Raw genomic sequence first — 120,041 nt, forward strand, 5'->3', positions numbered from 1 at the left:
TCAATCACTTTCAAAGACCCATCGAAAAAAATGCATTCATGTATCTATTCAATTTTTTATTAGCTTCAATGGACGCTTATCTGTTGTTATCCCATTTTCCACGCACCAGAGTGAGGTGACCCTCTCTTGCCGCTACAAAGGAGGCCCTCATGCCACAAATTTCCGCGGACAATAAAATCTGTAGAGCACTCCTGAAGTTTCTTGCTCTCTTTCTCTGTCTCCCTTTCTGGAAATCCTTCATTTGAGTGCTGCTTAATCTCCATTTCCCAGATTCTACTTCTCAGTCTTTGTTTTCTATTCACCCCACCAGTGACAAATGACCAACAAAACAGGCAATCAAAGCAAGCTAAGCCGATGTGTCAGAGCACCCATTAGGTTCCTTGGTAAGGTCAGGAACAGTTATGTCAAATTCATGTACAGGTGCGCAGATATGGCTGGCCATGGTGATGACATGGGTTTGCCTCCTAACTACTACTCCTCTGTGCAAATCAGGACTTTTCCTTCCAGTGATGCCAAAGATCTGGGAAATATTATCAGGGCTAATTCCAAGTCCAATACTCTTACCATAAAGAGTGAGCTGCTGAAGAAAGTGGAGTTGGAAATCCTTCAACTGAGGCAGCAGAGGCAGTGTCAGGCAATGGCTTCCGAAGTGCAGAAGAAGAAGTGTTGTGAGGTGATTGAGACTATAGATGAAGAGAACCCTTGTGAGTTCAGTGATGATTTGAAGGTGCAAACTGATTTTCCAAGACAGAAAACAGCTAGGTCTGCTTCCCCTCAGAGAATTGATGTTATTGTCTGAAATCCTCTGCTTTGATACTTTTCATCACCTCTTCAGATCTTCCTATTTCTGTAAATAGCCTAGAGAGATGGAAAGGATGCTTTCCTTTTTAAATTTGATATTATGTTTTTGGGTTATATTCAGCTGGTTTCATCTGTTTGTTTACTCAGTCTTTGGAGTTTCTTGATATGAAAATCTAAAGTGTAACCAGCACAAATTTTCTATTCGATGTAATGAAGTTAGCAGGAACCCATGAAAAATAGATGAAATTGAAGAGTGGAAGGTGCTCCCCTCTGGATTTTGATCCACTGCTGCCTGGATGTTCTTCTCACTGATGCGACACTGTTGAGATCCAGCAGCAACAAGGCACCCAGGTAAAGGTTCAGAATTCCCTTCTGCTTGGCTCTCCTTTTCTCCTCATTCTTATTAGTGCAATTTGGTAAAAAAAAAATAATGAAAAAGTGACTGTTGGTGATTAGAGGGTTGTTTTTTTTTTTTTGGTTTTTTTGATTCAAATGATGAATTTAGATTAGCCAAGGTAGGTTGAAGTACCTAGCCGAATAAGATACATTGTTTCACATACAAAAAAGTACCTGTAAGTTTGTAACCACTCAACTTTAGAAATACCTAACAATGTAGATCCTTTAGCCAATAAATCAACACTATGATTAGCTGATCCGGAATAAAACACACGTTCATAACGTCAAACAAAACCAATAAGGATCTAATGCTCTCAGAGATCTCGATCGTTCGTAGTACAGTGTTGTGCATTAAAATTACAAAGCACTGAAGTTAAGCTCCTCAGAGACAGAAAGACAAACCCAATCTAATGGTTCTCCTTTCCCAAGAAACTTAGGACTGCATGCAGAAAGACAACTAATTGAATGTTCTTTTAAGGGTTGGTCTTTTAGATTACTAAACATTGAAGCACGAGCTTGTTCACCAAAAAAATGGAAGAACCTCCTGGAGCTCAGTTTCATTGATGGGCTTAAGTGGGGGTCTTGTTGTTTTGTTCTATGGGCTGCATTACAAGTCTTTGAAAAGCCCATCAAGATTACTGAAAACACAAAAGCCCATTAAGATTACCAAAAACACAAAAAGCCCATCAAGCTATATGAAATGGTTTTGACTTTGTGCTTTGGATTTTAGAAATGAGTTGGAGAGTAGATTGTGCTTCTCATATTTTTTCTACCACACATTTAGAAGGAAGTCCACCTCTAAGCTTTGGAAACACAGAGAAACCTAATACCCCATCTAAATAGTGATGTACTTGTAACATACTTGAAATATCCACGTGAGATATTGAAGGTTAATTTTGGCAAACGGAGAGATTTACTCTTTGTGAAACAAATGTATGTGAGATATAAAGAGGTTATATTGATTTATATATTATTTTATTTCATGAAAAAAAAAAAAAAAAGAAAGAAAGAAAGCAAGAAAGAAAATTTCCATTTGGTAATTCATTTTCAAAAAGTAAATGTCAATATTACTTTGGGATGCCAAGAGCTTAAATCTTTTTTTTTTTTTGGTAGTAAACAAATTTATTTAAAGCGGAAACTGCGAAAAAAAGTACAATGAAGATAATCGAAATATAAGTGCTGAAAGATGCATGGATGCACTACATGGGAAAAAAAAGAAGACTGAGAATTTGCTGCTTGAGCTGCCAATCGATTTGCCACATGGTTTGCTCCTCTTAAAGTATGAGTAAATGCCACCTGAGTAATCTACTGAGAAAGATATCTAATATCTGCAATTATGGTTCGAATCCGCCAAGGCATGGAAGAGGATGTGTGCTATAAGATTGTAATAATGCTTGCATTGTCACTTTCTATGATCACCTTATGGATGTTTTCAATGATAGTCCACTCAAGTGCCTTTCGAATTGCAAGGGCTTCCGCTATTAAGGCGATATTAGAGCCGCAACCATTAAAAAATCAGAAAAGCATTTTGCCAAACGAATCTCTAGCCACCCCCACCAAAACCAGCATGAATATGAGACTGCTTCATGAAGGACGATCCATCAACATTTATCTTGACCCATTCATCCTCTAGGGGATGCCATTTGATATTATCCTTTGTCACCAAAAGATTACAACCTCGATTGCCTAGAATGAGAGACGAATACTCTGAAAGCTTTTAGCCGAGCTAAAAAAACCATTTGTCGAGCAGATTTCACTTGACCCCGTGGACCTTTTCATTGAAGTTTTTCCAAAAAAGCCATAACGAATTTACTAAGAGGTTGAAAGATGGGTAGTTCTGTTGTTGGGATTTCTTTGAAGCTGTAAGATAACTGTGTGGTAATGCTTGAAGAGTTGCGCTTGAGTTCCAATGAAAACCAAGAAGAGCCCGTATGTCCATACTCAACGGACATTGTAAAAAGATATGATCACAATCCGCTCTCTCCGCTTTGCAAAGCGGACAATGTAAGGGAATGCTACATCCTTTTTGTATGAGTAATGCCGGTGTAGATAGTCTTCCTAAGAGGATCTTCCAAAGAAAGAGTTGAATCCGAGGGGTAATCTTGGAATGGTCAAAGCGATAACCATAATTAAGAACTGTGACTACTAACCGACTTGGAAGAAGGTTGTGGATGTAATCTATACGTTGAAACCATTGAGAATACTCTGGAAGAAGTAGGATGCCATATAATCACATCTTCTTGATCAAACAGAGAAAATGTTAATACTGCATATAGCCCTTACATAAATAGGTGGCCACCAAAGAGAAAGTAAATCTTGCCTCCAACACTTAGAAATAGGGTCAATAAAATCAGAAACTTTGAGTGGGCAGATGATGAACTTACTGCTGGCATTTGTAATGGCAGTAATGAAGGTATCCACCTATCTTTCCATGGGTCAATGTTTTTACCATTACCAACCAGCATAAAAGCTCCTTCTTTGATGAAGCTTCAAGCCAAAATAAGAGATTTCCAACCCCATGAAGCATTATGTCTAAAAGTCACATTGTTAAAGGAAGCATGTTTCAAGTATTTTTGCTTCATAAGCCGTCCCCACAAAGAGGTGGAGGGAGGATCTAGAAATAATTCCCAAGCCTTTTTTGCTAATAAAGCAAAATTAAAACATGGGGAGACTTTTCAAATTAAGACCTCCTCTTTTAGACGAACAACTTATATTCCAACTAACTGTATGAACCATTGATTTGTCTTTAGTAGCCCAAAAGAAGTTGCAATTCAGAGTTTCTAAAGTTTGAAGTGTAGAAGAGGGAAGCTTGAAACAACTCATGTAATGATATGGCATTGTAGATGAGGATGACTGTATCAATATAGCTTTACCAGCATCACTCAATAAATTACTCTTCAAAGACTACAATCTATTTGTCACACGTTGAATAAGGCCTTCACAATGTTGTTTTCTTAATTTCCCATTGATAAGGGGGATTCCCAAATAAATATCTAATTCTGAGGTTGGAGTGATGTGATACCTAATCGAAAGAAGTCTTTTCATTGATGCAAAGGTTTGAGGACTGAAATGAGCACGAGTTTTGTTGTAATTGATTTGTTGTCCATAATGCATACAATATGTTTGAATGATGGACTGAAATTGAGCAGCTTCCTGCGAGTTGGCCACATCAAAAAGAATTAAATCATTTGCGAATGCAAGATGATTTAACTTTTCCCCTCCTTTACAAAGAGAAATGCCTTTAATACTTTTCGAAAGGAGAGCTTGATCCAAGTGCGAAGATAGCACCTCTGCACATAGAACAAAAATATACGAGGATAATGGATCTCCTTGACGAAGTCCGCGAGATGGCAAGAAAAACTCAGTTGGATTCCCATTGACAAGAATAGCCAATTGAGGCGTGGAGAGGCAATACATAATCCACTCAATCCATTGTAAGGGAAAACCATAAGCCAATAAGACAAGTTTCACAAAATTCCATTATAATTTGTCATACGCCTTGCTCATATATAATTTAATAGCCATAAGACTAGTTTTAGCTTTTTGACGTTGTTTCATGTGATGCATCACTTCATGAGCAATGAGAATGTTGTCTTGAATGTGCCTTCCCTTTATAAAGCCATTTTGATAGAAAGATACAAGTTTGGTCATCAGAGGTTGCAATCGTTCCACCAAAACTTTAGAAATGACCTTATAAATCAGGTTGCAAAGGCTAATTGGTCGAAAATCCCCACAGAAGTAGGATGCTCCACTTTTGGAATAAGACTAATAAAAGTCTTAAAAGAAAGTGCAAAAGAACCGGTCTTAAAGAAAGTAGACACAACATTGATTACTTTGCTACCACAAATGTCCCAAGAGTTTTGAAAGAAATATGCCGGAAAACCATCTGGTCCTGGAGCCGATAATGCTTTGAGACTATACATAGCTCGCTGAATTTCTGTCTCAGAAACCAACGAGATAAGATCATCAAATCATCCGCTGTAAGTCTGCCTTTAATAACATCAAAATAATTCAGAGGTGGTGAAGGAGAGGTGGATGTATATATTGCATGGAAATGTTGCACGAACGCTTGCTCAATCTGGGCTTGTTCAGTGAAAAAGAGACCTTGATGATTAAGGCCTCTAATTTGATTGTGAGCCCTTCTTTTGAGAGTAGTGAGATGAAAGAACTTGGTATTTTTATCGCCAAACAGATTCCAATTAAGTCTAGATTTCTGATGCCATTTCTCTTTCTGTTGCATTACTAATCTGAGCTGAGCTTGTAAATGATTGTTTGCAGCTTCCCATGAAAGGTCTCTAAGAAACAAGCTAGTTTGATGTAGAGAGTCCACCTGATGCCGAAGATTTTGTTCTTTATGATCCATATTTTTAACCACCAATCTGTTCCATCTCTTAAACTCAATTTGCATTGCCTCCAAATGTTTTAATAAGATGAAAGAGTAAGATCCCTCCACTGATCTACGCCAGGTATTCTGTATCAAAGACTGATAAGTTGGTTTTAAAGCTCATAAATGTTCAAATCGAAAGGGTTTGCAATTATTACTTATATTGCCATCAGTGGATAATAAAATAACAACATGATCTGAAAAAGTGTATTTTAGATGGAAAACATGTGACTCAGGAAAGGAAGATAACTAGTCAGCATTACTTAGGAATCTATCAAGAACACCATCAACTTTTGATAGACCTTTTTGTCTATTGGACCATGTCATAAGATAGCCAAAAGATTTAAGAAATAATAAGCTGGCAACTACTACAAAGGACTGAAAATGCTTGAGATGTCTTGCACGCAGAGGAAGTCCACCTATTTTATCACTAAACATGAGATAGGAATTCCAATCACCACCAATACACCATACTCCTTCAACAAAATTTGATAAATTTTCAAGAGTGTGCCACTGGGAGCTTCTAATGGATAAATAAGAGCTCAAATATAGAAAAGTTGATGTCCATTTCATATTTTCAAATTCAACAATTGCATGCATACACCAACTAGACGTCCATAAGACAGTGACAGAATTATCCCAACAAAGTAGCAAACCTCCAGTACTATTGCAAGGAGGAATTAAACAAAAGTGACTAAAACCTAACTTAGACACAAGGACCTGATAGTTAACAGTAGAAGATTTTGTTTCAGACAAAAAGAGAATACTAGGCCTATTAGAAAGGATTAAGGCATGTAGCTCCTTGAAAGCAGAGGCTTGGCCAATTCCTCGACATTTAAACATAGAGTTTCATGGTTGCTTGGATGGCTGAGAATGGTCAACCATCAGAACCTCAGAAATAGCCATGTCTGCCTTAAGTTTTTTTCCAGTCTAGATTAGCAAAGTCATCTGCACCAAGTTCCTCAAGATCCTGGAGTTGTGCCTTTCTTTTATAAGTTATAATAGGAGACATCCCTGAGTCATCAATGATCACTTCTTTACCTTTCCCAGAGGTTGGTTGGGTTGAAGAGGCCACAAGGGGGGGGGGGGGGGGTAGAGACACTTTAGAAGAACTAGCCAAGCCACCAAATTGGGAAAAGAACATGGGATTATGAGGATTAAAACAAGTGAAAGCCGATTGGTCATGATGAGAGAAAGTTGAAGAAGAAAAAAGGTTGAAGGGAAAAGGTGGTGGTGGATGACCAGTAAATAAGAAATTAGAAGGTGGAGCTAGAGAGAGATCAATGGTTAGGTTAGGGTGAGAAGAAGATTTGGAGGATGGATGAAAGATGCCAATATTTTGCTCAGTGTGAGTACCTTGACCATCTCAAATAAAATCTTTGAAGACCTCCATAGGATTTGCTGGTGGAACGACTTGTATTCCAAGGAGCTCAATATCATACAGCTTAGCAAGCAAAACAAAGCTTGAAAAATTTTCCAACTGACGTTCACAAGAATACGCATCATTTTGAGGAGGGAAGGGGATGGTATTTATGATCAGAAGGATCAATGATCACATTCTTCTTAAATATATCATCATAAATTCTCCCAGCTTCAAAGAGAAGACTACCTCGCTGAGGAGGAATAGCAGATTTTGGTACTAATAGACTTTGACCATCTGAAACTTGACCATGAGAGGAAGACTTCAGGAAGCTTGGAATATTCTTATATGGACAATTATGTTCCTTATGCCCAAGGTGAATACAAGTAGAACATATGGAGACAGGAAGGTATTCATAACCAAAAGAAATCACCATCGATTTGTCAGTAGACACCGAAAGTTTAGCATTGGAGACAAAATCCAGAGTAGGAGAGACTATAATACTAGCAGCGGGAGGAATATTTGTAGTGATCACTCCCTCACTCCAGAGGGATGTTCAAGCTCAACGACTACTCCAACAACATTGAAGATTTCAAGCATAATATCCTTTTCATAAATCATCCAGGGCAAATTGGAGAGGTAAACCCAGAAAAAGGCCAAATGAGAAAGGAACCAAGTGAGCAGGAATTTTAGAATTCCATGGTTGCATGAAGGTGATATGGCCTTTATAAATCGATGGCTAGGAGAAAAGAACCACATGCATGTCTCGAGCAGTTTGTAGTTTGATGAGAAAGTGATCAGGTGCTCCTTCTACTAGATGAAGTTCTTCCACCTTAACAGACTTAGGAAGCCAGGCTTTAGCAAACATGGCTTGCAGATCATACAAATTCACCATAATACCATCAGGATTCCACCCAATAATGATGTATTGAAGGTTCTTCTGAATATCAAGCAGTCTAGCAGCAGAGATGTTAATATTTTCAATGGGACGAATTAGTAAACCAAGCATAACAAAGTCTGCAGAAAGAGTCTCAGAAGGAGAAGACATAGTAGCATGGCCACAAACAGAAGAACAGGGGGCAGGGCCTCTGGAAGCCATAAGAATCCACCTCACGAAGGTTTGAACCAAACAAAGAAAAACTTTCACACTGAAAGAGTACTTAATTTGGAGATATGCTAAGGAAGGGATGCAGCTTTCAGAAAGACCCAAGGAACCAATAAATAGAGCACAATCAAGGTGCAAAACCATTGCAGGTAAGAAGAGACCTTCCCATAGACTAGACTTAACCGCTGCACATCGCCAATCAGAGAAGCCTAAAATCAGATAAGCATCACAGAATCTGATAAGGAAAAAGAACTGAACAAGAAATCCATGCATATTGGGTAGCAGGACTGTAACATCCAGCCCAAACCTAGCCCGGACACCCTATTCATTTTGGGATAAAGAAAGACTGGTTCAATGTTAGACCTTAAAAGTTAGACTTTAATTTCAATATTATTATATTTGAAAACCTTAGGAAGCCATGTCAGACCTTTCCCTTAGGGTAGATCTGTAATGTCTGGCCTTATCCTAACCTTGACCCGGCCCGGGACCTGTTATGTTTATAGGTCCGAAGACCCAAATTGGGGGAAAATATACTTGTGGACCCTTTTGGTTGATGATTTGGTGTCGGAACCCAAGCCCGTGGACATTGACGATGATGCCCCACACTTGAGAGCATTGTCAGTGTTAGTTTTGAATCTGCGCACCGAAGAGGGGTGAATTAGTTGAAATACCAAATGAACTCATGTGCTCAATCCGAATATATTTACCGAAACTAGACTTCTTGATGGACTTGTAGGAGAAAACCCCACTCCATTTGACCCCATATAGCCCTCCAAATCCCTGTCCGAAGTTGCTGAACTATGTCTGGAAAATCCTGCTTGCGCATCGAAGAAGGTGAGCTTAGTTGGTGGACCTAATGACCTCACATGCTTGATCCAAAGGTATTTCTGGAAACTAGACTTCTTGATTGACTTGTAGGAGAAAACCTCACTCAATTTGACCTTGTATAGCCCTCCGAATCCCTGTTCGAAGTTGCTGAACTATTTCTGGATTTTCTGCTGAAACCTGTTACCAGTTTTGGTCGATGCTCTTTGGTCGATGCCATCAACCAAGGACCATCGACCAAAGTTGCCTAGAATCGAGAAAAAGATGCTTTTTGGATATTCCTTCCTCTATTTAAGTGAAACCTCGAACCTAGAACGATATTTTACTCATTTCAACACCTGAGAACGTGGGAAGGCTCCTCTTAGGCTCCTCCTTAGCTTGGGTGATGACCTTCTACAAGAATCCTTGTCTCTCTTCTCCAACTACCATCTTCTAAGGTATGATTCTCTCTCTTGCTCTCTACTACTCACTTCCCTTCTTCTTTTACTGATGAGACCATGGCCAAGGTGATGCAACCTTGCAAACACCTTGCCATGAACGTCTCTTCCCATTTATACTTGCTTTTCCTTCATTCTTGCTATGCTTCACTTGCATCTTGATCCTTACATATACATTACCATGATTCCTTGCTTAACAACTTGATTTCTTATACTAAACTGAGATGTGGAGTATGATTAGTCTAATCTCTGGCTTGCAAATGATTGTAATCATGTTCCTAACCTATTCCCCAACTAATTCTCTGGCTTCCCTTTCAATTACATCAATTTCTCATGAATGCTAGGATTCTTGTCTTTAGAACATAGGACCTCAATTTGGGGGTTTTCATTTGGACCATTGGATTGTGATAATACTTGCTAGGTAGTGTTCTTACATTGTTATTAATCATCCCTCCAAGTTTCAGATTCGATCCGAACCCGACCCATTTCGGACCAAAATCCACTATTCTGTCCCGAAGACAATTTTGGTCGATCATTCTGGTCGATACCATCAACCAAGACCATCGACCAAACTTGTTGCTGAAAGAAACCTTGGTCAGTTTTGATCCAATTAGCATCCGATCTTCCCAATTTCTTCTCTAACTTATTATTGATGTTTGTTTAGGGTCTTAACAATTCTTTTGGACTATTTCTTAGTATTCTCAATTCATCATCAATTCAACCTAAGGTAAGGATGGTTACCTCCATAAACATATAGATCATCAACTTATGATTTATGTTCTTATTTATGAATAGAATCTCTTGATTACTTTTAATATTTATAAAACTGTTATATATGTGTTAGAACAGTAGTATTGAAATCTTTATACTCTTGTCATGTTACATTACTATTCTTGTTTACTTATATCTATTATGATTCATTTCAATATCATGATTCAACTTGTATGATGAAGATGTATTGGATGCATGAGAAGTGATGAACTTGAATATGCGATTGCCTACGTATAACTTGGGATTGGGGAGTGTCCTATTGACGCTTCTATCCTTGGGCACCGGAGGGAATAGTATGGGATGTTCTCCGAAGGTGCCTATCGACTCTTTCCCGGGTTATTGGATGACATACATAGGATTGTCTAGTGGTTTGGCTAGGATGTCCCTGTCGTATCAGACTCGAATCGGAAGGGCATTGAGACCGAACGACCCGTGGCAGCAGTGGGGATTTGTGGGCACTCAAGACCGGTAACCAACCCGTGAGAGGTCATAAATCTCATTGAGGGAGCCATTTATTGGTAGGGTTGCAAATGGATAGACTTGGGCTCACGGGCGCTCAAGACCGGTAACCAACCCGTGAGAGCTTCCCATTTACTATTTGTGGATGACCAATAGGGTTGATGAGTCCGTAATCCGGGATTATGGTGACTCTAGTGAGAAGGATACCGGAAAGGATCGCCGGGGGCGAGGAATGGACGTATCTGGATCTGAGTTGATATGACTGAGTAGATGACTTGCATTGGGCTAGGCTTTACTGTGACATGCGCCAATACTTATACCAAATGGTGATGTGAGAGAGTGGTGACTAAATCCCCAACCATGGTTTTTTTGAGGACTTTACCGATATTCCCCAGGCATTCCCAAGATATGGAACAGGAGAGTGACAGATGACCCAGAGAAGTATGGTGCTATGACTTAAAGCATGTCTACCTTAGAGACCAACATTCATAGAGTTAGAACCATACTTGCATCATGTGTTCCATATCATATTGCATCATGTTATGACTTGTATCATATGGTTTATATTTTATGGGATGACTACCTTGCTGAGTTCTTTTGAACTCACTCATTTTGCAACATATTTTGTTAGACTTTTCTACAGGTACTACCACTGTTGGCTGTAGCAGTCAACCCTCTGGAGGCCGAGTTGAAGACTTGTATCATACTGGTGGCAATAAACCAGTTGATAAAGACGAGTAGACCGAGATCGAGACTTGTTTGTAGCAGTTCAGTTTTATATTTGTGTGTTAGGGATGGGATGTCGCCTCATTCCCTTTTTAACCTTTTTATTTGAATTGTCGGGACTATAGCTTAGTTGTTTCACTTGTTATTTGGTGAATCGGTTGTAACCTTTACTTTTAGTCATTTCATCTTCCGCTAATATTATAGGATGGGTTTCCTCCCTCCTTTTCACACTTGATTGTTTATACTAATGAAATCCTTTCCACACTCTGATGTTATTTGTGAATCCTTCTGAGGTACTTTCTCGACTTTTATTATTAAATTATTTGGAAACAAGGAATTGTTCTTGCTTTTGATTATATTATTGTGCTAAGTGACTATGATCGTTCTTAAACTTGATCGGCGGGACTGTAATTCACTCCCCGGGTAATCCAGATAGGGTATCCCCTTGGTGGATTTAGGGCGGGATGTGACAAGGACCCTGAGAGATAGTAAATGAAAAGTCGAAATTTGAAGCGTGCATGTAGTGATCTAGAGAAGATATAAGCTTCAGAGACAAAATGCAGTGTGACGACGTCCAATTGGCAAAAAAGGCAGCAAGAAAGCCTAATTTTTCAAAATGCCTGCCATCAAGAAACCTAGCAAGACAGAATAACTGAAACAACAGGAAATTTCTAGTTAAACTTGGTAGAAACCAATCCAAGGGAGAAATCAAATTGAAATCTCCAGAGAAAATAAAGCAGTGAGCGCAGAAACAGAGCAAAAGGGGCAAATCTAGAAAAATCCCCGCAGCTTCTCTCTCATCCACTTTCTCTCTCTCCTACGTCGGTTGTTCTTATTTATTTAGCTTAAATCTCTCATCATTATACATATATGGAAGAGGATCAGTTAGAGTGGCACCTAAGCGGGTTTATATAACTTTAGTAGTTTGACATGTAGTCTCACAATTGTTATTTTTGAATATATATATATATAAACAACACAAGATTAAATGTCATATATGATTGGTGGTTATATCAAATATATATCCACTTGACTTCTATTTCTTTACCCAAAAAAAAGACTTCTATTTCAATAAATTTTTTTCCTTTTTCCCATGTTTTTTAAATAAAAATAAGTCTCAAAATAGATTAAAAAAAATTTATGAAAAATTCATATGAAATGGACCACAATACTTCTACCGAAAGAAAAAAAATATATGGACCACAAACAAGAATCATTTTCCATTTTCTAAACTTTGTTTTTATTCCAGTTCCTTAGGACATAATATTCTAGTCATGCTTCCCCACAAATTGTCTCATAGAATAGAAAGTAAAAAAGATTCAGAGAACCAAATCCCCATGATGCCGGCAAGATTGGAGATTTCTTCATGAGCGGTGGGATCTAAGCAGATACTCTGTTTCTTAAACAAATTGTGGCCTCTATAGAACAAACCCATCTCCCACTTGTCTCATTGGTGTAAATTTCCATGAAATCTCCATAGAAATTCATTTTCTTTTCACAAAATAATGAGTTTCTATTGAGCAAATTGATCTTCCACTTCATCATTTGGTGTTCGTCATCCTGACATCATGATGAGCTCAAGCCCAGAAATTCTTTTAAATTGCTCATTTTCAATTCACACAGATACTCCCAAACCAAGTGGAGTTACGATATCCAATTATAGATTATCTTCCATTGACCTCTAAACCTCAATCCTATATGCTCTCCTCCACTTTCTACGCAATCTTCAAAAATATTCGCTTACCCAAAAACAAATTCCTTCAAAATATTCATGCACCAATGATCTTGACTCTCTCTCTCTTTTGTCTTAACCACCCAGAGAGACAATAAAACCTGCTGAGCATCCTTCTTGCTTCCAACTTCTCAACAGCTCTCAACAGCTCTTTCTCTCCCTATTTTACAGTTCCATCTCCTTTGCCCAGATTATTCTCTCAAAACAGATTCCCCTGTTTAATTGCACTCTGTTTTCTTCTCACCTGCAAGTGAGAAATGGCAGACAAACCAAGCAAACAGAGCAAGGCAAGCCGTTGTATGCGGATCCTTGGTAAGGCTAGAAGCGTCTACGTGAGATTCATGTATAGTTGTGCTGATATGGCTGGCCATGGTGACAACAGGGGTGTGCCTTCTTCTTTCCTTTCCTCTCCACCTACAAGGAATTCTTCTTCCAGAACTACCAAGGACCTTCAAGATCTAATCAAGGCTAATGCCAAATGCAATAAAGTGAAGATAGTTGGTTCCAAGATTGACGTTGGTTCAAAGAGTGAGCTGGTGAAGAAAGTGGAGATGGAAATCCTGCAACGTAGACAGCAGAGGCATTGTCATCAGGCCATGGATACAATAGTGCAGAAGAAGTCTAGTGAGGTGATTGAGACTATAGATGAAGACAGCCCTAGTGATTTCAGTGGTGATTTGAAACAGAGAGATGATTTTTTGCTACAACCAGTAAGTAGAAGCTCCCCTGTCAGAAAGAGAATTGGAGTCATGGTCTGAAAGTCCCCTGCTTGGATGCTTCTCTCCCATCTTCAGGTCTTCTTATTTTGTAACACTAGTTTCTGTATATACATTGAAAGAAAATAGATCTTCCAGTTGAGAATTGAAATTGAGTTTTGAGTTAAATTTTTAATTGGTTTCTCTCCTTTTCTCTTTTCTATCCATAGATTGTTACAACTACAGTAATTAAGATCCAAATCAAGACTAAAATCAACAGTGTCTCAAATTTAGCAAAAACTGATGAAAAGAGATGGATTGAAGAACCAGAGGTGCTCTCCACATGACTTTTCTTTCTCCTTGGTCCACAATCTTAATCATACTATTTGGAAATAATATGATAAAGTGACATTTGGATTAATTAACATTGAAAGCAGCAGCTCATTATCAAACTCCTCCATAGAAAGAAACCCACCAACTGGTTTTTGACAGGAAATGTAAATGGATAGTCAGAATATGGCTCAGTGCATGAGGTTCTCACAGCAGGGGTTGCAAGAAGAACGGATTCTTTGCAAGATAACAATCATATCATTACAGTGAAACCCATTTTACTAAGGAAAAACTTATTCTACATTAAAAAATGATTTTTATAGGTATAAAGAAGATTCTTTAGGTCATGTAATCAAGATGGCTTGAGCTCTTTTTACCTCTTTTGCAATGAAGTTTCCTTTTAGGAGGAAAAAAGCTTGTGCTTTTCAGTTACATCTATGATTACTTGTTTACCAAAAATAAGCATTTCTGGTCATTCCATGCTGCTGTGGTGCTTACTTGGAGAAATCTCCATTTTTCAATTGGACCATTCTCAAGTTTCCTTTTTTGTTTTTCAAAGAATTAAAGGTATATAATCTGTTGGTTATCTAACTTAATTTGCACTTTCTAACATTTTGTTGTGTTCCACTTCAAGAAATGGACCCACTTAGTAGTTGAGATAGATAATCCAATCAAATTTTTTGCTGGGCTGATTCAAACTTCCTTTTTTTCCTCCCTTTCTTTGATTGTTTTGGATGTTTTCCACTTTTTTACTTGATGTGAATGTGATTACTAAGGGGTGCTGGCACTACTTTACCTAAACATATAATCAGTTATTTATTCTTTAAGTATTCAAATAATAACCAAATCCTCATTCTTAAGCATTAAAAAAGTTGACCAAATCTTCATAGTAAATATTTATTCCTTTTTATATATGAATAGTGAGATATCAATCTATTAGAATATAAAGAAAAAATAATTAAATAATCAAAGAATAGACCTCCATTCCTAACCTTTTAAATAAATTCAAGTTTTCAACTTTCAAATTTACATACCTTTATTTGGAATATAAATTTCTTGACATTTGGAAGATTTCCTATTCCCACCTCCTTAATGAACAAGAAGCATTTTTTTGAATAATACTAAATCTCATAATCCATTATGAAATGAATTAATTGATAATCCAACAAAGGAAAGAAGCGTTAGATGTACTTGTGGGAATCTTAGCAATGACTTGTTCTGATTCTACATATCGATCATTTTGAACTAAAAGAAAACTTTTTTGTGGAATATTCACATTATGTATAATATATTGACCCTCAATAGTTACAAATAGGTTTATATAACATAGAAAGACGGGATGTCCATGAGCTGTACACGTGGGATGAACCAAAGCCTCATTGAATTTGATTTTTCCATTAGTGGGAGTTCGTACGTTTTCTGCAACACTGCCTGTAAATACTCTTCCGGTATGAAATTTTTTTGAATGTTAATTGAGTCCCCGCTTCCCCAATAGATTGACCAGCAATAATCCCTACTGCTTCTACCAATTCAACCAGGTCACCATGAGTAGGACTCTGACCATAACATAATCGATAGATTCAAGATGCACTCCTGCAAGTAAAAGGGGTTCGATTATATATTGGTTGTGCTCGAAAGGTTATGAATCGATTGACAACCCTGATCCCGATATCTTGATTTTGGATGGGTACTAGGTGGAACAGACAAGTTCATTTTTTATGGACAAATAACAGCTCTCCTTTGAAAAAGATGAATAAGATTGTTTTTTTGCTTTTGGAAGATAGCTAAATTTGACAAGGTAAAAACTCTAAAACATCAAAATAGAATATTAAAATTAAAAAAAAAAAATCAACTATTTAAGTGGGAAGTAAAAGAAGAAAATGAAAATAACAAGACTTGAGTTTTAATCAGAAATTTGTCATGGCTTTTCATGTGATGTCATCCATTCATATGGTAAAATGGACTATAGAAGTTTTTTCTTTCCCTTTTTTTTTTCGCTTTTTATTGTTGTTTATTTTAAGACAAAGTGGTTAAGAAACTAGAACTTATTTTTTGACTTGTTTTATTCTCAAAAACTTTTTAATGAAAAAAATATTCTTCACATTTTAGTAAAAAATGTTAGCTTTTGAATTTCACAATGATAAATTAATTTTAATTTATTTAAATTATTTATTCATGAATTAAATCAGCATTGAGATAAGACAAGAACAAGAATATTTATACATCTGTAACCTTGTTGCAGCTTGCAACCAAGCCTAATTGTTTTTTAATTTTTGGATAAGTAAGTATTTTTTTAATTGACAATTTGAAGGTGCTAAAAAAAATTATAACTATATTTTATTCCACGTTTGGGTTAGGAGGGGACAATTTTTTTAAATGAAATTAATGATTCATCTCATCAGTTCGCTTGAAAAATAGACTATTATATACCACGTTTTGGTAATAAATTATGTTTTTCTCAAAGTTGGGAATTATTTTAAATTATCAGTTTCAATTGATTTTAAAAAAAAAAATCTTTAATACATCTATCTCGAAAGGAATATGAATAAGAAAAAAATTAAAAGTTGAAAAAATCATGAATCTATGATATATTTCGATGAACATAAATTAAAAATCCAACAATTAAGGCGAATGAATTATTTCCAAAAAATGCTAACTCATATAATAGATTTGTTTCCCGCAGTCTTATTGGATCCTCTCTGTCGCAAGTTAGATGACATACATGAATAAATAACAATTTGAGTACTGAATCGATATTGAACCATAAACCTTGAATCACAAACCAAGAATCAAACCAAATTCGGTGCTCATACACCGAATTTTACTTGCCTAAAGCCCTAAATCGCAGGCCATTAATGAGAAATGGCTCTTGGTGAGAGGTCTTCTTCAACCCACCAAATCTCTCTCATTCTCTCTCTCTCTCTCTCTCTCTCCCCCCTCTCTATTATAGTTAGAATTAGAAGCATAGTTAGAATTAGAAGCAAAGAAACTCCAAAACTTTCCATATATATCAAGTATTTACATTTCTTGTTCTATCTTTCACTATGAAAACATTTACCATATAAGTCTCAACAAACCTGCCCTTATTCCACTCTCAGAACACTCATGGAACCCCCATCTTGTCCTACTGAGAAAAGAGTTGTCATTGATCACTCCAGCACCGTTGATGCTTCGCGGCCTTTCCGGTCTGTCAAAGAGGCTGTTGCTGTATTCAATGAGAGGAGACTGAGAGTTGATGAACATGATGAACATGCAGTAGCAATTGCCTTGAAGAAAATACAAGCTGAACTGGAGGAGACAAAGAGAGAGTTGAAGCTGCTAAAGGAGAGGGAATCAGAGATAGAGATAGCATTGGCTTCACTAAACGCTGAGCTTCACAGGAACATGTCCAAGATGGCCCAGGCAGAAGCAGCAGCCGCTGCAAAGGAAGTTAAAACAAGAGCTCTAGTTGTTAGGAAGAATAGGGAGGATGACATCATTGAGGAAGAAGAAGAGGTGAAGGACCCAAAAGTGAGGACAACATTAATGGCTGAAATCCTGAGTCAGGCAAAGCAAAAGGGCTCTTACTATGGAATCACAAAGAAGCAAAAGAAGATGATGATGATGATGATGATAAAGAAGAAGAAGCCTATAATTCCCCTTGTGGGAGATTTGCTGTGCCCACGAAAGAAACGTTCCTAAGTAACGAGTCAGCTTCGATGACTGAAGATGGTTTCAAAATCAAGCAAACACAAGGTCTTCATCATCAGAATGGGTGGAAAGAGTAGTCTGCCGTGCTTGCTGAAGATGGGTTTCAAATCCTGCTAATGGATTTCGGCTAAATAATTTCTATTGATGATAAAAGTAAGAAAAACCTAAACCTATGGTCTCTGCTTTTGTTTTTTTTCCTTTCTCCTAGTGATAGTGTCTTCTACCTTACGGTCAAGGGGACTTATGTGTCCAAACCCAGCTAAATCGAACACATTCTTGCAACAGGAGCTAACACTAGCCCTTTTCATGCTGCTGTAAGTACACGGTGATCCTTATTAGCCATTGTCATACTTGTTATCAACTCCAAAAAAATTCCAAATAGAAGGAACTCCAAGACCATTACTTTGAAGGATATCACTAACCGTACAGTACGTACCAAGCCCAATTTTGAGGCTACCACTTGGTTAATTAATGGCACCATGACCATCACTCATAAATGAGAGCTGCAAAAAAGGGTATATATATGAACTTGAATTCACATTTACATTACAAAGAATAGAATTCAGACAAATTCCAAACATCTTTACCAATACCAGAATGCCATATTAAGCACCCTGAAATATGAGAAAAATGTGCCATAAGAAACATGAAAGAACATGCCCAAAAGAAGCGGGGGAAAAAATGATACATACCTTGAAGTAAAATGCATAGATTGAAGTATCAGAATCATAGCCAAAATTTTAGTAGTTACACCCTGAATTGAGAATGTGCAAATCCAATAATGTGTTGTAGTGACCCTGTTCTATTTCCTCCTCATTCACCATATGAAGTAGGAGTATTTCAATAATGCAATCTTCCCAATCAATGAGATCACTCGGCGCTCTCTGCTGCTGCTGCTTCTCAGCTTGCAATTATTCTGAAAGGCAATGATCTTCCATTCCTCCTGAAGCAAAATTACAAGGTTTCATGATTTTATTGATCCGTTGTTTAGCACTCATAATCTTTGCTCGCCTCCTTTTACATGACAACCTACTTGCAACAAAAGACGGAGGCAAAGCATTAAACCCCATGTTCTGCTCCAAAATTTGCTCAAGTGAAAGCTTTTTGCACAAATCCGACTCTCCAGTCCACCAATCTTCAAGCACCAAAACCCTATCTACTCTTCTCTTTTTAATTCTATGACTCTCCAATCTCATCTGTAGGCTCATGATAATTATACTCATTCTTGAATTTTGAATAGATCTTAGACAGACACTCTTGCAACAGTTTTAGCATCTCAATCTCATCAGAACACATATTTGGGATTTCATTCCTGTTCCCAACATCAAAATACTGTGAATCCTTTTCTGTTTTACAATCATAAGTAGGCATTCATCTTCACCCTGCAAGCACTGGTTGACAACATCTTTAACTTCAAACCCAGCAAGTCCTAGTTTCTCATTCCCAATGCCATACTTCGGCTTTGATTTCAACTCTATGTATTGGATCACAAAAGGCACATTTCGGATAATGTTCTTAACTGTAATGTTCTTTCCCCATGGCAAGGCTTGTGCCACTTTAACAAGTGTCTGTAAGAGCTCCTTATACCGTCGTTTTCTTGTAGGCACCGCTGCATGTAATTCCTTTGCTATATCATCAATCCTAGCTTCAACTTGATTTAGTTCAGCTACAAAGGTCAAAATAGCTGCAATTACAGAAAGTGGCTTCCGTCCTGTTGACAAAAACCAATTTATCGCACACTGCAATATAAACCTACCTTGCTTAACCATTTTATCCATCCTATCATTGTATATCCCAGTGAAACAGGGGCAATTTTGAGACGCCTGATCCAAATGGCTCACGATATCAAATTCAGGCAATTTCAAGTCAAGGAAATCAACTACACGTGCAACCATGCAGCCAAGCTCATAAATATCACATCCAATAACTGACGTGACTATAGCAATTGAGAAGGACCACTTGTTCTTTCTCAAGACAATATAAGAGCAAGCACCAACCAGGATAGGGAACCAAGTGCCACAACCAAATTCTCCTTCAGTGATTCTCTCGATCATTTGTTTCACCTCAGCAGAGGTGGCAGCATGGAGGCCTAGATTTAATGAAATTGCTTCAATCTCTTTCTGTGCTCCATAGAGTTTTTTCTCTTTGTAACTCAAATCATTACCAGAGGCAGACGAACCAACGCAAATGAAGGTGCCCTGAGGACCACTGATGCTGCCAAAGTTGTGTTGGAAGTTATCGAATTCTTGCTCAATGCCGCAAGATGTACAGATACAGGTGCTGTAATGTCATCATGGATGACGGTTTTCTTCTTACATCTCCTGCAGGAGTGAGAATGTGAGATGTCAACATCTTCACAAAGACAGACACCTACTAAGCTGGCCTGGGGTTGTTCAAAGAGGCCTTGACAGCACTGCAGTCCTAAACAAATGAAGCAATATTAAACATGGGGTAAGGCCATGATTGGAAGAGGATGATACAAATACCTATGGGCACTAAATGGCCCTAGTCTTCAATAATACTTGAAAAATTCGGCATAAAAACAGGGATGCAACAACATTACAATAAGTGTTTAAAACATTGATAATATTTTTCCTGCTTTAAAATCCAGGAGAAAAAACATGGGCATTAAATCAATATGCAATACATAATAGCACCTAAATTACAAATGCATAAAAGGAAGCCAGCATATTTCATTAGGAAGTTTAAGATGGCTTAAAACTTGAATATGATTGTAAAAATTGAGGTTAAACATTTTCGTAGAAGGCAAAATATGGGGGAACTAAAATAATGGTTTTAAACTTTTACAGGACCAATAATCTGGCAATGCAAACTCATTATTAAAATGCCAGAATATCCAAAGTTCAAACCAACTACAATATAAAAGAAAAATGCATAATAAAAGCCACATTCCATTCCAAATTCCAAAATTCAAGTACCATGCATCAATTACAGAACACTTCCAATAAGCCTGTTTGAATAAAACATATCAAAGTAATAATTACCATATCAGATCACTTTTCAAGCTGAAAATGAATAATTCTGAACATTTATCAAGTAACACATGAAAATCAAACGATAAAATCTGTAATGCAGAAGACGAATTGCAAATTTGCTGAAATTTCAAGACCATTTAAGGCGAACCACAGAATTACTCAAGGAACAGCTACTGTATTGGTCATCTAAAGATCTCATATGAGAAAGAGAGCAGCGGAAGAAAGTAGAACATACCTGATACTTACATGAGTGTTAATACCCAAAGCCCTCACCGCCAGTTGTAGAGCACTTACACAATTGGAGAAGCTACACAATGATTAAAAGAATGCAGTAGGAAAAATAAGTATACTACATACTCTGAAGGAAAATTTGACAATTTAAGAATATGATCCAGCGTTTAAGAAGCGTTACGAAACCAACGAAGCGTCTGTGGCGACAGAGAGAGAAACATACCTAAGTTGAACGGTAAAGAAGCGGAAGACGCTCCCTTGACGTTTTGCAGCGTTTGATCAACGAGAGTTGCAGATGTTGGCTTCTTCTTCCTCACCATGGGAGAGAAAAGCCCGCCTTTCTCTGTCTCTGCTCTGCCCGCCTTTCGATGTGGATCTGAACCAGAACCGGTTCAGCCGACTTATCCCAATGGATTTATATTTGCCACAGCTCCTGCAGCCAACGGGCCGGGTCATCTCCTCGTCGGGGGTGCACTCTGTGCTCCCTGACGGGTTTACAACCACACACTACAATGGGGGCCACAAACAAAAGACAATAAAACATTTTTCTCACCACCTAATCCTGTGGGCCCCATCGTAGTGTGCGGTTGTAAAGCCGTCGAGGAGCACAGAGTGCACCCCCGACGGAGAGATGATTTGGACTCGCAACCAACATTTACGATTTCACCATTTACACATTAGTCGATCCAACAATTGTAAATAAAAGTGTAGGGACTTAAGTATAAATAAATAATTTATATTTTACTTCTTTAAACTTGATATATATCAAATTTACAAGAATAAGTCTCTAACTTGGGTTATACACTTATATGACGAAGTTGAGACCTTAAGAAACTCACTCCCATCCATGGAAACCCTCGGTAATTTTTGGATGAAGAACCCAAGACCTAGAGTGGTTGAAGTAGATTGCCGGCGGGAAACACCATTTAAACGGTGACCGTGGGAAAACCCTAATTCAGATCTAAGGATAAAACTTCAGAAAACCATTAAATGTGAGCTTAAATTTATTTTCTCTTCACAATCATCTAAAGCCTCAACACCACTTGAATAGTTGTAATTTGGTTTTGCTTTAGAGGCTATCCATCTTTGGATTCTCTTCTATTCCCCTAACAGTACAACATTGTTAGGGGAAATCTATGGATTTCACTCCTTACCCATACACATGGCACAATCCCGACATTCGGCTGCAGCATAAAAATCTCAATTCACTTATTATTTTTGGGAAATCTCATTTACATCCTCCATGTGGACTTGCCTAATGCAAGTTACGACTTTACATGTCCCATTGACAAATAAAAATTGTTTTTTTACCCCTTTTACGGATTACCTAGCTATAACGACCTTACTTGAACAGGATCTGTTCTATGAGTCTGGATCAGCGACCCGTACGGGGAGCACAAAGTGCTCCCGACCCCACGCTTCCTGACCACAAACATCAGTGGGACCCACGGTGAAAAACACTTTTTGGAAAAAATAAAAAAAAGTTTTGTTTTTTCACCAGTGGGACCCACTGATGTTTGTGGTCAGGAAGCCATGGGGAAGCACTCCCGACGGGGAGAAGATCCGAATTCCTATTCTATAGGCTCGAACCTCTGTATCCTTGAGTTCTAAGGATTACCTAGCCACTAAATCGTGAAAAGAGTCATTATTTTCTACTTAAAAAAGATTTTTAAAAAAATTTGAAAATCCCTTTTTATTTGGAACAAATTGGAATGACACATGGATGTATTTTTAACGTTATATGGTGACTTGTTAGGATTGTATGTAGAAACAGTAAGATAGAAATAATCTTATATTTAAACCTTCGACTTTCCACACCTTCCCCTCTCCTCTCCTGCAACATTCATTCTGAACCCAGAAATGAAGACAACATACACAATTGGGTTCTGATTTCCAACGGCAACCCCTAAAACGAAGCTAGTCAGAAAACCCAAGTAGAACGACATGTACACAAGTAACAAACATAACATACAGAATTATACAACTCCCTAAGAAGAAATGGAATCTATTGCATGCATATTATACTATGGAGTATGGATATCTCTACTGATACTGGCATTCATGGCCGCATTGTCCACATTTTTATCTTCACCAACAATCTCCAAAAGGAAGACGACATTATAGGAAGAGGACAAGAATGCATTCATACTGCAGCAAACAAGGCAGGATCATAGAGAGATGTTCCCAGGTTCTTCAGACATAGAGATCATAGAATTTTGCAAGGAATTTCAAGATCAGATATTCCATCAGAAGACTAACCTTGAGAAGCCTTCATTTATTTTAAATTCCCAGCTTGAACTGAAGCATTTGCTCAGAAGATGAATTGAGAATCCTACTACAAAAGAGAAGCAGGAAAGGAAGAAGCGAATATGCTGATCAAATAGCAGAAATAACATTTTAATATTTCTACCAACACAACAGCCCAAACCCATTCTCCCACTGTTGACATCTTGCGATTCACAAACACAGAAATGCCTGAAAACACACCAACTTAAGAAGCAACTAGAGCAAAATTACCTCAGAATGAAGTCAATTATTAAAAAACTGGAGGATATTGAAGAACATGGAAAATTTGAGAGTAAAGCTCCCGCTTCTATAAAATAAGAGCAAAGTGAGGGAGAGAAGGAAAAGACTTCTGAACATTATCAATCACAATTTAGAGGGGACATCATACGTTAGAAAAATTCTAAATGTCAACATTACCCTTGCGAAGTGTGTCTTTACCTTAAAGGAAAGCTTTTGTAAACAATCAGACATTGTTAATGAGTCAGGGGTGGCGCCTTCTTACTGAACCTCAGTCTGTTTGGGCTAGAGTTCTTAAAGGGAAATGTTAGAACAAATACCGAGAAATCATGAACAAAAATAGAAACAAACACAAAGATTTAACATGTTTACCCACGGGTGAGGATAAAAAAAACTTTCACCATGTAGAGCGAAGATTACAAGTGAGATCTCTACACCAATTGCCAAAAGGAGTTACAAAAACTTTTATCCAAAACCGTAATACAAACCAAATCTCATAACGACTCTATAAAAGAACATAAGATACACATTTATATAGTTTAATTGGATAAATGGGGCAACCTGTTTGTTTCTATCACAGATCTTACAAATCATGTCATTTGGGTCCCGCACCAAAATATATTAATGCAAGTCCATCTTTGAAGTCAGATACACGAATTTGGATCACACATAACAGAAAATAATTCCCAAAGTCATCTCTCTGACCCAAAAACATACAAGAAACAGGTCCCAAACCATTTTCTTTTTTGGTAAAGAAGCGGTTTATTTGAACTTCAAATCTCTGGGAAAGAGACAACCTAAATTGTCTACCAGAATAGGCCAACAAGGAAAAGGGGTGGGGATTCTTCTCTATACAGGAAAGACTGAGATTTGGCTTCATGCTTAGCAGGTAAAAATCAGCGACATTGTTGTCTTCAATCAATTTGTGTTGAAAGCGGATTTCTTCAAAATTTGATGCAAGCTCAAGAGCATCCTATATTGTAAGTCTAATCCTCTTTGCTGTCACTCTGCTTTTTTTTTGAAGTATTACAATGGCAAGGTTATCTCCCTTAATTGTCAGTTTGCTAATGCTCTTCGCCTTATCCCAATAAAGCCCTTCGAACGGCCAATGCCTCAGCAACTGAAGCACTGCGACTCCCACATCCTCCTGCCAAGCGGAAAATAAATTTTCCTCTATGGTCTTTGCAATTCCATCAAGTGCAGCGTGCTTAAGCTGTTCTAAAGATGACCCTTCCAGATTGATTTTCAATCATTCTGGTTCCGGTGCTTGCCATCTTATTTTCTTTGAAGCTCTATTATGAGTTTCCGTCTTCCTTGCTGCTGTAGCATATTCCTGAGTCCAACTGCTCTGCAAATTGAATGACCTGTGTTGTTTTCTTTGAAGTCTTGCCATGCATGCAATTTGTAAAATTAAGACCAGAAAGCGTTAAGATGTAAGTATAGGTTGTTCATTCTCTGCTTATCCTTGCTTTGTGAAGCTGCTTCAATTGAGATTGTAGATTTCCATTTTCCTGCCAAAAGCAATCTTCCAAGCTATTCCAGATTGTTTTTACTTGTAGTGTGGCTAATGAATATGTGTCCCATATCCACGTCTGATGCTCCACAGAGAACACAGGTATCTGAATGTTGCACCCTTTTTTCTTAAGACATCCACTGTTGGCAGCTTCTTGTGTAAGCTTTCATAACAACAAGAGTATTTTCGGGGCCAGTGACACGTCTTAGTTTGGGCCAGTGTTTTTCCTCTGCTCGATTGCCTTTCTCATGTGCCAACCTCTAAGCTGAAGCTACAGAAAAAGCTTCATTTAAAGTAGGAAACCACACCACTTTATCTTCTTGCTCTTGAATTGGAAGAGGAATATTAAGAATTTTTTCAGTGAGATAAGCAGCCACCTCTCTTCTATGAGTTCTTTGTTCCAAGTCTGACTCTCTTGTTTGATGAAGTCAAGTACAAGAGTAGGAGCTTCTTGTGTTAGGGGATAAGGTGCCTTAAGTGTTAGTGGTAAGACCATTTCTTGTCTGTCTTACCTTGTTGCAGCAGATATCTTGCATATAGGATTGATTTCCATCCCTAAGACGCAACCTCTTAAATCTTGTTGTCTCCGAAGTGTAGGTAATGGTCTGGATAATTTTTTCTAGCATGATCCTTGGGTGCCTTCTATTTGTTTTCGTTCTTTACCCTTAGATTTGGTTAATGGTCATCTTAATTAAACAGTCGTGAATTTTATTTCTTCTAGCTCGTGCAATACTGAATCTCTTCGCCATGCTCTACCTGACCATTTCATCTCTCCTATCACCCAAGTATTGATTTCCTCTGATTTGGATTCATGGCGGTGCTTGTTATCTAAAAATCGGTTCCTTCTCTACCTACAAAGCTGTGCTTTTGTTGTCTCATGAAACCCCTTGATGTGCTACCTATAAGAGGTGGTGGCAGTTTTCTGGAAGCTTAATGTGCTTTGCCTAAATTTAAGATATTTTGTGGCAGCTTTTTCAAATGGCTTGAATCCATGAAAAAAAAGAAGTGTTGCAAGTAAATATGTAGATATAATTAAGGATATGTATGATGGTTTGGTGACTAGTGTTAGAACAGTGGGGGGACAAAGTAATGAATTCCCGATAACAGTTGGGCTATATCAAGGGTCAACTTTAAGTCCATATCTATTTGCACTGGTAATGGATGAATTAACCAAAGACATTCAAGATGAGGTCCCCTGGTGTATGCTTTTTGCAAATGATATTGTGTTGATTGATGAGACCCAAGTGGGGATTAATACCAAATTAGAATCATGGAGAGTAGCTTTGGAATCAAAAGGCTTTAAACTTAGTAGGTCGAAGACAAAATATCTAGTTTGTAACTTTAGTCATGATCGGGCATATTCTATTAAAGCTTAAAGGAAAATTTTATAGGACCGTTGTTCAACCAGCTATGATGTACGGTGCAGAGTGTTGGACTGTTAAAAAGAATCATATAGATAAACTCAGTGTAGCAGAAATGAGGATGCTAAGATGGACGAGTGGCAAAACTATGATGGATAAGATAAGAAATGACCATATTAGAGTTGGTCTGGAGTTGCTCCCATAAGTGATAAGCTTCGAGAAAGTCGTTTGAGGTGGCACGGCCACGTTCAACGGAGACCTATAAATGCCCCTGTATGGAGAAGTGATATAATCCATATTGAAGGAACTAGAAAAGCTAAAGGTAGACCTAAGATAACCTTAGGAGAAGTGGTGAGAAAAGATATGTATAGCTTAGGCCTTGTATCTAGCATGGCCTCAAACAGAACTAATTGGAGGGCAAGAATCCATGTAGCCGACCCCATTTAGTTGGGACAAGGCTTATTGTTGTTCTTGTTGTTTTTCAAATGGCTTACCTGTTTTCATAGATCTCACCAATTGAAGTCCTGACAAACCTTCTTGCAGACTTTGTTACTCATCTATGAGTCAGTTTGGCACTTCTTGTTATCTTTCCCTTGGTCTAAAAGAATTTGGGCTGGGGACCCATTAGGTTGGCAAACAGAGAATTTCTCTGCTCCCTCCGTGACCCAGTGACATATCAACATCTCCTTTCTGTTTAAAAGGAATACAAAGTGTGCCTCATGGTTCTTCTGTCTTCTCCATCACATGTTATTATATTTGGCATACCTGTAATTCTGTCTTCTTTAGAAGTCGCAGACCAAACCCTAATTCTACTTGTTGCTAATTCTATCTTCTTTAAAAGTTGCAGACCAAACCCTAATTCTACTTTGTTGCTGATCCACAAATGACTTTGTTTACCTGGCATTTAGCGCACCACTTCTAGTGGTGCCATTGATCTCTCCCAAACTCTCCCTATTTTCCTTTACCGTCCAACTTCGGACCAATTCACAAACCCTACTTTAACTATTGCAAGGTACAATCTGGAGCAGTAGCTGGGAATGGGTGGACTTTGTGTTTCATAAGTAATGGCTGTTTACATGGCTCAGGATGACGGTTTTTTGAAACAAACAGACCAGATAGATGCTATCCTGACTACATTGAGTCATGGAGTACGTAAAGCTTTGGACATGGGATTTACTGCAATTACTTTCCGGGTAAATGAGGATCATCTCCTCACTCTTTTCCCAACACAGTCTTGATCCTGGCCTCTACAGCATATGGATCTCCTAATCTAGGTGTCTTAGGTTTTCACCTAATATTACCATTTCACAATGTTTTTCACCAGAAATTATGTGTTTTTTGCCTATCAGGCTTTCTTAGCCACACAACAGGATTCCAGCTTGGTTGTCCACCAAAAAGTCTTGTAAAACTGCCATTTTGGAGTTAAATTTTATATTTCTTCGACAGATTAAATCCAATAGATTGCTTTTCTAATTTTCCAAGGACAAGTTTGCAGTTTCTTGAATGTAGATTTTTCTCTTTTGTTTCTGGAGAATAGATTGAAAATTCAGCACAACTAAAGTCTGTACTGTGAGTGTCTCTCGCCTGCTGTCCTTAGCCAAAGCCATACTTCTAAAATTTTGGGTTTCACTTTGTTTTTCTCCTTATTTCTGATGCCAGCTTGTAAAGTAAAATATGAAGATTGTAGTCTTTTTAGGTTAAAAGAATGAAAGGATAAGTAGTTCATTTTAAATTCACACGTTTCTATTGAATAGCTCATGAGGTAAAACTATACTTTTCCATTAACCACTAACAGCAGACTAACACCATCAGGTTTCATGGGTCTTCAAGTGATGCTTTCAAAAGTGGGGGACTTTTAAGCAATCGGGCCATAGTGGGGTTGGGGGGGTTTTAATATTCCCCCACCTCTTCTTTTCCCAAAATAGAAACGTGTAAAGAAACAAAAGTTCCCATCCAGTATAATTTTTGAAGCATACCTATAAAGGGTAATCAGAAGCACATATGCAACCAAATTCTTTTATGTTACATAATGCCTCGATCCTTTAGCTTTCTTCCCTGCAAGATTCAAAATGGTAGCACATGAAACCTAGTTGAAAAAATCGAACCATTAAACAAAATGTATTTAACCAACTATGTTACATTTCTCTGATATCTTCTGACAAGGGATTAGGTAATGGAGGAGAGAAGCCCTAGCATGAGGGGATAGAGAGTAAAAGTAAATAAACAATCATGTCTGGCTCTTAACAGGAGTAATATTGCCTCGAACTCTTCAATCTGAAAAACAGGGATGATGATGCCCAAATTTGCAGGAAGAATCTGTCTTCATTTTTAAAGCTACATTTCCCCATAGATCTGCAGGGGGGAGAAGGAAATTGCGGAAAGAGATGGCATGCATGTGAAGAAAAATGCTAACAAAGGGAGACAGTTTGGGACAGAAGATAATAAACCTAAGGATATAGAGTTTGAAGAACACGGTACCTCAGATTTAGAGGGAAAAAAAAATGTACCAAGGTTAATAGAAATGTGGGAGCGAAAAAGATGTAAGAGAATGAATAAGAGGCGTAATAAAAATAGGAAAGAAGAACGAACTAGTAAAATGAAAAAGTAGCCATGGAGCATGAGTTTGAACTGATACAATAACATGTGATAATTTCATATAAAAGCATGAATTCACGTTTAGTGGCTTACTTTTCTTCTGATATTTTATCTTTCTGTTTGTCTTTAATATCTACTGCTTCTCATAGTAATGCTTTCTTTTCTTTTTAGTTTTCCCTGAATCCTTTGTATCCTGTCAATTCAATTTTTATCTTCTAAATTTCTAATGTAGAATACAAACTTTCTTCAATTGAAATCTTTTGTCTTTGATTTATTCATCCTTCTTCAAAACCTCTCTCGATGAACAGCTTCATAACCAAACACTCTCATCCTCTCTCAAATGCCATCTCTCTTGCATGCAAACTGCCACTTAGATGGAGATCTGCCTCATTGTGCAGCCAAAAGGAAAGAAGAGCCAAGTTCAAAGCTTCCACTCCCCAGAACACGTGGGTGCACCTTTAATTGGTATTAAGATGAGTTCTGAAGCAATCTTCACTCTCTCCTCATAAATGTAACTATCTATTTAGGAACAAAAGAGTTCACTCTTCGTCTATGAGAGGACTCGGAGAAAACATTTACTGGTTACTTGCTCAGTTATCTCACATATATCAGCAACAAATTTAGAATCACAAGTTTGGGTTTGCTTATTACAACCTACATCCGACCTCATGGATGTTGAAGGTAAGGTTGGGCTGAATGAACATTCTTCTGTTTATGGGGTGGCAATATAGTAACATACTGTGAATATAGATTGAAACAAGTTGCCTTCTTTCGTTTTCTTCACATTTTCACAATTTCTAAAGTTTCCTTTTTTATTTTTTATTTGTAAGGATGTTAATGCATAGTCTGAAACGTCTTGAAGATAGATTGAAACAAGTAGCCATCTTTCTTTTTGTTCACTGTTTTCACAATTTCTAAAGTTTCCTTTTTTATTTTTTATTTGTAAGGGTGTTAATGTAGTCTGAAACGTTGTTTGTGCTATTTCTCAGCTCATCTAAAACTCAGTGACTCATCAAAGAATATTCAATATTCTAATTAGAGACTAAAGTTATGAAATGCAGCCCCATACATAAGGTGAAAGAGACCTGGTATTAATACTAATATGACGAGGTAAATAGTGACAAAGACATACCATATCCCTCTGAGTCTTACAGAGATGAATGTATCTGTTCTTCATCAATTTTACCTACAGCTTCAAGAAGAGATGAATAGGTAATGATATCATATTCAAATCCATTTGATTTCATCTCTTTCATTAACTTTGCTGCCTCCTCGAACATACCAGCACGACTAAGGCAGCCAAGAACTGTGTTGTATGAGATAGCATCTGGCTTAATATTTGAATGCTTCATCTTTGTAAGCATTTCCATTGCGCGTTCAGGGCCACCTGTCTTTGCCAAGCCATTCAAAATAATGTTGTGTGAGTTTAAATCCGGAGAGCAACCCTCCTCTTCCATTGTTCGAAGCATGGAACGAGCCTCATCCATCATGCCAACCCTCACCATCCCTGACATGAGGGCATTATAAGTATAAACATCCGGCTTGCACCCAAGAGTCTTCATTTCATTGAAAAGGTCCACAGCTTCACTGAGACGTCCACATTTCCCAAAATGTCTGATCATCACAGCATATATCCGGGCGCTTGATGATCCACAGTTCTCTTTTAGTTCCTGAAATAACTCATTTGCTGCTTCATACCGTTTTGCTTTTCCAAGAGCAACAATAAGACTGCAGTAGGCAGCAGGGCAAGGAGGGAAACCCTTCTCATCCATCTCCTCCAGCAGCATTAAAGCTTTCTCAACTCTATTTGTCTTGCAAAAGCCATCAATCAGAATTGAATAAGTAAACGCACTGGGAACAATGCCCTGACTCTTCATCTTCTCAAACAAGGAAGCAGCATCAGATGCAGGAGCCTTGCAATGAAAAATAGATTTAATTAAAGTGTTATATGTCACCACATTTGGTGTGCACTGGGAAGAACCCATTTCCTCAAACAGCTTAGCAGCTTCGCTCAACCGGCCGGCCTTGCCTAAGATGTTGATTAAATTGTTCATGAGCACCACATCTGGGTTGCAGCCATCTTTTTGCATATCAAAGAAGGCCCCATAAGCCTCTTCAACCCTTCCAGCTTTCCCCAGCCCCTTGATCAATTCAGTGTACGTAAATACTGTAGGAGTACAACACTTCCTTTTCATTTCACGGAACAAAGCCAAAGCTTTCTCAACCCTTCCCAACTTGAATGATATCTCAATCAAATTAGTATAAATCCTTGCTGTGGGCTCCAATCCATTCTCCTTCATTTCATCGAACAGTCTAATAGCAGAGTCCTCACGCCCTAACTTGCTAAATGTGGACACTAGCGCAGCGTAGGTAACAGTGTCAGGGAGACAATTTCCCTCATTACACATTTCATTATAGAGTTCATGGACCTTCTCATGATGACCCTCCTGCATTAGCATCAAGATCATGGCATTATACGTGCTTGCTGTAGGTTTGCACTTACGGGCCTTGACCTGGTAGAAGATAGAGACTGCCTTATTAACCATTTTAGCCTTGCCCAAAATCCGAACAATCTCAGATAACTCGGAAGGTCCAACGATGGAGTTGCTACGAACCATCTCTTGGATGGTCTTCCATACTTCACCAAAACGTCCAGCATCGTCCAAGCAACGGATCAGAGCCATGTATGTGCTTGAATCATGTTCGAAATTCTTCCTCTTGCCAACCCACTTAAAGAACTGTATCTTAACATTGATCTCTACATCTATATTCATGACCTCACGAACCAGACGATGATCAACCTTCAGCATCAGTACTTCCAACGCCTTCTCAGCGTCAGGACCCCACTTGAATATCTTCAAAATCCTCTTAAATCTCTCATCCAATGCACGAACAGAGGGGTCATTCCTTGGTCGTTTGGGATTTGTGTAGAGATGCACGGGCGGATTCTGGGGACTTGGCATGCGGAACATTTTGACAATCTCATTTTCTTCACCATAGAGAAAAATTGAAATTCATTAGAAACACTACTTGAGATGGTTTGAAATTATGAGAGTGTCATTCGCAGAAGAAAACCGAGAACCAGTTGAAACGGATACAGACAATAAGGGAGGGAGAGTGAGCGAGAGAGAGAGTGGGTTCTACCTGTTTGCTTAATTCTCTCACAGAGCCTAGTCGAAGTTGAGATCGAACGCCTCGTAAAAATATATCTCGAAGTCATTTCTTCACCAAGAGAACTAAACCTCTAGCCACCTTCGACAAGCTGCTGGATATGCATAACCAAAGAAGCAAAAATGATATCTTGATGCTTGACCGCCCCACCACTAAACTATCTCATTATTCTTGAAGACCCGAAGATGCTCTGGCAACTACAAACCAGGCTTGGGTAGCCTTTCCTTTGAGCCAAAACCCCAAACCTGTCACCACGACCTCTTCTCCGCTCTCACCCCTGCACAACCTACTGCGTTTCAGGGCTCGATCAAATCAACCTCTCTCCCTAACATAGTGTTAAAGCTTTAGTCCCACATCGCCACTTGTGGACAAAAAGGGATGGGAGGAGGTCATAAAAGAAAGCCTCCCCTCCTTGTGTAATGTATCTCAAAAGAATATTTTCCTCTTGCATTGATTATTTAAATAGTGGAGTTTCTTTCTTGCTAGTCAGTTGTTTTTTTCGTAAATATTTTTGTTGGTTTAGGGTGTGAGTATTTGCTTATTGTATGCTCTGTGATTGCCACTTTAGTGGATCCTTCATATCAGAAAAATAAGTAATATACTGTTTTTTGTTACGGAGGTGTTAACTGTCAAGGAGGTTTGCGATCACCTCGATCACCTCATCAAGCAGTTCGTGATAAAATCAATGGCAGCAAGTATCGAAATCAGCAAGTTTGACGGCACAAAATTCTCATTGTGGAAAATGAAGATGAAGGCATTATTGATAAAGGATAACTGCTTTGAAGCAATCAGTGATCGGTCGGCGGAGATCACAAATAATGAAAAGTGGAATAGAATAAATGCAATGGCCCTTTTCAATTTGTATCTAGGATTATCTGATGATATTTTAGCAGGTATAGAAGAGAAGAAAACTGCTAAGGAGGTTTGGGAACACCTCATCAAATTGTATGAAGTCAAGGATCACCTCATCAAATTATATGAAGCCAAGTCACTTCACAACAAAATTTTCTTGAAGAGAAAATTGTATACCTTACGGATGTCAAAATCTATATCAGTTACAGAGCACTTACATACTCTAACTTCATTATGTTCTCAACTTTCAACGTTGGGACATAATATTACGCTAAAAGAACGTGCTGAAATTTTACTCCAAAGTCTTCCAGATTCATATGACCAATTCATCATCAATTTAACCAGTAATATCCTCTCTGATTATCTGGTATTTGATGATGTTGCTGCTGCAATTCTTAAAGAAGAAAATAGACGAAAAAGCAGGGAAGATAGACAGGCAAGATCACAAGAAGCGGAAGTCCTGTCTATAACACAAGGAAGATCAATGGAATGTGATTCTAGTGGGAGTCACAATCAAGGAAGGTCAAAATCCAGCGGTAAGAAGAATTTCAAGTGTTATAATTGTGGCAGAATGGGACACTTGAGAAATGAGTGTCAATTCAAAAGGAGTGTAGATAAAGCAGAAACATCTTAAGTGTACGTTGCTAAAGGAGATATTCATTACAGCGAACTAGCAACGGTAGCCAAGGATAGATTGGAGCTCACTGATTCTTGGATCTAGGATTTGGGAGCATTGAAAATTGGGCCACATGTTAAAGCAAGGGTTGAAGGTTCTCGCAGAATGGAAATTACTCCCGGGCTTCACAAAGGTTTCAGTACCTTTTTGTGAGCACTGTGTTACAAGTAAGTAGCATAGATTGAAGTTTAATGCATTTGAATCTAGGAGTAAAAGTATTCTAGAATTAGTTCACTCTAATATATGGCAAGCACCGGTTACATCTCTGGGAGAAGCGATGTACTTTGTATATTTTATTGATGATTATTCCAGAAGATGTTGGGTGTTTCCTATCAAGAAGAAGTCATATGTGTTTCCAGTTTTCAACAGAATGGAGTAGCGGAGCAGATGAATAGAACTCTACTCGAAAGAACGAGAGCCATGTTAAGAACTGCAAGTATGACTAAGTCATCGAATGCTGCTCTATGTTATGAAGGATCTGAATTTACTGTCAGAGGATATGTTGATTCTGATTTTGTAGGTGATCTTGATAAAAGGAAATCCACTACTGGCTATGCATTTACAATTGCAGGAAGAGTTGTGAGCTGGGTATCTTAACTATAGACAGTTGTAGCACTGTCTACAATAGAGGCTGAGTATATAACAGCTACACAAGCTTGTAGAGAAGCAATCTGGATAAAAATATTCATGGAAGAACTTTGGCACAAATAAGAGAAGATTCTCTTATATTGTGATAGTCAGGGTGCCTTGCACATTGCAAGGAATCCAATTTTTCATTACAGGACAAAACACGTAGGAATACAATATCATTTTGTTAGTGAAGTGATGGAAGACGAAAGGGTGGATATACAGAAAATCCACACAAAAGAGAACCTAGTAGATACATTGACAAAGGTAATCAATACTGGCAAGTTCATTTGGTGCAGATCTTTGTATGGCTTGACAGAGATGTAGATAACATGGTGGTGGCAAGATAGAGAACGGTGTGAAGATTGATTGGTTCTCAATCTAATCTCTAAGTGGGAGATTGTTGAAATTTTAGTCCCACATCGCCTGATGTGGGACAAGAAGGGATGGGAGGAGGTTATAAAAGAAAGCCTCCCCCTCCTTATGTAATGTATCTCAAAAGAATATTCTCCCTGTTGTATTTATTATTTAAATAGTGGAGTTTCTCTCTTGCCTATAGTTTTTTCCATTAAAGGTTTTCCACGTAAATTTTTGTGTTTTCTTTATTTGTTGATTGCCCTATCTGGTGGTATTTATTACCCGACACGTAGGCCATATGCTATAATATGCTCTCTCGCTCCTAGTAAGTGCGTTGTGTATATGGGAAAATTATTCACATAAAGCAAAAGGTGTCAAAATCAATTATTGTTCACAAATTTTTTTCTTCCGGGAAGGGTGGCTGGGGCTTTACTCACATGGTAAAAAAAATTCTACACACACATGATGTGAATTTAACATTGTGAGTTGAATCATTTCCTCTTCATATGCGTAGAAGATCCAACCTCAATTAAAAAATGATTTGAGGCCATGAGGGTTTCAAATAGGTGATTGATTTTGAACTGAAATGCTGCTCCAAGTAAAACAATTGAGAAGCCTTTCTGCAAAGAACAGTGAAAGAGCACATAAAAAACTTCTCATATAATTTGGGCGATCTGAAGGCCTACATGGACTCGCTTGTTAGGATCAAGTGATCCTCTTCCTCGGTTCTTACCTCTCAGAGCTATCTTTGACTTAATGGAGCATTTGACAGGGAATTTTTTTTGTTGGTTCAAGAAACGATTTTAAATTTTTTATTCATCTCTTCTTTGTTACAAGACTCTTTTGTGTAATATCTTCAACACACTAACTAATTCAAAACATAGCCTAACAGCTTCAAACAACAGTAACATCTCTTTGAGGTCATTGTACAGCAAGATATGCATTTCAATTTCATGTGGAAGAATAATCCCTGCTTAATCAGCTCTACAGCTCCAGAGTCAATCAAAGCTCTATATGCAAACCCAGAAAACGATCATTAGGCATATCTTCAGCTATCTCTCCAGCTTCCCTTTCCCATACAGTTCATGTCTCAGTGATATCCAGTTCAGTGATCAGTTTGATAAATTATCTAAATTATATACAAAGAAAAACAAATGAAATGAAGAGGGAGAAAACCCACATCAAGCCATGATGTCACTTACAGTTTTTTGGGTGAATGATATTACTTACAGTAGATCCAACAGGACTATAAGTTTGTTAAAACAACAAACCCTTACTCTGGTGATGCTTGTTTTGTGGTTGAAATATCTCTCTGAAACATCAGAAGATTATGTCTCTTCAAAAGGAAATGAGACTTGTTTTAACAAAGAAAATTGGGTAGTACATACGCAGATGACATGGGAATATGAATCTATGCAACAACTCCACTTCAGATCAAGGTCATTGCTGCCCAGTTTCTTTTCTTCCCCAGTGAACATCGTAAGGCCTGACAATACCCGATCTTAAGAAATTCTTCTATCGATTCCAATAATCTTCCTTACTTCATTACTCAAAGCAGGTCTATCTTAAAGCATGCTGCGCATATCCTTCTATTTAATGTACCTTACACATAAGTTAAAACGTTGGAGCTTGATGTAAAAGCTAATAGGCCTTTTTGCTAGTTGAGGTCTTCCCCTCCACCCAACAGTTCAAAAAATTTGGACAGGACAACAGCATCATTGTATCTCTCACAGATAACCATTCCTCCTGAAGAGAATCATCAACATCCTTGTACAAAAGGTCAAACCACAAACTCAGATGCAACAAGTCATAAGAAAGAGTGCCTACAAGAGAAAAGAAATGCCACATTGGCATCACAAAAAACACCATACCTTCTTAGGCTAAGAACTTTATAGTTCATCCTCAGGTAATCAGCATGCCTGGTAAGAGCATCCTGTGCACACTGTTTTCCCACTGTTCTGACAGCAGCTGCATTTAGCAAATTTTCTAACGAACCATGATTCCTTAAGAGCTTCAAGGGTGTCTTGCAATCAAAGCCAGGAGCAACATGTTGGAAGTCCAGGAACACCATCAGCTTCATCACCAATGATCATCCTGCAAGATTACACTTAATAGTCAAAGGGGAAAAAATAGAAGCTTACCTTTAAAACAGAGGCTAAGTGCAGTCAAAAGAAGCTAACCAAAGGAACAAGAATATAATTGAAAAAATTACAAGAAGATCCAATCAGATACAAGGGTGTGACTTACAAATCCTAACCATTTATACTGATACAAATTGAACGGATTATTATACCGGTTTTCAGTTATGATTTTGGTTTTGGTTTTGGTTTTGCAAAGTGAAACCAATAAGTACTGATCAGAATCAGTATTCTATTGAACTGACTACACATACTAGAATGATAAGAAGTTGGTTAATCCTGGAATTCTGTACAAACTCTCCCAATGTTCTGTACTTGATATAAATCATGTAAATTATTTTTCAGCACTGTGAACTTATTATATCACTATTTGAGCCTAGATGCCGTAGTTCAGACTCGGTAGCATTCAGACTCCTTAACTTGACTTAAAAGATAGGTTTGGGATATTTATACCGTTTGATAAATGGTTCCCTTTTTGTTCTACTCTTCACACTTTAAACCGAACCCTGAGAAATCGAGACACTGCCGACTACGACCATTAACTCAAGATAATCTTCTTCATGCCTTGTATGAAAATGAAACAAATAAGTTCTTTAATCTTGGACGGCCTGGAATATGAAGGCTCAAGAAACCAGAAGAGCCTACAATGTCCAGTACACGCACTGGAGAATGAATTAGAGATTTTCAGTGTTATAAGATTGTAGTTGAAGATTCCTTATACAATACCGTTCGTTATACTTCAAATACCAAAGGTTCAGCTCAGAAAAAATAGTGTGGAGTGCTTCTAAGAAGAGATCTTGGGAACGCTTGATATGTTGCACTATTGCGAGTATAACTTGCTGAATATTTAATCACTGGTTCAAGCCCTGGAAACAGGGGTAAGGTTGCATGCATTTGACCCTCCTGGAATCAGCTGCACACGGGAGACTTGTGCACTGGATACAACCCTTTTATATCAAGTTCCCAATGCTGGAACTCTTTTATCAAAGGCATGATGGGTTTTACTCCTTAGCAAGATAATTTGAGCAATGAAAAAAATTGCAGAATGCTACAGATTACTTACTGATGTGGAGAAAATATGATCGAACCTGGTTCATGCTTGGTTTGACCTTCGACTCCGGTCGAGGCGAAGAGAGTCAACTCGCTTCGGAGCGAGCCGAGTCCAGGAGATAGCTTGCTGAGGAAGAAAACTAAATCAGCCACAAGCACGCTGTTGGTAATACGTACTCCAAAAGTAGTTCAATTCAATTAATTGATGGGGGAAAGATTCCTTACCTGGATTCGCTTTCCCTTTTATGAAGTATTCGCAGCGGAAGTCTAGATCCACGTTCTCGTTCAACCACCAAAGCTCTACCGGGGCGATTCCACAATCACTAGGAAAGGGAATGATATCCACAACCCAAATGCCGTGGATTAATGGAATGAAGATCAAAAGCGAGGAAAGGAAAAAAGCTTCCTTGGCCTGCGATTCTAGGAGAGAGGGAGAGAGGGAGAGAGAGATGGAGCCGCCGTTTTTCTGAGATAAATCTTGTACGAATGAATCACACACTTACTCACTAATGCGGTGGTTACCAAAATATATAACCCTATTTTGTAACCGCCCTAATAGTGAGTTTCCAATATTGCCCTTGAGCATTTAATTTATTAATTATATTAATAAATTCCAACAGCTCCCACTTGCACAAGGGCAAGTGTTAATCTTTCAATGTATCCCAGAGACACACATGTATATCCCGGATATACACATTCAATCTCTCTCCCTATGTATCCCGGATACATAGACCTCTTGTGTCCCAGGACACACATGTATATTCCAGATATACATATATATTGATCTCTTCACTATGTATCCCGGATACATAGACCACTGTGTCCCCGGACACTAATATCCACAAGTCATACTGGCAAAATGGGTTGTGCGACCGGTGATATACACACGCGTGAGCCCCAAACTAGAAACCTTCCCAGAAGGCCAGAATGGCACATCACTCATAGAAACAAATCAAATAAGCATTAGTATAACACAGTGTCCTAGGTTTATTCAAACTCACCAGACTAAAGGTATCTCGATCCCTCCGAGAGATCACCTTCTTGTCCTTAAAATATTCACTACTTTGTAACACATACGGTTGGCGCCGGCAAACACTTTTTAGGGTGCGGTTGAATCAAACCTTTCCTTTCGCCCCAGACCATCACTACACTTAGGATTGACTCCTTTCCCGGTAGTGCCCCTTTAGGTCGAATCTATCATGACCATAGGTAACACCCCAAAGTAGCCACATCAACCCTTCGTTTCATGATGTCGTCGAAAGTCACTAAGAACACTAATGGACCATAAGGTCCAGGACTCACACAATGAGAGGAGCGGGGATCCATCCTCTCATTTCCAATGATCGCTAAGCACACATAGTATGATATATGTGCTATGGTGGAGCATTCTATATACAATAGAACGTATGTCCATCTCAACACCATACGGGTCTTAGTCTAGTCGCAACCTCTTGCGCCTAACCCGAGTTTCTTTATTGTCGCCACCCTAGCGCCACATAAAGTACTCGCACTGACTCCTATAGGCAACATGAATAGTGGGAACATTCATGTCGATTCTCTTTACAATAGAGAAACTCATCTTGATTCCAAATCAAGGCGACATCATGATTATGAATTGACCTACACAAAGTCATTCACAATCTGTCTCATCTCTCGCTCGCCTCCAAGGCGCCGAGAGGCGAATGCTCGTGTGAGTGAGCCATTCTCTTGCCTATTGACATATCTTGTTTTATGCTAGCAAAACACAATCACACGAAAAGTGAATAAAAAAAATGCTGGAATGAACTCATATTACTCATTAATAAGAAAGTCTCGGTACAAAAATAAGTCACAATCTCATAAGCCCAAGGATTTTACATGAGAAATAAAAACATCCTTGGCTATAGGTTTGGTAAGAGGGTCAGCTACCATCAAACTAGTAGATATGTGCTTAAGTATAACTTTCTTCCTTGATGTAATGTCTCTAACAAAGTGATATCTCAACTGTATATGTTTGGTCTTCCCATGATACTTGGGGTCCTTGACATAGCTAAGAGCTGCCGTACTATCCACGGTAGACAAGGGCAGCCTCTTTGGATGTCATCACAATCCCAGTATGTCGAAGGAATCTCCTCAACCAAACAGCCTCTTGAACCAAGCTGAGCATGCCACATACTGCTTCCATGGTCGAGAGGGATATACAAGCCTGCTTCTTGCTACACCACGAAATGGCCCCGCCATTCAGCAAGAAAGCATATCCGAGAGGTTGATTTGCGCTCATCGATGTCTCCAACCCGATCGGCATCACTATAGCCAACTAACCGCAAATCCGATCCTTGGTAACACAACATGTAGTTACTCGTTCCTCCGAGATATCTCAATATCCTCTTGATCGCTTTCCGATGCTCTATGCACGGGTTTGATTGGTACCGACTAACCAAACCCACTGCATAACAAATATCCGGCCTAGTACACATCATAGCGTACATTAGGCTACCCACCGCACCGGAATATGGAACTCTTTCCATCTTGGTTTTCTCCTCTGGAGTCTTAGGACCCATATCAAGGCTCAAATGCAAACCCTTCTCCTTTGGAGTATCAATTGGTTTGCGGTTGTGCATCTGGTATCTCCGTCAAGACATTGTCAATATAGGTCTCTTGAGATAAACCCAGTAATCTCTTTTGCCTATTTCTAACAATCTTGACACCAAGCACATAGCTTGCTTCACCCATGTCCTTCATATCAAATACGGAGGACAACCATTTCTTAATGGTTTCCAATAGCTCCTTGCTATTGCTAGCCATAAGTATGTCATCTACATACGGTGTCGAAATGACATAATTATTATCGATCTCTTGGTGTAAACACAGTGGTCTTCCTCAAGCATGGAAAAACCATTTTCCATCATAGCTTGGTGGAAGCGCACATTCCACTGTCTAGATGCTTGCTTTAAGCCATATATGGACTTCTTAAGCTTGCACACTTTGCGCTCAAGTCCATTTGCTTCAAAGCCTTGAGGTTGATCCATATATATCTCTTCCTCAAGTTCTCCATTGAGAAAAGCAGTTTTTACATCCATCTGATAAAGCTCCAAGTCCAACTGAGCAACAATGGCTAGTATGAGGCGAATTGAGGCAAACCTAACCACAGGGGAAAAAGTTTCCTCATAATCAACGCCCTCTCGTTGGGTGTAGCCCTTAGCCACTAAACGAGCCTTGAATCTCTCAATAGATCCATCCGCCTTTCTTTTGATCTTGAGAACCCACTTGTTCCCAATTGCCTTTCGGCCTGGCGGCAAGTCAACCAAGTCCCAGACATGATTAACTTTCATCGACTCCAACTCTTCCTTTATTGCTTTCAACCATTCATTTGAGCTTGACCCCACAAGAGCTTCCTTCACGCTCTTTGGTTCATGCTCATCGACTGAAGTCATCTCACAGTCGATCTCTTCAGGAGTTACCATGTAGGCTTCATCCTCTATGTCGAAACGTCGACGAGGAACTAGCCCGCGCCCACTACGGCGCAAGTGCATGTTAGATCGCTCACCGTCTAAGGTAGCTATCACATCTGCACTCCCACTCCCACTAGGATCTTCTGGATGAACCCCAGGTTCATTATCCAGAATCTGAATCCCTGGAGTGACAAGACCACTATCTTGTATCTCAAAGAATTCCGATGATTCTTTGTTAACTCCTGAAAGAGATGGAAAATCATTCTCCAAGAATGTTGCATCCCTAGACTCAAGTTCCGTTCTCCTCTCATTCTCATCTAGTCCAATGAAGACATGGCCCTTTGAGGGTTCAGAATATCTCACAAAGATACACTTTCTTCCTCTGGGTCCAAGCTTTCCATATTGGTGAGAAGTAGAGTGAACATATGCTGCACATCCCCATGCGCGCAAGTAACTCAAATCTGGCTTCCTTCCGGTCCACAACTCATATGGTGTGGAAGGAACTGATTTGGTTGGAACTCTGTTGAGGATATAGGCCGCAATCAGCAAAGCATCTCCCCAATAAGAGATGGGTAGATTTGCTCTGCGCCATCATGGATCTCACCATGTCTAGCAAGGTTCTATTCCTCCTCTCGGCAACCCCATTTTTTGTGGAGTCCCTGGAATAGTAAGTTGTCTAGATATCCCCTTTTCATCACATAACCCTTTGAACATATCGGAGAGATACTCTCTACCTCTATCCGTTCTAAGAGTTTTAATCCTTTTATCTAACTGATTCTCAACTAAGCTCATGAATTTCTTAAAACATTCCAGAGCTTCTGACTTATGAGAAATTAGATAAATGTGACCATACCTTGTATAGTCATCTATGAATGTGATGAAATAAGACTGTCCTTTTCTAGTATGCACATTCATGGGTCCACACACATCTGAATGGATAAGTTCTAAAGGAAGAGAGGCTCTCAAAGCCTTTTTAAATGGTTTTCTAGTTGCTTTTCTGCTAGACATGACTCACGAGGTTGGCAAATCGGATAGTGAACCTTGGCCTAAGAGACCTTCTCTTGCCAACTTTGTTCATCCTATCTAAGCCAATATGTCCTAGTCTAGCATGCCACAAATTAGAATCAATACACACAGTATTTTGGCAAACAAAAGCACTACTAGAATTAAATGAATAATCAATTGTATCCAATACAATGAAACCATTGTTGAGAAAACCATAACCATAAACTGTATCACCCAGATACAAAACCAAAGAATTGTTTTCAAATACAACTCTAAAACCATGTCTTAAAAGATAAATAACAGAAACAAAATTTCGCCGAATGTCTGGAGCATACAGCACATCATGGAGTAACAGCGTCTGGCCACCTCGCAAAACTAATTTGCATGTGCCTATGCCATGAACCTCCACGCTTGAGCTGTTCCCCATCGTTATTCTTCTGCTTCCTCTTGGAATACGACGGTATTCCACGAAGCTCGAGCGTTCCCTTGTTATGTGTTCTGTCTCACCTGAATCAACAATCCACAAAGGATTTAGTTCAGCAAGCATAGTAGAACTTGTTACATAACAAGATGAGGTATAACACACAGTACATACCTCTTGCTTAGTGCAATCACGAGCAAAATGACCAGGCTTTCGGCACTTGAAGCAAATCAAAGCTGATTTCTTCTTGCCAGCACTAGTCCCCCTTGAACGCTTGGGGCCACTCTTGTTTTTGTTCCCACCCTGGTTACTTTGCTTGGACCGTTGAGGTTGAGCTTTCTCTCTCTTGCGCTTGAAGCTTGCACCCTTACTAGTGCTAGCTTCAGCAGCAAACACATCAGTTTGAGGGGCATCGGCCAACATCCGATCCTCATCAAGCTCAAGGTGCTTGGCAGCTTGATCAAAAGTCTTGACCTCATCAGTATGAGTCAAGAAGATCTTCATATGCTCCCAAGTCTTTGGCAATGACCCGATGATGCGGAGACTTGCTCCTCATCGGTCTTCCGGCGCCCACATGCGCTCAACTCACTAATCATGTTAGACATGATGGTTATATGCTTGCCTCATGGTGTGACCCTGGCGCATCTTATAACCGTCAAAGGTGAGTCCGAGCTGGCGGCCTCTTGTGGTGGAAGTCCCTCCATATTGGAACTTCACAGCCTCCCACAAAGACTTTGCAGTCCTATGCTTCTCATAACGAAGCATCAGGTCATCCCTCATGGAGCTTAGGATTGTAATCCTGGCTACCCGATCTTTTCTCTTCCAAGCATTGTATGTTTCAAGATCCCTGCGATGTTGTGCAGTGGTACCTTCCTCGGGTGGGTTCATGGTCCTGGTTTATGGTCTCCAAAGCATATCCTGCTCTTCCAGGGAGATATTGCACCTTTCGGTGCCAGAGGTCATAATTCCTCTCATTCAGCTTATCTCCTTTAGTGAGGTCAGCAACAATGCTCTTGGTAGCAGCCATTTTTTCTAGAGATATTACATACAAGAATGAGTTCAATAAATCTAGCATAAAACACAACTCATGCAACAACAAATCACACTAGCATAGTCAACCTATGGGATAAGCACTTAAACCAAAAGAGATGCTAAAAAACATTCAATCAAATTCTCATGCAAACCCACATAGACTTATACACTAGCTTCATTCCATGCAAGAAACATGATTGATAGACCCATAAATAAAAAATAGTTTTATTAAAATAAAACATGCAATCATGTTCAAGCTATAAGGTGGTTCACACAGAACACTTCTACCTCATTAGCTCCCACTAGGCCCCATTAGGCCCTTAATGCTCAAACATCACATAGATTGTGAGCCATAGATGTCCAATAAATAGAAACACATTCAAAATTGGACAAAAAACTCAGACGGATTCTGAGACGGATCACCGTCCGACAATCCGTCGAGACAGATTCGAGACGGCTCTCCGTCCCGGAGTCCATCTGCCGCCAGAATCTGCCCGTCTCACCAGGACCAGACGATCCGTCTGGCATTATGTGACCAGACGGATTTTGAGACGGCGCACCGTCTAAGAGTCCGTCTGGCTCCTGTGACCAGACAGATTCTGAGATGGCGCACCATCTGAGAGTCCGTCTGGCTTCTGTGACCAAACGGATTCTGAGACGGCTCACCGTCTCAGCATCCGTCTGGTACACAAACGTCAATTCCCCATTTAACGATTTTTTTTTTTCAAAGGAAAAACATCCACGAACACATGAAAAAAATCCAGCATTAAATCTTAACAAAAAATTATCATCATGGATTATCAATTCATGCAAATCTTCATTAGGGAAATTCACAAGATCCTCCCACTCGGATCCGAATCAAAATTAAGGATTTCCAAAAACCCTATCAATTCTCCCATGGGTTTCATATTAAACCCTGGATTCTCCGTATTCCCTTGATCCTCCCATTGGATCCATACAATAAAATTAAACAATGGGGAGGAACAAAAACGTGGGAACCTGTGGCTCTGATGCCAATGTTGGTAATACGTACTCCAAAAGTAGTTTAATTCAATTAATTGATGGGGGAAAGATTCCTTACCTGGATTCGCTTTCCCTTTTATGAAGTATTCGCAGCGGAAGTCTAGATCCACGTTCTCGTTCAACCACCAAAGCTCTACCGGGTCGATTCCACAATCACTAGGAAAGGGAATGATATCCACAACCCAAATGCCGTGGATTAATGGAATGAAGATCAAAAGCGAGGAAAGGAAAAAAGCTTCCTTGGCCTGCGATTCTAGGAGAGAGGGAGAGAGGGAGAGAGAGATGGAGCTGCCGTTTTTCTGAGATAAATCTCGTACGAATGAATCACACACTTACTCACTAATGCGGTGGTTACCAAAATATATAACCCTATTTTGTAACCGCCCTAATAGTGAGTTTCCAATATTGCCCTTGGGCATTTAATTTATTAATTATATTAATAAATTCCAACAAGCACGCCCTAACCCAAACTTATGGATTAGGTTAATTACCCTAATGATGGCAGACACAACTTGGCGGCTGTCACTTATCACTATTGAAGGGATAATCATCGGATAACCGTGAGGTTATCTCAGGAGTCCTCTACTAGTTCAAACTAGTAGAAGTCTATCGCTCAACGGATCTAACTGTTAGAATCCAACGACTATCCGAAGAAGGCTCAAATACATCCAACGAAGAAGATTCGAAGGTACACTCTATATAAACACCACTTACCTACAAGGTAAGGGGAGGAGAGATCCCGATCCATACACACACATTTGGATGTAAACACTCAAGAGGCTTATGATCTAAATCGTATTCCAGTTATTCATTCCTTAGCTCTGCGCTTCTAGCAGAGCCGTTTGTGATTAAGTTCATCGACTGACTTAGCCTTCGGAGGTGGACTCCTGACCCCAACGGTCGGGCCACATCTGACACTTTCGTTTTGCAGGTCATTCTAAGGAGATCTAAAGGCTGAGCAGATTTTGGACGCATCATTTGGCGCCGTTTTAGGGAACCGATTCAGAAAGCTATGGTGACTAGATCAGCAACAGTAGCCGCAGCAGCAGCCGCTGCACAACGCGATACTGGTGTCCAAATCCCTGGAGTAAATAATCCAGATATTCCTCAGGGAAGTTTACCACCTCTCGAAGTAGATGGCGGTCAAGGGGGACACAATCCTCCAGAGACACTCCAAAATCAATTGGATCAATTGAAAGTCCAACTTTTGGACGTAAATCAAGCACTCTGTGTGCTAACCAGACGAGTGGTATTACCACAAGAACCTGATCATCGCGACGCAGGAAGGCGTGTATTGCCACGGGATCAGAGATTGACTGAAGATCAGAATATCGGTCAGAACTTTCGTGAAGGTGACTGAGTGCCTAGGAGAGTCGACGATCTACCCAGGCGGGACGATCCGTTTGACGGACCGCAAGGAAGTACAACCGATTCGAATACAAGGTTGGTTACAGGAGTGAGAACTCACTCACCAACTGTTAGACAAGCTTGTTCGTGATGAGCGAGCTGTTCGTGATGAGCGAGCTGTTCGTGATGAGCGGGCTTTTCGTGACGATCGGAATGATCGTGATGATCGAGTAGTTCGTGATGATCATTTTGTTCGGGGTCGTGATCGTGTTGCAGAAGATCATCCAACACATATTGGTCAGGAGTTGGCCAATATTAATCAGAAGCTGGGACAACTGGCTAGAGGAAGGATAATTGATGATATCTATTCAGTTATTCGAAAGACTCCATTTGCCGAGCCAATTGCGGGATACCAGTTTCCTCTCAATTTCCGTTTGCCAACTTTTTCCACATTCGATGGCTCTGGAGATCCTTCGGCCCACATCGGTTATTATCAGCAGACTATGGCAGTTGCAGGTAATTCTGATGAAATTCTCTGCAGGTTTTTGGTTCATCTTTAACCGGAGCGGCATAGAAATGGTTCTCGAACCTCCCATCGGGAAGGATCGTGAATTTTGATGAGTTGGCGCGCAAATTCATAGGACGATTCCAGAGTGGAATCCAAATCAAGAAGACAGAGGAAACCTTGTTTACTATTAGACAAGGAAAGAGCGAATCGATCAGAGAATATCTGAAAAGATTCAATAGAGTTACAATGGAGATAGAGAATCTAGATGAGCAAGTAGCTAAAACTGCTTTGTTCACTGGACTCACTAACCGAAGACTTTTGGAGTTATTACTTCAAGATATGCCTACAACTTATGCTGAGTTGGTACAGAGATGCCAAAAGCAGGCTGAAGTCATGGAAATCTTAGATGCACGCCAGGGGGACAATAAAGCCCCCACCAATGAACAAAAGGCTCCTGAGAACAAGGGAAGAAGCTAAAGCAGAATGTTCGTGATCGAGTTGGAAAGCCTCAGGCATGGTGGCAAAGATCTCCCGGTAAAAGTGAGTATACTCCATTAAATACTCCTCGGGCTGATATTTTGAATATCATTAAGAAGCGAAATATTTTGAAGTGGCCTCCAAAGATTCCTTTAAAGCCTGGGGAGCAACAGGATCGAGAAAAATATTGTCGTTTCCACAAGGATTACGGTCATTATACCAATGATTGTCGTCATTTGAAGGCGGATATTGAGAGATTAATATCTCAGGGACATTTGTCCAATTTTGTTAATAGAAGAAGAGAGGAGCCACGAGAGGCTGGCCCCAAAAGGGATCGTTCGGATAGTTCAGAACAACCGAAGGAGGCTCCGAGGTCTAAAAAAGGTAAGGAGGTGATTGATGCTACTCGGTCACCGATCCTTACAATATTCGGAGGCCCAGAACCCGAATCACTCCGGAGGTTGAAAACAAATCTAAATTTGTTGGAACCGGAGAAACGCAGAAGCGTAAGAGGCCAAATGGTGAAGATTCTATCACCTTTGGCGAAGAAGATGAGAGAGGCGTTTGTTTACCTCATGATGATGCCATAGTCATCAAGGTAGAGATCGCGCGCCGAGAAGTACATAGAGTTTTAGTTGATACAAGGTCTGCTGCGGACCTAATATCTTATGAGGTGTATCAAAAGCTTAAGGTGGATAAGGACTTGATGGAGCCATCATCCACACATTTATATGGCTTTGCAGGATCGTGCACTGCAATAGCGGAGGGATCTGTCTAGTTGGACCTATCGATTGGGAGTTTTCCCAAGGAAGCTACCGTCCGAATAAATTTTTTGGTGGTTCGGGAACTTCCAGCTTACAATGTTATCCTCGGGCGGCCATCTTTGTCCAAGCTAGGTGCTATTGTTTCTACGAAGCACCTGAAGATAAAATTCCCGACTGAGATGGGAATTGGTCAAGTTTCATCTGACCAGAGGATCTCTCGGCAATGCTATGTTGCCTATTTGAAGGACAAGGAGGGCCCAAGGAAGATGACTGCCCTACTAATAGAAGTACGGGATGATCGGGAAGAAGCAGAAATGCAAAGGCCCGAGCCGGTAGAAAAGCTAGAGCAAATCCAGTTGTTTACTGATAATACAGAAAGGATTACTTACATCGGATCTGAGCAGCTGGAAGAGTTCAAAGGAGAGTTGAAGTCTTTTCTTCAACAAAATAGTGATGTATTCGCATGGTCTGCTGAAGACATGCCAGGAATCGATCGAAATGTTGCAGAGCATAAACTCTGGATAGATCCAAAGATGAAACCAGTCATCCAAAAAAGGAGAAATTTCTCCATAGAAAAGAACGAAGCCGTTCGGGGCGAAGTTGAAAAACTGAAGAATTCTGGTTTCATAGAACTAATTGAACGCCCAACTTGGTTAGCCAACGTGGTAATGGTCAAGAATGCGAATGGGAAGTGGAGGATGTGTACAGATTACACCGACCTCAATAAGGCTTGTCCTAAAGATTGCTATCCGTTGCCCAGGATTGACCTCTTGATAGATGCAACTACAGGATATGAAACCTTGAGTTTCATAGATGCCTACTCGGGGTATAATCAGATCCTCATGAATAAGGAGGATGAAAAATTTACGGCTTTCATGACTGATCGTGAAAGCTTCTATTATAAAGTCATGTCGTTTGGCCTGAAAAATGCAAGAGCTACATATCAGAGGGCCGTCAACAAGATATTCAAAGACCTAATCGGAAAAAATGTCAAGGCTTATGTTGACGACATGCTGGTAAAAAGCATTGCAAGGGGAAAGCATATCGCAGATTTAACAGAAGTATTCACAGTACTACGAAAATATCAAATGAAGCTGAATCCGGAGAAATGCGCCTTTGGAGTATCTTCAGGCAAATTCTTGGGCTTTATGGTGTCACAGAGAGGTATTGAGGCTAATCCAGCCAAAATACAGGCTTTAATTGATATGGAAGCCCCAAAAACTGTTCGGGATGTGCAGTGCTTGACGGGGAGAATAGCTGCTCTGAACCGTTTCATCTCAAAATCTGGAGAAAAGTGTCTACCATTTTTTAAGGCACTTAAAGATTTGAGGGGAAGCAAGGAAGCGAATTGGGCTGAAGAGTGCCAGAGAGCTTTCGAGGAATTAAAAGAAACATTGGGAAGACCACCGCTTTTATCCCGACCCGAAAGGGGAGAAGTTCTACAGCTATATTTAGCAGCATCCCTTTCAGCGGTCAATGCGGTACTCGTTCGGGAGAAGGATAAAAAGCAATGGCCAATTTATTATGTTAGCCACATTTTACTTGATGCGGAGACGCGGTATTCTCAGATCAAGAAGCAGGCTCTAGCTCTCATGACAGCAGCTAGGAAGCTACGGCCATACTTTCAGGCTCACTCAATAGAGGTATTTACAACTTTCCCTCTTAGTAAAGTTCTTCGTAAACCTGATTTGTCTGGAAGGATGGTGGCCTGGTCGGTTCAACTCGGTGAGTTCCAAGTAAGCTTTAAGCCTAGAACAGCAATCAAAGCTCAGGCACTAGCCGATTTTGTAGTAGAAACTACTGCACCAATGGAGAACATTGTTGAAGAGCCCACTATACCAACCATTTGGGAAGTATATGTGGACGGTTCGAGTAATAAAGACGGAGCAGGGGCTGAAATTCTTTTGAAGAGTCCAGCAGGATTTATCATTCGATATGCATTAAGATTTGCATTCGAAACTAGCAATAATGAAGCAGAATATGAAGCCCTGATAACTGGACTCAAATTGTCAAAAGCATTGGCAATAGCAGATGTAACTATTTATAGTGACTCTCAGCTTATTGTCAATCAAGTTCAGGGTGAGTATGGTATTAAAGAACCTCGCTTGCAGAAATATCGAGAGATTGTGCAAGCATTGCAAAAAGAATTCAGGAATTTGAAGGTATGTCAGATTCCAAGGACAGAAAACACAATGGCAGATGAGCTATCCCGATTAGCCAATGCCAAAGAGAAAAATTTAGACCCTTTGGTCTACATTGAAGAGATAACATTTCCGAGTTATCACAAGAAAGAAATTTCTTACATTGAAGCAGAACGTTGCTGGATGGATCCAATAGTGGAATACCTGAGAGATGATAAACTGCCAGAGGATCCAAAAGAGGCGAGATTAGTCAGAGTACGATCCGCGAGGTTCATTATGCAAAACGGAAGGTTGTACAGATCTTATTTTGGACCCCTTCTGAGATGTTTAGGTCCCGAGGGAGCGAGAGTCGGCTCTGGCCGAAGTACATGAAGGGATTTGGGGCGCTCACATGGGTGGACGAGCCCTGGCCCACAAAATCTTAAGACTTGGGTTATATTGGCCCAAGATCCAACAAGCTGCTATAGAATATGTTCGTTGGTGTAGCAATTGTCAAGTCCATGCTACAGTATCCAAACGCCCATCGGAAACCATGACGTCAATTCTAGATCCCATCCCTTTTGCGATGTGGGGAATCGATATCATGGGTAAATTCACCAAGGCGTCAGGCGGAAGAGAATATCTGATAGTAGCAATTGACTATTTCACTAAATGGGTTGAGGCCAGCGCCTTGGCAACAATCACTGAAAGAAAGGTGGAGAAGTTTATACTTGAGTCAATCATATATCGCTTCGGGATGCCGAAGATAATCGTCACTGATCATGGTACCCAATTTGACTGTCCACAATTCGAGCAGTTTTGTGGAACTTACATGATCGAGCATCGTATGTCATCAGTGGCATACCCCCAAAGCAATGGACAGTAGAGGTTACTAACCGAACGCTACTTGAGGGAATAAAGAGAAGACTTGAGGCCAATAAAGCCTTATGGGTCGAAGAACTGCATAATGTACTGTGGGCCTACCGAACTACGGTTCGAACACCCACAGGAGAAACTCCATTTAGGTTGGCTTATGGATCCGAAGCATTGGCACCTGTGGAAGTAATGGCAGGAACATTGTGGGACAAAGAGTTCGAAGAAAAAGCGAACGGGCAATGACTGCTTGATAGTCTTGATTTGTTGGATGAAGTTCGGGCAAAAGCAATAGCACGAACTCAACATTATCAACGAAGGATAGCGTCACATTATAATACCCGAGTAAAGAATCGTCGGTACTTAGCAGGAGATTTGGTATTGAGAAATACCTTAGCTTCAAATCCACGCCATCAAAGAACATTGGACCCTTCTTGGGAAGGACCATATATGGTTATAAAACCAGTCGGTTCGGGAGCTTACAAGCTAAAGAACATGACAACCCAGAAAGAGTTGGATCGTTCGTGGAATTCCAGACATCTGAAAAAATATTATCCTTGAGGATTATCAATTTCGTTCATGATGTAACAAATTTCAACTCAATCAATGCAATTATTGGTTTTCAACAATTATCTTTTGATTGGGGGGCATCATACACCACACTCAAGAACAGATCCAGCCACAAGGCATCGGATGAAAACCCGAGTGAGTTCCTTCTACAAGGCATCGGTTTAAAACCCGAGTGAGTTCCTTCTCAGACTCATTGAATTTCTCCGGAAATCTTTAAGTAAAGGCATCGGTTTAAAACCCGAGTGAGTTCCTTCTACAAGGCATCGGTTTAAAACCCGAGTGAGTTCCTTCTCAGACTTATTGAATTTCTCCGGAAATCTTTAAGTAAAGGCATTATAAGACCTATTGCAACAATGACTCAAATGACTAGCAACGTTCAAAGATGAAGTTCAATTCTTTATTAAACGACCAGAAGAGGCCAACCTTTACAACCAACATATAAACAAGTGTTGGGGTACAATCTTCACTCGATCAAAATGAGAAAGACATCATCAAAAAGTTACAAGATTGAAAGAGCTTTGCCAAAAGTAATACAAAGTCAGGAAGCAACACAAATTCAGGAAGAAGGAGAATAGAGTCGGAAAAAAGCATGTTATCAAAATCCTCTGCAATTCCATACTCTTTATCCAGCTTGATCGGAAGAAGTCTGATCTTTGATGAAACCTACACTCAGGCCAAGTTCTTCATAACTGAATCCTTGGAGAGGAGCATAAGGAGGGGAATCATCGAGATAATGCATGATATTCGGATCCGGGGGCGGAAGATCAATCTTATCCTTGGTCCAATCAGGGGAAGGAAGACTCAGCTTGGCAAACACTTCAGGATGACAAACAGCGCTGTAGGGAGTCGTATCGAAATGAGGATCTTTCCTTAATATCGATTCCCATACTTCGTTTTTGCCATCGCGGTATGCCTGCAAGTTATAAGCATTCAGCATGTCAACAAAGGGCTTACTGTGCAAATACTTGAAGATGCAAGCTCTGCGAATGTCAGTTGGAAGGGATTCGAGCAAAGGAATGTTAGCTTGCCTTTGGGGTAACGCTTCAAATCCTTTCGCCCTTGACTTTCCTACTTCTCGTTCCAACTGCCGGATCTTCTCCCTGGCATCATCCAAATTTGAACGGAGATTCTCAATCACAGAATTCTTCTCTCCTGCAACCTCCCAAGCTAATTTCCTAAGGCGAGCAATTTCAACGTCCTTGGCTTTGGAGTCTTCCCGAAGCCTGGAAACTTCATTACTCAATTTATTGAGTCTAGAGGCTGCTTCCACTTGGTTGTGGAAGTTGCCAGTGAGACTCCTGCAAACAACTTCCGAGTTAGACAGGAGTAAAAGAATAATCTTCAGCAACAAAAGATAATGAAGAAAAACTTACATCACCAGTGACTTCATAAAGTCATCGTCTGGAAGTTTGGAAAGAACTCTGCTCTGGCTAGGCATTTGAGCAAGAGTGCACCACTCCAGCGTCTTGTCAAACTCGTTTGACACTAATTCAAACTTCCTCAAACGAGGAGAATGATGAGCTACATCATCCGCCAACCGATGACGCTTCCTGGTGGCAAAATCCTCCGGCTTCAAAGGAGAGGAGAAGGATGCCAAACAAGCACTAAAGTTGGAAATAGAAGCAGCACCTGCTGGGACCGCACCTTCATCAGATGCCAACATAGTTGCCTCAGATGTCCGAAGGGTCTCCTTCGAAGAATCCCGAATGGTTTCTCCAACAGGGGCATCAACGGCACAGGCAGCGACGAAAGGATCAAGATCTTCCTGGGAAGATCGAACGGTCTCTTCAGGCGGAGGGAGCGTAGGAGAAACATCAGTCTCCTCACGTTTAGAAGATTCACCAGATGCAATCACCTCACTGGCAGCAACCTGCATCAGTCCTGGGACAGTCTTCTTGCAGGACTTCGCCCTAATAAAGCTCAAATCGATTCTGGGAGGGACTGCAAGTACAGAAAAGGCAGTATCAGTACGAAAATCCAACAACATTCAGAAAAAGGGAAAACCCTAATTCTCAAATACCCATTAAGTTCTCTCCAAGTATTACTACTGTGAAGTTCACTCAGGGAGAAGGAGAAAAGATAATAGATATGGGCAAAGTAAAAGCTTACTTGTTCAGATGCTGATCGAAAATATTGTTGGAACACGAAAAGTACGAACGCGGCAAAGGAAGACGGAATGTCGTTTCGTTTTGCAAATCTAACTTGCAGATAGCAGGATAAATGAGAAGTACCCTTGAGGAACTTAAATAGCCTCAGGGAGTGAGGCGATGGTTGAAAGCCAAAGGCAACCAAAGGACCGGATCAAAGAAGCGCTTCGAGTTCTTCAAAAAGTAAGATCGACGGTCAAAGGAAAGCCACGTGGAAATATGCACTAGTACGAGAATACCTCCAACCGTCGCGCCACCACTTAAATGATATTTATATTTCCAACTCATTAGGAGAAGTGAGTGGTACACAAAAGCAGGGAAACGTTTGGACTTCGTAATAAATGAAGGAGCAGTTGAGAATATGTAAAAGCTGGAAGCTAAAACATCTCTCCCGAACGCCTCTTCATGATATCCCAAAGGTCATCCCTCGTCAAGATACAAGGAGTTAAGTGATAATATATATCATTTATATTTTATTTCCAAGACAAGCTTTTGGACATAGGATGAGGAAATATTAAAGGCAATCATTGGAAAAGTTCTATTTTCATTGATTATGGAGGGTCAAGCTTTACAAAAAAAAAAAAAAAAAACCTTGACTCCCTAAGACTCTTCCTCATTATCGACTGAGGCGTTTTTCTCAGGATCGTCTTCATCAGTCTTCTTTTCAGCGGGCGGCTGTGAAGTTTCTTCTTAAAGGGGCGGGGAATCAGCAAGATATTCCTCATAATTCGGGTCAGCTGGAAAGGGATCATCCTCTTCCAAAGCCCAGTCTGGGAAGGCCAACTTAAGCTTCCCAAAGATTTCTTTGTGACACACCTCACGAAATGGAGTTGTGTCAAAGGAAGGGTCAAATTCAAGGATCTTTTCCCAAACATCATTCTGCCCCACGCGGTAAGGTTGAAGGCGCCCAACAGTTTAGAGAAAGGAACGCTGTTCAGATATTTCCAAACACAATCCTTTCGAAGCTCTGGTTTAATATGTTCGGGCTTGCCAGGAACTGCCATCTTCAATATATGTTCGTTCTCTATGGCTTTAAGCTCAAGACTGTCACCGAACAACGCAACAGCTTTCTTCTGTTTCCTAGCCTCACGCTCGGTAGCAACAGCGCGGGCCTTTGAAGAATCGAGGGCCTTTTTCAAGGAATTAATCTTCTCATCGTGCTTTACCTTCAGCTCTTCGGCTGCTGCCTTCAGCCGGTCTATTTCAGAATTGGCCTTCGCCAAATTCTCTTCACAGTCTTGCAGCAAGGAGCCATTGCGACCAACTCGGCTTAATGCCTCCATGTGTTGGTAAAAGCTCAACACGGCATTCCTGGGGACGAGGAGATTATCAGAAGAACTCATAAGAAATTATGAAAATCAATTAATGAAAGATCAGGAGGGACGGTACCTTGTGGACTGACTTACAAGGGCATCATCGTCCAGGGCTTCAAAGGCCTGACGATCAGCGGGCAAAAGACCGAGAGAACTCCATTTTGCAGCTTTCTCAGGGTCTTGTGTTGCCCTATCGGTCTGCTTCAGTGTCCACTGAGGCATGAAGATCTCCTCGCAATCTTCATTCTTTTTGGATTTTTTCTGGGAGGAAGCATCAACCGAATCGTGCTTCCTTTTAGTTCGAGCGGCGGAGGGGATACCAGACTCTTCCACCATTGGTTTTTCCCTTTTCCCGAAGCATCAACCACGGGCTTCAAGTTCCTAATACCCTTGTAGGAAGGGTCGGGAGAAAGAACATAAACTACTTGTTCAGCAGTCAAGGCTCGAGGCGACCGTTGCTCAGCTGTCACAACGGCCCTAGTAGCCTTTACCCGAAGATTTTCAGGGTTCATTCTTGGTGGCACTGCAAAGAAGGACAAAAATCAGGATTGCAAAAAGACATATCATTCTTAGAAAATTGAAGGATGATGGTTAAAAAGCTCACAATGAGCCAGTCCTCAGTACTGGAGGATGGAGTTGTATTCCATCTCATATCCATGTATCTCTTGATACCATGGAATTGATTTGATCTTCCTGACGGCCGTTTTGTCTTCTTTGGATAGGGGAAGGACCTGGCTACCCTCAGAGTATGAAGTATACTGTTTCCAGACGGTCGGGAAGTTGAGATCTGATTGAGGCGCTCGACAGAAAAAATATCGATGACGCCATCCTTTGTGATTGGAAGGGCAAGTTCCTTTAGCAAGAATGTTGCCCCTCCAGTTAAGCTCAGTCTTATTGCGCTTGGAAAGCACAACCCAATCGGGAGGATGGGAGATAGAAAGAAGATGAAAATGCACGACAAGAGCAAGAGAAGGCGTAATGCCAAGTTCAAAGCATAAACCCAAGAAGCCGACGATGAGACGCCAGCTATTGGGAAGGAGCATTCCAGGGCAAATATCCCAGTGATTCTGGATGGCTGCAAACAAAGGATTGAAGAAGGGAAAGCGAACCCCGCTTTCCAGTGCATCTATATATAGGGAAAATTCGCCTGGAAGGGTCGAATCAACCCTCTCATCAGGGTTTGGAGCCCTAAGGTGGTAAGAGGAAGGAAAATCAAAACCCTGGATGGCCGAAATAAGAGTTTCCTCCTTATACGAGGAGGCAACGGAATCGGGTCTACCACTAGGTTTGGAAGTCTGTTTTAACCGCCCAGAAGACTCTGCGGTCACCTTAGGAGTCATGGATGGTCCAGACTCAGGAAGGGCAGAAGAAGTTTCATGCTTTTCCTTTTAATCTCTTCTGGTTAACTTCTGCGAAGTCACGCCAGAGAGCAGTTAGGGTTTTATTATCACTATCCGACTGCTCAGAGGGAAGGGAAACAAAAGCCTCGTTACCATTATCACTATTACTGGCGTTGGGCACAAGGGAAGCTTCGGAAGAAACCCTACTATCCTCCATTACTAAAGTCTCACTACGGTACAAAAAGAAAAGAAAAACCTGGGGACAGAAAGTTAACTTTGCAACGGGGTCAGTAAACTTACTGATTCAATGAGGGAAAAAGCTCGAGAATGAGAAGGCGCGAGGGAGACGACGAGGTTTCAAAATTCCAAGACAAGAAGAATGAAACCTACGAAGACAATGAATCGCTTTTAAGCACCCGCACGAGTGTTCGAGGACGTGAACGATCGAGATTTATTCAGCATCGACGATCGAGATTTGAATACGGTTTGAAAGTTTGAACTCACGAATCCAAAACATGCGTTCAGAAACCGTCGCTTGGGTTACGTGAGCCACGATAGTTCGACTGCAATAGGACGCGTGGCATTGCCCTCACAACGCTCGAGGAAAAAGTGACCACCGCATTAAATGTGATATGACATTTAGTGGGATATGCAAAGACTATTGCTTGACGAAGAACCCAGTTAAAAACCAAGCCCTCGGGACCGACCGAACGCTTGGTCTGGGGGGGCTCGTGATGTGGAGAAAATATGATCGAACTTGGTTCATGCTTGGTTTGACCTTCGACTCCGATCGAGGCAGAGAGTCGACTCGCTTTGGAAGGAGCCGGGTCCAGGAGATAGCTTGCTGAGGAAGAAAACTAAATCAGCCACAAGCACGCCCTAACCCAAACTTATGGATTAGGTTAATTACCCTAATGATGGCAGACACAACTTGGCGGCTGTCACTTATCACTATTGAAGGGATAATCATCGGATAACCATGAGGTTATCTCAGGAGTCCTCTACTAGTTCAAACTAGTATAAGTCTATCGCTCAACGGATCTAACTATTAGAATCCAACGACTATCCGAAGAAGGCTCAAATACATCCAACGAAGAAGATTCGAAGGTACACTCTATATAAACACCACTTACCTACAAGGTAAGGGGAGGAGAGATCCAGATCCATACACACACATTTGGACGTAAACACTCAGAGGAATAGAAGTTTACATGAATGCAAACTCTAATTTAACTCCTATACAAACTCTTATTAGACTCCTAATAGAATCCAACACTCTCCCTCAAGTTGAGGCATAGATATTAGTCATGCCCAACTTGCCTACAATAGGAAGGAAATCTCTTTCTTTCAAACCCTTAGTGAAAACATCTGCTACTTGGTCTCCAGATCTTACAAAAGGCATGCAGATAAGCCCTTGTTCCAACTTTCCTTTTACAAAAAACCTGTCAATTTCAATGTGCTTAGTTCGATCATGTTGCACTGGATTATTAGCAATACTAATAGCAGACTTGTTGTCACAATATAACATCATAGGGTTTGGAACTTGGACTCCAATATCTTGCAACAAGCCTTTCAACCATAGTAGCTCACAAACTCCACAAACCATAGCTCTATATTCAGCTTCAGTACTAGATAAAGCTACCACATTATGTTTCTTACTTCTCCAAGTAACCGAGATTACCTCCAACAAAGGTACAAAGAACCTGAAATTGACTTCTGTCTGGAGATCCAGCCCAGTCTGCATCAGTGTATGCTTCTACTTTTAGATTATCGGTGGGTGATAGAAGTATTCCTTTTCCAGGAGTTCCCTTCAAATATTGTAGTATTCTGGTAACAGCCTTCATATGAGCTAAATATGGATCATGCATGAATTGGCTCACTATCCCTACAACATAAGCGATGTCTGGCCTGGTGTGGGACAAGTAAATAAGCTTCCCTACCAGCCTTTGGTATCTTCCTTTGTCCACTGGTTCTCCCTCTTTTTCTTTAAGTTTAGCTCCAGCTTCAATAGGGGTATCAACCTGTTTACACCCCAACATTCCCACTTCTGATAATAGATCTAGGACATACTTTCTTTGGGATAGGAATATACCTTTATTTGATCGAGCCACCTCAATCCCTAAAAATACTGTAACTTCCCTAAATCTTTAATTTCAAACTCTCTACCAAAAAAGTCTTTCAACTTTTGAATTTCTTCACCATCATTCCCTGTGATGACAATATCGTCTACATAAACAATGAGAAGTGTGATGTTAGTACCTGACTTCTTAACAAATAGTGTATGATCAGCATTGCTTTGCTTGTACCCAATAGAAGTCATTGCCTTCAGAAGGCGTCCAAACCAGCATCTAGGAGACTGTTTTAACCCATATATTGACCTCTTCAACCGACAGACTTTCCCTGCAATATTGTCATCGGAAAAACCATATGGGATTTCCATATAGACCTCTTCTGCTAACTCCCCATGTAAGAAGGCATTCTTTACGTCTAGTTGGTGCAAGTTCCAGTGTTTGTTCACAGCTACAGACCAAGGTAAAAAATTCGATCGAAATGAACATTTCGACCTTGGAAAAGGTCGAATGAACATTTCGAGGTTTCGGTCGAAATTTCGACCGAAACTGGATACTTTTTTCCTGATATTTGAAAACTCAATTTCGAGCCTCAAATGCACTCAAATTGATTTGGATTTTTGCATACTAGCTATTTCAAGCATAATAAACACTATAATAACTACTAGTTTACTAAAAAACTACTGAAAATGTAACATCCAAGTATCCAACATTCCAAGTATATACTATATAGTACATGAATCAGAGAAGAAGCTGTATTGTTATTACTTACAAGTTACAACTTACAACTTACAACTTACAAGTCTATTCTATTCAAGCCTCAAGGTCTCCCTCTTCCGTCTGCACCCCATACAAATGACAATATAACTCCCATGATGTTTGCCCCCGCCCCATATAGTTTTGGACATAGTCAAAAACTGCACTTTTGTATGTGGCCTCATCCACATGCATAAGATTCCCTAACGGTGGGAAGTTGTGAATCTCCAAAGGAACTGGTGGTGGTGGGCCTTGTGGCTCGTGGAATAGTGTGGAAGATCTGCTCAACAAATGAAAGACCACCCCCGCCCCGGCTCTCGGGACTAGGAGAAGGATAAGGATACCGATAAGGTCGCAATGGTTGACTCCGATAATCGACAGTGGGAGGGACACCATAAGCTCCATAGGCCGCTCCATAACCATAAGGCTCCGTCGTGGCCGACCGGCCCGACCCCGAATCGATAGCCGGGAGGGACACCATATGGTCCATAACCATAAGGACCATAACCATAAGTCGACTCCGTAGAACCAATACTCTCCACAGCAGTATCATATGAGGACTCTGCATGCCTATGCCATCCGGATCCTCTGGAGGTGGAGGAGTCTCTAACATCATCAATGCTCATCGATCTCATAGATCCCACCAAGCTCTCGGCATCGGATGGACGGTAGGACCCATATGATGGCGTGTCCTCTCGTGCTCCAGCCATGCTATCTCCCCTTCCCCTTCCTCGAATATGTAGAGGAAACATTTTTGCCTCGAGATGCAGCTCCGTGTGGTCCGAATCCCGTGTCGCGTGGGTGAACCGACTCTCTCCCCGTGAATCTCGGTGGTCGTCCTCCCCCCCCTGACTCTCACGTCCGGGGGGGGCGGTGGTGGTGGTCTCCCTCCGACTCTCCGTCCGCAGGTGGTGGTGGTCTCTCCCAGGATCAGCTGAATCCTGATCACGAGGTCCCACACCCTCCTCATCCCCTCCATCATCACCATCACCGTCATCATCACCACCATCGTCGTCATCGCCGGAGGCCTGAGTCACCTCATCCTCAGTGTCGGACCAGAAAATCAAATCCTCACTCTGGGTGGATGCACTAGGGTGTGGCACGAAGGGACGAGCGGGCTCTGCATGTGGCCTCCCCTCCTGGGCCATGAAGTCCCCCACATCAGCCCCCATCTCCTCTCGCTTATCCGACTATTGGGAAGACCTCCATCCTCATCCAAAGAATCCGTCTCCACTATCCCCCGATCCAATCAACTCTTGGGTTATCATCATCATCCATCTCAAATATGTCGGCCAACTTGATATTGGTGCTCTCTCTGTCCATCCCCTGTCTAATATGATCCTCTCTCAGTCTCATATTATAGTGTAGGTAGACAAGGTCCTCTAGACGCTTCACACCCAATCGGTTGCGCCTCTTTGAGTGAATGAGGCTGAAGGTGCTCCAATTTCGCTCACAACCAGTGGCAAAACATGTTTGGGAGAGCACTTTGCTTGCAATCCTACTCAAGTTGTGTGAATCACGTCCAAATTGCAACCACCACTCAACTGCAACAAACATAGACTCCAAGTCATTTTAATACTTAAATAACTAAATTAAAGATAGAATATAATAATTAAATGTATAATGAAATAAATGAATGAACTTACCCACAGGGGCGGTTTCCCGTCCCGATACGGCCACAAAGCACGACCGAAGCTCCCAGTGGCATCCCTAAAAGCCTTTATCTAACATATAAAGAGAAAAAACAATAACTAGTTAGTACTTAGTAGTTACTAGGTTAATGACTTAGTATAAAACTACGAATTGTGAATATCAAATGATTCTAATCACTATCTCACCTCCATAAGGATGACTGCTTGTTTAGCTGTATCCGGTTCGAACTTCTCCACTACAGTTTGGACAGCATCCATCAAATCTTGCCTCATCCCAAGATTGTCCTTGTAATGGTACTTGGGATTTAAATAGTATGTTGTGTAAGAAAAAGTATGTCATAAAAGGGAATAGTTAATGCTTAAGCCTTAATAGTGTGATAACATAATGAAAATTAAATTAAATACTAGACTTAAGTACTTAACAACTTAACAACTCACCAGCCTTATGCAGTGGATGCTGCAACATAAACTCCCATCTACTGTTGATGATTTGAAGGACTTTCTTGTTGCCGCGTGGGTGGACCTGAGCAACTTGCTGCTTCATCCTATCTACTGCAGCAAATATGTGTGCTAAAGTAGGTTTTCTTCGCTGATCTACCATCCTCAACACATTCACCACACGCTCAAGCATCTTCACTACTATCCTCACATTGTGCCAGAAACTCTCATTAAGGATAGTCAACCGAGCTCTCCTTCCTCCCACCGATGAAGAACCCTCCCGCTTAAACCACTCCTCCGATGCAAACATACTCCTAAGGCCGCCTTCCTACTCTCAAAGCTCTGCAGTTGCTATCTAATTAGTAGCAAATCTGGTTATGCCTGGCCTCACTAACTCACCTTGACACTTGTCCCTCATCATCCTTAATGCATAGGTGTGGTTATATATGAAGGTGCTAACATGTCGAGCTTGGTCCACCGTATTCTTCACAAGCTTGACCTTTCCAATCTCCTTCAACATTAAGTCAATGCAAGTGAGCAAGACAAGGAGTCCAAAAGAGCCTATATCTGTCCATCCATCAAGGCATCAAGCAATCAATACAAAGTTATAAAGTGTACATGTATATGTGTAATGTAAATATATGTATTTACAAATGAAAATTAATACTATATGTTTAGACTTTAGATACCTGGAGTTCTCTTGCATCTTCAACCCAAACTTTCTTGTAGTTGGAGCCATTATCGAGTCACAATTTGAACTACATTTTCCACTCCAACCTCCTTCACCACTTGCTTCAGTAATTTGTAAATGTATTTTGCATCCTTCTTCTCACCGGATGCATCTACTGACTTGAGGAACACTTGTCCTCCCATCACAATTCAACATGAAATTGATGATGGACGGTCTAGTGGGACCAGTCCAACCATCACCATCGTAGTCACTCCATAATGATTCCACATGGGCTTTAATCCCTTAATGTATTCATTTATGTCCTCTTTATGCTTAGGCAAATACACATTATATATCTCATATGGAGTGGGGCCCCGTACACCACTCCCACCACCTATCTCGCTCAATCATATCTCTCGTAGTAGGGCCCCCGAGCTGTATGTCTTGGGAACACTATGGTAATGCGCCCATTTGGAGAAAGCCATCCCCACTTTCTCCTTCACACTCCCCCATAAGTGCTTCAACTTTCTCTGTTTATGCTCAGGCCTCGCAAATAGGGCCGGATCATTGCGAAGAATCTCAAGATCCGGATCTGTAGGATGTGCTGAGGAAGCTCGACCCCTTGTAGGGGCCCGTGGGATAGGAGCCTCTTGCCCCGACACTCGAGACCTCCTCATAGGGACTTGGGAGCCACCTATGCCTCCCATACCTCGGGCTCTCTGAGGACCCACAACCCGCACCCCTCTCGTTGCCTCCCCGATGTCATCAATCCTCTGTTGCTCCCTACTCATCATCATCATCGCCCTCCTCGCTTGATCGGCCTCTGGATCAGGGTCACTGTCTCCTGGCTCATCCCTACCATAACCCTCAGGATCTGGAAGGTCATCTAAGCAGGCATCCTCGAACTCATCCCTCTGTGTTCTCTTCTCTTTCCTCTTTTGCTTTCCACCACTAATATATGAGGCCATTGCCTTCTTGACCTCTACAGGCACCTTTGGGCACCCTGTTACATCCCTGTTGCCACCAGCTAGATGCACCTTCAATCTAATGGCCCCACCTCCTCCTATTTGTTTCTTGCAGTAATTACACTCACTCTTCCTCTTATCAGCTGTCAGTGGCCTCCTATGATCCCAAGCTATGTCTGACATCTTTAAAATAGAGTGCCTGATACAAGAAACACACACTAAGTATCTTGAAAAGCTCCACAATATGCTCCAAAAATGACATACATGCTTCTAATAATAACCTCCTATTTTTAAATATAAAAAAAAATATGTATAACTATATAAGTATTTTTTAATATATAAATAATTTTAAAATATATAAAATACACACTATCTTAAAAATATCCACAACATGCTCAAAAAATTGCATACATGCTTCCACTAATACTCTCCTATTTTTAAATTTAAAACAGAAATTAATTATTTTTTTAATATTTAAATATATTTTTTAATTATTTAAATATATATTAAATACAGTAAAATTACATAATTAACAGAAAAAAAATTAATTCAACACCATCACAGCAATATGGTGTCTCAACTCTCACATACATCCATTTGAAGCTTATACATGTACTATACATAAACATTTTTAACAATATACATAATTTAGTAAATAATTTTTAATAACAGAAAAATAAAAAAATAGTAGGAAGAATAAAAAAATAATTTTGACACTACAAATTCATAGATCATCACTCTAAAGTAAACATATATAAATTTGGAAGCAATCTAACATGATTTAAGGCACAAATGAAACAAAAATCAAAAAATGAGGAAGTTGGTTACTCACCTTGCAAGATTTGAGAAAATGCACAAATGGAGGAGCAAATCAAGTGTTTGAAGGAAATGGAATACTAGAAATTAGGTGTAGAATGGGATGATGGGATGAAAGCAAGAGAAATGAGCAAAAAATGCAAAATCAGGTCGAAATCTCCTGGGCGATATCGCTCGAAACAGTCGAAACTGACGGTAGGTCGAAAATGAGCTCGATTTTGGGTATTTTAAAGCCTACGCAGGTGTCGTTTCGGCCCGATATGGTATCGGGCCGAAATTTCGACTCGTATCGACCGAAATTTCGGTCGATACGAAACGAAATGGATACTTTTCGTGCCTACTACTAAATTTTGTTTTGAGTTGGATTTTTGCAGGCATTTCGATCGAATTTTCCCATTTCGATCGAATTTTCTTCCATGCTACAGACAACAGAACTCTGACAGTATTTAGTTTCGCAACAGGGGCAAAGGTCTCCTGATAATCAATCCCATAGGTCTAGGTAAACCCCTTTGCAACTAGTCTAGCTTTCAACTTGTTAACTAATCCATCCATATTTTTTTTAACCACAAATACCCATTTGCAGCCCACTGGTTTTTTTCCTGGAGGAAGTGTAATCAGCTCCCAAGTGTCATTTTTCTTCATTGTCTGCATTTCCTCTACCATAGCTTTCTTCCATTTCTTATCAGCATAGGCTTCCTGCCAACTTTTAGGAACAAATACAGATGATAGAGAGGATATAAAAGCATGGTAGGAGTCAGACAAAGAGTTATAAGAAACATATTTAGCTATGGGATGTTAAGTAAAAGATCTGACCCCTTTTCTAACAGCAATAGGAAGATTGGACGAAGATACCTCAGTAGAATCTGATTCTGGAGCAAGAGACTGAAGTGGTAACGTATCACCTTTCTCCACCTGCTTTAGCCGATTGTATTTCTTCCTCTGATAAGTCTTCACCTCCTTATTCTGGTCAATCTGGTTTTGAAAGACCCCAACAGTGTGTCTCACAGGAGTGGTCTCCCCCTGGCTAGGTTCTTCACATGGTTCAGAAAAAGAAGGGGGTGGATTAGAGTCCTCAGTTATACTAGCCGAAGTCTCCCCCTGGTCAGGAAACTCTTCTGAGACTCCAAAGTTGTGTTGGTCTATGATAGGAAGATCTAGAGTCGGAAAGAACACCTCTCCTCTAGGACTCTCCCCCTGGAGAGGTGTATAGTAAGGGCAAAACTCATGAAAAATTAAATCCATGGATACAATGGTTTTCCTGGAGGGAGGATGATAACATTTGTACCCTTTCTGAGTAGCAGAATACCCCAAAAATATGCAACGTAGGCCGCGGGGAGCCAGCTTACTCTGGTGGGCTGTGATTCTGGCATAGCACACGCATCCAAAAACCTTTGGGGGAACAACAAAAGAAGAGGCTCCCTGAAGAATCTCATTAGGACATTTAAAACCAAGTATCCTACTGGGCATCCTATTCATAAGGTAAGAAGCAGTGAGTATAGCATCACTCCAGTACTGGTCAGGTACATTCATAGCAATCATAATGGAACGGGCTATCTCTAAAGATGCCGATTCTTCCTTTCAGCCACCCCATTTTGGGCAGCCGTATCAACGCAACTGGTCTGATGTATTATGCCAGAGTTAGAGAGATATCTTTGAAATTCACCATCAATATACTCGGTGCCATTATAATTGCGAAGGATCTTTACAGTGGCATTGAACTGAGTTTTAATCATATTATGAAAATCATGAAAACATCGGAAAACCTCATTTTTTTTGTTTTAAAAGATAAATCCATGTAGAACGAGAGTGAATTAATAAAAGTAACAAAGTACCTATGGCCAGTAATAGATACACGTTGGCAGGGACCCCACACATCAGTATGAATTAGCATAAAAGGAATAGGTCTTCTATTATGAAGAGAAGGTAAATAAGTAGAACGAGTCTGCTTTGCAAAAATGCAGGCTTCGCAAAAAAAATTATCCTCATTAAAAGAAGAAACCAAATCAGTAAATATTTTCTTAAGAGTTCCTGGAGGGGGGTGACCTAGCCTACGATGCCATTGATGAAGGTCTGATTTTATCGAATGGACCGGATTAGAAGATGTAGTCAAAGCAAACGCAGATTCTCCAATCGGCTCAAGCAAATAAAGTCCATTGTCTAGTTTACCACGTCCAATTTCCTTCCCCGTGACCAGGTCCTGGAGGACACAGTAAGATGGGAAAAAGGTCACTTTACAATTCAAGTCATGTGTAAGACTACTAATAAAGAGCAAGTTACTAAAGAAAGAGGGAACATGTAAAACTTTAGACAAAGAAAGTGATGGAGAATGCTAAATGGTTCCTTTTTCAGCAATAGAAGAATATGAGCCATCAGCGATTCGAACTTTATCCTTTCCAGAAATTGGAGAATATTGTAAGAAAGAAGAGGATAAACCTGTCATATGATCTGTGGCTCCTGTATCAATGATCCAAGGAGTAGAAACTGAAGAAGCTTGAAAGCTTGTAAAAGTTTTACCTTATATAGCAAGGTAGGAGTTGGTATGGGTAGTAGAGGAAGCGGTGGTCGAGGTTTGTACCATCAATAGTTGTCATGTTGACAAAATTATCTACATGATTCTTCGATCTTCAACCTTTCGAAGTAACTGAAATGACGCAGAATACAATAGCCAAACCACCCAAACAAATAAATTCAAAAAATACTTATAAGGAATACCATTTTTTTTCTTTTATGATTCTGATTCTGATTCTGATTCTAATTATAATTCGATTCGATTCGATTCGATTCCGATTCGATCGATTCTATGGAAAATCACAAACAGGTCCTTGAAAATTTGTAAATTTACAAACCTAACCCTCAAACATAGTATTTACGTTTCTGTTTTTCTTTTTCTTTTGGTTGGGCTGATCGAAACAGAAAACATAAATACAAGCGAGTAGTCTTCACTCTTCAGAGTCTCTTTCGTGCGAAGTTGCGAAGCTCCGGTAGTAGAAGCAACGAATAGCGAGAGCAACGGCAGCGGCAAGTGAAGTTGCGAGAAGAAGCAGCGATAACCGATTCTAATCTATGATTCTTATCGCAAAAAGCAACGAGCAGCAGGAATTCAAGAATCGCAACAATAGGAATTTCTTGTCGCGAGAAGCGAAACGGAAGCGTGGTTCTTCTTCTCTTCTTCTTTCCTTTTTTTTTTTTTTTTCTCGATCTTCGAGGTGGAACCGAAACGATAGTGCAGCGGTGCGATGGGTTTGAAAAGGGAAAAAAATTCTGCCAAACGATGGTTGCAGAATTATGGTTTGAAGAATTGATTTCTGCTATGGTTGCAGAATTAGGTTGTAGAAGAACAAGAAAAAAACTGCGAAGGGTTTTGGTGAAAAAAGATAATCTGCTATGGTTTTATGGGTTTGAAGAAAGAAAAAAATAGAAGAAGATCCTAATCGAACTTAGGCTCTGATGCCATGTTGAAAGAAACGATTGTGGTGAATGACTTATTGATCCATGATCTCAAGCCTTCTATTTATAATTAAGTGGAAAGTAGACTATTACAAGGAATAGAAGTTTACATGAATGCAAACTCTAATTTAACTCCTATACAAACTCTTATTAGACTCCTAATAGAATCCAACAGCTTATGATCTAAATCGTATTCCAGTTATTCATTCCTTAGCTCTGCACTTCTAGCAAAGCCGTTTGTGATTAAGTTCATCGACTGACTTAGCCTTCGGAGGTGGACTCCCGACCCCAGCGGTCGGGCCACATCTGACGCTTTCGTTTTGCAGGTCATTCTAAGGAGATCTAAGGGCTGAGCAGATTTTGGACGCATCACTTACAAAGACTCAAATCAGAGCCTGGATGGCATTTATACTGAGCAATATAGTGATTTTATGTGCGAAAGGACCACCGGCCAAACTCTGGCATGGGCATTACAATTTGCACATCTTCAGATATCAACTGCTTGAAATCTTTATCAGGAGATCCAATAACAACTCTGAATCCGTTAGCCAAAACTTGTTCTACTAAAGTAGCTACCACATCATCTGCTTCATAGCATTCGATTACTACTAAATTAGCTACTACATCATCTGCTTCATAGCAGATTTAAAAAAAATGCTTAAAGTCAGATGTAGAGAGGGTGAAAACTAACAAAATACCACAACTTGCACCCTTCAGGAAAGAAAGCAACCTTCATCTTCTACCTTAAAAGACTTTCTAAGAAAAATTATAGAATGACATGCAGAGCATCAACAGTTGGTTCTTCTCAATGGTGGAAAGTTGTGTTCTTCCAAATCAAGATAAATGAAGGAACGTTTCAATCATATCCTCCAGACAAAGCTGAGTCACCGGCTAAACAAGGGAAAAATCTCTCCTCTGTTTTTCTAGTATAAACATAAACTTCATTTCATGGATTTCATTTTCTAGAACCTTTAATTCTCACATTCTTTTCCCAATGGGGTTATCTCCACAATGCAACCAATTTTCTTTATTTCTCCACTTATTATGCTCTGAACAAATGAGGGAAGTAAATTAGAAAATACAAAAAATTAAGATTGTATACTGATTGCTTTAGATTCTTTAATCAAGAGGCTGGAGGCCTATCATACACGACAGACAATGTTAAAGTTGGACCCTTGGATGAACCATCTTCTGTTCAACCAAAATGTATTACATAATTAGAAGAACATCAGGTTGAGATCAGGCTCAAACCTACAATAAAGTAAGTTAATCAGGTTGAGCCTGAATCAATATTGTCCATCGTGCAAGCTGCAATCCCTACTCAAGGAATGCTTCATTCAGAATTCTCTGAACATGCACCCAATGTTCCTACAGAAGGAAAGTGTGGCCACTCAGGCTAGTAGCACAATTACCACTGAACTATCCAATTTATTGATCAGACCCCTATTACTAACACAGTTAGTCTCTGTTAGTTTTTATTTATCCGTATCTAATATAGCCCTCACATTCTAAGAAAAGGAGATGGCAAAGGAGAGGAAAACAAAAAAATATTTGTGGAAAATAGATTTCATGAAGACACAACAATGGAATAAGAGGGGTGGTTGCAAATCGTAGTGGAAGATGAAGACAAGTTGAGCGAAGGGTTTTTTGTTCAAAGGTATTCTTGTCTTTTCGAAAAGTTTGACATGCTTACATCAACATTTTACTTTGACCTCCTAATAGTAGGGGGTGTCACTGATATATTTTTCCCCTATAGGGGGTCTAATTGATAAATAGGGTAACTCGAGGTGTGGCATTAATTTTAGAGGGTAACACAGGGGGTTGCTGAAAATTTCCCTTTTCTTATTTGGATTAGTATTTTGTGAGTTATGACAAAGTCCTAGTATATGTAAGGCTATGAGTTAAGAGTCCACTCTTCAAGTAGGACTCCTTCTTAGAGTTAGTAATTTGATTCCTTCAAGACGTCCTTTTTTTTATTTTTTATGAATAAATAATTAAATTAAATGAAAACCGAAATACAAGAAGGATCCAAAAGGGAGAGGATCAGAGAGAGGGATGGAATTGGGAGTTGGGCCCCCAGGAGACAACAATGAGCATATTCCTTAGGGAACAACAGCCGGGGGACGGGGAATAGAGGTAATCCTTCAAGACGTCTTATGTATGAGTCCAAGTAGGGTTTCTTTTAAGAGCCTTTTTGTAAGGGAATCCTAATGGATAAGGTTTCCCAATCATGGTGGGAGATCTCGGCGAGATATCTTGTTTTTTGAGCTAGGTGAGACGAGATGGAGGTCGAGAGCAGAGAGTTGGGATATCTTGCTCGAGATCTCGCCATATCTCGCCCTGGATCTTGTTGGAACTCTCAATTTTTGCCTTTTTTGTGGATTTTAGCTGAATTTTCACTTGCAACTACTCTTAGCACATCTACAACATCGAAGGAAGATCAATCATTCACGACTTGTCTTATAAACTTATAATTTAATGACTTATATAGAACTTCTAATGGTTGTATAATTTTATTATTCTATTTTTGAAAATTGAGATTGTGATACTCGTATGGATGGAATTTTGATAACATTAAGGTTGCTTGATGCATTGATACACTTGCTTTTCATTTATATGCCTTAAAGGTTCTATATTATATGTTGTATAACCTTGCATTCCCTAATCCTACAACATTTCGGTTTCACACTATGGGTAGACTTAGAAATCATACATAGGGTTGTTTTCTGACAAATCCAAGGCCACCAATGTATTCAAAATGCCTTAAATAGTCTAAATACCTAGTTTCAACCCAACTGCAACCCTAAAATCCACCGAGATGGGCCACTGAGTTGACGCCAAAAAATTGTATATCTCGACCAAGATCTCGCCGAGATGGTCGAGATCTCGGATTTTTTAGGAGGCGAGATCTCGCTCGAGAGCAAGATCTTCTACCATGTTCCCAATTTGAGTCTCAGTCAAATTTCTTAGGTTAAAATTGATGAATAAAATTATGAGTTTGGAGGCACGAGGTTTTCTTGGGAGGCAATGGCAGATTTTACTGATTTTCTTCCTCAAGTTCAGCCATTGTTCTTCAATTTCAGCAATCAATCTTCAAAGTCTAGCAGCAGTCCAACCCTAACAGCAGCCTACCTTCAACTCCAAGTAAATATACAGCAATCCCAGCCCCTTCCCAACCCCTTTTCCCCCCCCCCCCCCCCCTTCAATCTTCCATCTGCAGGCCTCCCCTACCCTTCCAGCGATAGCAGCCCTTCCCCTCCCCTTGAAACTCCATTAAAACCTAGCCATGAGCCCCTCCTTTCACCCCTAGAAGGATCACATAACCTCCCTAGACTGTAGTCCTACCCTTAGAATCCCCATTAGACCCTATCCCATTAGGTTGCAGAATTTTCTGCAATCACCTTCTTCCTTGAAACCCTAAAACCCTAATTGACTAAGAATTCCTATATCTCCCTAACCCAACTCCAATCACCCTGTCCTTTTAGGTTTAACCTTCCCACCCCTTCCCTAACACTCGATCCAAACCCTAGCCTGATCCAAAAATCCCAAACCCATTAGGACTCTTCAAACCTATCCTAATTCAACTAGGACTGACCTAAACCTCTTGGACTAAACCTGAAACTATAAAACAACAACAGCCATCCCCAAGGCCAATTGAAGCTATCTAACCCCACTCCTAAGCCCAAAACCCTTAAACCCTGACCTGGAAATGCAAAACAGCAGGAGCAGAACCCTGATTTCTTTATTTTTCAACTCTAAACCCTCCTAAAACCAATCCCAAACCAATTCCCAAGTCTGAAACCTAATTACAGCAAAGCATTGATCCTTAAAACCTTCAATCTTTTAATTCCCCGCCTGGCTGAACCCTTCTAGGGTGCTGTTAGTTACTTAATTTCTCCAAAAAATCTCCTATAACACTGCTGGTTCACAGAGAGAGGATCCTGGAGTGAACCCAATTCTAGGGCAATAATCGTACGAGTCAACCCTTAGAATTTGGTTTATACCAAAGGGATTATCTAATGCATGAAACTACCATCGATGCATGGTTTGAGGAGGATCATCATGCACAAAACCTTACCTCTGCTTTGTGGTGAGGCCATTTCCTAACTCAAGTCCACAACCAGAAGATGGCAACGGAGCAAGATAAACATTTTTTTCAAGGTCTACCCTGTTGAGATTCCGAAACCACAAAGATAAAAAAAAAACGGCATGCCTTGGGGACTAGTTACTTGTAAAAAGGCTATCCATGCTACAGAAAAAGGAAGCAAATATGTCTCATATAAATTGCAACTAAATAGCACCCCCTTCCTATTTTCCTTTTATAATTTCTGTTTCTATTGACAAAAGTTGCAAGTCATTGTAGGAGATCTGCGTATCATCTATCTGTAACAGCTTAGAGAACAAAATTTGGTCATTTTTCCTTCTCTATCATAAATGCCAGTTTAAAGTCATTCTATAACTTCCTTTTTTAGAAAATATAAGAAACAGCTGATGAGATTTATGGTTCTTAAGATTAATTGATCTTTAGATAGATAAGGTGGATAAGAAAATATTTATCAATAATTAATGCATCGTAAGATACGTGATAATGTATTCTTGCAACATCACAATTAATTTTTCCATTGAGTTAACAAAATGAACATCTTAATATGTTTCTACATAACTTAGTTAAAGCGGTTGGAAATATTCACTCACTGGCACATTGCACTTCTGAAGAACATCCGTAATAATATGACGTGAATTTCCAGCATGATTTCTTAGAACCATTGGGGAGCTGGAATTTTCCTATTTGCCTTATATGAAGGTAACAGCTGTCTTGTGTTTTCATTCTCTCTTTCCCCATCAAGAATCTGAAAAAGAAAGATTTCCAGTAAAGATAAAGTAAAGAAGCAGTGTAATCATTTCTGAGCAAAACTAAGGAAACACATAATATGACAAACAGAGTATTTCTTAAGAACTAGAATTATCATACAAGTCTAGTAAGTATACAAATTCGATTATCCTCTTGTTTTGTGGACTACAGGGTATGTTTAGTTGTCATTATCTATTGTTGAGCAGGAAAAGCTAAACATCAGATTTTTAGGTAGCACATATATATGTCATCCAAAAACACACTGCTGCAAATAAGTGACCAGGTCAATGACCTGCGCCATAACTGCGTCAGGCATACAATTGGTTACCAAACAGAATAAGAGTATGTACAAGAATTCTAGCAATCACCATCCTCTATATTAACAATCAAATATAGTAATGGGGAATTTTAATGAATAACAAATATTTATCTGAGATGTAAAGATGAAAGAATATACAGAGCTCGCGTAGAGAAGCACCTTAAAGTGAAAAGCTAACACTTCCTTTCCTGGAGGAAATTAATATGCAGCCTGCACCCCAAACAGCAATGTAAGCATCCCAGGTGCACTACAAGCATGAAAAGATCTATAAAGCAATGGCCACTTGCTTAGCTAGGCTGTCCATAAAATAATTCTCGTACAATTCCTCGGTCAATTTTCACTAAAATAGGGTCGCTAGCAATCTACCATACACCAGAGCACTCAAGCGACTTCCGTTTTGTATGCTTTTTCATGATGCACCGATTGAATGTTTTCCTAACCATATTTTCCATTTCAAACATAACTACAAATGCCATTTGATTAATGCTTGTCCCACTCTTTTGTTCTGATAAATAACTCTCTTCTGTGGAATAGGAAGGAGAAGATTATCGGCCTTCCCGACAGGGAACCAAGGCAGCATGGCAAATTTTAAAGCAAAATTCGATCTCGAAGAGACAAGTTATCCCTAAAACATATTTTGTACCTGATAAAACTTTATTTTGCAACGACCATCAGTCATCTCATTAGATGTTCTATGATTCATTGGAAAGAACAACCAATCTGAGACACTGTCTGATGGATTTAGTCAGAAATGACAAGCACTATGGTTCAATTGGAACATCACTCATCCGCTTCCTCTAGTAGTTATGGCATTTGTGGAAACCTGGTATATACGTGGTGGATCGTTTCTTTCCACCTATGGTTATGATGGGAATTGGAATAGAGGATAGGATGATTGGAACCCTAGCTTTATCGAGGAAGCTTGACCTCTCTACTCAAGAGTAGTTTTAATATAATTTTCTTAGATGATTCCATTAAACCGATCAAACGACTATATATAGACTCTACAACAATTACCCACTTCGACTCAAATACCAATAACCCACCTTGAAGTAACAATAACCAGAATAAAGTATAATCACTACCCATAGTAACTAACACACTATAGTTCAATAACCACAACTAAAATATAACCACAACCTAATAAAGTATAACCACTAAACAACCCTATTCCCGCTCATGCATGTAACATGTTTCTCCCCTCTTGAGTTTGACCTTGTCCTCAAGGTCAATTTCTGAAAATTGTAACGCCAGGTGTTACTTTGTCTTCAACTTCATACCCTTCAATTAGGAAGAGTTTCCTACACCTATGGTCTGGGACAAATCGCTCATTACAATTGTAACAAAGCCCTTTAGCTCTCCTTTCTTGCATTTCACTAGCTGTCATCCGTCGGATCGGTAATGTTGCCCCTTCATTTGGTGGTTCCTTGTTGGTTGCAGGTAGTTCGCGTGATGTAATCTTGGCTTCATATAATCGTGCGAGCCTGGTTGCATCTGAAAAGGTCATTGGACGTGCAGCCAAAACATCCGCCTTGATGTGATAACACAACCCACTCACGAAGCAATTGATTTGCCTATTGGGTGGTCCGCCCCCTTTTGATATTCTTTCAAATTTTGCTTCATAATCCGTTGACCTGCTAACTAATTCACCAAAAATCTTGGATGGGTAGGTCCAACCTTCGTGTGCCCTCACACTCTGCCAACCCCCCCTCTTCCCTTTGCTTGTGGTTGATACCAAAGTTGACCCGTCATTCTTGGATTGCCTGCCTTTCTCCCCTCGGTGTTTGGTGGATTCAGCTTTCCACCCTACAAATCCAACTAGTTGTGTCCTCCTCCACATTATAGTGTGGGAAATCAAGCTTAACCAGTTTTGGATGGACTGTCTGTTGTGATGTTGAAGACTTTCAAGTGGGTGTGGTGATTCGAGACTTTTGCTGCCCATTGGTTTGGTTTGGTTTGATTCAATTCTTATGAGTTTTATTCTCTTATCGCCCTCTGTCTGGAATGGAGGTTGAGTGCTCATGCGATCAAACATCTCTCCGATCTTTGCTAACATCTATTGTTGGTTATCTAACTTTGACAAAATCCATTGTTGCGTCTCTTTAATAGAACTCACTTCCCCTTCTAATCGTTCCACATGCTCATCCATATTCAGGCTCTGATGCCAAGCTGGTATATATAGGGTGGTTCGTTTCTTTCCACCTATGGTCACATGGGAATTGGAATAGAAGATAGAATGATTGGAAAACTGGCTTTATTGAGGAAGCCTAACCTCTTTACTCAAGAGTAGTTTTAGTATAATTTTATCACACGATTCCATTATACGATCAAACGACTATATATAGACTCTACAATGATTACCCACTTCAACTCAAATACTAATAACCCACCTTGACTCAATTAACAATAACTAACCCACTACAATTCAAATAACAATAACCATAACTGACCCACTATAACTCAATAACCACAACTAAAATATAACCACCACCAAATCAAATAACCACAACCTAATAAAGTATAACCACTAAACAACCCTATTCCCACTCATGCAAGTAACAAATCCTCCCGCAAACACATGATAGAAACCTGTATCAATCTCTTCCTATAGACCTCACGTTTTATTATCTTCCCCAATGGTCCCAAAAAGAAAATTCCAAGGACCCTGGCTCCCCTGACGAACACCTTTCAGAGTTCAACTTGACCAACTTCCCAAAAAGAGCAGTCAAATATGCATGATCCTAACAACAGTGGGGGTTCTGCTTGCTTGAATTTTCAAATTTCAGTCTATATATTCAGCTACAGAGATCCAAAGCTGACATTAGTGATCCAATAGAAGGCCTCGAGCCCAATTATGGGCATTTCGACGACGAATATCTTGCAAGCAAGCAACTATAGTTAAACTTCAAACAGTTAAAAAGCATAGTATTTCAGTTGAGAAAGATTCATGGCCGGGGAATTGGGGCTTACAGCTGACAGGGTCACATTTGCTGACGTCGGAGAAGAAGAGACAGAGTGCCAATAACGGAAAGAGCGTAAGCTGGGTTCGCTTCCTGCGTAACATAGAGCTCACATCCAAGAAAAACACCATCTCTTTCTTCTCTGTTGTTACACTTCGGAAGAATAATTGTTCACCACCTGTTTGTTTCTCGGACGACGATGAACCAGGAATATTAACAGAAGCAGAAGCCCTGCTTTTCCATGTTTTGTTATCGTTATGTTTGATGATGACAACCAAGACCCAAACCCAGAAATAGAAGAAGCACAGAAAGAGAGAGTATGGCGAACTGAAAGAACCACTTCCACCATCACTACAGCCACTCTACCTTCAAGCGTCGGAACAGGAAAAAAAGAAATTCTCATATTCGATTCCCTCGTTTTCTCCACAAAATAATTTTTTATATGCAAGAGATAAAAATATTACATAGCATTTTTTTTTTCCTGGTAAAAAATATTACATAGCATCAGTAAGACTGTAAGAGTAAGGGGGTGTAATTTATTTATTTTTTTTTTTATACAAATGAATTTTATTAAGCCAGGAATAAAAATATTAATATGCCTTAGTAAGAGTTAAACTTACAATCTCTTCATTAAAAAGTGTTGGTTTAAATAACAACTCTGCATGGAGAAGGGGTGTCATTCTTACCAATTGAGTAACCTATGTTTGACTCGTACTCAAACCAACATATTTTGATGGACATGCCTCCCACCCTTCTCCTTTTGTTTTCTCTAAAAAAAGACTTTTATAGATAAGAGATAGAAATATTATATGTGTCGTCAGCAAGAATGATGTGTAATGATACGTTTGACTCATACCAACATATTTTGATAGACAATCCAAATGATCAGTTTTCAAGATTTCAAAGTAAGGGCCCAAGCCTAGAGCAAGTTGACCCATGCATCCAATTGAAAACTCTATATACGCACCCATGAGTTTCAATGGTCCGACTTGAGACAGTTCAAGTTTGGGCTTTAACAATTTCGTGCTGAAAACACCAAAGCCTAAATACAGACTTTTTACAAAATAGTGGTTTTGGTTTGTTTTTATTTTGATGCAGTTTTGAATCGGATTAAAACGGTGTCTAACACCATTGCCAATCTATTATTAAACTACTAGAGGCCATTGCATTTTGAAAATTACATAGGCCTTGGATCTGGCCTCTTGGACTCAAGGTCCAAAAACACCATTGTCTTCAACTTCTTTAACCTCTTTAAGAGAGATAAAATCAAAATCAACTTGTCAACTTCAGATTTTTCAATCGTATATACCATCACCTCCTAGTGAAGAAGTCCTAAATTTAAGTCTTTCAACATTTAACTAATGAAGGCTTTTTATTTCATTAAAAAAAAATTACAATAGCTGGCCACTAAGTTAATGGGAGCCCTAGAAGGCTGGAACCGCTTCCTTCTTCCTCCTTTTTTTATTTGTTTGGAGGAAGAGAAAAGTACTTCATTAATCTATGTTGCAGCCTTGCAGATACAAATATTCATAGGTGTTACATTGACACAAGTCTGCACTCTAGTTGCACTTGCAGACTTCATAAGAAACCAAGATAGGAGGGCTGGGGATTTCAGTACGGTGAAGATCACAGGCAGCTCAGAATCACAGGGACTTAAAAAGAGTTTTGAGTTATTCTTCTTGACGCGTAAGACTTAAAGGTCTCAACTTTGTCATCGATGTCTCCGAAAAAGAAAAAGTGAGATATCGTCATCATCGAATGAATCATCGGCATTCATCGCTTCCTTCGATGCAGGAGTGCAGGATTGTGGGATGGGTATCTTGTGTTCATACGACTTAGGTGTTTGAAATCCATCCAGACTTCGCATTTGAAGAAGATGGATTTCAAACACCTAAATCGGATGAACACAAGATACCTATCCCACAGGCCTGCACACCTGCACCGAGGAAGCGACGAATGCAATGATTCATTCGAAGAGGACGATATCTCACTTTTGGAAATGACAGAAGTTGAAATCTTCTAGCCTATGCATTTAAGAAGAATAACTCAAAACCCTATTTGAGTCCCAGTGACTCTGAGCAGTTTCTGCATGTTAGGTGATCTTCACCATACCATATTTCATGCCCTGCTCCATGGACCATGGGCATCTCCATAGTGAATTTGAGGTGCTCGAACGGATCCTGGGAACTCGACAATCTCATTTTCTTCACCACTGAGAAACAATTGAAATTTCATCAGAAACACTATTTGACGTGATTCGTAATTGTTAAAAAAAAAAGTCATTTGCAGAATAAAACTGAGAAACAATTGAAAACGGATATAGACAAAAAAAATGGAGAGCGATCGAACAGGTTCTACCTGTTTGCTTAAATTCTCCGACAAGAGTCTAGTAGAAGTTGAGATCGAACGCCTCGCAAAAATATATCTCGAAGCCAATTTCTTCTCTGCAACAACCTCACCCACCTCAAACAAATCCATGCACAAGCTACTCTGTTTCAGGGTTCGTCCATCAAACCAACCTCTCTCTCTCTCCCTCTGGTAGGTCATATGCTATAGTGCCCTCTCACAACCTTTTTAAAGATAAACATGACCCTAATTTCTTACCAAAAAGGAAAAGAATCCCTGATATCTTACCAAAAAAAAAGGAAACCCTAATTGGTAATTGGGTAGAAAACCGAAGGTGATAATGATCAGCACCATATTTCAAACCAATGTAAACCAACAAAAATTGGACCGGCACTTCAATTATGGTTCACAACTTTTCTTTTTGGGTTAATGAATAAATTGATTCAAGGGTTTCCACGTGGCACTTCAATTGAGTCACAGAGGAGATAACGATCAGCTGCATTAGGAACTTCCCCAAATGGTTTTTTGAAAATAATGTATCATGGGTTGAGAAAACAAAGAAAGGTGGTGTTAGCATTATTATTAAAGATGTTGAAAGTAAACCATAGAGTGCTTCATCATTACTTGGTATTATAATTATGCTTAAGGAGAAATTATTGCTTTTAGAGCAGATTTATTGGAGACGCTTGCATGTGAATAAGAGCCAATTCTAATTGAATCGGACTGCAATCAGATTATTCGATATCTTGAAGGTGAGATTCAACCCCGATAATAGTAGAACTCTTGATCCAAGATAACTATTATTTAATGGATAACTTTTGCCATTGTATCCCTGCCTTTATTCGTAGGAGTTCTAATGTGATGGTAGATCTCTTACAAGAAGACCCTTTTGGTTTCGGGTCCGAAAGGATGGCTGATTTTCACTAAGTGGTTGGTGGCATTATGTTCACCCCTCCTCTTGCCCACTTTGAATAAGATTGTTTTTTACCAAAAAAAATTTCAAGTAGCTGATTGATTTTGAACTAAAATGCTAATCCAACCGGTAGTGAAACAATTGAATATTGTACAAAGCCGCCTTCACTAAGAAGCCTTTCTGCAGAGGAACAATAAAAGAGCACATAGGAAACTTCTGATATAATTGGAGTAATATATGGAGACCTACATGGACTCTCTTTTAAGCTCATGTACAGCAACATGTGATGGATAACACAGCATAATCAGGTCTACAGCTCCAGAGTCGATTAGAGCTTGATATGCAACGCGGAACACGATCATTAGGCATATCTTCAGTTCTCTCTCCAGCTTCCCATGTAGTTCATGTCTCAGTGATATCAAATTCAGAGTTCAGTTTGATAAATTATCTACAGAGGAAAAAGAAAAAAAAATGAAGAGGGAGAAACTAACACCAAACCGTGATGTCACTCACAGTTTTTTGGGTGAATGATGTTACTTACCGTTGATCCAACAGAAAAGGGGAATGTTGAAGCAGCAACACTTCTCTGGTGACGCCGGATTTGTGGTTGAAATATCTCTCAAGCTCATCAATTCAAAATAAAATGGTCTCTGTCTGAAACATCAAAAGATTATGTCTCTTCAAGAGGAAATGAGACGTTTTTAAAAAGGAAAAAAACTTGGGTGGCACATATGCACATGACATGGGAATAGGAATCCATCCAACAACTCCACTTCAGATCAAGGTCCTAGCTCCCTGGTTTCTTTTCTCCTCCAATGGATATAGTAATGCCAGATAATACCTGATATCTTAAGAATTCTTCTATTAATTCCGATCATCTTCCTTACTTCACTACTCAAAGCAGGTTTATCGTTGTGTATGCTGGTATGTTAGTGCGCATATCCCTTCTATTTAACGTACCTTTCATGTAAGTTAGGAGTTGGAAGCTTGATGAGAAAGTCAATTGGCCTTCTACTAGTTGGGATTTTCCCCTCCCCCCAGCAGTTCAAAAAATTTGGACAGGACAACAGCATCATTGCGAGTATCTCTCACAGATAACCATTCATCCTGAAGGTAAACATCAACATCCCTGTACAGAAGGTCAACCACAAACTCAGATACCACAAAAAACCAAAAGAGAGTACCTACAAGAGAAAGGAATTGCTACATTGGCATAAAAAAATACACTGTACCTTCTTAGGCTAAGAACTTTATAGTTCCTTCTCAGATAATCAGCATGCTTGGTAAGAGCATCTTGTACATACTGTTTTCCCACTGTTCTAACAGCAGCGGAATTTAGCAAATCTTCTAACGAACCATGCTTCTTTAAGAGCTTCAAGGCTGTCTTCTGACCAAAACCAGGAGCAACATGTTGAAGTCCAGGAACACCATCAACTTCATCACCAATGATGCATCCTACAAGATTTAGACTTTTAGTCAAAGGACAAAAAAAAAAACTTACCTTTAAAACAGAGGCTAAGTGCTGCCAAAAGAAGCTAAGCCAAAGAAACAAGAATATAACTGAGAAAAATAAAAGGAGAGCAAACCAGATACAGGGGTGTGACTTACAAATTGTAACCGTTTATACTGACACAAATGGAACCGATTATTATATCAGTTTTCAGTTATGATTTTAAGAAACGAAAACAGTTTGGTTTTGGTTTTGCAAAGTGAAAGTAATAAATACTGATCAGAATCAGTATACTATTGAACTGACTATACATGCTAGAATGATAAGTTGGTTAATCCTGGCATTCTGTGTAAACTCCACCAAATGTGTTGTACTTGACATAAACCATTTAACTTACTTTCAGTACTGTTTATTTATTTTATCACTATTTCATCCTAGATATCGTGGTTCAAACCCGGTAGCATCAGACTTCTTAACTTGACTTAAAAGATAGGTTTGTTTCCAACTAGTCCCTAAACAGTTAAAATGAATCCCCATGATTTAGACTTTGAGATGCTTAGACTGTTTGATAAATGGTTTAATTCTTATTCACACTTCAAACTGAGACAATACCTATTAACACCAATACCTTTAGATGATTTTATTCATGTCTTGTACAACAATGAAATATTGAGTTCTTTAATCATGGAAGGTCTGGAACACGAAAGCTCAAGAAACTAGAAGAGCCTACAATGTCCAGTGGATGCACTGCAGAATGAATTAGAGATTTTCAATGTTATAAGATTGTAGTTGAAGATTCTTATAAAATACCATTCTTCATACTTCAAATGCTGAAAATTCAGCTCAGAAAAGATAGACCGAAGTGTTTCTAAGAGACCTTGGTAACCCTTGATATGTTGCACTATTGCAACTATAACTTCTGAATATTTCGTCACTGGTTCAAGCCCTGGAAACAGGGATAAGACTGCATACATTTGACCCTCCCTGGACTCAGCTACACATGGAAGCCTTGTGCACTGGATGCAACCCTTGTATACAAATTCCCAATACTGAAATTCTTTATTAAAGGCATGATGGGTTTCACTTTTTAGCAAGATTCGTTGAGCAATGAAAAAAATTGCAGAAAGCTACAGATTACTTACGAAGACTCAAATCAGAGCCTGGATCACATTTATATTGAGCAACATAGTGCTTTAATGTGTAAAAGGACCACCGGCCAAACTCTGGAATGGGCATTACGATTTGCACATCTTCAGATATCAACTGCTTGAAATCTTTATCAGGTGATCCAATAACAACTCGGTATCCTTTACTCAAAACTTGTTCTACTAACGTAGCTACTACATCATCTGCTTCATAGCCTTTGATTTTAACTACCTGCTTAACATAAAGCCACAGTTAGGAACGGGTGAAAAATAATAATATACCACAACTTGCAGCTTTCAGGAACTAAGCAACCTTACATTTTCCACCTTAAGACTTTCTGAAATACTATGGAATAACATGCAAAGGATCAACAGATGGTTCTCATCAATGACTGGGAAGTTAGTGTTTTTTAAATCAAGATAAATGAAGCAATGCTTCAATCATTCCCTCCAGAAAAAGCTAGGTCACTGGCTACACAAGGGGAAAATCTCTTCTACGCTTTTCTGGTGTAAACTTCATTCATGGATTTTCATTTTCTACAATCAATTAAATTCTCACCTTCTTTTCCTAATGAGGCAGCCTCCACACCACTAGCTGTCTTATTAATATTATTTCTCCACTTATTTATGCTCTGAACAAATTAGGGAAGCAAATTAGAAAATGAAAAACAAAATTAAGATTTTATACTGATTGCTTTGGTATAGGTACTCTATCCTTTGAAAACTCTGAATCTATAGATTCTTTAATCAAGAGCTTTGAGGCCTATCGTATACAACTGACAATGTCAGAATTGGACATTTCAACAAGTTGTGTTCAACCAAAATTTGATGCCTTACATAATTAGAAGAATGTCAGCTTGAGATCAGGCTCAAACCTATAATAAAGGAGGTCAAATCAGGTTGAGCCTGAAACAAAATAGTCCATGGTGCAAGTTGCAACCCTGCTCAAAGAATGCTTCATTCAGGATTATATGAACATGCACCAAATGTTCCTTCAGAAGGAAAATGCGGCCAGTCAGGCTAGTAGCACAATTACCACTGAACTCCTTAATAGCATGAAGAATCTCCTTGCCAATGCTTTTCAAATGGAATAGCAAGATTTGGAAAGATACAATTAGAAGAAGTTGACAGATACCTAAATCACCACATAAGGTGCAAACTGTAGGGGGTTTCAAGAATATATTATTCTTGGACTCCATCCATAGTTCCTTGAAGAGATGCCCCCTTCTCTTCCTTTCCACCGATACAAGCTATATTTTATATTAAAAGTTCAAATTTCTTGAAACTAGTTAATTTCTGGATCCAAGTGTTTCGAGCTCCATGTGGAAGACAGATCAAACATTGCTACAAACAATGAGGACCTCATCAAGGATTTAACACTGAAAAAAGTTAGCGCATGTGAAAATCTGAATTGGAATGAATGGGTGAATTACTCTTTTCTTGGGGTGAAGAACACGGTGAATTCCTTTCACTATCAAGAAATGGTTCATTATGACTGAGAGCTAGATGTGGAACATCTAGACAGTGTGGCCTTTGATATTCCCAAGCCACAAAAGAAAGGGCTTGTTATCCACTGCATGAGGCCTCTGTCGCTGTATGGTTTGGGGAGGACCAATATGCAGAAAGCCTTACCTCTGCTTTGTGGCGAGGCTATTTCCAGACTCAAACCCACAACCAGCAGATGGCAACGGAGCAAGACAAACATTTTTGCCAAGGTCTGCCCACTTGAGATTACCAAACCACAAAGAAAAAGAATACGGCATGCCTTGGGGGGATCATTAAGCCTAGTTACTTGTATAAAGGCTGTCCATGCTACAGAAAATCAAAGCAAATATTTCTCATATAAATTGCAACTAATTAGTACCCCCTTCCTATTTTCCTTTTATAATTTCTGTTTCTATTAACAAAAGTTGCAAATCATTTTAGGAAATCTGCCCATCATCTAACTGTAACAGCTTACAGACAAAATTCATTTGTTTTTCCTTCTCTATCATAAATACCAGTGTAAAGTCATTCCATAAAATATAAAAACAGGATGAGATTTATCGTTTCTTATGATTAATTGATCTTTCAAACATCAAACACTTCCCCTCTTTTCTTTGCTGCTCGCATAATAACAATAGAAACCTAAGACCACATGACAATTCAGAAGTTTGGTATTTCACAAGATAAGATTATAAAAAAGAACAATATTAGAAAGGAAAGGTGGATAAGATAAAATCATAAAAAGGAAAAATATTTAGATAGGATAGGTGGATAGGCAAACATTTATTTATAAAATTCATGCATCATAAGATAAATGATAATCTTGCAACATCAATTCATTCTTCCATTCAGTTACCGAAATGAACTTCTTGATATGTTTCAACATCAAAGTTAGATAGAACGGCAGGAAATATCCACTCACTGGCACATTGCACTTCTGAAGAACATCTGTAATAATATGACGTGAATTTCCAGCATGATTTCTTGAGGACCATTGTGAAGCTGGAATTCTCCTATTTGCCTTATAAGAAGGCAACAGCTGTCTTCTGCTTTCATTCCCTCTTTCCCCATCAAGAACCTTAAAAAAGAAAAAAGAAAAGAAAAAGACTTCCAGTATAGACAAAGCAAACAAGCATTATAATCATTTCTGAGCAAAACTAAGGTAACACAAGATATAATAAATAGAGTACTTCTTCAGAACTAGAATTATTGTACAAGTCTAGTAAGTATACAAGTTCTATGCCATCTTCTTGTTTGTGGACTACAGGGCATGCTTAATTGTCATTATCTATTGTCTAGCAGCATAAGCTAAACATGAGATTTTTGGGTAGCACCAATATATGTCATCCAAAAACATGCTACTGCAAATAGGTGACTAGGTCAAGAGCTGGACCATAACTGCATCAGAACTCCAACTAATCACCACACAAAGAATAAAATTATGTCCAATAATTCTAGCTATCAACATCCTCTATATTAACAGTCAAATATAGTAATTGGGAATTTTAATGAATAACGGACATTTATTGAGATGTAAAGATGAAAGTGTGGATAATACTCCATATATATCAATATTGTTTAATTGACGGGGAAAGATTCCTTACCTGGATTCGCTTTCCCTTTTATAAAGTATTCGCAGCGGAAGTCTGGATCCACGTTCTCGTTCAACCACCAATGCTCTACCGGGGTGATTCCACAATCACTAGGAAAGGGAATGATATCCACAACCCAAATGCCGTGGATTAATGGAATGAAGATCAAAAACGAGGAAAGGAAAAAATTTCCAAGCCTGCGATTCTAAGAGAGAGGGAGAGAGAGATGGAGCCGCCGTTTCTCAGAGATTCGCTCGTGCGAATGAATTACACACTACTTACTCACTAATGCGGTGGTTACCAAAATATATAACCCTATTTTGTAACCGCCCTAATAGTGAGTTTCCAATATTTCCCTTGGGCATTTAATTTATTAATCATATTAATAAATTCCAACAGCTCCCACTTGCACAAGGGCAAGTGTTAATCTTTCAATGTGTCCCAGACACACTTGTATATCCCAGATATACACATTCAATCTCTCTGCTAGGTATCCCAGATACATAGAACTCTTGTGTCCCAGACACACATGTATATCCTAGATATACATATTCAATCTCTCTCGTTATGTATCCCGAGATACATAGACCTCTTGTGTCCCGAGACACACATATATATCCTAGATATACATATATATTGATCTCTTCACTATGTATCCCGGATACATAGACCACCTGTGTCCCGGACACTAATATCCACAAGTCATACTGGCAAAATGGGTTGTGCGACCGGTGATATACCTGCACGCGTGAGCCCCAAACTAGAAACCTTCCCGAGAAGGCGAGAATGGCACATCACTCATAGAAACAAATCAAATAAGCATTAGTATAACACGGTGTCCTAGGTTTATTCAAACTCACCGGACTAAAGGTATCTCGATCCCTCCGAGAGATCACCTTCTTGTCCTTAAAATGTTCACTACTTGTAACACATACGGTTGGCGCCAACAAACACTTTTTAGGGTGCAGTTGAATCAAACCTTTCCTTTCGCCCAGCACCATCACTACACTTAGGATTGACTCCTTTCCGGTAGTGCCCCTTTAGGTCGAATCAATCATGACCATAGGTAACACCCCAAAGTAGCCACATCAACCCTTCGTTTCATGATGTCGTCGAAAGTCACTAAGAACACTAATGGACCATAAGGTCCAGGACTCACACAATGAGAGGAGCGAGGGATCCATCCTCTTATTTCCAATGATCGCTAAGCACACATAGTATGATATATGTGCTATGGTGGAGCATTCTATATACAATAGAACGTATGTCCATCTCAACACCATACATGTCTTAGTCTAGTCGCAACCTCTTGCGCCTAACTCGAGTTTCTTTATTGTCGCCACCCTAGCGCCACATAAAGTACTCGCACTTGGCTCTTATAGGCAACATGAATAGTGGGAACATTCATGTCGATTCTCTTCACAATAGAGAAACTCATCTTGATTCCAAATCAAGGCGACATCATGATTATGAATTGACCTACACAAAGTCATTTACAATCCGTCTCATCTCTGCTCGCCTCCAAGGCGCCAGAGGCGAATGCTCGTGTGAGTGAGCCATTCTCTTGCCTATTGACATATCTTGTTTTATGCTAGAAGAAACACAATCACACAGAAAGTGAATAAGAATAAATGCTGGAATGAACTCATATTACTCATTAATAAGAAAGTCTCAGTACAAAAATAAGTCACAATATACACAAGCCCAAGGATTTCACATGAGAAATAAAAACATCCTTGGCTATAGGTTTGGTAAGAGGGTCAGCTACCATCTGACTAGTAGATATGTGCTTAAGTACAACTTTCTTCCTTGATGTAATGTCTCTAACAAAGTGATATCTCAACTGTATATGTTTGGTCTTCCCATGATACTTGGGGTCCTTGACATAGCTAAGAGCTGCCGTACTATCACAGTAGACAAGGGCAGCCTCTTTGGATGTCATCACAATCCCAGTATGTCGAAGGAATCTCCTCAACCAAACAACCTCTTGAACCGCAGCCGAGCATGCCACATACTCGCTTCCATGGTCGAGAGGGATATACAAGCATGCTTCTTGCTACACCACGAAATGGCCCCACCATTCAGTAAGAAAGCATATCCAGAGGTTGATTTGCGCTCATCGATGTCTCCAGCCCAATCGGCATCACTATAGCCAACTAACCGCAAATCCGATCCTTGGTAACACAACATGTAGTTACTCGTTCCTCCGAGATATCTCAATATCCTCTTGATCGCTTTCAGTGCTCTATGCCCGGGTTTGATTGGTACCAACTAACCAAACCCACTGCATAACAAATATCCGGCCTAGTACACATCATAGCGTACATAAGGCTACCCACCGCACCTGGAATATGGAACTCTTTCCATCTTGGTTTTCTCCTTTGGAGTCTTAGGACCCATATCAAGGCTCAAATGCAAACCCTTCTCCACTGGAGTATCATATGGTTTGCGGTTGTGCATCTCGTATCTCGTCAAGACATTGTCAATATAGGTCTCTTGAGATAAACCCAAGTAATCTCTTTTGCCTATTTCCGACAATCTTGACACCAAGCACATAGCTTGCTTCACCCATGTCCTTCATATCAAATACGGAGGACAACCATTTCTTAATGGTTTCCAATAGCTCCTTGCTATTGCTAGCCATAAGTATGTCATCTACGTACGATTGTCGAATGACATAATTATTATCGATCTCTTGGTGTAAACACGGTGATCTTCCTCATGCATGGAAAAACCATTTTCCATCATAGCTTGGTGGAAGCGCACATTCCACTGTCTAGATGCTTGCTTTAAGCCATATATGGACTTCTTAAGCTTGCACACTTTGCGCTCAAGTTCATTTGCTTCAAAGCCTTGAGGTTGATCCATATAGATCTCTTCCTCAAGTTCTCCATTGAGAAAAGCAGTTTTTACATCCATCTGATAAAGCTCCAAGTCCAACTGAGCAACAATGGCTAGTATGAGGCGAATTGAGGCAAACCTAACCACAGGGGAAAAAGTTTCCTCATAATCAACGCCCTCTCGTTGGGTGTAGCCCTTAGCCACTAAACGAGTCTTGAATCTCTCAATAGATCCATCCGCCTTTCTTTTGATCTTAAGAACCCACTTGTTCCCAATTTCCTTTCGGCCTGGCGGCAAGTCAACCAAGTCCCAGACATGATTAACTTTCATCGACTCCAACTCTTCCTTTATTGCTTTCAACCATTCATTTGAGCTTGACCCCGCAAGAGCTTCCTGCACGCTCTTTGGTTCATGCTCATCGACTGAAGTCATCTCACAATCGATCTCTTCAGGAGTTACCATGTAGGCTTCATCCACTATGTCGAAACGTCGACGAGGAACTAGCCCGAGCCCACTACGGGGCAAGTGCATGTCAAATCGCTCACTGTCTAAGGTAGCTATCACATCTGCACTCTCACTCCCACTAGGATCTTCTGGATGAACCCCGGTTCATTATCCGAGAATCTGAATCCCTGGAGTGACAAGACCACTATCTTGTATCTCAAAGAATTCCGATGATTCTTTGTTAACTCCTGAAAGAGATGGAAAATCATTCTCCAAGAATATTGCATCCCTAGACTCAAGTTCCGTTCTCCTCTCATTCTCATCTAGTCCAATGAAGACATGGCCCTTTGAGGGTTCAGAATATCTCACAAAGATACACTTTCTTCCTCTGGGTCCAAGCTTTCCATATTGGTGAGAAGTAGAGTGAACATATGATGCACATCCCCATGCGCGCAGGTAACTCAAATCTGGCTTCCTTCCGGTCCACAACTCATATGGTGTGGAAGGAACCGATTTGGTTGGAACTCTGTTGAGGATATAGGCCGCAGATCGAAGAAAGCATCTCCCCAATAAGAGATGGGTAGATTTTCTCGCGCCATCATGGATCTCACCATGTCTAGCAAGGTTCTATTCCCCCTCTCAAGCAACCCCATTTTGCTGTGGAGTCCCCTGGAATAGTAAGTTGTCTAGATATCCCCTTTTCATCACATAACCCTTTGAACATATCGGAGAGATACTCTCTACCTCTATCCGTTCTAAGAGTTTTAATCTTTTTATCTAACTGATTCTTAACTAAGCTCATGAGTTTCTTAAAACATTCCAGAGCTTCTGACTTATGAGAAATTAGATAAATGTGACCATACCGTGTATAGTCATCTATGAATGTGATGAAATAAGCCTGTCCTTTTCTAGTATGCACATTCATGGGTCCAACACACATCTGAATGGATAAGTTCTAAAGGAAGAGAGGCTCTCAAAGCCTTTTTAAATGGTTTTCTAGTTGCTTTTCCTGCTAGACATGACTCACAGATTGGCAAATCAGATAGTGAACCTTGGCCTAAGAGACCTTCTCTTGCCAACCTGTTCATCCTATCTAAGCCAATATGTCTTAGTCTAGCATGCCACAAATTAGAAACAATACACACAAGATATCTTGGCAAACAAAAGCACTACTAGAATTAAATGAATAATCAATTGTATCCAATACAATGAAACCATTCGAAGAAAAACCATAACCATAAACCGTATCACCCAAATACAAAACCAAAGAATTGTTTTCAAATACAACTCTAAAACCATGTCTCATAAACCACTCTTGTTTCTGTTCCCACCTCTGTTACTTTGCCTAGACCACTGAGGTTGAGCTCTCTCCTTCTTGCGCTTGAAGCCTGCACCCTTACTAGTGCTTGCTTCAACAGCAACTACTTCAGTGTGAGGGACATCGGCCAACATCCGATCCTCCTCTAGCTCAAGGTGCTTGGCAGCTTGATCAAATGTCTTGACCTCATCAACATGAGTCAAGAAGATCTTCATATGCTCCCAAGTCTTTGGCAATGACCTGATGACTGCGGAGACTTGCTCCTCATCAGTTTCTGGCGCCCACATGCGCTCAACTCACTAATCATGTTAGACATGATGGTTATATGCTGCCTCATGGTGTGACCCTGGCGCATCTTATAACCGTCAAAGGTGAGTCCGAGTTGGCGGCCTCTTGTGGTGGAAGTCCCTCCATACTGGAACTTCACAGCCTCCCACAAAGACTTTGCAGTCCTATGCTTCTCATAACGAAGCATCAGGTCATCCCTCATGGAGCTCAGGATTGTAATCCTGGCTACCCGGTCTTTCCTCTTCCAGGAATTGTAAAGCTCAAGGTTCCTACTATACTATGCAGTGGTACCTTCCTCAGGTGGGGACATGGTCTAGTTTACGGTTTCCAGCATGTTCTATTCTTCTAGGAGATACTGCACCTTTCGGTGCCAAAGGTCATAATACCTCTCATTCGGTTTATCTCCTTTCGCGAAGTTAGCAACAATGCTTTTGGTAGCAGCCATTTATTCTAGAGACATTACATACTAGGATGAGTTCAACTATTCTAGCATAAAACACAACTCAAGCAATAGCAAATCACACTAGCATAGTCAACCTATGGGATAAGCATTTAAACCAAAAGAGATGCTAACAAACATTCAATCAAATTCTCATGCAAACCCACATAGACTTATACACTAGTTTCATTCTGTGCAAGAAACATGATTGATAGACCCAAAATAAAAAATAGTTTTATTAAAATAAAACATGCAATCATGTTAAAGCTATGAGGTGGTTCACACAGAACACTTCTACCTCATTAGCTCCCACTAGGCCCCAATAAGCCCTCAATGCCCAAACATCACACAGATTGTCGGGCCATTGGTGTCCAATAAGTTAGAAACACATTCTGAACTGGACAGACCAATATCCAAAAAAAAAATCCATCTCCCAGACGGATCGTCGTCGCCGCCTCCGCGGATGACCATCCCGCCTGCACGCCAAGACGGATGACCGTCTGCCCAGACGGAAAATCCGTCTGGCATTCTGTGACCAGAAAACGGCGTTTTTTCTGGATTTTTCATGAACGAATTTTTTCCAAAAAACGGTAAAACACGTTTTTTTCACTCAAAAAATCATCCAAAAACACATGAAAAAAATCCAACAATAAATTTTAAACAAAAAATTATCATCATGGATTATCAATTCATGCAAATCTTCATTAGGGAAATTCACAAGGATCTCCCACTCGGATCCGAACCAAAATAAGGGTTTCCATAAACCCTATCAATTCTCCCCTGGGTTTCGTATTAAACCCTTGATCCTCCCATTGGATCCATACAATTAAAATAAACAATGGGGAGGAACAAAGAACCGTGGGAACCAATGGCTCTGATGCCAATGTGGGTAACACTCCATATATATCAATATTGTTTAATTGACGGGGAAAGATTCCTTACCTGGATTCGCTTTCCCTTTTATGAAGTATTCGCAGCGGAAGTCTGGATCCACGTTCTCGTTCAACCACCAATGCTCTACCGGGGTGATTCCACAATCACTAGGAAAGGGAATGATATCCACAACCCAAATGCCGTGGATTAATGGAATGAAGATCAAAAACGAGGAAAGGAAAAAATTTCCAAGCCTGCGATTCTAAGAGAGAGGGAGAGAGAGATGGAGCCGCCGTTTCTCAGAGATAAATCTCGTGCGAATGAATCACACACTTACTCACTAATGCGGTGGTTACCAAAATATATAACCCTATTTTGTAACCGCCCTAATAGTGAGTTTTCAATATTGCCCTTGGGCATTTAATTTATTAATCATATTAATAAATTCCAACAGAAAGAATATACAGTAACTCACACAAAGAAGCACCTTAAAAGTGAAAAGCTAACACTTCCCTTAACGGAGGAAATGAAAATGGAGCATGCACCCCAAACAACAATGTAAGCATCCTGGGTGCACTACAAGCAGGAAAAGATCTATAAATTGATGGCGACTTGCTTAGCTAGGCTGTCCATAAAGTAATCCTCATACAATTCCTCGGTTAAATAGGGTCACTAGCAATCTACCCGACTCCAAAGCACTTGAGCTTCTTCCGTTTTGTATGGTTTTTTGATTTGCAATGATTGAATGCTTTCCTAACCATGTTTTTCCATTTCAAACATAAATGCAAATGCCATTTGCTTAATGCTTGTCCCCCTCTTTTATTCTGATAAATAGCTCTCTTCTAGGAAATAGAAAGGAGAAGATTATCATCCTTACTGAGGGAACCAAGGCAGCATTGCAAATTATAAAGCAAAATTTGATCTCAAGAGGCAAATTATCCCCAAAACATATTTTATACCTGATAGAACTTTATTTTGCAATGACCATCAGTCATCTCATTAGGAGTATGATTTATTGGAAAGAACAACCAATCCGAGACATTGTGTTAGGTACTTGATTAATGAGCCAAAGACTCCGAAGCTGATGGAACGAGCTGAGTCAAGCCTTTTAACATATCACATACTAGATTGGCCCAATCTAGCGCCCATAAATCAAATTGGGCCCCATTAAGCACAAAACATACCACCATGCTTGCATAGTCATTGTCCTCGATGGCTCTCACTCTAGGCAACTCACACTATGGCAGTAGGTAGCCCTCTCCACGTGGCTGCATTTTTCTCCCTCAATTTTTATTTTTGGGGCGGCATATAGCCCTTTCTTGGCAGTTTTCACTCTACTCCAACTAGCCCTTCCCTTAGGTAGCGCTTTCCCAAATTTAGACCCTTGATGTGGAGCCAGCTCTAATACCAGATGTAGGTACTTGACCGATGTGCCAAAAGCTCCAAAGCTGATGGAATGAGTTGAGTCAAGCACTTTAACCTATCTCATATTAGGTTGGCCCAATCTAGCGACTAGACACCAAGTTGGGCCCCATTAGGTTGATACCATTTTGTTACAAACACTAGATCGAGTAGCCTTGCTTCGACCTATTCTTTTAGATGAAAGGGAAAAACGAGGAAAGGTTTCTTCGAGCAAACCAATCTCCCAACAAGTAAATGCTTAATTTGATAAGAATTTTCCTTAATCTTACTACATTAATTTTCCCATATATAGAAAGACCCATACAATGACTCTCTAAATGCACACCCACGACTCACCAGACTTGAGGATTAAATTATCATTACAACCAGATAACCAATTCCCCTACTCCCTACCAACAATTTAAGAAAAAACAACCTAAATATTTATTTCGTTTATTATGCTCATAAGACTCATTCAACCCATTACAATTGCTGACCTTTCCACCCTATATTCTTGCTAGAATTAATCAACCGTTGCCACCTCATCACTTGAGAGAGACATCTTGTAACATTCCCTCCCCCTTAATTTCACCCTTGTCCTTTAGGGTAGGGAAATGCTTCCTTAGTTCCTCTAAATTTTCCCAAGTTACATCTGCAAGAGCCAACCCTTTGAATGCACCAAAACTTCTTCCTTCTTTCTTCGAATTCTTTGATCTAACAAAGCTGGTGGCTGAACAGTAACAATAATAATGTCTTCTTGCTCCTGGATGTCCGACAGCTCCACAAGCACTTGGATCTTTTCTCCCACCCTTTTCTTGAGACAAGATACATGAAACACAAGGTGAATCTTTGACCCCCTTGGCAACTGAAGCTTATACACCACTTGATCTATCTTTTAGATGACTTCAAGTGGTTCATATTAATGTGGCAACTTGTCATACACTATTTTATTCAATTTGGCACCACTTGCAGCTGTTCCCGTATTTGTTTAAGACCTTGATCCTGCATGTTGAGTTCTTTGTCGACCGATTCCACTTGAGTTGTGCTAGGGATATAAGACAAAAGCATGGGTGGAGCACAACCATAAACTATTTCATAAGGTGTCTTTTTTGTTGTAGATTACATGCTAGTATTGTAACAATATTCAGCCCATGGAATCCAATGGACCATTCCTTTGGCTTATGACTAGTAAAACACCGCAAGTACGTCTCCACCGTCTAATTTACCACCTTTGTTTGACCTTCCATCTGCAGATGATATGCTGATGAAAATTGAAATGGGTTCCTAGCAAACAGAAAAATTCCTTCCAAAATCGACTCACGAATCTATCAAAAACAATAGTTTGGGGGATCCCATATAGCTTAAAATTTTGCTCAAATAATACTTGAGCCACTGAGGTGGCTGAATATGGATAGGAAATACCGAAATAGGACAAAAATGTGCAAATTTAGAAAGTTGATCTACCACGACAAATATGGTAGATTTTCCCTTAGAATTTGGCAATCCATCGATAAAATCCATTCAAATATCTGCCCATACCTGGGTGGGAATGGAAAGTGGTTGGAGTAGGAAAGGTATTTGCCCATTTATGTCATTGACACATATTTCATTGCTTAATGTGCTACCAGATTTTTCTCCTCATTCCACACCAATAAAAAATGGATTGTATCCGTTGGAGAGATTTGAGATAGCCTTCATGGGTGGTAGCATGTGACTTCTCCACAATTAAAAGAATTAGTGAAGAATCTTCCAACAAATGGACTCTATTTTTAAAAAATAGAACACCCTCTTTGTAACTCCATGGCCCAACTGCCTCTCCCTCTTTTATACACTTCTTGATCTCTTGCAATTTTGGATTAGTTTGCACTTCTTCTTTAATTGGATCGAGCCACTGTGGGGTGGGGCTATTGCAAAGTTCTCTCCATTTTCTCCACATCCAGATAATGCATCTGCCACCTCATTTTCTCTTCTTGTTTTATAGGAAATTACGAAATCATACCCCATTAGTTTGAGTAACATGTCCATTGGGCTAGTGTAGTGATCTTTTAAATATTTCAAGTTTCTTTGATCCATCGGCAAAATAAATTTTTGACCCAGTAAATAATGCCTCCAACATTACACTGTAAGAACTAGAGCAAGCATTTTTTTTTTCTTCATAAAGTGGATAAAAATAAATTTTTGGTTTGTAATGTACAGCTCAAGAAAGCTATCAGTTGTCTTTCTTGCATCAAAACTCCTCCTATACCAATGCCAGAAGCATCACACTCAATCTCGAAATATTTAGAAAAATCTAGGAGTGCCAACACATGGGCCTGAGTCATCGCTAGCTTAAGTTGTTCAAATGCTTCTTTAGAACTTGACTCCCATTTGAACTTTCCTCTCTTTACCATGTTGGTGAGGGGCTGCGATTTTACCGTAATTTTGGATGAATTACAGTAATACTTTGTCAATCCCAAAAAGCCTCGCAATGCCTAATTTGACTGTGGCTTGGGCCAGTCGAGCATGACTGCTATCTTTTCTTGGTCCACCGCCACTCCTTTGTTGATGATGTGCCCCAAATATTTCACCTTTTATTGGCAAAAACTACATTTTTCCTTCTTTGGATACATTTGGTGAGATCTTAAAATAGAAAGTACAATGCTGACATGTTCTAAATATTCTTCCAAGGTTTTACTGTAAATTAGGATATCATCGAAAAATACTAGTAAAAACGTACAAAGATATTTCTTGAAGATTTAGTTCATCAATGCTTGGAAAGTTGGAGTTAGTCAACCCAAACAACATTACCAAGTATTCATAATGACCTTGATGTGTGCGAAAGACTATCTTCTCAATATCTTGCAGGTGCATTTGAATTTGGTGAAACCCCGATTTCAAATCAAGTTTGGTGAAGTAATCAGCTCCATGTAACTCATCCAACACTTCATTAATCATAGGCATTGGAAATTTATCCTTCACAATTGATTTATTTAATGTTCGATAATCTACCCACATGCACCACGAACTGTCATGTTTCTTTACAAGCATAATTGGGGAAGAGTATGGCCTAGTACTTGGGCGAATAACACCTGACTTCAATAGTTCTACCGCCATTTTCTCAATCTCATTCTTTTGATAATAAGGGTATTGATAAGGCCTAGTTGAAAGGGGCCCACTTCCCTCTTTTAATGGAATCCAATGGTTACAAGTACACTTACGAGGAAGCTCCTTTGGTTCTTGAAAAGCATCCTCAAAAGCCTGCAATAGCCGTTGGAATTTGGTATTTGCAACATCAGAAAAATCATTTAAAAATTCCATACTTTATTTGTCCGCCACTCGCATGGATAGGACATTAATTTGAAGCAAGTGGCCCTCTTCCTTTTTTGAAACTCTTTATTAAACTCATCAATGTCTACCACTTTGTCCTCTGCATTTCAGAATTCCACCATTCTTCCATCCATATTGAAAGACATCCGTAATTTAGAGAAATCCCACATAATGAGGCCCAACATGCTTAGCTGACCACACATTTGTTTCTGCCATTCTCTCTACTCTTTCTTTCTTCGAATCCTTATCTGGCCTGAAAGTCAACCTCGAGAAATCCACTATCTTCCTCTCGGGTATCTCTGACTCTGCTCATGCCTCCCTTCTTCAGCTCTCCGGATTTAATCTTGGTTCTTTCCTAGTAACCTATCTAGGCCTTCCCCTCATCCCTAGTAGGCTTACTCGTCATCATTGCTCTTCCATGCTTGATAACATCCGAAAAAAGCTCCAACATTGGAAAGGCAAACTTCTCTCCTTTGTTGGTAGAGTAGTTCTCATCCGTTATGTTCTCTAATCCTCCTACCTCTATTGGTGTGGTGTCTTCCCTCTCCCCAAACCTACCATCCATACTATGGAGTCCCTCTTCTCTGCTTTCCTCTGGAAGGGCCAAGAATCCTCTCATTTCCTCCACCCTATAAGTTGGGCTACCACCTGCCGGCCTAAATATGAAGGAGGTCTCGTTATTTGGAGGATCTATGATGTTAATTTGGCCTGGCTCCTCAAACTCATTTGGAAAATTGCCTCAAAACATAATTCCATTTGGGTCTCTTGGGTCTACTATTACCTCCTCAAATCGGATTCTATATGGACCGCCCTCCCCCAATCCACTTCTTCTTGGATCTGGAAAAAGCTTCTCACTCTTCGGCCCCGTGCCCTTTTTGCAATCTCTATTCAAATCTCCTCCGGGTCCTCCACTTCCTTCTGGCCCGACCCCTGGCATCCGATGAGTATTTTGTTCTCTTTTTGGTCTCCGAGCTGTATATAACTCCCAAATCACAAAAGACATCCCCCTCTCCTCGTTCATCACTAATGGCTCTTGGTCTCTATCCCCCCCCCCCCCCCAAAAAAAAAAAAAAAAAACCCAAGTCTCACACAAATTTGGAACTCCCTCCCCCCTTGTCTTCCTTTACTACCGACATCACCATTTGGATCCCTTCCCCTACCAAAACCTTCACAATTGCCTCTACTTGGAACCTCCTTAGAACCCCTTTCCCCCTATCCCTTGGTCCCATCTCGTTAGGTTTAAAGGCCACATCCCCCGCCACTCTCTCACCCTTTGGAGAACCCTTAACTTGGCCCTCCTAACCCAAGCTTTCCTCATCAGTCGCCACATCCTTGCCAGCCCCAACTTTAGCCTTTGTTGGAACGGTTTGAGGACATTGACCACCTTTTCTTCACTTGCCCATTTTTTAGCTTCATTTGGAGCTTAGCCCTTGCTTTTATTTGGCCTAGATCGAGACGCCCTTTTGGTTTTGCTTGAGATTGGAATTGGATCCTACGTAACGATTTGCGACCGAGTAGGTAAGCTCGTCTTTGCTATTATAGTTCATCATTTATGGTGGGAGCGCAACATGAGAAGATGGACTTTCAAATCCCAATCCCGAGTCTTGATTTGGAATGCCATCTATTTTTATGTTCTTTCTAGGCTCAGTTCTTTCCCCCCCCCCCCCAGTTATGGATCTCTAAGGAATAGATTGATTGTTAGTTCTTGGAGTCTTAGCTCCTCCTCCAATCGCCTTCTTGACTGGTTGTTTCCCCCCCCCCCCTCTTTCCCCTTTGTATTCTTTGGTTCGGTTTTGTTTATATATTATTTATTCACCCAAAAAAAAAAACATACTTAGCCATTACATTCCCAAACCCCATCATACCCCATACAATGGTAGTAAATAAAAGTCTACCACTATTGGGATTCCCTGCAATTACATGTGAACTCCCCTACAATATCCAGAGCTTGTTGATTTTTCTCCATTAGCCACAACTACTTCAAACTTGCCTTCATCGTTGGGAATCAAACCCATTTTGTTAACAATATGGATATTTAAAATTTTTGTGTACTACCTAAGTCGATTAAAAAAATATTACCCATTTGTGACCCAACTTCCCTTGGGCTTGCATGGTTTGAAGATTTCGAGTTCTTGAGATCGCATAAATGGATATTTCTAGTACCGCTTCTTCTATTTCACCAATGTTAGTGGCTTCATCTCCCCCACTTTCTAGCCCCAAACCCCTCAATTAGAAAAAAGCTTTTTGCATCTATATCCAGGGTTCCACTTCTTGTTGCAATTAAAACATAAGCCTTTAGCTCACCACTCACTTAATTTAGAGGGTGACATTTTCTTATCACCAATGTGGGTGACTTAAATTAGGTATAGTTAAGACGGTCTTCCTTGGTTCTACTGGTGCACCATGCTTATAGATTGGGCTTTTGCCTCATAAAGACGAGCAAGCCCAATCATTGCCGATAAGCTTGCTGGTCCACAAGCTTGTACATCCACCTTCAAGCTGTCCTTGAGTCTGCTAACAAAATAACTGACTTGTCACACTTGCATCAACCTACCTGCTCAAATTAATAATCTTTCGAACTCGGTTTAATATTCTTTAACAATTCCAACTTGCTGCAACTTGGTTAAATCTCCAAAAAAATCTTGAAATAAAGTGGGGCCATAACTTATGTGCAATGCTTCTCTAAAAGCCTCTCATGTGGTTCCTTTCTCCTCTTTGATCAGTTGGAACCATTGGGCGTCACCTTCCAGCTGAAGGATGCAAGTGGAACTTTCTCCTCTTCACCAATATGGTGAAAATCAAAGAATTGATCGGCACGACAAATCTCCGTTGAGCTTGGGAAAATTTATCTTCACCATTTAGGAAGATGGGTGCCTAAGGTTTGACTCGTCAATCCTATAGTTGGGTCATCATGGGTGCAACCTCCGAACTGGTGTGATTGACTATGAGACGATTCCCCATGCTCTCTACTACGAGCTACATTGTCCAACCTCGTATTCATTGCTGCATCAAATCCATCATCTCCTAAAACTTGGAATCTTGTGTCGCAACCATTGCCCAAATCAACTTGCACGCATTCAAGCCGCTGTTTAGTGGAGCCTAATTCTAGTACCAAATGTTAGGTACTTCACCAGTGCGCCAAAACCTATGAAAGTGATTGAGTCAAGCCCTTTAACCTTTCCCATACTAGACTGGCCCAGTCTAGCACCCATACACCAACTTGGGCCCCATTAGACACATAACACATTTTCTGATGGATTTAATCAGAAATGATGCACTATGGCTCATCTGGAATATCTCTCATCTGCCTTCCTGTAGTAGTCATAGCCTTTGTGGAATCCTCTCCTTCAAACACAATAGAAACCTGTATCAATCTCTCCCTATAGACCCCACGTTTTATTATCCTCCCAAAGGGTCCCCCAAAAAGAAAAGAAGGATTCCAAGAAGAACCCTGGCTCCCCTCAGGGGAGCACCTTTCAGATTTCAACTTGACCAACTTCCCTACAGGAGCAGTCAAATATGCATGATCCCCTCACCAAATTGGCAAAGAAAAGAATAGCAGCAGTGGGGGTTGTACTTGCTTGAATTATCAAATTTCAGTTTATATTCAGCTACAAAGATCCAAAGATGACATTAGTGATCCGATAGAAGGCCTCGAACCCAATTATAGGCATTTCCACGAATATCTTGTAAGCAAGCAACTACAGTTAAACTTCAAATAGTCAAAAAGAATAGTATTCAGTTTAGAAAGATTCATGGCCAGGGAGTTGGGGCTTACAGCAATGACTGGGTCACAGTTGCTGACGTCGGAGAAGAAGAGAGACAGCCAATAACCGAAAGAGCGTAAGCTGGGTCTGCTTCCTGCGTAACACAGAGCGTTCACATCCAAGAAAAACACCCTCTCTTTCTTCTCACAGTTGTTCCTCTTACGGAGCAGTAATTGCTCACCACCTGCTTGTTTCTCGGACGATAATGAACCAGCAATACTAACAGAAGCAGAAGGCCTGCTTTTCCATGTTTTTGTTATTGCTACATTTGATGATGACCATGACCAACATCCAAACCCAGAAGTAAAAGAAGCACGGAAAGAGGGACTATGGTGAACAGAAAGAGCCACTTCTACCATCTCAAGGGCTACTCTACCTTCAAGCGTACAGTTTCCCAGCACGACGTGATGTTTCTACTTCAGACTTGTAGTGATAAAATCAGCTTATGTATAGCTTGTCTGGGAGAATCAAATTGTTGGCCCAACTGCCCAAGGATAAAAATCTTGAGTTTCAAATTCTGATATCGAATTTGTCCGACGTTGTTAAATTCATGAATTAATAGTGCCATATCCACCTCCAGTATACCATACGATTTTTACCGAGCAATGAAAAGAAAGAAGATTTTTTTGTTCAGATAGACATGACACCTCTGCCTTTGGGATATTGTTGGGTGAAAAACCAGATGTTCTACTTGACCCGCAAAAGCTAAAGATTGGGAACTTAATCCAATTCGGTGTAACAGATCTGATGATGGATAGACAGATGTTCTTGAAATTAATGGTGCAAATGGACAACCGAAATCTGTTTCTTTTTAAGTATTTAAATCCAACTAATTACTAATAAATGCGAATATGGTAATACCTTTTCGATTGATTATTATCCATCCGATACAATTGTAGGTTATTTATTTTTTTTTTCTTATTTTTATAATTTTTTTTTACCAAGCAGTGCTGCTCAATCTCGTTTCTAGATTTGATGTCATCAAGACAATTTCATTCTCTTGACCAAAAATCGACTCGTTTTCCTATAGTCATACCAGATCAGCCCATATTATTATATCAGACATGAATAAATCAGTACTTTGGCTGGCATAAATGGAAGCAAGCTTGCACCAATAATTCATTTCCCTGAAAATAAAGATAATTCCACTGCAGACATGAGCAGTAAATTAGGCCAACCTTCCTCTTATGCCCCAACAAGAAAGAATTGCAGGAAGAACATGTAGAAGACAAACGAGAGTAGCGTTCATCACTGCTCCCGTTCAAAGCTTTGATCACCTTTTCTGGGTGTATTCAGTGTTCCACAAGCTCATTTAGATATCTTTAATTCCATACTTCCATTAGGAATAAAGAATACTTAACATCCACAAATGTGAACAGCAGCTTTACAAGCAAGGGGCCTTCATCATCTGCGGTCTGAAGTCTGAAGGTGTGTTCTGTGTTGTGGTTAGGATAGGATCTAATACTGACTCATTCATTTCCATACTCTGATGCACTCAAATACTCGCCATGCTCCTCCAAATACTCAACTAATCGCTTCAAGAATCCATCGCTGCTCACAGTTTCTGTGTCGCATACAATACAACACTGCCTCCTTGCACGTGTCACAGCCACATTCATTCTCCTTCGGTCACTAAGAAATCCCACCTGAACATCAAGTATAAACAGTCACTAACACTGTTAGATAACAATTTCATTGCTGACAGTTCACTGTTTAGAAGACCTGACATCAATAACACACTATCTGGGTACCTCCTTTTTTGAGTTTGACCGGACCATGGAAATGATAATGGCTTCTTTTTCCCGACCTTGGAAGCCATCAACTGTAGAAATTTCCACCTCTTTTAGTTTGTCATCTTTGCTTCTCAGAATCCTTAGCAAGACAACCTGCAACATGTTGCATCATCCGACAGCAGTGAATTTACAATGGAATTATATGGTTCAAAAAATATTATTACTCGAAAACAAAAATCTGTATGCCCTGTCACAGATAACAAAATAGAGAAAACGAAAATCTGTAGTATGCTCTGTCACAGATAACAAAATGAGCCATGGGTTCACTTTTGACACAATGTTTGAGAGTAAAGCCTAATGCACTTAGCTGTTGGGACGAGATGGAATTTCAGATGAGTATTTGAGTATGGCATATGGAAAAGCTTTTATTCATCAAATGGCCACACTTTAAAAGTTCTGTTGTTCTGTAGATGTTATGAACTGTAGAGTGTAGACTTTTCCCATTTTCCTTTAATAAAGCTGATCATATAGATTAGCAGCTCTGCTTGAAATGAACAAACAGATCTCTCAAACCTGAGCAGCATAAGGGGTGATTATTCCAACATCAGATGGCCGAACCCCACTTTGAACAAGCCTTTTTGCATGGGCTATAGCAACCTCAGCCTCACCGTCATTCATTGTGCTGTCTTCCTCATCTTTTTTTTCTTCCATGTCACACCTGAAACAAGACCACTCCCCATTTTAACATAGAAGAGTTGACAACCAAGTGTACAATTGTGGTAGTGCAGGTATAAACTGAGAACTAACAAAATGCAAAGGAATAAAAGTATCATGGAAACACCATAAGGTACAAACATTGTTATGAAATTAAAGAAACAATAGAAATGAAAGAAAAAGCGCTACAGACCCAGCTGTGTCTACAAGAATAAGGGTTGGTTCTGTTGAAGATGTCCTTTTTACATCCTCCAGATCATATAGCATATGTGCTGCAACACTTGAATGGGCTTTAACCTACAAGGAACACAGAAACATACAACACAGAAACATACAGTTATGGTGCAACTAGAATAAGGGAAAAGCAACTTCCAGGCTCTCCCAAATGAACTGATTTCTCTCTCAAAATATCAGTTGATGAGTCAATGCAGGGGAAGTTACTAACACCTTACTATCATATAGCTCTTTGGATGACCAGCTCATTATATGCTCATGCATGCGATACTGAACAGTGAGCATAGAAATGACTACATCCCCATACACGCCTGCAAGGCGTTCAAAAAGGGTCCTGCCTAGGCCTTTCTTCTCTGCTTCAACACACTGTACAGTTGGGGGAAGCTGAAGATGGTCCCCTGCCAGTATACATCTTGATCCCTGGGATGTACACATGAAATTTATGAGATGCAGAATGTTAAGCACAATTTTTTTGATAGGTAGTCCCAGAGGGAGTTGAACTCCTGAACTCTTAATTACAATTTCAAGTTTAACTTAAAATTATGACTGTTCACAACACCCTTGACTGTTTTAAGTATCGGTATTGTGAATTGTATCAGTTAGATGATTTTAAGAGACATCTTCTCATATCTAGTACTTTATTGTACTGACCAACACATTTTGGTGCAATCCAATACATGCCCTTTAAAGGGGGGGGGGGGGGAGTGAGGAGGAAGAGAGAGAGAGAGACGTATCGACATGTAAATTATCAGCTGTATCTAGATGGATACATATTGGCTAGGCTAGAATCGTATCGTATCTGGATACTTTAAACCATCCCCAAGACTCTAGTATATATATGTGTGTGTGTGTGTGTGTGTATATATATATAATTCAAATTCTCCATTTTTTTTTTTTTTTATTCTTCTGTTAACATTAAACCTGACATAACTGTACTTGAAAAAATGGACAATTTTTGGTTGGAGTATAAACAACATACATGAATTTGAATTAGAAAGTATGAGGCCCAAATATTACAGTTCCACAAAATCCAGCTGAAAACACAAAAATTGAAATACAGAATTAAGACATCCATTATCTTCTCATGACATCATTTTTAACAGGAGCCTCCAATTTCTTCTCGAGATACAAGTCATCATATTCGAGATTTCCTTACAGTTTCAAGTTCTAAAGTTTCATTTGCTGCACTAGCCTTGGTATGATCCTATTTGAAGGTCCCACGTGATTCTAGTAAACCCATCATTTCTTTAATTTACTCAATAGAACTCTTGTGAAATAAGTTCTTGCCACACATTTATGCTTAAAAATTGCTATGTCTAGGATTTATGCCTAAAAGAGTACCTTCAGCAAAGCAATCCAGCACGCTATCTCTAGTGCCTGGGCAGCTTCATCAATAATAACCAAATCAAATGAGGTATTTTCAAGCTTCTGAGAGGATGCACCGGTTAAAGTTGTCAACACCACATCCGCATTTTTTATTACATCTGTCACTGCTAGCTGCTGCCGCTTCCTCTCCTCCCTGGAAAGAATTCGAAGCTCCTTCCTAATGTCCCTCTTTGCATTTTTATCTTTGGTTTTCAAAAGCTTCCCATTCAGGGCCTGATAAAAATATTGCATCAGAAACATCTAAATGCAAACTCCAAAATGAGATGTAGTACAATTGTAACTGTGCAGAATAGATACAATTTTATAAATAATCACTGATGACTGAAATGCAATACTATAGCTCAACAAGATGGTCTCCTGGCCGTTTTTCTATTGGGAGTATAAAAAAGGAAAAAATAAAAAATAAAATAACCTTATTTGATAGTTGCCTTTCATATCCATGTAGTAGCCAATCCCATATAGTTGGGTTAAGTATATGATTGTTCTTTAGTTTATAGTAACATTGCTACAGAAAGGGCTGCACAGCCCTCAGGCCTGCATGTGTACTGAAGACCACAGTTGTCAGGGCATCTAGGCAACCCAAGTCTGTGGAGTGGCACCTAGGCACCCTGGGCTACGGGAAGAATAGCAATGAAATGCTTTCTACCAAAGATATAGGTATGCTTATGGTTACATTAAAAATCAAAATAGAAGCCATAGCAATGCAATATGATGAAGTTATATACTGAAACCAACATACAACAAACAAAGCATCAAATATAATATAAGCATATCCACAGCCAACATACATTGGAATTAGAACCAATTTTATACAATTAAAATTTGAAATAAAAAGAACATGATACAATGCTCTGCAAATTTGAAATAAAAAGAACACGATACAATATTTTGCTCTTTAATGGAGATTAAGTAAAGAATTTTCAAAAATGTTCTCCAACTTAGTACCTTCATTTCCTTGCGAATGTCATTTGCTAGTGAACTGTTATCTCCTCGTAGAACCTAAAGAATCCAACTAAATCAATAAGTTAAAGAAAGCAAAGAGATGCATGACAAAAGGTGAATTTGGACAAAAGTATTATTTTAGCAATCAGAGACAAAGTGACATCCAAAACATAACCTTTCAATCAGAAACCCAAACTACAGCTTCATCTAAAGATGCAGAATCAGTAAAAAATAATTCAAGAGCAAAATCTTTGTTTCTGGCTCATGTTTTTGTTCCCCCCCACACACCAAAAAAAGAGGAAGTTCAAGAATGAAATCAACCATCCTGGGAGCAGAAATTTCCAGAATTATGTAGAAAATAAGAACAGGCATCTTAAGGATGACCAACAATTTTATGAGGAGGATAAGTAGATAAGTGAAATCTATAGGAATTGAAACTGTGAATAGTCCCAGAAGAATGAGTTTGTAAATATCCTATAAATGCACTTATAAAACACATGCACATCTCCTACCTCAACCACCCACCCCCCCCCCCAAAAAAAAAAAAAAAGAAGAAGAAAAGAGAGAGAGGGAACAGAAATGCTTACCTGAAAGAAAAGCATAAAACTACATATAACAAATAAAGATACAAATATAATAGTTACCACCTTCAATATGGGCTACAAAGAAACAAACCATCATACCTGTGCATCAAGTGCACTCTCCAACACTTGCGGTAGTAAACGAGCAGGATGCCCCAATCGGACCAACTTTACTCTAATAAGATGAGAGAGATGAAGATTTGTCACATAACCCATCCTAAAGCTTAAACAACACCAAAAGACTTAACTGAATACAAGAGTCTCAAAGAGGTGACATGTAAAGTTAGAAGTTTCACCATTGGATCAAGTCAACCTGTAAGGCATACGAAGGATATAAGAAAGCATGATGTTTGAACCCCGCCCCCGCCTAACCCCTCCTCCTCCCCTGCCTCTGGCATCCTCCTCTTCGTCCCCTGGTCTTCCTTATTCACTTCCACCTTGCAGCCCTCTCGAGTTGGTTTATCCCTGAGGCTCATCCCGCCCACCACTGTCAATGACAAAGCCATTGCTTTCTGCCCATTGGGTGCTCTCGATGACAAAGTGTCCTAGTGGAGTGGCTGCCTTGTCAGCCATTTCCTAGGCTCACGACATCCCTTCCACATTGTCCAAACTCCAAACTACACTGGCCCAACAATGGAAACCCATGGGTTCCCTGGAAATATTCCTGCTAGATCAAGGATTTTTCCTCTTCAGGTCCTCTGATGAAGACGACAAGTGCCGAGCCCTCAAAGAAGGGCCATGGAATGTGGTTAAAAAGGCCTTTATTCCTTCGAAACTGGCACCACAACCTGCAGTTATCCCACAAGACCATGCTCCCCTTCCCCTTAGGGTCTCTCTTCCTGACCTCCCTGCCCTCTATTGGTGTGAGGAAGGGCTGAGTATTGTTGGTTCTACTTTGGGTACCCCCCCCCCCATTTCGACGCCAGAACAAAGACAAAAGATCGCCTCACCTTTGCTTGAATTTATGTTGAAGTCACTGCAGAAACCTCTCTCCCTTTGCTGACTTCCATCAAGGAAGCATCAGGGTTTTGCTTCAACCAAGTGGTGAAGTTTTATTGAAGCCTCCCCACTGCTTGTCCTACACAATGTTCAGCCACCACTCCTGCGTGAATGCAGATGCAGATACATCCCTGGTCTCGCTTCTACCCAAGTGCCTACAGACCCTAACCCAAGCTCTTGGTGACCTGTTGCTAAAGTTACAGCTCGAGTTCCTCCAAGAGACAGATCTATGCTGCACTACCAGCATAAAATCTAGTGACACCCCATTTTTCCGACGAATGCGCATGTGAATCATTTCACTCTAGCTGTCGCCAATGACCCTGATGCCTTGACAGGCCCAATCATCTAGACACTGCCTCTCTGAACCTTGTCTCGCCTGGCTCTAGCAACCCTGATCCTTGCAGTATTGTGGATCTGTCCCCCTTCTGCCATAACCTCCGACCTTGCTGCCATTACATGGGTATAGCCTCTAAAATGGCTGCTGATCTACCTACTCCTTATCTCTCCTTGAAAGCACTAAAACCTTGGTTCCCTCCATCATCGTCTCCCCCTCACCCTGCAAACCTGCAACCCACTAGCCCCCTCAACCTGTTTCACTCAGCACTCCCCTTCCTTTCCACGATTCCTTCGGGGCCCACCACCTCTCTATCCCTGTTGGGTCCCACACACCATGGCCCCCAACCCTCCTGTCTTGGCCCAGCCCATCCACCAAGGGGCCATTCCCCCTTTACTTCTCCTATTCTTGGCCCAACTCTCTAGTCCCCTCAGCCCCTTCCCCTACCCAGCCCCAGGCCCATATTCCCCACTTCCCTGCCCCCTCTTCTGGGTTTGACCTAACTTTATATTCTCCTCCCTACCAATCCCTCGTTCCCCCCCCCTTCACTGTGGCCCCAAATCCTAAACTTGGCCCTATTTCGGTGATTGTGGGTGGCGCTGACTACGGTCAAGGCCTTTTGTAATGCAAAGCTTGGGGGGTTCTTCCAATACTGTTACCCCTCTCTCCTCCTCTTAGGGATTGTAGGAGAAGCAACTGCTTAACTAAAGGTGCCACCATCTTGATGAAGACTTCATTGTTGAGTTCAAGTCTTCAAGGAAAAAAAGAAAAATAGGAAAACCTAGTGTAGTTCCTTGAGTTTATATTGGCTCTTTGGGCTTGACCTTTAGTGCCTAGTTCCTTTTTCTTTGTCTTGCTTTTAGCTCACTCGTTGGCTTCAGCGGGGCTTTCTTTACTCTTGTGTTATTCTCTTCCCCCAGAACCCCCCCCCCTTCTATCCTTTTTGTTCAATGAATTCTTTATTCATCCAAAAAAAGAAAGAAAAAAAACACTATAAGGCATTCAAGATTACCAAAAAAAAAACCATTTATGATTTTTGATCTAGTCTACCACCCAGCTTAAATTTAATCTGAAATTATTATGAAAAATTAGCCCAAGATGGTGTCATTTACTCATTTTGTATTTTCTCAACCCATATCAAGATCACTTTGTCATGCTAATGCTAATGCATTGTGAAAGTGCTCTTTGTAAGACTTTATATAATATAATCTAAGTGGAAGAAATCTTGAAAACTCCAAGGATTCATCTAAGCCCTTCACATGGGAATCTAAGGCTATGACAGAACTACTTCAATATTAAGTAAACACAATGAGACACAAACAGTCAATGAGGTTAACTGAGAATAAGAAAATTTTAGTCAAATTGCAAATATAATTTCAAAGAAAGTGTGGGAGACAAGTATATATAGCCTCAAGGCTTAGGTATAAGCTTTTGCCACATTATGAGATCATGATACCTGTGACGCACAAGTCGCTCAACAATGTTGTCAACGGCAATATTGGAAGCAGCACAGGCAAGAATCTTTGATCCACGTTTAACTTCTTGTAAGATAATTTCCACTACTGTCGTAGTCTTCCCAGTTCCTGGAGGCCCATGCAACAGAAATACCTCCTTGGATGACAGTGCCTTTGAGATGGCCTCTTTCTGAAGGAATAAAAATAAAATTAACCACAAGCAAAGAGACAGGCAACACTGACCATAAAAAATAAGCCTTAGCAGAAACCTGTCAAAGTACAAGTTCCTAAGCTATGTCATGATAGTCGTAGACAAAACTACTGCAAAAATAGATCTTCAAGCATGACTAGTATCCTTCAGCTAATTCAAGTATCTATATTTTGGCCGAAATTTCCATCCAGTTGAAACACGGCCAGATTTCAATGTAGATAGTGGAACGATACACTTGGACTAAAAGCTCTTTTTTCTTTTCTTTTCTTTTTTTAATATTTTCCATTAAGTTATTGTCATGACTGTATTTCATGTTTTTTATTGTCTTGACTCTTGACTGTACTTTTCTAATAAGGACATCTTACAATGGATACAGTCAAAAGAGGCTTACAATATATGACGTTTGGCCCCCTTTTTTTCTTTTTGTTTCATAGTAGGGGAAGTGTCTCCCAAGGAGGGAGCGTGAATACATGTGGGTGGGGGCCAATGGGATCAAATGCAGGAACATCCCCCACGCACATGTAGTCACGTTTGGCCTGTATTGGCAGTGTTGCTTACTTAACATGAAAGTTCGTTGACATTCTTCTTATGCTTATTCTTTTTTAAAATTCTCAAAAGTTCAAGCTTGTTACTATTTGACCAAGTATTGACTGATTTTTAACCACCTAGGATCCAATTGGTCATTGCTTAGCTGAATTTGTAGTCTACACCATTTATTGTTTATTGCCCTCTGTTATTGTTGTCCTCCATCTAAGTCCATCATGTATGTTGCTGTCCAGTTAATTAGAACATCAAAATGTTGACGTTCCTAGTGCCTACCACTTTAGGTTGTTAGGGGTTGCATGAACCAAATATACAGTCGGTTTAATCTGTACTAAATTATTATTTATTATCTTTAAGGAATCTCTACCGTAGAGTTTCAACAACAACAACAACAATAAGCCTTGTCCCAACTAAATGGGGTCGCCTACATAGATTCTTGCCTTCCAATCAGTTCTGTTTGAGGCCCTACTAGATACAAGGCCTAAGCTATGCATATCATTTCTCACCACTTCTCTTAAGGTTATCTTAGGTCTACTCCTAGCTCTTCTAGTTCCTTCAATCTGAATTATATCACTTCTCCGTACAGGGGCATTTATAGGTCTCTGTTAAACATGGTCATGCCACCTCAAACGACTTTCCCGAAGCTTATCACTTATGGGACCAACTCCCAAACCAACTCTAATATGATCATTCCTTATCTTATCCTTCCTAGTTTTACCACTCATCCATCTTAGCATTATCATTTCTGCTACACTGAGTTTATCTATATGGTTCTTTTTAACAACCCAACACTCTGCACCGCACATCATAACTGGTCGACCGATGGTCCCATAGAATTTTCTTTTAAGCTTTAATGGAATACGTCGATCACACAAGACCCCGGACGCACCTCTCCACTTCATCCACCTCCCATCCTAGACGCACTGTAGAGTTTCAATATTTCTAATTTATTTACATTATAACTACAATTAGGATTTCTACTTCCATTAGATTGTAATCTTTCTACTATAAAAGACTACCTTAAGAGGGATAGACAGGCTAAGTGTGATGTCTCTCTCTTAGCAGTCTCCCACCTTCTTCATCTTGTCTCTGTTTCTTGCTTGCTCTATAATGATTTTAAGTAAATCAATATATTCCAAATACATGATTTGGCATCCCAATACTCACAAGATATTGATCTACTTAAATGATAATAGATCTTTCATTTTGCTAACATTGTGGATCAATCGTTTTGCTAACATTGTGGACTTACTGTTCTTAATTATGTTTTGATGCTTCTTCCATTACTTCCAGGGTTCATTGAAATCTCCTGCATTTTTAGAATGATTCCATACTTCTAACATGTTAAAATATTCATTTTTCCAGGAGTAAAATAATGAACAAAACAGAGGTTTCATTACTTTTTCTCTTCAAAAATTTTACAGCACGCTTAAACACGTAACATCAAATGTCAGTTTCACTAAAATGAATTAAAAGCATTGTTTTAATAAGTCACATTCTAAACATCTGTCCAAAAAAATGGCTCCCATTCGAAAACTTCTTAATATAACAATTTCAAAAACTATTAAATCAGAATATATAATGTACCCGTCTGGAATCAAGGTTTCAACACCTGAGAATGATCAAGGTTGGAGTTGAATGTAGTGAATGAGACAGCCTTCTTTAACACAGAAGGTGGCTTCTCTCCAAATAGCACAGGAACAAGATCAGACGCAGGTCCTTTTTGAATGCCTTTGCTCAGTTGTATCAATGCATCCTTCATCCTGCGATACGTTACCTACAAATTAAATGATTAAACATCATTCTTTGGTAAGAAATGAATCTTGAGTCCATCCCCCCCCCCCCCCCCCAAAAAAAAAAAAACAAGAAAGAAAAAGGGGAAATGAGAATTAATTGTCTTACTCATATAAGTTTGACCAACATTATGAAAATCAAATAACATGTCCCAACAACATTTTCCTACTATGATAGCAAATTAAACATCACCAATTTAATCTCAAAGGCCAATGATGCTTTCCAAGTTCCACTAAACTCTTTAACTAAGAGAATATTACAATGTCATACACTTAATTGTTAACCTGTTAATTGGATACATAAAAGGGACACATAACTTTCTAGTCCTGACCAAGGTTTAAAGTATCGGTATCTATTATCGTATCGGTCAGGTAATTTTAAGAGAAATATCGTCCTGTATCGAGTATTGAATCACTTTGGCTAATGTATTTTAGTGTAATTTAATATAGAGACGTTACGAGTTGTATCATATCGGTTGGGTCAAATATGGATACGTATCAACTAGTATCGTATGGTATCATGGGCTACTTTAAACCTTGGTCCTGACTAATATAAGAACATGGTCGTGAATGTCAGAAATGAAAAGGAACACAAACATATAAATAGGCAACATACCTCATTTGCAACTTTCTCAAGACGTAGAGGACTGGTTTAAACCCTCTTCGGAATATCATCAAAAGCAACAGTGATAGATGAGTCCTATTTAGAAAGGAAAAAAGGTTAGTTAGTGAATGACAAAATAAACGAAATTGCTAAATAATCCCATCAAAAGGGAAGGAAACAACCCCCCCCTCCAAAAAAACAAAATAATAATAATAATAATAAAAGAAAAGAAGAGAAAAGCATTTGTAGTTTAATCTACTTAGAAGCGAGTATACCTTAAGACGATAAACCACACCTTGTCCAAGGGAAGGAGACCCTAAGTCAGACTTGTTAGGTCTTAGAATAACTACATCATGAGTTCCAAACTGCAAAAATGAAAAATACCAAGAAATTCAAAAGCTAATTAAAAAATTTACAACCTAAAATCCTTCTCTATGCTTTAGCTTATGACATCCAATTTGTAGAAAGTTGATTCAATCATATTAGCTTAAGCTGCATTTTGTAGAAAGAATATAAGGTAATAGTGTATATGGATGATTCTTCTAGTGGCAACAAATAGAAAATGAAAGCACAAGTCAAATATCCTAGTGCAACATCTTAAAAAAATCAGCTCCAATACCAAACCTAAGTATCAAGGTGGAAACCTTAAATTTATGGCTAAATTGTTCAAGTACAGCAGGTAGTAATCAAAGTCAAAATATATATATATATATATATATATATATATATATATATATATATATATATATATATATATATATATATATATATCAAAAGGAAGTAGCTAATGTTCAAAAAACTACTAGTGCAAGAATATTGCAGCAACGAGTAAAAAGTGGCTGAAATTAGAAGTTAACTAACCTTGTGAGCAGGAAGAACATCTCCCTTGTTAGATTGGAACTCCAGAAGAGTTTTCCCCATTAACCCTGTCTAATATCAGGAAGCAGGAACAACCAAAACAACAAATATATCATTTTAATTTGGTAGTCCTCCCCCAAAAAAAAAATCAAGAAGCTATTTAAAAGGCCAACCTGGACGTCGACACATTTAAGATTAAGAATGGCGGAGCCCTTCTTTTGCGCAGCTTCCAGGCTTCTTGATGAGCCAGAACTGACAGAGGCAGATATCTCGGCTTCCTATAAATCAAGAAGGAACATTAAAATTAAGCATCCTTAGTTCCAATTATCAAATTAACCAAAACGTTTAAGAAAACGACAACAACTGTTTTCGACTCCGGTTTATGATTAATTCCTCAAAGCTAACATAAGTAAAACTCTCAGCGTGAATGAAGTGTTCTTTCTTCTTTTCTGCCAGTACGAAGTAATTCAGACCCCCACATTATTTAGTCTTACTATACACATGAACAACTATTACGTTGAGTAACCAAAGAAATAAATTCTACGGCTTTTTTGAAACCTTATCAGCTACTCAAGTTCCTTGAAGCTTTTAAGCAGGAAGTTCGTTACAAACTTCGATTCCAAAACCACAATAAAAATAAATGCTGAGAAAATTCAGCAATTCGACAGATCATCAGGAATCGATGGACATACACAGAGAGAGAGAAAGAGATAACCTTTTCCATGTCGATTAATGGAGCTGTGATTGACACAAACTGTTCCAACGAAATAGCAGAAGATTTCATGATGGTTTTCTTCCCCTCCATTGCTGATGGTTGGCGAGAGATGGACAACGGAGTCAGTGTAGGTTGCAGTCGATGGGCAAATCAGCCTATCAAGCCATCAAGGGGTTAAAACGAAATTTTATTACGGGTAGATATCCTCTCCACCGAGCGGGCCGTCCCCCCATCCCCCCACACGGACATAGGATCTCGATCAATATCATGTCCATTTCTTCCAAGAAAATGGATGGTCCATTTCTTTGTATATGTGTGACATGTGTTCCAATATCACATCAAATGGTAGAAATTCATTTACAGATCATATCAATCAACTCTTTGATGTGACATAAACGGATTTTAACCATTTGATGTAATATTGGGACACATGTCACACATCTACAAAGAAATGAATTGTTCATTTCTGACAAGGAAATGGACCAAATAAATTTCCGTAGGATCTCATACAAGGCTGCTTATGCGTGAGTGTGGGGAGATGAGGGGATGGATTTTTGTTCACGCGGCATTGGATTGCGACACCTATGGCCAAATTCATCGAACGGTTTCAAATGCATTTAGTTTTTAAAAACTTTTTTAATTTACAAGCAAGCACCCTTTCTTTATAATAAATTCATGAAAAATCCAAATTTTGGACAAAACCAGAAAATAACTTAAATTCATCGGAAACTACATATTTTTGTTCCTGATCTTTACTTTACAGCTGAAATCCGAGAGCCAAAACTAACTCAAAAAATAGACAGAGTTGCAACAGATTTTTCAAGTTTTCATTATACATACCCAACCAGAATTCTAGTTCTACCTAAATTTGTTCTGTTTATTCACTTTAAGATAAAAACTACTGAAGAAAACCAAGATTCATGCAATGGTGATCAAAAGAAAAAGAGGAGGAAAGCTCTGATTTGGGTTAAAAGTTCAAGCTTATGAATGCAAACAAAAATTTGAGAAATTGAGGAAAAGACAAGACAAAAATAAAGGAGAGGCGTCGATCAAGAGTGAAACACAAAATGTAAGTCAATTTGTTTAGGACACACCAACGGAATGATGAAGAAGAAATAGATCAACCGGACTAACCAACGGATTGATGAAGAAGAAATAGATCAATTGGACTAAGGGTGGAGAAGCAAAATCGTCAAATTAGGGGTTCTGCTGACAAAGAAGATGGGACTAGTTACCGGAGAAAGAAGAGAATGTTAGGTTAAACTCAATCTCATTCGTTTTCTGGTTACGACCAAATTTTGGTTCGTTGGAGAGGTAGAGACAGAAGATGATGATGGAGAAGAGGAAGAAGAGGATGAGGTAGTAGCTGCTAGCGATTTCTCAATGGAGAACTCGGCATATATTCCTAGCGTTCAGATGGATCATTAGATTTTCTAACCCAAACGGTGATTGTTTGTGCAAGTTTAGGTTTTCCTTTGATGTGAGTTAACTTCGTAAATTTAAAAAATCTCAAGGATATATGATTGTAATATTTGAAACTTGCTAATGATCAAACAAATCTCAACCATCAATTTTCATAAAGACACGTGTCTCATTTTAATGCCTCCGCGGATATCCATCCGCGCAGGCTCCAACAAAAATCCTGAGGGGACAGGCCGACAGGCAATTGAGTAGAGAGGATCTACACACATCATGAGACTCATTAGTCATTACTACCACTCATAATCGTTGGGATTGTCATTTTACGTCGTCCATGATAAACACAAGGTGAGAAATCTCAGTGAGATTTCACCTTTTGCTGGCTGTTGAAACGAGGGTGCTTTTAATGGGATGCAATAGGGTTTTGAGTAGTTTATTGCACTGTATGCTTCCTAGTAAGAGAGCTATTGGAGGAGAGGTAGTTGGTGACGAAGCTTTGTTGAAGAGACATTGGATTTATTTGTTGATCTCCTTGTCTGATCTCGTCAAAACCACATTAGATACAGAAGAAATTGAAAACAAAGACATCGGTAGTAGCTGTGGCGAGCACAATTGCAACAACAACCACTTTGGGCAGCCAAACATGGTGTTGGGAGATGGAAATCCACTAGATATCGCATATAGAGAGAAAGGAAGGAGGTGGCTTACCAAGAAAGAATTCGGTGATTCCGGCGATTGGATCTCAATTTCTGTGAAGTTTTGGCGATTTTCACTTGTATTTCGCCAGTTTTCCAAAAAATGTATGATTTTTCGGTGACTTTTAACAAATATCGTTTTTACCCCCTTTTTTATTTTGCTATCCACCGAACCAAGAGAATTTTGCCAAGTTTTGGCTGAAATTCGCTAAAACTTCCTACCCTGGATAAAGGTAGGGCACACCTCCTTTCATCTTGGATCCCGTTCCTATAATATTTTGTTTTGTCTAGAAAAAAATTCTTGATTTCGCATTCTTATGTACTTGTTATGATTATAGTTGTGTCATTTTATCACTAATGATGACCTAGTGATTTGTAGCTTAATTCAATTTTTTAATTCAAGGTTAGTAATCTGCTGAGACGAAAGTTGACCTCGAATTTTGAGTTTTTCTTTCTTTCTTCCCTCTTTGTCATTATCGAAGCATCCACAAGGATTGGGGGCTCATAGGCCTAGGGGATGGGAAAGGGGGGGTAGAAAAGGTGTGGAGGAATGGAAGTTCGACCTCAAGGCTAGTATTTCGTTAAATAGAGCATCAACAATCATAAAATCTATAAGACTAGAAAGTAGAGGATGTGTATACCTTTGATCTTCTATTGAACTTTCTCCAAGCAAACATTTGATAAAAGTTCTTGATGCGACAAATCTGACCAGATTGCCTTGATCAACAGCATGGCCTACAAAACTAAAAAGATGAGTGTGTGCTGACCTATGATGGTTTAGAGGCTGCCTCTGGCAATCAAATTAGCACTGGTACACAACACAAAGAAGACTTTTAAGTTGTTTAGAACCTTAACTGAATGTAATTATAATTGGATTACTTGGGGTAAATGAGGTTTACAGTATTATAGATTTAATTTGGTCAATCTAGATCGTTGAATGACAGTGGCCTACTTTGCTTAGAATTGTCTGGTCATAGTCTGATAAGGGTTTCCTTATAGGACTTTGATTTTGTACCCTTCTAAAATAAAGTAAATTACCATTGGCTCCCCAATCCCATTCAATATGGGATTAAGTTTCCTATTACAGCAGACACGCTCTTGCATACCTCGCGAGGGGCGGAATCTTCGAGTTATACTCCGTTACTACTCTGCCTCTCCAAGGAGTCCTTCTCGATCGGTTTCCTCGATTTTTCAACCAAGTGGGATTGACCCCCTAATTTCTTTTTGCTCGAAGTTGAGCATGCCATACAAGTAGATCCTTCCAAACCGGTTTACCAAATCGAGTGTAATGGTTCTAGAATAAAATTTCGTACTTGTATAGAAAAGCACATGGGGAAGAAGGTTGTATATTGAGGGCAGAAAAATGCACATCTTTTTCCAATAACTTAAGGGTCAAGTCCTTCTTTATTTCTTTACAAGTCCCTCATTTGAAAAGAAAATTCTAAATATTTTAATGTTATTCACTATCAAATAAAATTCTAAATATTAATGCTATATTCACTATGGAATAGTGTGAAAACTTTGTGACCAAAAAAATAAATAAAAAAATAGAGTGGAAACTTTGTTAGTCATTCATGGGAAATTTACTCACGTCACCTGCAATTAAACATCTTCCCCCCCCCTTGCAACCCGTGACCATAAACCTCATGCTACAACTCCCTACATATTCTATTGAGGTACCACCAACACACATATGTTTTATGTTTATAAAAAAATATTTTTGTGGTTTTGGCATTAGATCCCAACTCCCTTTGTTGCAATTGATATCTTTTGTGTTGCCCACCTTCCACTCTCTTTTTGCTTCTACAACAATCCTTTAACAACATGATATGACACTAAAACTAAATAAATAAAAATGGAGCATGAATTGAAAAATGGAAAGATGTTAGAAGAAAGGCATGGTCAAAATGGGGATGATGGAGGGAAGACAACATAGATAGGAAGGATTAGTGCATTGATGGAGAAGGATAATGATAAAATGACATTAGCAACGAGCATCGAGATCCTTTGCAACAAATCACCAATGCCAAAATAATCCTAATCACTCCATACTTGGCCCATGGCTTCATCACCCTACAAAGGATCTACGCTTATAGTTGAGATGCCTTCAATTTCATTTGAGGTTCACAAAATGTTAGGAGATGAGATCTCTTACACCTTCTTAGTGTGTACCATCATCTTCTCCCCTAACAATGAAAAGTAGACCTTGCCAAATGAAAGCAAATGTTTTTCATCTTTTTGTTCATGAGATGTTGAATCAAATAGCAATAATTGTTTTGATCATCAAATTCATTTTAACAAAGTTTTTTTTTTTTTTTCTCTATTGTATTGTGGGAAATAGCTTCCACTTAACCACGGTTATGCCTCATTTATTGAAGGTTGAAAACATTTTTCTTTTACAAATAAAGAATCCATTAACAAAAGGAGAGAAAAATGGGGAAGTAGAAAGCAAAGGGCAGAGCCCCAACAAAGCCAAAAGGCCTCTAAACAAAAGCAAATCAAAGAAATAGAATTAGGCACTTAAGGCCAAGACCAAACACCAAAACAAAAAATCAAGAGACTAAGCTAGTGCTTTCTATTATTCTTTTTCTTCTGCCTTAAAGGCATGAACTTAATGACAAAGTTTTCATCAATGAGGCGATGTCCTTAAGTGACACTATTTTTTTTCTCCTAAATGGGCCTCCATACTGCAAGTAACAAGAATTCCCAACAATCACAGAAACAAAGGTCAAGGAAAAGGGAATAGTGGGTGGGATGAGAGGGTAGAAGTTGGGTCGGTGGGAGAACAGAGAGATAGAGGCATTAATGTTGATGAGATGGGGAATAGATGATAAACAATGTGCTAGGCCCAACAAAAGAGAGTGTGGGAGGAATGGATTGGGCTTAGCTTGGAAGAGAGGGAAAGAGAGGTGAAAGAGGAAAGAAAGGGGCTAGAAAGGCCCACAAGGAAAGAGGGAAGGAGAGTAGCAGGCCGGGAGGAGCATGTATGAGGATGGGCCCCAAAATCTGAAGAGAAAATAGAAGAGTGAGGAGAGTGGGGGAGGTGGCCAAGCCCCATAAGGGGAACAGGTGGGGGAGACAACCATCATCAAGAGCAAGGAAACAGAGGTGGCTTACGAAAAAAATGGAATCTGTAGAAGGTGGTTATGACAAAGAGCTAGAATGGCAAGGCAAAAGGGGAGAAGAGGTTGGAGTGGTCAACAGAAGATTATCGGAAAACAATGGCAGAGATGCTAATGGCTACCCAATATTTTAGAGGCAATGAACATAGAGGTCAGCAATAAAGGATGGGCCAAAGATGTTGGTTCAACGATTTTGGTAGCGATAGGTTGTCTCATAGGTTGAGCAGCAACATGATAGTAGGGATAGAGTGGATTTGGGAGTTTGTAGTGTCATCGTCTAAGTCCAAATTAGGTAATCAAATCCAACAAGATTCCAACCAAATAGGGGCAAGTGACGAGATGTGGTTTTCTCAAGGATGACCTAGAGACGTGGTTTTCTCAAGGATGTCATCAACAACAGAGATGGGGCACAACAACAAGAAGGTGTTTTCCTTCATGCAAGTATGGTGTTTGAAGGTGCAACAAGTAATCAAATCCAATTTCCTGGGTGAAAGTTAAGCCAAGCTCCTCCCTAACCGAGATTAAAGAGGGCAAAGGATATTCAGCTAAAACCTCAATACAAATTTGAACAAAAGTTTAGAGGTCCTTCATTTAAGTCTTGGTATCTGATAAGAGTGATGTATCCAATGCAAATCCCACTAAGTTCAAATCTTCAGTATATCAATAATATAGGAGGAGCCCTTGGAAAGAGACCTATAAAGTAAAGAGGAGTGGTCCTCTCGAGCAAGTTGCAATTCGTAATGCCATTGCTATAGGAATATGTCTCTTACGCACCATTCAAACCCCTCCATCAAAGGATCTTTTATTGTCTACTCCATTAGTGAATTTAAAAAATATATATATTATGGTCGAGCAAATAGGTTTCAAGCATTCCTAATGGTTTCCATTTCTTGATTAGGATGCTTTGTCAATATGTTAGGGTAGCTGTGAGCCAAGAAAATGGCCTATAGTGTGACAACTCCAAAGGAAAGTTTCATCGTCTAGAGCATTGGTTGAACAAAGAAAAGTGGTGCACCCATCAACACCAAAGGGAGGAATCCGTTAAAGGGGCGAACCAGCTCAGTGTTGATGGCCAAATGAGGCAAAAAGGAAAGACCAAGAACGGGGTTGGGCAGATGGAGCATGGTTGGTTGAAGAGTTCTTACCAATAGGGGAGGTTGATGGAGAAGTGGAGGTGGTTAGAGGGGGTGGGAATAGGGGAGGAGTGCTCATTTCATCTCATTTTTTGAAAACGTCTTACTTCCCTTGACTACCTTTATTTTTTTTTAAACTAATGAAACTTTATTGAGAAGGTGTTACAAACTCATTGAAGGGATATAAAGATTCTCACAAATGATAAATCACATACACATCAAACCCATGCACTAGTTTTAATGCTGAAAGGATATTTCTTAAGCAGTTAAGTTGAAAAACCACCACCTATTTTCTCAAAAGCCACTAATCTTACATGAAAGGGGTTTCCTTGGAATTTGTACCCGAGGAATGAAAGCTATTTCGGAGCTTAGCAATACAAAATGCAACAACGATACGAGATTTACCCAAAATCGGTGATGAATCACCTAAATATCGCAATATATCACAGAAAAGTCGATATATTGGATATATTGCCGATAACTTTAAGATATCGCGATAAATTCTAAAAATATCGAATGTTTTCAAGTCCAAATTTGACGAATTGCTTCTCTTGCGTTCCGTCTTTGGGTGACAAAGCTCTTCGACTGATAATCACAAACGTGGTTAGAGAGAGAAAGAAGATTACAAAGGAGCGTTTCTAGAGAGACACTTTCATAGGAATGAATCGCTGAGAATCTCAAGATCTGGCAGTTTGGATCTTCAAATTATTGGCTCATCAAAGCGAAGAAAAAACAGAATAGAGAAGAAAAGATTGAACCTTTTTGGATTTTGTAGAATTTCAGATTATGAATTTGTGTTTGAGGTTAGGTTTGTCTTGAATGATAAAGAGAACAAGTGGAGAAAATGGAGAACATGACACTTTCACCAGTTTTTTCTTGCTCTACACCCTCTTATCTCCCACTCTCTGCACTGTCTTCTCTGTTTTGCTCTCTGTGTCTTTGTCTCTCGCTCTCTCCGTTTTCTCTCTCTCTCTCTCTCTCTCTCTCTCTCTCTCTCTCTCTCTCTCTCTCGCTCTTTCTACTTCTCAAACTCACACAGTCACACCTGCAAAAGCAACTCCAGCGAACCCCATTTAGATGTTGACAAAATTTCAGGGTTTCACCCCCTGTGTCGGCAAAATTTCATACCTTGCTTGTACCCAATTCCTCTAAATCGAGCTCCCCACTTTCTGAATATGTGTGCAAAGTAGGATATGTTTTCCTATCATACACTCTGTAGTTATTAGAATGCTATATGAACAAATATGCCGATCTCATACCAACAACTAACTTCAGGTTTTTGGCGTCAACATTGTAATTTTGAATTTGAGATCAACGGTCAACTACTCCATCAGCATATTTAGTGCGCACCCACAGCTATAATGCCCATGATGGATACACAAATTCAAGAAAGTAGAGGAACTCAACCCCCATATACATGCTTAAGAAATGTATGAAAAAGAAAGAAACAAAAGAAAGAACCATTATACTAAATTAGGTAAATAACTTATATCCTCTCTAAATATGTATGTAACACAACTCCTCCCTAATTTCACTCCCTAATTTTCCAAGATTATATTAACCTAGCGACTCCATTGCAACCTATAGGCTATTCAATTTCAGACCTCAAGATCTATATCATATCAAGAGGAATTATATCATTATCATTATGCCTACAAAGAAGAGAGGTATATGTCACATACGCTAATAGACGTTGAAGATATCTTTTTGAATCTGTAACTTTGAGTCCTTTACAAGCATGTTACTTATCAAGCTCTCACATAGAATTTTCGTTCAGGAGGGAAAAGTTTCCCACCAGGTAGCCTTGGAGATCTCCTCCCAAATTGTCATATTGGATAATCGACTCA

At 39.7% G+C, this 120,041-nt stretch overlaps 4 protein-coding genes, 1 long non-coding RNA gene and 1 pseudogene across 13 annotated transcripts; 1 reads left to right on the forward strand and 5 right to left on the reverse strand.

Annotated features, from left to right (window-relative positions):
* Window positions 1-17,102: 17,102 nt before the first annotated feature.
* Window positions 17,103-25,527, reverse strand: LOC149016796 (plant-specific TFIIB-related protein PTF2-like; annotated as a pseudogene). Its single transcript, XR_016173590.1, has 8 exons — window positions 25,487-25,527; window positions 23,198-23,413; window positions 22,964-23,086; window positions 22,757-22,855; window positions 20,954-21,014; window positions 20,717-20,826; window positions 20,514-20,584; window positions 17,103-20,132 (listed from the first exon to the last, which is right to left on the reverse strand). The product of XR_016173590.1 is annotated as a plant-specific TFIIB-related protein PTF2-like (transcript).
* LOC149016797 (uncharacterized) lies at window positions 17,109-17,707 on the forward strand. The gene has a single exon (XM_089154858.1). It carries the CDS (start codon window positions 17,127-17,129, stop codon window positions 17,700-17,702), a length of 576 nt encoding a protein of 191 aa, XP_089010984.1. The 5' UTR covers window positions 17,109-17,126; the 3' UTR covers window positions 17,703-17,707.
* Window positions 22,566-32,450, reverse strand: LOC149016798 (Pentatricopeptide repeat (PPR-like) superfamily protein). Of its 5 annotated transcripts, none has more exons than XR_016173373.1 (4): window positions 32,075-32,450; window positions 30,063-31,919; window positions 28,312-28,390; window positions 22,566-23,746 (listed from the first exon to the last, which is right to left on the reverse strand). XR_016173373.1 is itself a non-coding variant. In XM_089154861.1 (4 exons), the coding sequence occupies exons 1-3, from the start codon at window positions 32,148-32,150 to the stop codon at window positions 30,079-30,081; spliced, it is 1,827 nt and encodes a 608-aa protein (XP_089010987.1). In that variant the 5' UTR covers window positions 32,151-32,450; the 3' UTR covers window positions 22,566-28,390; window positions 30,063-30,078. The 5 variants fall into 5 exon arrangements, 2 of the variants coding, with proteins under 2 accessions (XP_089010987.1, XP_089010985.1); XR_016173372.1 differs by having other exon boundaries at window positions 22,566-23,531; window positions 23,663-28,390; XR_016173371.1 differs by having other exon boundaries at window positions 22,566-23,086; window positions 23,198-28,390.
* A 2,591-nt stretch (window positions 32,451-35,041) lies between these two features.
* On the reverse strand, window positions 35,042-75,520 carry LOC149016799 (uncharacterized). 2 transcript variants are annotated; one of them, XR_016173375.1, is made up of 5 exons: window positions 75,127-75,520; window positions 72,316-72,366; window positions 71,681-71,835; window positions 36,485-36,707; window positions 35,042-36,380 (listed from the first exon to the last, which is right to left on the reverse strand). It is a non-coding gene; the product is annotated as an uncharacterized LOC149016799 (long non-coding RNA). The 2 variants fall into 2 exon arrangements; XR_016173374.1 differs by lacking the exon at window positions 72,316-72,366.
* Window positions 75,521-78,275: 2,755 nt separating this feature from the next.
* Window positions 78,276-99,483, reverse strand: LOC149016800 (5'-3' exonuclease family protein). Of its 3 annotated transcripts, XM_089154864.1 has the most exons (7): window positions 98,736-99,483; window positions 83,378-83,533; window positions 80,968-81,202; window positions 79,608-79,830; window positions 79,336-79,504; window positions 78,917-79,029; window positions 78,417-78,823 (listed from the first exon to the last, which is right to left on the reverse strand). In XM_089154864.1, the coding sequence occupies exons 1-5, from the start codon at window positions 99,081-99,083 to the stop codon at window positions 79,390-79,392; spliced, it is 1,077 nt and encodes a 358-aa protein (XP_089010990.1). In that variant the 5' UTR covers window positions 99,084-99,483; the 3' UTR covers window positions 78,417-78,823; window positions 78,917-79,029; window positions 79,336-79,389. The 3 variants fall into 3 exon arrangements, with proteins under 3 accessions (XP_089010991.1, XP_089010989.1, XP_089010990.1); XM_089154863.1 differs by having other exon boundaries at window positions 78,277-78,823; window positions 78,917-79,504; XM_089154865.1 differs by lacking the exon at window positions 83,378-83,533 and having other exon boundaries at window positions 78,276-78,823; window positions 78,917-79,504.
* Window positions 99,484-99,761: 278 nt separating this feature from the next.
* On the reverse strand, window positions 99,762-112,003 carry LOC149016801 (DNA-binding protein). The gene is given in 15 exon segments (XM_089154862.1): window positions 99,762-100,370; window positions 100,476-100,610; window positions 101,031-101,175; window positions 101,365-101,468; window positions 101,619-101,825; window positions 102,747-103,004; window positions 103,737-103,790; window positions 104,417-104,489; window positions 107,104-107,291; window positions 109,468-109,632; window positions 110,265-110,348; window positions 110,528-110,617; window positions 111,114-111,182; window positions 111,284-111,388; window positions 111,826-112,003. Coding segments are annotated over 15 exon segments (1,944 nt in total). The 5' UTR covers window positions 111,916-112,003; the 3' UTR covers window positions 99,762-100,193.
* Between the last annotated feature and the right edge of the window lie 8,038 nt (window positions 112,004-120,041).

The sequence above is a fragment of the Hakea prostrata genome, chromosome 5 (assembly GCF_041222555.1).
Source record: "Hakea prostrata isolate BN-2017 chromosome 5, UWA_Hpros_2, whole genome shotgun sequence".
NCBI lineage: Eukaryota > Viridiplantae > Streptophyta > Magnoliopsida > Proteales > Proteaceae > Hakea > Hakea prostrata.

What these genes read in the sequence shown, in the direction of transcription:
- LOC149016797 (XM_089154858.1), top strand. Translation starts at nt 17,127, where the DNA reads ATGGAACCCCCATCTTGTCCTACTGAGAAAAGAGTTGTCATTGATCAC.
- LOC149016798 (XM_089154859.1), bottom strand. Translation starts at nt 32,150, where the DNA reads ATGACTTCGAGATATATTTTTACGAGGCGTTCGATCTCAACTTCGACT. An exon ending in TGAGAGAATTAAGCAAACAG is followed by an intron (nt 31,920 to 32,074) that starts GTAGAACCCACT and finishes TCTATGGTGAAG; the next exon opens with AAAATGAGATTGTCAAAATG.
- LOC149016800 (XM_089154863.1), bottom strand. Translation starts at nt 99,083, where the DNA reads ATGGTAGAAGTGGCTCTTTCTGTTCACCATAGTCCCTCTTTCCGTGCT. An exon ending in ACTGTGACCCAGTCATTGCT is followed by an intron (nt 83,534 to 98,735) that starts GTAAGCCCCAAC and finishes TTCTTTTTTAAG; the next exon opens with GTTCTTGATGGGGAAAGAGG. An exon ending in TTCAGAAGTGCAATGTGCCA is followed by an intron (nt 81,203 to 83,377) that starts GTGAGTGGATAT and finishes TATGTTAAGCAG; the next exon opens with GTAGTTAAAATCAAAGGCTA.